Source organism: Dendrobates tinctorius, unplaced genomic scaffold, assembly GCF_039654945.1.
Source record: "Dendrobates tinctorius isolate UK_male_01 unplaced genomic scaffold, ASM3965494v1 ptg000362l, whole genome shotgun sequence".
Taxonomy (NCBI): domain Eukaryota; kingdom Metazoa; phylum Chordata; class Amphibia; order Anura; family Dendrobatidae; genus Dendrobates; species Dendrobates tinctorius.
The window spans coordinates 3,411,894-3,556,072 of record NW_027362028.1 but is presented as its reverse complement, the minus strand read 5'-3'; the positions used below and the strand labels follow the sequence as shown (position 1 = coordinate 3,556,072).

Genomic DNA, 144,179 nt, shown 5'->3' with positions numbered 1-144,179 from the left:
GGCAAGGCGCTGCAATAACGCTGGCGCAATGCAGACGCTAAGCTGCTGAGCAAGATGGAGCATTTGCGCGCTGGCTCTAGCGCTGCTACTGGCTGAACCCAAACACTCACACAATCGTATTATCAGAGGTAAGGGGTTTCTTAATAAGTCAGTCACCAGTCCAAGCATCCATCACCATACATACAGCAGCAAGTATGAAATACTAGCGCATGGCGGAACAGCTATGCGCGCTTTTTATACCAAACGGGATCTTCCGGAAGTCTCCAAGGCTCCAGGAGGAGCCAATAGGATTAGACACAGGACCTGAGCATGTGACTCCCGAACTCCAATGGGAGCTCGTTTCATGAGCATGCTCAGTGGAGGGAACAGAGGACTTAGCCTCTGGAGAGAGTTGCCGCAAGGCGCTCTTTGCAATCTCCTCTACCGCAGATGAAACGCAGGAGCCTGCAGCATGTAAGGGTCTAGATTTCATCATAGGGAAGGAAGAAATCAGACTCCTAACATTACCCCCCCTCCTAGGGCCCCCTCCTCCCTGAACCTTCCGAACCATGAACCTGGGCTCAAACTCACCCAAAGGCGAGCTTGATGTCCAGGTAGGTGTTACAGTAAACCGGGACACCTGGAAGGCATCAGTGGAAGAAAAGTCACCAGGTTTCAACAGAGACACTTGGGAGCTGGCAGGAGCTGGCGATGCAACTGAACGCGGCCGCGAATCAGCGACCGTCACCACTCTATGCTTAGGAAGGTTAACCTGGGCACATGAAGTGCAAGCCTGGATAAATTTTTTAATATCCCGAGCTCTATGAGGCCACCAATACGCTCCGGCCAAGAGCTTCGAGATTTGCATGTAACCTCGATGTTGAGGCGCATGGGAAGCATGCGCCCATGCGAGAACTTGAGCCCTAAGATGAGGAGGGACAAAAAAGTCTCAGTGACCGGTTCAGATTCTGACCATTGCGGGGAGCTGGCTTCCGGAGAAACCGCACATACATGGGGACAACCGCAAATGGATTCCTGATCAGAGTCTGTGCTGAGACATCTCCATGGGCTCAGGTGGTAAAACCTCTGGCTCAGACAGCTCAGGAGGTACAAAAAATTTAGGAGCTGAGGCAGCTCTTCGCTTGGAGTGAGCCCTCTCCATACCGCGCTCCAAAAAACAGAGGTCGATACGTGAGGAGACGGAAATTAGCTCTTCCAAACTGGTGGGTGTTGTGAGTTCATTCTCTGGTTCACCAGTTGTGAGTTCTCCTTCCAGACTCCCTCTGGTGGTAACAGGAGGTAGTGAGGCTGATTTGATTGGTGGAGATCTGCCACCTGAAAATGAGGATGACGATTGGACCTCAGGAGTCTCAGATTGGATTTAAGACAGCCGACGCCCTATTCAGTTGCTGGTGATTCCTTCTGGCTTGTCAGCTAGAATCATAGAATCATAGAATCGTAGAGTTGGAAGGGACCTCCTGGGCCATCTGGTCCAACCCCCTGCTCAAAGCAGGATTCGCTAAATCATCCCAGTCAGATGTCTGTCCAGCCTCTGTTTGAAGACTTCCATTGAAGGAGAACTCACCACTTCTCGTGGCAGCCTGTTCCACTCATTGATCACTCTAACTGTCAAAAAGTTTTTTCTAATATCTAATCTGTGTCTCTTCCCATTCAGTTTCATCCCATTGCTTCTAGTCTTTCCTTGTGCAAATGAGAATAAAGTTGATCCTTCTACAATGTGACAGCCCTTTAGATATTTGTAGACAGCTATTAAGTCTCCTCTCAGTCTTCTCTTTTGCAAACTAAACATTCCCAAATCCTGCAACCTTTCCTCATAAGACAGGGTTTGCAGACCGGTCACCATTCTGGTCGCTCTTTTCTGAACTTGCTCCAGTTTGTTGATGTCTTTTTTAAAATGTGGTGCCCAAAACTGGACACAATATTCCAGATGAGGTCTGACCAAAGAGGAGTAGAGGGAAATAATGACTTCACGTGATCTAGACTGTATGCTTCTGTTAATACATCCAAGAATTGCATTTGCCTTTTTTGCTGCTGCATCACACTGTTGACTCATATTCAGTCTGTGATCTATTAGTATACCCAAGTCTTTTTCACATGTGCTGTCACTTAGCCCTATTCCTCCCATTCTATATATGCTTTTTTCATTTTTATTGCCCAGATGTAGTACTTTGCATTTCTCCCTGTTAAAAACCATTCTGTTAGTTGCTGCCCACTTCTCCAGTTTATTTAAATCTTTTTGAATCCTCTCTCTCTCTTCTCTAGTATTAGCTATCCCTCCTAGCTTTGTGTCATCAGCAAATTTAATCAGTTTACCCTCAATTCCTTCATCTAAATCGTTGATAAAGATGTTGAACAATACAGGGCCCAGGACAGAGCCCTGTGGTACCCCACTTGAGACATTCTTCCAACTGGATGTGCAGCCATTTACGACCACTCTTTGGGTCCGATCACTAAGCCAGTTATGAATCCACCTAACAGTTGCCTTGTCCATTCCATACTTAGCCATTTTTTCAATAAGGATTGTATGAGAGACTTTGTCAAATGCTTTGCTGAAGCCAAGATATACTATATCTACAGCATTTCCTTGATCCACCCAATCAGTGATACCGTCATAGAAGGAAATTAAGTTAGTCTGACATGACTTATTAGTTACAAACCCATGCTGACTCTGTTTAATCACTTCATTCTTATCCAGGTATTGACATACATGTTGTTTAATAATTTGTTCAAAGATCTTTCCTGATATAGAAGTCAGACTCACCGGCCTATAGTTGCCTGGGTCCACCTTCTTCCCCTTTTTGAAGATAGGAACAACATTTGCTCTTCTCCAGTCTTCTGGCACTTCTCCTGTTCTCCAAGAAGAGATAGAGCGATAGATAGATAGAGATAGATATAGATAATAGATAGAGATAAATAGATAGATAGATATAGAGATAGATATAGAGATAGAAAGATAGATAGATATACAGAGAGATAGATATAGAGATAGATAGATATAGAGAGATATAGAGAGAAATAGATATAGCGATAATAGATATATATAGATAATAGATATATATAGAGATAGATAGATACAGAGAAAATATATAGAGATAAATAGATAAAGATAGATATATAGATATAGAGATAGAGCGATAGATATACAGAGAGATAGATATAGAGATAGATAGAGATATATAGATAGATAGCTATAGAGAGAGATATAGAGATAGATAGATATTGTGGTGTGACAGGTGATCGCGTGGTTAATGGGAGATATGTCACATGGAGGGATGCTCCCTGCGATGCAACCCGGAGTATTTTGCCTATAGTGTACATGAGCACTAAAGATGTCATTTAGTGCACTGGGTGCGGAATGTTCTCCATTTTGCCTGAAGATGTGTGTATGTTCAGGACCTGTGGTGAAGTCCTGACCATGTGACCAGCTCATGTGGTCCATACCTCACCTATGGGTGTGGTTACAGGGCTATGTAATTAAGGTGTTTGGCACATGTGAGGAGGTCTGGCAGAGTGTGGACAGACTTCCATGTGTCCAGGTGGGACACTACAGAGAGTGGTCTGTGTTCCAAGGAAGGAGAAGCCTTCCTGTGTCTGCGGCTGCAGATAGAGCGCTGCTCTGGACATTGCCCTGACCTGTGTGCACAGGACCTGAGGGAACACAGCCCAGCTAAGGACTGTCTATGTGCTGTCTCTGGTTTATGGAGTAATAAACCCTGTGAAATTTTAAAGGAACGTGCCTCATGTTTGACTCCCGCCGCACCTAAGCGAGTCGAATCCTTACAATTGGTGACAGACTGCGGGCAGCGATTCCCAGGAGCACAGACGGTATGGAAAATCGTGAGTAATACTGACGGAGGTCAGAGGAAATGACTGTATGGAGATTTGTGGGATGCCTATGAGGAGAAGAGGTACCCGAGAACCTGTGTGGCTGACACCAGCAGGTAACGGGCAGGAATCCATGTTGCACTGACCAGAGTCAGTGAGAGACTGTGCTTGTGTTTTGTTTTTTTTTCTCCTCGTTTCTCTGAAAAAAAAAAAAAAAAAAAAACCCCGAAAGTGCTTGCTGTGGTGAGGGCGTCACGAAGGTCTCGCAGCGCGGGGACCTGATGTTTTTTCTTTTTGGAATCTCCTATTTGAGCATTGGTAGCAGACGCTGTCTGTCTACACCATCCTGCTGCAGCTTTATTACATATATCTAAGCGGATACAGTAGTTGTGGCTTTACACAACTATAAAGGGTGAGTACCCTGTATTATGTCCTTATACCCATTATACCTGCACTGGTAAGGCCCTATGGGCGCGCTTTTGTGGTTTTTTTCTTCCTTTTGAGGGCAACAAGTGGCTTCCGGTGGATCGGCGGGTCCACGAAGACGACGCAGCAGGAGCTGCAGAGACACCAGCAGCTGCTTGTGAGCGACGACAGGAGCTGAGGCAGTGCCAGAAAGAAGTGGTGTCGTGCTTAAAGGGCCAGTACCAGCCTGAAGGAAAAAAAAAAAAAAACTGTACTGTGTGAACTGTGGCCTAAGAGGTTCTGCAGGACAGACATGGGGAGATCCCGAAAAGGGGTGGAGTCCCAAAAGGGGGCGGTGGCCCAAATCGGGGAGGTAGCCCGTAAAGGGGTGGAGTCCCCAAAGGGGGCGGTGGCCCAAATTGGGGTGGTAACCCAAAATGGGGTGGAGTCCCGGGAGGGGGTGGAAACCCAAAGCGGGGTGGTGGTCCAGAAAGGGGCCAAGTTTGAAGAAGTGACAGCACTGGGTGACTCAGTAGGTACGTCTGGAGTACCGCAGTGTATGTGCAGGTCTTTTTCAGAATGTGGAATATCCTTTCCAGGTAGTAATGACGGGCCACAGATGTGTACAGTGATGCTGCACCGGGAAGGAGCCTTTGGTCGGCTGGAATCAGAGAATCAGGTGACTCTGACAGGAACTCCTCTCACTTTCTCTCTGTCCGAGAAAAACGTCAGGGTTCGCTGTAAACACGGGGTCACGGTGAACTACGCAGTAGACAGAGTAGTGTTTGAGGGGACCAAGGGTGGTGAGTGCCAAGGTGGAGGGATACCACGGGACTTAGTCTATGCCTGGGAGAGGGGCCGGGACTTTGTTCTGTTTGATGATGTTTTGTCGGACGATGGAGATGCTTCGACTGTGGGGCCAGCGGACACTGAGATAGTGATGGCTCCTGACATGGACAGGTCAGAGGTAGAACTGACCAGAAGAAAAAGTACAACTGCCCAACTTAAGGACCTGACGTCTCGTGATATGACGGATGGTGGGCTGGGAGATGAGACGATTGTGAGTAGCTCGGTCAGTGAACCGACACTACAGTGCCCCTTCTGGCTGGATGGAGAACGGGTGATGGGATTGTTAGACCCTGGGAGTCTGGTATCTGTGCTAAAAACCACTCCTGGACGTTCTGTGTTGCCTGGGACGGTGACGAGAGTGAATGGCTTTGGTGGGGACGATAAAGAACTTTTGACAGCATACCTCTACATTGACACGACTGAGAGTTCCACGTACCATGTAGTGACAGTAGACCCAGACTTACAGTATACTATGGTAATAGGGCGGGACTTAGAAGCCCTGTGGGACTGGTGGACAAAAGGAGAAGTGTCTGTTGATATAATGTGTATGGGAGGTAATGGTGTGAAAAGTCCGCCTCCTAAAGTTGACAGGCCTAAGTTAAGCATGACCAGAGAGAACAGTGCGTCGGCCCCACTTAAGGACATGTCACCTGACGGGTACCAGGGAGAGACTGATAGTGGTGTGGTAATTAAAAAGAGTGGACCTGACACCCGAACAGAGAGCAACATGAACATTTCCCATGCGGTGGGGTTTGACACAGGTACCAGGCGTGACTGTAATATGTTATTGCCAGTAGCAACCACTAGGGCTGAAGACAGTGTTTGTCAGACAGAAGCACGAATCCAGTGTAATGACAGTTTGCCCCAGGTAGAAGCGCACCTACGAGACTTGGAGCAAGGGCGCGAAGAGATGTGTCAGCAGCTGGCGAGGGTGTGTCTGAAGGTGGCGAGTCTGGAAGTCGCCAACTCCGCGCAGGTGGAGCGGTTGCACCACCTAGAGTCCGAGCTCTTGGCAGGCAAAGCACTGAGACAAGTGACTGAGCACAGAGTGGATGAGCTGGAGAAGGAAGTCTCTGAGCTCAGAGGTCACCTGTCAGCGTGTAAAACCATGAACAAGACCCTGTTGGAAGATATGGAGGTGCTCAGAGAGGCCCAAGAGAAGTATCAACAGGAGATTCTCAGGAGAGAGGATGAGCGTCGCTACCTGGCAGAGGAGCGAGATAAAGTTCTGCAAGAACTCAGTGGAGTAGGAAAAGGTCTTCTACGGGAGAAGTGGATTGGCGAGGACGTACAGCAGCCGTGCCCGCCTGATAGCAAGGCAGAACTGCCAAAGCCCATCTTGGAAAAGGGTCCTGAAGACTGTAAATCTCAGGAAGATGGTGAGCCAAGGGCTGCACAAGACAGTCATCCAATCGTGACAGATATCTTGAGGGAAGTGTCCGTAGGGAACCCAGAGCCATCTGTTCAGGATGAGAGCAAGTCCACGACCTTCAAGGTTGTAATTGAAGTACCAGAAGACATGCAGGAAGCCTGTGCTGAGGAAGGTGTGCATGAGGCCTTTAGGAAGGCTATAGAAGCATGTAGTGTGATCTGGGCACCAGAGACGAAGCAGCTGGTCATACTGTCATCTAAGGAAGTCACAAGGAAGCGGGTTACTATCCTGAGGGATATGCATCTACAATGCCTCCGCACAAGGCAGATGATCCTGTTGGGGAAAAAAAGAAGCCGCTCGATGTCTAGAGTGTGCGAGGAAAGTTCAAAGTCAGCAGGGCATTGCAGAAGACATCATTCAAGTGCCCGGAGGTCTGGTGAGGAAAGTCATCGGAAGGTTTGGGAAAGTGATGCAGGACATGGTGAACAGGTCTGGCGTGATGAGAGTGAGGATTCCGGCTGATGACGAAGCCCAGGACAAGGATGAAGATGGGATGGTTCCATTCCTCATTGTTGGGTCCATGGAGAGCCTTGGGAATATCCGGATGCTCCTGGAGTATCGCGTGTCATACCTGAAAGAAGTAGAGCAGCTAAGACTTGAGAGGAAGCAGATCAGTAGAGAGCTGGAGGAAATGGAAAGAAGATGGCCGCCTCCTTCAACTCGCGGTATAGAAAGACAAAGAGGTTCACTTAAGACTGGAAGTCCTAAAGATGGAGATAAGAGAGTACATAGAGATAAATGGAAGGGCTGCTCTCGGGACCTTATAGACCTTAGGAGAAATGGCCAGCAGAGAGAGGACAGTAGGTGGCCTGATGGAAGAGGAAGTAGTGATGCCTCAGTTAGCTCAGAGCTGAGTGACCTAGGCAGGAGACCCTGTAGAAGACGTGGTGACAAAGAGTCAGTCCAGACAAGAGGTATGGGGGCAAGGGAGTCGCAACACCATACTGACCGCCAGGGATGCGGGTGGTCTGACGTGGGCCCATCTTTATCAAAGAACAAGACAGAGTCGGATAAGGGGCGCCTACTGAAGAGTTCACTAGCAGGGCCTGACTTTGATAGACGATTTGACTGGCAGAGACGACCGAGAAGGATCTCTGGTCGAGTAATAGAAAGTGCCAAGCCCCACGGCTTTAGGCAGAGGAGGGGGATATGTGGTGTGACAGGTGATCGCGTGGTTAATGGGAGTTATGTCACATGGAGGGATGCTCCCTGCGATGCAACCCGGAGTATTTTGCCTATAGTGTACATGAGCACTAAAGATGTCATTTAGTGCACTGGGTGCGGAATGTACTCCATTTTGCCTGAAGATATGTGTATGTTCAGGACCTGTGGTGAAGTCCTGACCATGTGACCAGCTCATGTGGTCCATACCTCACCTATGGGTGTGGTTACAGGGCTATGTAATTAAGGTGTTTGGCACATGTGAGGAAGTCTGGCAGAGTGTGGACAGACTTCCATGTGTCCAGGTGGGACACTACAGAGAGTGGTCTGTGTTCCAAGGAAGGAGAAGCCTTCCTGTGTCTGCGGCTGCAGATAGAGCGCTGCTCTGGACATTGCCCTGACCTGTGTGCACAGGACCTGAGGGAACACAGCCCAGCTAAGGACTGTTTATGTGCTGTCTCTGGTTTATGGAGTAATAAACCCTGTGAAATTTTAAAGGAACGTGCCTCATGTTTGACTCCCACCGCACCTAAGCGAGTCGAATCCTTACAATATAGATATAAAGATAGATATAGAGATAGATATAGATATAGAGATAGATAGATACAGAGAAAAGATATAGAGATAGATAACGGATAGATAAATAGATAGATAGGTCTAGAGATAGATAGATATAGATATTAGATAGAGATATATATAGATAAAGATAGATATAGATGGTAGCTAGATAGATAATAAATATAGAGATAATAGATATAGAGATAGATAGATATAGAGATATATATAGAAAGATATAGAGATAGATAGATGTAGAGATATAAAGATAGATATAAAGATAGAGCGATAGATAGAGATAGATATAGAAATAGATAGATATAGATAATAGATAGAGATAGAAAGATAGATAGATATAACAGAGCTAGAGAGAGAGATATATAGAGATATAGATAGATAGATAGAGCGAGAGAGATAAACAAAACAAAACACAATACTCACCTCTCCTCCTCGCTCCCACGCTGATCCCGGCTTCAGTGTCAGGAGCTGCCCCCTCTGCCAGACACACAGCGGGTGCGCGATGTAGTGACATCATCGCGCACTGGCTGTGAGCCAGGAGCAGAGAGGACTGAGGGCGGCGCCGGCCCTGATTTACAGCTGTAGTCTGCAGAGCGGCTTACTGGGCTGGGGGCGGGGCCTCTGGGGGTGGAGACTGTGAAATGAGATTCACTGCTTCGCAGTGAATATTCATTTCTCTTTAGCAGCGGGGACAGGGGCTCCTGCCTCCTGACACCCGCTGCTGCTCCGCTGGCAGGGGCCCCCATAGCAGCTGCATGGTGTGCGACACACCACTGGCTGGGGGCCCCTGGAGCAGCGGGGGCCCTAGGCAACTGCTGGCCCTGTATGCCAGCAGGTGCCAGGGCCCACCAGATGCCAGGGCCCACCGGAGAATCCTCCGGTTCCCCGGTGGGCCAGTCCGACACTGTATCTATGGATACAGTATAAATCCATGGCCCCTTCCTAGGCTATGAATATCAGCCCGCAGCTGTCTGCATACCCTTTACTGGCTATTAAAGTAGGGGGACCCCCAAAAAATTACTTGGGGTCCCCCTATATTTTTTAGCCAGAAAGGCTGCGCAGACAGCTGCGGGCTGATATTCATAGCCTAGGAAGTGGCCATGGATATTGGCCCCCGCAATTCCAGCACAGCCCCTCTCCCCACTGCCGTGTAGCGGTGGCATATGGGGTAATAAGGGGTTAATGTTACATTAAGCCCTGTTAATAATGGAGAGGCGTCAATAAGACACCTATCCTTTATTAACCCCTTCACCCCCAAGGGTGGTTTGCACGTTCATGACCGGGCCAATTTTTACAATTCTGACCACTGTACCTTTATGAGGTAATAACTCTGGAACGCTTCCATTGATCCCGGTGATTCTGACATTGTTTTATCGTGACATATTGTACTTCATGTTAGTGGTAAAATTTCATTCATATAACTTGCGTTTATTTGTGAAAAAAACGGAAATTTGGCGAAAATTTTGAAAATTTTGCAAGTTTCCAACTTTGAATTTTTATGCCCTTAAATCACAGAGATACGGCACACAAAAAACTTAATAACTAACATTTCCCACATGTTTACTTTACATCAGCACAATTTTGGAACCAACATTTTTTTTGTTAGGAAGTTTAAGGGTTAAAAGTTGACCAGCGATTTCTCATTTTTACAACACCATTTTATTTTTAGGGACGACATCACATTTGAAGTCACTTTTAGGGGTCTATATGATAGAAAATACCCAAAAGTGACACCAATCTAAAAACTGCACCCCTCAAGGTGCTCAAAACCACATTCAAGAAGTTTATTAACCCTTGAGGTGCTTCACAGGAATTTTTTGAATATTTAAAAAAAAAATGAACATTTAACTTTTTTTCACAAAAAAAATAATTCAGGTTCAATTTTTTTTATTTTACCAAGGGTAACAGGAGAAATTGGACTGCAAAAGTTATTGTGCAATTTGTCCTGAGTACGCTGATACCTGATTTGTTGGGGGGAACCACTGTTTCGGCGCTTGGCAGAGCTCAGAAGGAAGGAGCGTCGTTTGACTTTTTCAATGCAAAATTGGCTGGAATTCAGATCGGACGCCATGTCACGTTTGGAGAGCCCCTGATGTACCTAAACAGTGGAAACCCCCGACAAGTGACCCCATTTTGGAAACTAGACCCCCCAAGGAACTTATCTAGATATGTGGTGAGAACTTTGAACCCACAAGGGCTTCACAGAGGTTTACAACGTACAGCGGTACAATTAAAAAATCATATTTTTTCCACAAAAATGATCTTTTCACCCTCAATTCTTATTTTTCCAAGGGTAACAGCACCCTAAAAGTTATTGTGCAATTTATCCTGAGTACGCTGATACCCTACATGTGGGGGTAAACCACTATTTGGGTGCATGATTGAAAACAAGTTCAAAACTTTCATAACTATAAAACGTGGGCAGGAACCAGTTAGACAACAATCATAGTTCCCCCACCAAAGATAAGGACTAATTGAATAATAGTGGAGTACTCCCAGTAACATGCAATTAAAGAAAAAAGTGGAGTAACCATAAACCACAATAGAATGTAGAAAAAATGAAAAATGAATCTTTATTAACACATCTTAAAACAATATCAGACATTTATAAATATATAATAGAGGTAGATATAGAAGGAATAATCCCAGTGTAGCGCAAGGTAAACATCCCTACATATAAAGTGACAGCAAGCAGAAGAACCATATGCTACAAATATAATGGGGCTTAATCTAAGCACCAAAGCACATTATGCAACTTATCCAGAGACAATGTCTCTATATACCTAAAACAACCGGGTGTTATATATGACATAATGCCAAGATAATGTAAGCAATTACTGGCTCAGGGAAATATATCAATCAATTCAGGGATCATACCCAATATCCAGAATGCTCATGCCACTTTCCCATAAGGGAATATTAATGCAGGGAGGATGCCGCGCTCAACCCCGACGCGCGTTTCGCCTCGGCTTTCTCAAGGGGAGGTGCCTATCTATCCTCAAGCACCCATATATAAATGCAGCGTTCCAGGTGTTACTAATCAAAGGCGGCGCATGCCCAGTGTAGCCGCATGGTAACCGCGCGATGACCCGCCGCCATCAGTGAGCAGCACGCGTGCGTGGTGAAAAGACACCACTAGACGTCATCAACACGCACGCGGCCCACAATATGATGGCCGGAGCATCGCGACCAGTGTCGGGCACACCGCGCATGCGCACATGATCAGCGCCATATTCTCAGAGACACACTGCAGGCGGCCATAATGGTGGGGTCTGAACGAATCGTCAGGCTGCTCACAAGCAAGATAAAAGAGGGAGAGAGGGGGGGGCGTCATATTAAAATAACAATCCATAATTACTAGAACAAAAGGGTCCAGAAGAGTCCCCAATATATAATTGTAATAATATACAACCAATCAAAAAAATAATATATAGAGTACCATAGTATAACGCCATATAGAAAGGGACAATAATCTGGGTATGCAAAAAGATGGTATTGTGCATGGATCACAGGGAAATTCCGCCATCATAAAATACCGTCTAAGGGAAGAAAAACGTTCTAAGTATATCTAAAATAGAAACAGAATGTACCCCAGATCATAAATATAAATGGCATTATGATACATGTAATTAAGTATTGAGATTAAAATACAATAGATATCATAATGTATAATACTACAAAGCATCATGCAATCGCCATTAAATAGTAATACAAGAGTATAGATTTCTTCTTTGATGTTTGGACACACTGAGATCAACAATATATGAAAAACACCCCCACCCCCCCACACACAAAACCCCCCCTAATAATGGCAGTTCTTCAGTAAAGCATGGGAAGTTGAAGAAGTCAAAAGACATTTAGCTTTGTTTGTCCTCTGGGTATCTGAGTCATCCATGTTTCACAAAATTACAGGCAATATGGTTTCCCAAAGAAGACGACTGCTGATCCAAATAGTTATGAAAAATGTTGTGGAATCAACTCTTCCGCATTCAGACATGGGCGCCAGAAACAATACAACTGTAAAATAAACTAGAAAAAACAGACACAAAAAATTAAAACCAAATTAAAAACACAACATGGACACAGACAAATAAATAATCAGGCCACGACAGAAAAAAGGATGGACTGAATCATAACCAAGATCGCTATGATCCCAGTAGAGCTTAGAGAATTACAGTGGTATTTTGAAACCCAAATTGAGGTCTATTAGGCCAATCCCTAGTTAAGAAAGGGGACGAAGGTATTGGTTTCATTCAAGCCGGCAGGGGCTAAGGTATCTAATGTCACGATCCACCTGCACTCATGTTGTCCAAGGATCTTCTTAACATTGCCCCCACGAATGCCACAATCAATCCTATCAATCCCACGGACTAATAAACCCTTAGGATTGGCACTATGGAACAATTTAAAACGCTTCAGAAGCGTTTTTAGACCGGAAATATCCTGATTGTCTCTAGATGCCATTATGTCCCTAACATGTTCGCGTACCCGAACTTTAAACTTTCGGGACGTAAGTCCAATATAGATTTTATTACAAGGACAAGTGGCATAGTACACCACATTTGATGTGTTGCATGTAATATAACTCTTTATAGAGAAAGTCTTTTTCCCATCAGACGTAGTAAAAGATGTGGTTTTACAAATATTCGGACACGCAACACATCTCCCACAAGGGAATCATCCTTGTATACGGGTTGAGCCACGAACTGCTGGTATTGTGGGTACATAGTGACTTTTTACTAGATGATCTTTTAAGTTCCAGCTCCGTCTAGGAATGATTCTTGGCCGTGATGGCAAATGTGCTGCCAAAGTAGTATCAGTGTGTAAAATGGGCCAGCATTTATCAAAGATTTTCCGCATCCGATCCCACTGGCAGTTTGATGTGGACACAAAGCAAATAGTGTCCTTAGTTTCATCTTGCCGAGTGCTGATGGATTTGGCCAATAGATCATTACGTGAGGCCTGCTTAGCCCTCCTATACCCCTGTTTAATGCATCTATTACTATATCCTCTAGCCTTGAACCGATGCCCCAGATCCTTAGCCTGTTGTTCAAACATTTTCTCTGTAGAGCAGATACGCCTTGTTCTTAAAAATTGCCCCATAGGGATGGCACGAATAAATTGGTGGAATGTGTGCAGAGGACGGCGTGTAGTAAGGAATTCACCGCTGTTCCTTTACGGAACAAATCCGTTTGAATCAGGCCTACCGAATCGGCCCTAATTAAGACATCCAGGAATTCAATACTAGATCTATGCCATTTATAAGTAAATTTGAGATTAAAAGTATTCAAATTAAGAAAATGCATGAAATCTTGGAGGTCAGATGACGACCCTTGCCAAATGGCAAAGACGTCATCGGTATAGCGATGCCAGCACTGCACATGGTTTACGGCAAGCGTCCCACCCCCATAGAAAACCTGCCTCTCCCAGAAACCAAGAAACAGGTTAGTATAGGACGGGGCGCAGGCCGCACCCATGGCAGTGCCGCGCCTCTGCAAGAAGAACCGATCCTTAAAAACAAAGTAATTATGAAACAGGACGAATTCTAGAAGTTCCATAAGAAATTCACACCAGTGGCCATTCTGGCTCGTCATCTCCAAGTAGAAGCGCACTGCAGCCAGTCCATCCACATGGTTAATGGACGTATACAGTGATTCAATATCGATAGCCACAAGGATCATGTCATCCTCCAGGGTAATACCATTGATCTTATTCAACAAATCGGTGGTATCCCTGACATAGGAGGGCAGCGTCTCGACAATAGGTTTCAGATAATAATAAATTTACATGTCATGTCGCATAGCCCCCCTATGCCAGCCACAATGGGACGACCTGGGGGGTTGACCGGATCCTTGTGGACCTTGGGTAACAAATAAAAAGTTGGCACCCTTGGATTCCTGGTCATGAGTCCATCAAAAAAATTTTTGGGGATCAAACCCGACTCAAATGCATTAGACAATATTCTCTCCAAAGACTGAGCAAATGATGTGGTGGGATTATTCATTAGTTGTTGATAGGTTTCCTTATTTTTTAGCTGCCGAAAAGCTTCCTTTTCATACTTATCGATGGGCCAGATCGCAACATTTCCGCCCTTATCTGCAGCCTTAATGACCACATCATTAATCTGTTGTAACTCCTTTAATGCTTTTCTTTGTTTAAATGACAAATTGTCCTTATAGATATTCGTAGGGATCTTTTTAAATTCCTCAGTCACCATTTTGCAACATATCTCAACTTGTGGGCATATCGATAGGGCAGGAAATGTCGTAGATCTGGGCATCACTGTTTTTGGGAACGTACCTGTAGGTTCCATCTGTTGTTCTCTCAACAAGTCCTCAAGGCCAATAATGCTTGGTGCTCAATGTCATCATCCACACCTGTATGCAAGCGACGTGCATTGTGCAACTTGGTTAAAATTAATTTTCGACAAAAAAGGTGTACATCTTTCACGGCCATCCCTATGGGGCAATTTTTAAGAACAAGGCGTATCTGCTCTGCAGAGAAAATGTTTGAACAACAGGCTAAGGATCTGGGGCATCGGTTCAAGGCTAGAGGGTATAGTAATAGATGCATTAAACAGGGGTATAGGAGGGCTAAGCAGGCCTCACGTAATGATCTATTGGCCAAATCCATCAGCACTCGGCAAGATGAAACTAAGGACACTATTTGCTTTGTGTCCACATCAAACTGCCAGTGGGATCGGATGCAGAAAATCTTTGATAAATGCTGGCCCATTTTACACACTGATACTACTTTGGCAGCACATTTGCCATCACGGCCAAGAATCATTCCTAGACGGAGCTGGAACTTAAAAGATCATCTAGTAAAAAGTCACTATGTACCCACAATACCAGCAGTTCGTGGCTCAACCCGTATACAAGGATGATTCCCTTGTGGGAGATGTGTTGCGTGTCCGAATATTTGTAAAACCACATCTTTTACTACGTCTGATGGGAAAAAGACTTTCTCTATAAAGAGTTATATTACATGCAACACATCAAATGTGGTGTACTATGCCACTTGTCCTTGTAATAAAATCTATATTGGACTTACGTCCCGAAAGTTTAAAGTTCGGGTACGCGAACATGTTAGGGACATAATGGCATCTAGAGACATTCAGGATATTTCCGGTCTAAAAACGCTTCTGAAGCATTTTAAATTGTTCCATAGTGCCAATCCTAAGGGTTTATTAGTCCGTGGGATTGATAGGACTGATTGTGGCATTCGTGGGGGCAATGTTAAGAAGATCCTTGCACAACATGAGTGCAGGTGGATCGTGACATTAGATACCTTAGCCCCTGCCGGCTTGAATGAAACCAATACCTTCGTCCCCTTTCTTAACTAGGGATTGGCCTAATAGACCTCAATTTGGGTTTCAAAATACCACTGTAATTCTCTAAGCTCTACTGGGATCATAGCGATCTTGGTTATGATTCAGTCCATCCTTTTTTCTGTCGTGGCCTGATTATTTATTTGTCTGTGTCCATGTTGTGTTTTTAATTTGGTTTTAATTTTTTGTGTCTGTTTTTTCTAGTTTATTTTACAGTTGTATTGTTTCTGGCGCCCATGTCTGAATGCGGAAGAGTTGGTTCCACAACATTTTTCATAACTATTTGGATCAGCAGTCGTCTTCTTTGGGAAACCATATTGCCTGTAATTTTGTGAAACATGGATGACTCAGATACCCAGAGGACAAACAAAGCTAAATGTCTTTTGACTTCTTCAACTTCCCATGCTTTACTGAAGAACTGCCATTATTAGGGGGGGTTTTGTGTGTGGGGGGGTGGGGGTGTTTTTCATATATTGTTGATCTCAGTGTGTCCAGACATCAAAGAAGAAATCTATACTCTTGTATTACTATTTAATGGCGATTGCATGATGCTTTGTAGTATTATACATTATGATATCTATTGTATTTTAATCTCAATACTTAATTACATGTATCATAATGCCATTTATATTTATGATCTGGGGTACATTCTGTTTCTATTTTAGATATACTTAGAACGTTTTTCTTCCCTTAGACGGTATTTTATGATGGCGGAATTTCCCTGTGATCCATGCACAATACCATCTTTTTGCATACCCAGATTATTGTCCCTTTCTATATGGCGTTATACTATGGTACTCTATATATTATTTTTTTGATTGGTTGTATATTATTACAATTATATATTGGGGACTCTTCTGGACCCTTTTGTTCTAGTAATTATGGATTGTTATTTTAATATGACGCCCCCCCCCTCCCTCTTTTATCTTGCTTTGAGCAGCCTGACGATTCGTTCAGACCCCACCATTATGGCCGCCTGCAGTGTGTCTCTGAGAATATGGCGCTGATCCTGTGCGCATGCGCGGTGTGCCCGACACTGGTCGCGATGCTCCGGCCATCATATTGTGGGCCGCGCGCGTGTTGATGACGTCTAGTGGTGTCTTTTCACCACGCACGCGTGCTGCTCACTGTTGGCGGCGGGTCATCGCGCGGTTACCATGCGGCTACACTGGGCATGCGCCGCCTTTGATTAGTAACACCTTGAACGCTGCATTTATATATGGGTGCTTGAGGATAGATAGGCACCTCCCCTTGAGATAGCCGAGGCGAAACGCGCGTCGGGGTTGAGCGCGGCATCCTCCCTGCATTAATATTCCCTTATGGGAAAGTGGCATGAGCATTCTGGATATTGGGTATGATCCCAGAATTGATTGATATATTTCCCTGAGCCAGTAATTGCTTACATTATCTTGGCATTATGTTATATATAGCACCCGGTTGTTTTAGGTATATAGAGACATTGTCTCTGGATAAGTTGCATAATGCGCTTTGGTGCTTAGATTAAGCCCCATTATATTTGTAGCATATGGTTCTTCTGCTTGCTGTCACTTTATATGTAGGGATGTTTACCTTGCGCTACACTGGGATTATTCCTTCTATATCTACCTCTATTATATATTTATAAATGTCTGATATTGTTTTAAGATGTGTTAATAAAGATTCATTTTTCATTTTTTCTACATTCTATTGTGGTTTATGGTTACTCCACTTTTTTCTTTAATTGCATATTTGGGTGCATGGCACAGCTCAGAAGGGAAGCAGCGCCATTTGACTTTTTTGGCTGGAATTGAGATCGGACACCATGTCGCGTTTGGAAAGCCCCTGATGTACCAAAACAGTGGAAACCCCCCACAAATGACACCATTTTGGAAACTAGACCCCCCAAGAAACTTATCTAGATGTTTAGTGAGAGCTTTGAACCCCCAAGGGCTTCACAGAAGTTTATAACGTACAGCCGTACAATTATAAAATCATATTTTTTCCACAAAAATGATCTTTTCACCCTCAATTCTTACTTTCCCAAGGGTAACAGGACCCTAAAAGTTATTGTGCAATTTGTCCTGAGTACGCTGATACCCCATATGTGGGGGTAAACCACTATTTGAGCGCATGGCAGAGCTCGGAAGGGAAGCAGTGCCATTTGACTTTTTTGGCTGGAATTGAGATCGGACACCATGTCGCGTTTGGAAAGCCCCTGATGTACCAAAACAGTGGAAACCCCCCACAAATGACACCATTTTGGAAACTAGACCCCCTAAGGAACTTATCTAGATGTGTGGTGAGCACTTTGAACTCCCCCAGTGCTTCACAGAAGTTTATAACGCCCAGGCGTGAAAATTAAAAAATCGTATTTTTTCCACATACAAGGATCATTTAGTCCCCAATTTTTTTATTTTCCCAAGGTACCAGGAGAAAATGGACCCCAAAAGTTGTTGTCCAATTTGTCCCGAGTACCCTGATACCCCATATGTGGGAGAAAACTACTGTATGGGCCCTTGTCGGGGCTCAGAAGGGAAGTAGTGACGTTTTGGAATGCAGACTTTGATGGAATGGTCTGCGGGTGTCATGTTGCCTTTGGAGAGCCCCTAATGTACCTAAACAGTGGAAACCCCCCACAAGTGTCCCCATTTTGGAAACTAGACCCCCTAAGGAACTTACCTAGATGTGTGGTGAGCACTTTGAACCCCCAAGGGCTTCACAGAAGTTTATAATGCCCGGGCGTGAAAATAAAAAAATTGTATTTTTTCCACAAACATGATCATTTAGTCCCCAATTTTTTTATTTTCCCAAGGGTACCAGGAGAAAATGTACCCCAAAAATTGTTGTCCAATTTGTCCTGAGTACGCTGATACCCCATATGTGGGAGAAAACTACTGTATGGGCACACGTCGGGGCTCGGAAGGGAAGTAGTGACGTTTTGGAATGCAGACCCTGATGGAATGGTCTGCGGGTGTCATGTTGCCTTTGGAGAGCCCCTAATGTACCTAAACTATTGAAACTCCCCACAACTGACCCCATTTTGGAAACTAGACCCCCAAGAAACTTATCTAGATATGTGGTGAGAGCTTTGAACCCACAAGGGCTTCACAGAAGTTTATAACGTACAGCGGTACAATTAAAAAATCATATTTTTTCCACAAAAATGATCTTTTCACCCCGAATTTTTATTTTTCAAAGTGTAACAGGACCCTAAAAGTTATTGTGCAATTTGTCCTGAGTACGCTGATACCCCATATGTGGGTGTAAACGACTATTTGGGCGCATGGCAGAGCTCAGAAGGGAAGCAGCGCCATTTGACTTTTTTAGCTGGAATTGAGATCGGACACCATGTCGCGTTTGGAAAGCCCCTGATGTACCTAAACAGTGGAATCCCCCCACAAGTGACCCCATTTTGGAAACTAGACCCCCTAAGGAACTTATCTAAATGTGTGGTGAGCACTTTGAACTCCCCCAGTGCTTCACAGAAGTTTATAACGCCCAGGCGTGAAAATAAAAAAATCGTATTTTTTCCACAAACATGAGCATTTAGTCCCCAATTTTTTTATTTTCCCAGGGGTACCAGAAGAAAAGGTACCCCAAAAGTTGTTGTCCAATTTGTCCTCAGTACCCTGATACCCCATATGTGGGAGAAAACTACTGTATGGGCACACGTCGCGGCTCGGAAGGGAAGTAGTGACATTTTGGAATGCAGACTTTGATGGAATGGTCTGCGGGTGTCATGTTGCCTTTGGAGAGCCCCTAATGTACCTAAACAGTGGAAACCCCCCACAAGTGACCCCATTTTGGAAACTAGACCCCCTAAGGAACTTATCTAGATGTGTGGTGAGCACTTTGAACCCCCAAGGGCTTCACAGAAGTTTATAACGCCCTGGCGTGAAAATAAAAAAATGATATTTTTTTCCACAAAAATGATATTTTTGCCCCCAATTTTTTATTTTCCTAAGGGTAACAGGAGAAATTGGACCCCAAAAGTTGTTTTGCAATTTGTCCTGAGTAGGCTGATACCCCATATGTGGGGGTAAAGCACTGTTTGTGCGCATGGCAGAGCTTGGAACGGAAGGAGCACCATTTGACTTTTTCAACGCAGAATTGGCTGGAATTGAGATCAGACGCCATGTTGCGTTTGGAGAGCACCTGATGTGCCCAAACAGTGGAAACCCCCAATTCTAACTCCAACCCTAACCCCAACACACCCCTAACCCTAATCTCAGCCCTAGCCCTAACCCTAGCCCTAGCCCTAACCCTAATAGGAAAATGGAAATAAATACATTTTCTTTTAATTTTATTATTTTTCCCTAACTAAGGGGGTGATAACGGGGGGGTTTGATTTACTATTTATGGCGGTTTTTATATTTGGCAGCTGTCGCACGCTAAAAGACGCTTTTTATTGTAAAAATAGTTTTTGCATCACCACATATTGAGAGCTATAATTTTTTTCGTATTTTGACCCACCGAGTCATGTGAGGTCTTATTTTTTGCGGGACAAGTTGTCGCTTTTATTGGTATCATGTTCGGGCACGTGACATTTTTTGATCGCTTTTTATTCCGATTTTTGGGACGCCGAATGAGCAAAAACCAGCGTTTCATGAATTTCTTTTTGGGGGGTGCGTTTACACCGTTCCGCGTGCGGTAAAATTGATAAAGCGGTTTTATTCTTCGGTTCAGTACGGTTACAGCGATACCTCATTTATGTCATTTTTTTATGTTTTGGCACTTTTATGCAATAAAAACAATTTTATATAAAAAATAATTATTTTTGCATCGCTTTATTCTGCGAGCTATAACTTTTTTATTTTTTCTCTGATAATGCTGTGTGGCGGCTCGTTTTTTGCGGGACAAGATGACGTTTTCAGCAGTACCATGGTTATTTATATGCGTCTTTTTGATCGCGCGTTATTGCACTTTTTGTTCGGCGGTATGATAATAAATCATTATTTTTTGCTTCGTTTTTTATTTTTATTTTTTAAGGGGTTCGCTAAAGGGGTTAACTAATGGGACAGTTTTATAGGGCAGGTCGTTACGGACGCGGCAATACCAAATATGTGTACTTTTATTTTTTCATTTTTTTTTTATTTCCAAAAAATGAATTTATTATGGAATATTTTTTTTTTTTTTTTAGCGATTTTTAAAAAAATTATTTTTACACTTTTTTTTTTAACTTTATTAGGTTGTCCCAGGTGGGACATCTCTGTCCTGTGACAGATCGCTGATCTGTCACATCACACATCACTGTGGCGGATCAGCGATCTGTCACAGGCAGTGTGCAGGTTTCCTCCTTGCCTGCGCTTTGCAGGCACTGAGGAAGCCAGCTCCCTGCAGGCCCCCGAAGGTCCCCGTTGCCATCTTGGATCCGGGGACCTGCAGGGATGGAGCCCCCTCCCTGCCGATGCTTCCATTTAACCCCCGGTACACCGCGATCGTGTTTGATTGCGGTGTGCAAGGGGTTAACATGTCGGGGCGGTCCGTGACCGCCCCTGACACATAGTGCCGGGTGTCAGCTGTGATAATCAGCTGACAACCGGCCGCGATTAGCGGCGCTCACCACGTGGGCGCCGCTGATCGCGCTAGACTTTCTATCCCGTCCATGGGCATAGGGGCCCAGGTCCCATGGACGGGATAGTACGTCTGATGTCAGAAAGGGGTTCATCTTAAATTAATAAAGAGTTAAAATAAAACACACATAAGAATACAGTATTTTAATGAAATAAAACAGGACACATTTTTTGAAAAGCCATCGATCACCTGCAAAAAAATAAAAAAAAACAACAACAATATACTCCCTGTCCGACGTAATTCCATTAATAACGATTGTTACTACTGTCCCATCATTGGCTAATGTGTCAATCAATCACTGTCAGTGTAGCAGGCATAGCCCGATGGGACTAGTAGTCTCATTGGGCGTTGCCTGCATACACACACACACACACCCGCAGAGCCCTGCATAGCCCCGCAGACCCCCCCACACACGCGCACACACCATACACGCACACAGTGAAGGAGCATGCGGAGTTAAAAAAAAACCGGAATCATTCGCCGGATTCCGTCATTTGTCGGACAGCGACGGATCCTGCTCTCATAGGCTTCCATTCTAGCAAAAATCGGATAGCGACGGACACAAAAAACGTTCCCATGTCCGTTGTCTCCGTCGGACAGACAAAGAATTTCCGACGGATGAAACGTGCCGCCATCCGTCACAATCCGTCGCTAATACAAGTCAATGAGAAAAAAACGGATCCAGCGACATCAGTCACCGAATCTGTTTTTTTTCAAAATTCGACGGATTGTGACCGATGGCAAAAAACTGATGTGTGAAAGGGGCCTAAGACTGTAAGCAATTCTATCAGAGTTCCAAAAATACAATGTTCCCCTGACCAGAGGAAGCAGTGATAACATCTCTCACCGGACCGGACTCCAGCTATTTATTCAAAAAAAGTCACACGATTAGTTGCATCTCTGCTCCAGTCCTCCCCGCAGTGACTTCACATACACCAGTTTTTGCAAAACATGCAACTTTTTGCTCTATAAAGTCTAAAAAAAAAAAGTAAGAAAAAGAAACGAATAATAATTTTTCGCTTTGTGCAAAAATCATGAATCAACATATAACATATTGGTTAATTAGGTGCAAAAACGTCAGTGAAAACTGCAAGGCAAAAAAATGGAAAACATCACAAACTCAGTATGTTGGGCTCATTTCTTAGAACTGTCTCTCTCACCTATATCAACCAATCATATCACAGCCTTTATTTTACTCTCAGCTCCACACACCTGGGAAGGCGACAACCTAGTGAGCTGAGGAGCGGAAATGCCCCAACCTCCTGCGCTCATGCCCCCACATCCTCCGCTCATACCCCTGTATCCTCCGCTCACACCCCAGTGTCCTGTGCTCATTCCCCAGTGTCCTTTGCTCACAACTCCGCGTCCTCCGCTCATCCCCCATGTCCTCCGCTCATCCCCCAGTGTCCTGTGCTCATTCCCCCGTGTCCTGCGCTCACAACTCCGCGTCCTCCGCTCATCCCCCATGTCCTCCGCTCATCCCCCAGTGTCCTGCGCTCATTCCCCTGTATCCTGTGCTCACAACTCCGCGTCCTCCGCTCATCCCCCATGTCCTCCGCTCATCCTGCATGTCCTCCGCTCATCCCCCAGTGTCCTGCGCTCATTCCCCCGTGTCCTGCGCTCACAACTCCGCGTCCTCCGCTCATCCCCCATGTCCTCCGCTCATCCCCATGTCCTCCGCTCATCCCCCAGTGTCCTGTGCTCATTCCCCGTGTCCTGCGCTCACAACTCCGCGTCCTCCGCTCATCCCCCATGTCCTCCGCTCATCCCCATGTCCTCCGCTCATCCCCCAGTGTCCTGTGCTCATTCCCCGTGTCCTGCGCTCACAACTCCGCGTCCTCCGCTCATCCCCCATGTCCTTCGCTCATCCCCCAGTGTCCTGCGCTCATTCCCCCGTGTCCTCCGCTCATCCCCCATATCCTCCGCTCATCCCGCATGTCCTCCGCTCATCCCGCATGTCCTCCGCTCATCCCGCATGTCCTCCGCTCATCCCGCATGTCCTCCGCTCATCCCCCAGTGTCCTGTGCTCATTCCCCCGTGTCCTGCGCTCACAACTCCGCGTCCTCCGCTCATCCCCCATGTCCTCCGCTCATCCCCCAGTGTCCTGTGCTCATTCCCCCGTGTCCTGCGCTCATCCCCCATGTCCTTCGCTCATCCCCCAGTGTCCTGTGCTCATTCCCCAGTGTCCTGCGCTCACAACTCCGCGTCCTCCGCTCATCCCCCATGTCCTTCGCTCATCCCCCAGTGTCCTGCGCGCATTCCCCCGTGTCCTGCGCTCATCCCCCATATCCTCTGCTCATCCCCCAGTGTCCTGCGCTCATTCCCCCGTGTCCTGCACTCATCCCCCATATCCTCCGCTCATCCCCCAGTGTCCTGTGCTCATTCCCCCGTGTCCTGTGCTCATTCCCCCGTGTCCTGCGCTCATCCCCCATATCCTCCGCTCATCCCCCAGTGTCCTGTGCTCATTCCCCCGTGTCCTTCGCTCACAACTCCACATCCTCCGCTCATCCCCCATGTCCTCCGCTCATCCCCCAGTGTCCTGTGCTCATTCCCCCATGTCCTTCGCTCACAACTCCGCGTCCTCCGCTCATCCCCCATGTCCTCCGCTCATCCCCCAGTGTCCTGCGCTCATTCCCCTGTATCCTGTGCTCATGCTCCCGCATCCTGTGCTCTTTCCCCAGCATCCTCCGCTCATGCCCCCACGTCCTCCGCTCATTCCCCCGCGTCCTCTGCTCATTCTCCCATGTCCTGTGCTCATTCCCCTGTATCCTGCGCTCATGCTCCCATGTCCTGCGCTCATGCTCCCTTGTCCTACACTCATTCCCCCGCATCCTCTGCTCATTCTCCCGCGTCCTGTGCTCATGCTCCCATGTCCTGCGCTCATGCCCCTGCATCCTCTGCTCATTCCCCTTTATCCTGTGCTCATTCCCCAGCATTCTCCGCTCATTCCCCCACGTCCTCCGCTCATTCCCCCGTGTCCTGTACTCATTCCCCTGTATCCTGCACTCATGCTCCCACATCCTGCGTTTATTACCCCGTGTCCTGCGCTCATTCCCCTGTATAGTGCGGTCATACCACCGCTTCCTGTGCTCATTCCCCCCGTGTCCTGTGCTCATTCCCCCGTGTCCTCCGCTCATTCCCCCGTGGCCTGCCCTCATGCCGTTTTTTGGCCATAGACTGAACTAATCTAACTTCTTAGGAGGAAAAAAATATGTTGGGTGGAGGGAAGGCTGAGACCTCCAGAGGCCAACCCACCCAATGCTACAGGAGAACCTTAGCTCTATTTATATGCCGGGAGTAACAGACACTTTTGCCTTATGGACAGCGGACAAAATTCTGCCAATCACTAGAGGATGAGAAGGGAGCAGCCACCGAACTGCCCCGCCCCCGCGGAGCGCCCTGCTCCAGTAGAAAGTCCCAACGTCCAAGGGAACTTCACTGACGAGTTGTCGCTTCTGGAGCAGGGACAGCTGCGCGTGTGGGGCAGTTTGGTGGTCGCTCTCTCACCTGGTGAGGAATAACACCAACCCTGATAGCACATTTCCAGGAAAGTCGCTACTTTCTGACCCCATTCTGAGAACTATCCCTTCACCCCTTTTAGTTTTTACCTCCAGAGCAGCACTCCCTTCCACACACTGCAGGAAATTGGGACCATTCCTGAGAGCCGAGCCAAGAAATAAAACATCTAAACTTTCACAAGGATCAAATACATGACTGTCGTCCGAGGGGTTTTCCAGCAAGCGCAGGTCTCTGTGGAGAGTTTGGGGTCACTAAGTCGGTAATGTGACTTTTATGGGGTGCGAGTGACGATCATTTAGAGGAAGCTAGCTGCACAAAGTAAACACAAGAAAGCCAGAAAAGTTTATAAACTACAGAATTTGTGTTCAAAGACGCAGTACACAGGAAGAGACGAGAAGCAGAGGAAATAGCACGGAACCAAGATGTAAATGTGCACAAAGTCTTGAAAAAGTCTTCATACCCCGGGAACTTTTCCACATTTTTTCATATTTTACTCACAAACTTAAATAAATTTTATTGGGATTTTATGTGATACAAAGTAACGAGTATTTGTGATGTGTAAAGGAAATGATACAAGGTTTTCTAACTTTTTTAAAAATATAAACCTGAACATTGTGAGGTGCATTTGTATTCAGCCCCTGAGTCAGTACTCTCTAGGACCCCCTTACTCTGCAACTACTGCTGTAGTCTTTTGGGGTATTTCTCTACCAACTTTACATCTCGATCTTGTTATTGGAGGAAGACGTCTGTGATCGGCAATTTTCACGTATTGCCACAGATTCTCTGGTATTTGGGTCTGGAATGTGACACACACATGAATATGCTCTGATCTAAACCCTCCATTGTAGCTCTGTCAGGATGTTTAGGGTCGTTGTCCTTCTGGAAGGTGAGCCTACTCTCGAGTCTCAAGTCTTTTACAGCCTCTAACAGGTTTTCCTCCAGAATTGCTTTGTATTTAGTTCCATCCATCTTGCCATCACCTCTGACCAGCTTCCGTGCCCCGGCTGAAGAAAAGCCTCCCCACAGCATGATGTTGCCACCACCATGTGTGACGGTGGGGATGGTGTTTTCAGGGTGATGTAGAGTATTAAGTTTTTTGTTACATAGCATTTTGCATTTAGCTCAAAAAGTTCTCCTTTGGTCTCATCTGACTAGAGCTTCTTTTTCCACATGATCGCTGTGTCCCCTAAATGGATGTTTGCAAACTGCAGATGGGACTTCTAATGGATTTCAAAATGTCTTCTTTTTGCCACTCTCCCATAAAGACCAAGTTTGTGGAGTATATGACTAATAGTTGTTCTGTGGACAGATTCTCCTACCTGAGCTGTGGATCTCTGCAGCTCCTCCAGAGTGAGCCTCTTGGCTGCTTCTCTAATAAGTGCTGTCCTTGTTTGGGATGTCAGTTTAGGTGGCGGCCATGTCTTGGTAGGTTTAGAGTTGTGCCATACTCCTTCCATTTTTGGATGATGGATTTAACAGTGTTCCGTGAGATGTTCAGAGCTTGGGCTATGTTTTATAACCGTACCCTGCTTCCTCTTATCCACAATTTTATCCCTGACCTGTCTGGTGGGTTCCTTAATTTTCAATATGCTGTTTGATCCCTAATGTTCTCAAACAAAAGTGTATTCTAGAGTGTGTGCTTCATATTGTGCCTGCCAGTGGCCAGTTCACTTCTGGGGAAGTTTTGGGGATACTCTGCCTTCATCCTCTGGGGGATCCCATACAGATGGTGCCAAGGGGCATCACCCAACTCTTATGGCGCATAGTAAAAGTAGTGGTAGTAGTTTTCTATAGTATAAAGTTATATAATCAGGCACACACTGCATAGAAATACAGCATGGGTACATCGCACGTATGAGATCTAAATTTGTTTTTTTATACATTTTCCATATTTGTTACAATTGAAACAACATATGCTGAACTCACAATCCCCCATCATCACTATTGAATCTGTGAGAATTGGTTATGTTTGAATGTGATGAGAATTGTACTGATCATAAGATTGATATTTCTTAAGAGGGATTTTCCAGAAATCACCGCCCCCCCTCCTTTTGATTCCAGTGCCTGGAAATGCAGCCACTGGGAAAGCAGATGGTGTAAAACAACATAAAATTTGGAAAAGAGCAATGTCAGGAAGTCATCCTGAGCTGTCAGCAATATATAAGCGCTGCATCAACCTCAGGGTCACACAGGATGACCCCAGATCCCACTGGTATGGATTGTCATCAGACGCGGTTGCTCCATTCTGCACTTACAATGCCTTCAAAAAGTATTCATTCCCCATGAAGTTTTTCACATTACACCCAAAAACTCAAATATATTTTATTTGGAAGTATTTGTCACGTGTAAAGGAAATGATATTTTAAAAATATGTATCTGAAAATTGTGCTGTGCATTTGTAGTCATACTCCTAAATAAAATTCTGAGTGACTAATCGCCTCCAGAAGTCACATTATTAGTACATTGAGTCCACCTGGGTGTAATTTCTTCTCAGTATAAGTACAGCTGTTCTGTGAGGGTCTCAGAGGTTTGAGAAAATTAAAGATCAAACAGCATAATGAAAACCAAGGAGCCCACCAGACAGGTCAGGGATAAAGTTGTGGAGAAGAGTAAAGCAGGGTTAGGTTATAAAAAAAGCCCATGATTTGAACATCTCATGGGGCACTGTTCAATCCATCATCCAAAAATGGAAGGCGTATGCCACTACTGCAAACCTACCAAGACGTGGCCGTCCACCTAACCTGACATCCCAAGCAAGGAGAGCACTAATTAGAGAAGCAGCCAATAGGATCTTGATCACTGCAGAGGAGCTGTAGAGATCCACAGCTCAGGAAGGAGAATTTGTCCACAGGACAACTATTGGTCCTGTACTCCACAAATCTGTCATTTAAGGAGGAGTGGCAAAAAGAATGACATTTTTTAAAGCAAACCATAAGAAGCCCCAATTACAGTTTGCAAAAAGCCATGTAAGCGACACAGCGAGCATGTGGAAGAAGGGGCTGTATTCAGATGAGACTAAATTCAATTTTTTTGGACTAAATGCAAAAGGCTGTGTTGCGGAAAACTAGCAGTACACATCACCCTGAAAACACCCTCCCCACTGTCACACATGGTGGTGGCAGACACATCATGCTGTGGAGAAGCTTTTCTTCAGTGCATGGGGTATGAATACTTTTTCAAGGCACTGTACGTACATAGGCTGAACCATCATATACATTGGCCCTGATTCATCGTTGTCTTTACTTTTTTTTTTCTAGAGTAAAAAAGGTTTTAACAGTGACTTTTTATTTGCGCTTTATGATTTCAAGGTTTTTTTTAGGTGTGAATTGTTCTAAAAGTAAAAACATAAAGAACATTTTTTCATTTTTAATCGTGCAAATTCGCCCTAAAAGTGTTAGCGTGGGTGTTGCATTGTGTTCCTTTGTTTAGATACTTATTGCATCCAGTCCCTGATTATGTTTTGAGGTGGCGCCGACGCTGTGGTGTAGCCATATTAGATGCAGAAATAGAAGAAGTTACTTCAGCAGAAACAAGTCGGGGCAGACGAATTTTAGATCTTTCCATTCGGATGAGAAGCTTAGCGTATCGCCTCTGTGACGGTTCTTACAAAAAGAGCATAAAAAGAGGCGAAAGCTCTAAAGATCACAAGTGAAATTGTCAGGTGGCAGTGGAGGAACAACAGTTTTCTTAATTCGTCCTTAGAAGGAAACAAAAGGAAGCCATTAGGAACTAAAGGGGATATTGAGAGGATGGAGTCAGAGCAAAGAGAATGTCCCAAGGGCAAACAGCGGCCCCAGGTCAGGACCCGCATTGTGTTCTGCTTCCTCTGGACTTTTCTTGCACCACATTGATGCAGAGAAGCTTCTGAATAAGCGATAAGGACGGTCCACCAGAACCGGACCTTCTGAAGTGACTCATAGCCATTGTGGCACCACCCTCCCCTGCCACATACATAACTGCTCGTACAAAGTCACGGAATGATATTTCCCTCTGATGAGACCAGGAAGCTGAGATATGGGTGGTTGTTTAATGGTGTTTACATGCATTGTCAAGGCTGGCAATGGCTGCCGATGCCAAGAAGCAGCTTTCTGAGTAAGAAATCTGCCCCCCCGCTCCACAAAGCTGTCTGCAAAGAAGCCCGGACTAAAACAAGATGCAAAAATCAATTGAAGCAAGATAGGAATAGAACCATGTGACGACACAGCATTTCTTCTTAATTATGCCAGATGTAATTGTCTGAAGTATTGACTCTTCTTGTAGGATGAATTGATATTTGCAAATGGGCGAATGGTTATTTACTTCCGATATAAGCTCCTACAGTTTATTGTAGGATAATTATCTGTCACACCTTGTGCAGGGCCCAACTAGAGGGACGGCCCTTCTGGACTTAATTTTAAGCAACAGGCCAGATAGAATAACAGAAGTCCGAGTCGATGGCACCGAGGGAACAGTGACCACAATATAATACAATTCCACTTGTCCTTCAGTAAGGTGCCCTGGAAGGGGGTTACAAAAAACGCTGAATTTCAGGAAAGCAGAGTGTGATCAGCTTAGAGAGGACCTTCGCCGAATTGATTGGGACAATGTCCTCAAAAATAGGAGCACAGAAAATAAATGGGAAATATTTAAATCAGTTTTACACACCCACTGCGAGCTAGCCATACCGTACAGAAATAAAAGGGCTAGGAACAGGAGAACAGCAATGTGGCTAAAAAAGGATGTAAAAAGGGCAATAAATAACAAGAACAAGGCATTTAGGAAGCTAAAACAAGAAGGCAATGAAGAAGCATTAAAAAGTTATAGAGAAAAAAATAAAATGTGTAAAAAACAAATACATTTAGCAAAAGTGGAAACTGAGAGACTCATTGCTAAGGAAAGTAAAACAAACCCCAAACTATTCTTTAATTATATAAACAGTAAAATGATTAAAATTGATGGTGTCGGCCCTTTAAAGAACAATGAGGGTGAAATCATAGAGAGCGATGTGGGAAAAGCAAATGTTTTAAATACTTTTTTCTCAACAGTGTTCACACAGGAAAAGGATTTGCCAGGGGAAATGCAGAGTGATAATGTAAACTCCCCATTAAGTATTACCTGCCTAACCCAGGAGGAAGTGCAGAACCGCCTTAGTAAGATTAAAATGGACAAATCACCAGGCCCTGATGGCATTCACCCTCGGGTATTAAGGGAGTTAAGTAATGTGATAGACAGGCCTCTATTCCTTATATTGAAAGACTCTATAGAAACAGGGTCTGTTCCTTTTGATTGGTGGCATGCAAATGTGGTGCCAATATTCAAAAAGGGGTGTAAAAGGGAACCTGGAAACTATAGGCCGGTAAGCTTAACATCTGTTGTGGGTAAAATTTTTGAAGGGTTTCTAAGGGATACCATTATGGGATATCTCAATGTTAATAAATGTTTAACTCCATATCAACATGGATTTATGAAGGATCGCTCCTGTCAGACTAACCTGATCAGCTTCTATGAGGATGTAAGCTCTTAAATGGACCAAGGAGAATCATTGGATGTCATTTATCTCGACTTCTCTAAAGCATTTGACACTGTCCCACATAAAAGATTGGTAAGTAAGATGAGAAAGCTTGGGCTAGGGGAAAATGTGTGTAGATGGGTAGGTAGCTGGCTTAGTGATAGAAAACAGAGAGTGGTTATTAATGGGGCATCCTCAGATTGGGCCAGGGTTACTAGTGGGGGACTACAGGGGTTAGTATTGGGCCCCCTACTATTTAATATATTTATTAATGATCTAGTGGATGGCTTACACAGTAAAATATCAGTATTTGCAGAGGATACAAAACTATGTAAGGTAGTTAACACAAAGGAGGACAGTTTACAACTACAGACAGATTTAAGTAAATTGGGGAATTGGGCTGAAAAATGGCAAATGAGGTTTAACACAGATAAGTGTAAGGTTCTGCACATGGGAAGGAGAAACAGATGCTACAATTACTAAATGGGAAACTGCTGGGGAAATCAGACATGGAAAAAGACTTAGGCATCTTAGTCAATCAGAAGCTAAATTGGAGTGCCCAGTGTCAGGCAGCTGCCACCAAAGCAAATAGGGTCATGGGATGCATTAGAAGAGGTCTGGGGACACAAGATGAAAACATAATTCTCCCTCTGTACAAATCACTCGTCAGACCACACTTGGAGGATTGTGTGCAATTTTGGACGCCGGTGCTCAAGAAAGACATTACTGAACTTGAAAGGGTTCAAAGGCGGGCTACTAAAATGATAAATGGAGTTGGTTCACTACAATACCCAGAAAGGTTATCAAAATTAGGTCTATTTACTCTAGAAAAGAGAAGACTTAGGGGAGACCTAATATATATGTACAAGTATATCAGAGGGCAATACAGAGATCTCTCCAATGAACTGTTTGTACCAAGGACTGTGACAAGAACAAGGGGGCATTCTCTTCGTTTAGAGGAAAGACAATTTCTGCACCAGCATAGAAGAGGGTTCTTCACGGTAAGAGCAGTGAGGCTCTGGAATTCTCTTCCTGAGGAAGTGGTGATGGCCAAATCGCTGAATGAATTTAAGAAAGGAATGGATGCTTATCTTGTGAGTAACAGTATAGAAGGTTACGAATAACAATATTATAGGTAGATGGTTGACCCAGCTTAGGGGAAGGAATTTTTTTCCCTTTGGAGAAAATTGGCTTCTACTCTGTGGGTTTTTTGCCTTCCCCAGGATCAACAATGCAGAACAGCTGCACTAAAAATAGGCTGAACTAGATGGACATAAGGTCTTCCTTCAGCCTTCAAAACTATGATACTATGTTTACAAAAAAGGGATGCAGGATTACTGAACAATGATGTTTGCTGATATGTTTATTACACCAGGCCATGCAGCTTGTTGACTTGCAAACATTAAAAGATAAACTCTAAATAAACAAATATTGTGAGTTAATCTCATTCACATCTTTCTCTTGACCTCTGGATGCTGGCTTGAAAGACAATTGTGAACTGTATAAGGATAATTTTTTCTCTGTTCCAAGAGACTCCTCAGGATGCCAGCTTAGAAAGAATACAGATTTCCTCCACTGAGCATCACTGAACCATGGATACGTTTGTGGTAGTCAGGATTTGGGCCTACTGGTCACCACCTGGCTCCATGGAGATGTTTTGGAGAAGCCAGGTGGTGACCCTCGGTCACCTGGCCTTGAACCTCAATGGACTGTTATATTCCTAAGCTCGTTGTTACCCCCTCTTTGTGCGTGCCAACGGTGAGGTAGCTGACTCTGGAAGCTCTGAAGTAACAGCTGCTCCTATGCCGGCGAGTTAGCGGAAGGGTGAGACTCTGTAATTTGCGTCATCTTGGGTATTTTGCTGGGACTGTTCTATGTGTTATTGTCTCTTTTGTGGTTCAATAAAGTATTGCCACACTGTTTTACCCTCACCCTGTGTTGTCTGAGTAGTGTTATGCCCAATGTAAAAGGAGAGCGGGCGTTCAGTGGGATGATCCCTGGTCCATGCAGTTTCGGCTAGCAGACTAGGGCACCCGCTGAACCCCCGTGTCTCCACAAACCAAAATGATCTTCTTTGCATATTTCATTTTTATTTAACACTTTTAAAGCAAATATTTTGGATAAAAAAAACCAGCAACGTATGGAATATAACATTTTCTTGTAAATCTTTCGAACAATTTGTCGTGGAAGATCACAAAAGGACAATCTATAAAATAATCTCTTAAAAAAATAGCAAAAAAACGAGCTTGTGTCCATATTCACCCGAGTTACAAATGACTCACACGATGCATTTCTCACAAATCCGACTATAGGGGAACAGACATGAAACGCACAGACGGGGGGGGGGCCACAGGGGCTAGTCGTTGGTATCAGACTTTTTCGGGGAGGACATAAGGCCTTCTGTTGTGCTCTGTCCTGCCCTCTGACTTGGGATGGCCGGGAGAACACGCGTTGTCCTCAGGGGTTCTCGTCTCAGGACGGGTAGGAAAGAATACAAGGAGTGACTCTGGGTTTTTGTAATGATTAACGGAGATAAACTATTTCCGGTTCTTAATGAATTTGAAGGCAAAGACATTGACTTCTTCACGCCCTGACAGACTGGACCAGTTGGCAGCTGAACTGGAAAAAAAATAGAAATGAGAAAAGTCAATAAAGTTTCTTGAAGGCAAATTGTCACCCCTTCAAAATTTTTGCTAATACCATTCTAATATGTTCTATATGTTCTTTTTCATCCATATGCGGCTCTGTAGAGCAATGACTGGCGCATGTTCAAGGCGTTTGCTCAGTTGCGGAAGGAAGAATAGTTTTGGTGTTGCGCATGTGCCTGTAATGACTACCGAATTCCCAGTTTCTGTAGTCATTCAACTCACGCCCGAGTTACTGTAACAATAGACGGGAACAACTTTATTTTGGGCCAGAACAGAATTGATTCCTCCGCGCAATACAGGGCGTCAGTCCGGATGAACAGTAACTTGCAGGGCAATGGATTGTGCAGTCATTCACCCACCGACGCATCAACAAAACTGGCAGGAGGGAACTTCTTCATATCGGGACTGGCGCATGCGCAAAGCAAAATAGGGTACAAACACACTGAACATGCACCTGGTGCTACATAACAGAATTTCTTACAGATAAATGCGGGGGGAGGGGGCATTTAACTGTAGGAAATTAACCCTTTAACACCATATTGCTTTTGTAACCTAAATAAGTTCCCCATCTGGGGGCAATAATTGCCGTCTCGCTTCTCAATTTCCTTACTGGTTGCAACGTCAAACTTTGAAAAAAGTGGGAAAAAAAAAAGATGTTTTGCTTTTGCTTCCATTCTCCGGCTACTGGTAAGTTACGGCATGTGACAGGATTTCCTGAGCTCGGCAGTCGTGAAATATTCTTGTGTTCTCCCCTCCGCTATATTTTCTTTGACCTTGAGATTCTCCTTCATTGTGTTTGCTTTACCCTTGGAAGAGAAAGTCCCGAAATAGTACAAATATTTGTTCCAGATTTTCCGGCTGATGACGCGCTGATCTTGTGTTTCTCCAATTAAGGGAGATTATTATTATTATTATTATTATTTTTATCTCTGACGGCTCAGAGTTACCGAAATCTGATATCTGGTCATTACTCCTATTTTTCATTTTTACCCTCTAGATTTTTGCTCTTTTTCCAAGAGCTGTAACTTTTTTTATTTGTCTGTCAATGGAGCTGGGTGAGGGATTAATTTTTGCGTTCTGAGCTGCAGTTTTTATTGATACAAGTTTCGGGCATTCGATATATTATTGCATTATGTTGTGGGAGATGCAACAACAAAAAAAACTTTCAATTTTACCTAAATGCATACATTCTTGGGCTAAAAATATACATTTTTTGCAATTAGATTTCATTAAAACTTTTGTTTTAATGAGTAAACTGAGAAACAGTCAGATAGTTTGTAGCTCTTTTATCTGTCTTTTTCCTGAGCTCTTCCCAGCTGATTTATGGCCAGATCCGTTCAGCTCAACTTTTATATGGTCTGTGGTCATAAACCAGAACAGAGGAGTTCAGAAAATGACCACACAACAGTTACAAGCTCGCTGGCAGATTCTCAGTTAACTCATTCTGCGGGGAGTAATATGCAGGGAAACTGAAAGCCAAATAGTGAAACATTTCGAAAGATACCCGATTGCAAAAATGATCTTACAGGCATTTGAGTAAGAAAAACCATGTCTCCAATGGTGTCTATATCCTTTGACATTGCAAGATATATTAGGAAATTAAATAGGGGAAAATGTTGTTCTTCATTAGATATTAAAATTGCATTCAAACAAGATCAAATATTAATGCTGAGAGCTGAATAAGGCTGCGCACAACGATGGTTGAAGAGTTTTTGGGGTAAAAACTTTTCCAAATCCTTCTCAAAAATACAAACGTTTACTCTCAGTTTCTGTTCTGAAAACTCAAAAAGACGCGGTGTGCACATAGCCACCGAGCAGAAGTTCTCCAAATCCTCCTCCAAATCTCAAAACTTGGGGTTTCGTACCAAGTTTCCACAACAAAAAATTTAGCAAAAAGGAATCAAAGCCCGAAATCATCATTTGCAATTTATTGAAGTCACTTTTTTTTTTTTTTTGGGGGGGGGGTCTTGTGGTATTCTCTGACGTTATTTGTGCCAAATTTTTCAAAATCATGTTTCAAGAGTTCAATGCAATATCAAAATTTTACTTGATTTTTGTCTTTAACCCGTTTTTTTTGTTGTTTTTTTTTTTTAGAATTTTGGTAAAAGTCGCAGTTTATGTATCGGTCTAAAATGTCTGGATGAGAAAAGTTGTCGAGGAAAGACTTAAAAAAAAGAAAAATGACTTAAAAAGTGGCACAAAATGTACAGATAATAAAGTACATGAGTCCCTAAAGGAGAATGAGCCATTAAAAAAGAAGCAAATTACCCCAGAAAAGCGAAGAAACAGCATTGATGAACGTGGTCATCAGAGTGCACAATACCCTGAGGCTGCATGCACATGGACTTTTTTTGAGGGAGTAAAAATGACAAGTTTTATTGGAAACCACTTCAGCAAACACGCTTCTTTTGGAGGAGTTTTTGGAAAAGCTTTTTTAGTTTCCTAAAATAGTTTTGAAGAGTTTTTCCAGCATTTTTGGAGATTTCTTTTTTTTTTGCAGTCTTTTGGTTGGACAGTTCCTATATGGATTGGGTTCCAGCAGCACTAGTGTCATGTACTTTCGTTTTTCCCATCAGGCTTTTTTTTTTTAAACCTACACTACCATTCAAAAGTTTAGGGTCACTTAGAAATGTCCTTATTTGTGAAAGAAAAGCAGTTTTTTCCAATGAAGCTAACATTAAATGATTCAGAAATACACTCTATATATTGTTAATGTGGTAAATGACTATTCTAGCTGCAAACGTCTGGTTTGTAATGCAATATCTTCATAAGTGTATAGAGGCCCATTTCGAACAACCATCACTCCAGTGTTCTTATGGTACTTTGTGTTTGCTAACTGTGCAAGAAGGCTAATGGATGGTTAGAATACCCTTGAAAACCCTTGTGCAAGTATGTTAGCACAGCTGAAAACAGTTTGGCTGATTAGAGAAGCTATAAACCTGACCTTCCTTTGAGCTAGTTGAGAATCTGAAGCATTACATTTGTTGGTTCCACTAAACTCAAAATGGCCAGAAAAAATGAACTTTCATGTGAAACTCGACAGTCTATTCTTCTTCTTAGAAATAAAGGCTATTCCATGCGAGAAGTTGCCAAGAAACTGAATATTTCTTACAACGGTGTGTACTATTCCCTTCAGAGGAGAGCACAAACAGGCTCTAACCAGAGTAGAAAGAGAAGTGGGAGGCCCCGCTGCACAACTGAGCAACAAGGCAAGTACATTAGAGTCTCTAGTTTGAGAAATCGACGCCTCACAGGTCCTAATCCGGCAGCTTCATTAAATAGTACACGCAAAACGCCAGTGTCAACGTCTACAGTGAAGAGATGACTTCTGGATGCTGGCCTTCAGGGCAAAGTGGCAAAGAAAAAGCCATACCTGAGACTGGCTAATAAAAGGAAAAGATTAATATGGGCAAAAGAACACAGACATTGGACAGAGGAAGATTGGAAAAAAAGTGTTATGGACAGACAAATCCAAGTATGAGGTGTTTGGATCACACAGAAGAACATTTGTGTGATGCAGAACAACTGAAAAGATGTTGGAAGAGTGCCTGACGCCATCTGTCAAGCATGGTGGAGGTAATGTGATGGTCTGGGGTTCCTTTGATGCTAGTAAAGTGGGAGATTTGTACAAGGTAAAAGGGATTTTGAATAAGGAAGGCTATCACTCCATTTTGCAACGCCATGCCATACCCTGTGGACGCTTGATTGGAGCCAATTTCATCCTACAACAGGACAATGACCCAAAGCACACCTCCAAATTATGCAGGCACTATTTAGGGAAGAAGCAGGCAGCTGGTATTCTATCTGTAATGGAGTGGCCAGCGCAGTCACCAGATCTCAACCCCATTGAGCTGTTGTGGGAGCAGCTTGACCGTATGGTACGCAGAAAGTGCCTATCAAGCCAAACCAACTTGTGGGAGGGGCTTCTGGAAGCATGGGGTGAAATATCTCCAGATTACCTCAGCAAATTAACTGCTAGAATGCCAAAGGTCTGCAATGCTGGAATTGCTGCAAAGGGAGCATTCTGTGACGAAAGCAAAGTTTGAAGGAGAAAATTATTATTTCAAGTAAAAATCTTTTTTTTGAACCTTGTCAATGGCTGGACGGGATTTTATATTCATTTGGCAACTCATTTGATTAATAAAAGTATGAGTTTTCATGGAAAACACAAAATTGTCTGGGTGACCCCAAAATTTTGAACGGTAGTATAAAAGCGAAAACAAAATGCTCAAAAACCAAAAGGAATGAATAGGGAAGAGCCTTTCAAGCGATTTTTGAGGAATTTTTCCAGCATTTTTTTCGGAGTGGACCCTGTGCACGTAGCCGTCCTTTCCCCTTCTGTTCCAATATCAGATATTTATGGCATCTCTTCTTACTTTTCTTAACACAGTGATCCGGTAGAGGGGCCAAGTTATTCCGGGACAGACGGGATTCTTTCAGTCTCGGCTTTTCCTGGGAGAGATGTGTTGTATCAAAACCTGAAAACGAGAACAAGCGTTTACCGAGGTATCAAATATTAACCAGGAAAGCAAATAGGAGAGAAGCGAGAACAAATGGCAGGTCCAACATGCGCTGGGAGCGAATACACAGGCATGAAACTGCAATATGAAAAGGGGAATATATAGAGGTATACAGACAGTGCTGCTTGAAAGTTTGTGAACCCTTCAGAATTTCCAACATTTTTTTTCATAAATTTAATTAAAAACTGCATCAGTCCTAAGAGACGTAAATCAAACGAATGAAGCAAAAATATTAGACTTCACTTCATTTTTTAAATCAGGAAAAAGACGTGAGATTGTGTCACTGAGTGACAAAAGGATGTGACCCTTTGCTCTTTTCTTTGTCCAAACATAACTCTTCTCAATTAACCCAAAAACATAAACATTAGCTAATGAGAGAGAGGCCTTTAGTTGTTTAGTGGTTACCTTGGGTTCCTTTATATCATCACCATCTTTGACCTGACTTGCTCTTGCAGTGATCTATGTTGGTCGGCTGCTCTTGGAAAGGGTAATAATCATCTTAAATATCCATCATTTGTACACAATCTGACTATGGATTTGTGAAATCCAAACTCTTTAGAGATGGGTTTTGCAACCTTTTACTGCCTGCCGAGCTTCAACAACCTTTCTTCTGAGGTCCTTAGAAATCTCTTTTGTTCGTGCCATGATATGCTACACTTCCACAAACATGTTGTGAAGATCAGACTTTGATAGATCCTTGTAATTTAAATAAAAAAGGTCGCTCACTCACATCCAATTGTCATCCCATTGATTGAAAACACCAGACTCTAATTTTAAAGGCTCACATACTTTTGTCACTCACAGACATGAGATATGGGACCCATTCCTCATTTAAAAAAACTACAAAGTTTACTATTTTTTTACTACTTTTAGCACTTTTGTGCAAATCTGATGCAGTTTTAGGTTAAATGTATGCAGAAATATGGAAAACTCTGAAGGGTTCACAAACGTTAAAGCATCACTGTACATATTTTCGATTAACTGATGACCAGGAGGCTCCTGCACGTCTCTCCAGCACCCCTGCATGCGGCACTTATCATGTCTCAAGGTAACAGGCCCGGATTGGTAATATACCCAACCGGGCATTTTCCCGCTGGGCCGCTGTCATGTGGGCCGCGGGATCATCTGGCTGCTTGCCAGCTGATGCGGCCACTGGCACTCCATTCTCGCCCTAGCATGAGACCTCCCCCCCGCAGCCACTCACAGCGTCGCTTGCCTGCTCTCTTCTCTGTACACAGGACCTTTGATGAGGTCACAGGAGGGGAGGAGTCAGGGGTCACATGATCAGGAGCCTTTGTCCAGACCCCTGACTCCGCCCCTCCTGTGACCTCATCACAGGTCCTGTGTGCACAGCCCTGCCTCTTGGTGTCTGCAGGACTCGGCTGTGCTGGTTGTCATGGTGCTGGATGAGTGAAGTATGTGTGGGGTCAGGAGGGGTTTACAGGATAGATGTAGCAGAGCCCTGTGTGTACGAGGTGTATGGAGAGGAGCCGTGTGTGTACGAGGTGTACGGAGCGGAGCCGTGTGTGTACGAGGTGTACAGAACGGAGCCGTGTGTGTATGAGGTGTACGGAACGGAGCCGTGTGTGTATGAGGTGTACGGAACAGAACCGGATGTGTACGAGGTGTACGGAGCAGAGCCGCATGTGTACGAGGTGTACGGATAGGAGCCGCGTGTGTACGAGGTGTGCGGAGCCGTGTGTGTACGGAGCAGAGCCGCGTGTACGAGGTGTACGGAGCAGAGCCGCGTGTACGGGGTGTACGGAGAGGAGCCGTATGTGTACGAGGTGTACGGAGCGGAGCCGTGTGTGTACGAGGTGTACGGAGCAGAGCCGCGTGTACGGGGTGTACGGAGAGGAGCCGTGTGTACGAGGTGTACGGAGCGGAGCCGCGCGTGTTCGAGGTGTACGGAGCAGAGCCGCGCGTGTACGAGTTGTACGGACCGGAGCCGTGTGTGTACGGAGTGGAGCCATATGTGTACGGGATGAACGGAGTGGAGCCAAGTGTGTACGAAGCATACAAAGTGGGCTTTTCCCACGGACACAGGAGTACACGGCAGAGCCCCGAGGAGCATTTTAAAACTCGCACATGACGTTCCACCTGAAGTGATGTGCTGGAAGCTGACCGGAAATGAGATAATTTTATGAGGAGATTGTGATGGAACTAGGAATGCTTCAGATCCATCACCATGTCCTCCGACAGCGCAGACAGCAGGATCGCCTTGGAATCGGGGATGCCGGCTATGTGAGCGGATCATGATATGTCCTGCATCAGGAGGCTCAGGTGGGCACTACAATGGGAGCCAGGCTGCTATAGTATCTTCATAGAATATTTCTTTGTCTCTGTTTCTTTCTTTCTCATTCTCTGTTCTGTCTTTCCCTTATTTTCTTTCTCTCTCTCTCTGTTCTTTCTTTCCCCTCTTTCTTTTTCTTTCCTCTCTTTCTTTTCTTCTTTCTTTCTTTCTCTCTCTCTCTGTTTTTCATGATTCCATAATTTTTCCCTATGCTTGGTTTAAAAATGTAGCCATTACTGACTACCACATTTTTTGTTCTTGATTTCTTTTAGTGTTTCTTAAAGCCAGAAAGTTTCCATTTGAATTGACTTTAATTTTGTGCCATGTCTGTGATCGGCTTTTTTCTCTACAAAATTAAACAACTGAATGAACATCCTCCAAGACCGGTGATTCCATAATTTTTGCCAGGGGTTGTATGAGTACTGTATTGGCCATGTATTGTGGGACGTTCTGAGACATTGTGCCTGTTCTAAAATACATTGTAAAATCCAAGTACGGACAGGAGAGAGTCACGCAGACACACACACACATTTGTGTATCTACGTAGAACTCTCTTTATTACATCATTGGTCAGGGTTTATATAGGTTTTTACTGGACACACATTGTGACAATATAATTGGCTCAGCTTATCTCTACATATGTGCCTGCATTACCATACATACATCTAATTGGCTAAAGTTAATGTCATCTACACCCAGCTTTAGGGTCTAGGTGCGGCTCTCACTTCTTTCTTTCACTTTCTTATGTGCTATCTCTAAGACCTGTTAGACAAAGAAATTCCTGAGACTCCTCATCTCAAAAACATACACAGACCCCATTTTTTTTTAAAGCAAAGAGATGGACATAGAATAACCAGAATGTAGTCAGGTTAGTTAAATAAAGTTTCAGTCTGTGCATGAAAATTACGGAAGCCATAACCATCTTCACCTGGTCATAAATTGATGTTGCAGATGGTTGAGGAGAGGTGTCACGGCCGCCGCTGATACTCACCTGCAGGGTCCTGTGCGCACCTCCCGGCGCGCACCCGCTCCCCGGCGCGACCCCGCTGCTGACCTCCGGCCTCCCCGACGTCGCTCCCACGCTCCTCTGGCCGGAGCTCTGACGGCGCCATGTGACGCGGTGCCTCCGCCCCCAACATGGCGGCGCCCATCGCCTATTTCTGGCAGGCGTCTCCCCAGGTAAGACGCCTGTGTATCGTTCCCGGGCTGCTGTCCTTTTGGCCAGCGCTCTGTACGCTCTCAGGCCCTGCTACGCTGCATCTCCTAGCCCCGTTTAGTTAGGTTTCTTCTGCTGTTCTCTCTCTGGGTTCGCCCCTCTGGCTGTCCTGTTTTCCCTGCCATCTTCCCGGTGTGCTGCGCCCCTGTGAACTCCTTGTCCGTGCCCTCTCTTACCCTCTCTCTCTCTTGCAGCCTCCAGCCACTACCTGCTTCGAACCCTCCAAGTCTCTGCGTCCTTCTGGCTCCTTCCACTGTTCTCCCGTACCGCTGCTCCGCTGACTCTCCACCCTAGTTCCCCTGGTGCTCACCCAGTCGTCCCTTTGGCTCCAGCTGTCACGGTTCCATCCCTTGTGGGCCTGCCCCTAACACTCCCTGTATAGGGGGTGGCTCCACCTGGTCCAGCTCGTCCGCAGGGGCTCTGGAGCCATGACCCAGAGGGTCCACTCCGTGTTGCTCTCCTTATTTTTGCCATCCGAAACACACTCCGTAACAGATACACAGGCCATGGACCCCTCTGGAGTCACGGCTACTCAGAAGGAGTTACTTTTTTTACGCGAGAATCAAACGCGCATAATGTCCTTCATGAAATCGATGGACGCGCGTCTCTCCGCTCTCCAAAACTCCGATTCTGGTAATGCGGCCCAGCTGGCTGGCTTACAGCAAGAGTTAGGGCAGCAGCGGGCCGCTTACTTGCGCTCCAGGCAGCCGCGGCTGCTCCTCCAGTTACTGGTCCTCATCCCTTTCCACAGTTGGCCAAACCACCCCGCTATAACGGTGACGCAAAACTATGCCGAGGTTTCCTGAATCAGTGTCGCCTCCACTTCGAGTTGCAGCCTCAAGCATACCCCACGGATCGCTCTAGAGTGGCCTTCATAATCTCCCACCTCGAGGGGGACGCTTTGGCATGGGTAAACCCCCTCTGGGAGCGTGATGACCCCCTGGTTGCCCATTTGTCAAATTTTTTGGACACTTTTCGTCGCGTATTCGACGAGCCAGGTCGTCTCGCCTCCACCACCGAATCTCTGTTCAGTTTATGTCAGGGGTCCCTAACCGTGGGGCAGTATGCCATCCAATTCCGGACTCTGTCGTCCGATTTGGGTTGGAACAATGAGGCTTTGGTAGGAGCTTTTTGGAGGGGGCTTTCGGGTCGGATAAAGGACGAGTTGGCAGGCCGCGACACTCCCACGGCTCTTGAGGATCTAATCTCGTTGGCAACCCGAATCGATCTGCGGTTTCAGGAACGAGCTCGTGAAAGAAGACTCGCGCGCCCCCTGCCATCTCCTCGCAGACCACCCAGTCCTCGGTCTAGGGCTTTTCCCTCCGCGTCTGGACCCGAGCCTATGCAAGTAGATCGCTTGAAACTCTCCGAGCAACGACGCAAGGAGAGAAGTTCTCACGGCTTATGTTTCTTTTGCGGTAGCGGGTCTCATTTGCTCCGTGCCTGCCCGGATCGTCCGGAAAACTTCTCCGCCTAGGTCAGGTAAGAGAGGCCTCCCTAGGTGAGCATGATTCCTCTCAACCCCTTTCTCTATTTGTCCTATTGCATGTGGGTGGCAGGCGGGTCTCCTTGGCAGCCTACGTGGACTCTGGCGCCGCTGGGAATTTTATTAGACTCGATGTAGTTTCCAAATTTTCGGTCCCTGTGAAGGCCCTCGAGAATCCCCAAGTCCTTGCATCCGTAGACGGTAATCCCTTGCAAGAGACCGTCAAGTTAGTTACGCACGAGGTCGAGCTTGAGATTGGCGCCTTGCACAAGGAGAAAATCTCGTTTTTTGTTTTATCCGGTATCTCTCATCCTATTCTCCTTGGTCTTCCCTGGTTGCGACTCCATGAACCCACTTTGGATTGGCGTAACGGCAATGTTTTGTGCTGGGGGGACTCTTGTCGGTCTCGGTGTCTGCAGCCGGTGCATCCCGTAGGTGTTCCCCGTCTCCTCCCTGGTCCCTCTAGTTTGCCGCCCGCATATCGGGTCTACGCGGATGTCTTCGACAAGAAAGAGGCTGAAGTTCTTCCACCTCACCGACCGTATGACTGCCCTATCGAGCTCATTCCTGGTGCCACTCCTCCCCGCGGCAGAATTTTTCCTCTCTCTTTAGCCGAGACGCAGGCTATGTCGGAGTACATCCAAGAGAACCTAGCCAAAGGCTTCATTCGAAAATCGTCCTCGCCTGCTGGTGCAGGCTTCTTTTTTGTGAAGAAGAAAGACGGGACTCTTCATCCGTGTATTGATTATCGAGGCCTTAACCGCATCACGGTAAAAAACAAGTACCCGCTTCCATTGATTCCTGAACTCTTCGATCGCCTGAGAGGAGCACGAGTCTTCACCAAGCTGGATCTGCGAGGAGCCTACAATCTAGTTCGTATACGGTCCGGGGATGAATGGAAGACCGCATTCAACACACGGGACGGGCATTACGAGTACTTAGTGATGCCATTTGGACTCTGCAACGCTCCTGCAGTTTTCCAAGAACTCGTCAACGACATCTTTCGAGATCTCCTCTATGTCTGTGTAGTGGTCTATCTGGACGACATCTTGATCTTCTCTCCCAACTTGTCTACCCACCGCCGAGATGTCCGTCAGGTTCTACATCGTCTCAGGGAGAATTACCTGTTCGCTAAGTTGGAGAAGTGCCTCTTTGAGCAGTCCTCGCTACCGTTCCTTGGCTACATCGTTTCGAGCACTGGCTTGGAGATGGATCCTGAAAAGGTCTCTGCCGTTCTCAAGTGGCAAGGCAATCCAGCGATTTTTGGGCTTCGCCAATTTTTACAGGCAATTCATTCCGCATTTTTCCTCCCTAGTCAAGCCTATCTCTGCTCTCACTCACAAAGGGGTTAATCTCCACTCCTGGCCGCGGGAGGCTGAAGCCGCTTTTAAAGATTTAAAGCAGGAATTCGCTAAAGCCCCAGTACTCCACCGTCCAGATGCCAGTAGGCCATTTTTTCTGGAGGTTGATGCCTCGCCTGTGGGTGCAGGAGCCGTTCTTCTACAAAAAACCTCCTCTGGACGCGTGGTCACATGTGGGTTCTTCTCCAAGGTTTTCTCCGCCCCAGAACGTAATTACGCTATCGGAGACAGAGAACTACTGGCCATTAAACTCGCCCTTGAAGAGTGGCGCCATCTTCTTGAAGGAGCTGTCCATCCATTTACCATATTCACGGATCATAAGAATTTGGCTTATGTTCAGACCGCCCAAAGGCTCAACCCGCGTCAAGCTAGATGGTCCTTGTTCTTCGGGCGCTTTGATTTTCAGCTCCACTTCCGGCCAGGGAATAAGAACGTCAAGGCTGACGCCCTGTCTCGGTCCTTTTCGCCTGTGGACAGTGAAGATGACCCAGCACACATCATCAATCCAGCTAAGATTATCGCTGTGGCTCCCCTAAGCGTACTTTCTCCACCACCCGGTAAGACCTTTGTTCCGGGTAGGGACAAGGCTAGGGTCTTACACTGGGGGCACTCATCTAAATTTTCTGGACACGCTGGAAAAAGGAAGACTCTCTATCTCGTCTCTCGACATTATTGGTGGCCATCGCTTCGCCAAGACGTCCTGGACTTCATCGCTTCCTGTCCTTCGTGTGCCAGGAACAAGGTTCCTCGATCCCGACCTTATGGGCTCCTACACCCATTACCCGTACCCACGACTCCTTGGACCCACATAGCTATGGACTTCATCACTGATCTGCCAGAGTCCTCGAGGTGTTCGGTTATCTTTGTGGTCGTGGATCGGTTTTCAAAAATGGCTCACTTTGTTCCCTTGTCTGGTCTGCCTTCTGCCCCTGAGTTGGCGAAGATTTTCTTGCTCCACGTCTTCCGTCTCCATGGCTTTCCTCAGCACGTTGTCTCGGACAGAGGAGTCCAATTCACCTCTCGATTCTGGCGAGCTCTCTGCGGATTGATGAAGATAACTCTGGATTTTTCATCGGCCTATCATCCCCAGTCTAACGGACAAGTGGAACGGGTCAATCAAGTCCTGACTTCGTACCTTCGGCATTTTTCTAACGCGCACCAAGATGACTGGGTTTCTCTTCTTCCATGGGCTGAATTCGCGTACAATAATCACCCCAGTGAAGCCTCTACCAAGTCCCCCTTTTTTGTGGTTTTTGGTCAACATCCCGGCATTCCCCTTCCCGTTTCCCCCACCTCGGGTGTACCGGCGGTGGATGCTGTGTCGATAGATTTCTCCCAGATTTGGAGGGACACCAGGGAGGCCCTTGAGAGAGCCAGTCGCAAAATGAAGGACTACGCCGATAAGAGACGTTTAGATGCTCCTCCGTACTCCCCTGGGGAGAAGGTCTGGCTTTCCTCACGGCATATCAGACTAAAGGTTCCTTCTTATAAGTTGGGTCCACGTTTCATCGGTCCTTTTGAGATTCTAAGGCGCGTCAATGACGTGGCCTACAAATTAAAATTGCCTGCCTCGCTAAGAATTCCCAATGTTTTTCATGTATCCCTCCTCAAGCCTGCGGTATTTAATCACTACCACTCAACCGCTTCGCAAAATTTCCAACCCAGCAGTTCTGATAATACCTTTGAGGTTAAAGATATACTCGCCACTAAGACTGTTAGAGGTCGAACTTTGTTTTTGGTCGATTGGAAGGGTTTCGGCCCTGAGGAGAGGTCCTGGGAACCTCGAGAAAACATTAATGCTCCTCGGATCATGAAACGATTTCTCGACAACCTTAGGAGAGGAGGGAGTAGAGGGAGGGGTACTGTCACGGCCGCCGCTGATACTCACCTGCAGGGTCCTGTGCGCACCTCCCGGCGCGCACCCGCTCCCCGGCGCGTCCCCGCTGCTGACCTCCGCCTCCCCGACGTCGCTCCCACGCTCCTCTGGCCGGAGCTCTGACGGCGCCATGTGACGCTGTGGCTCCGTCCCCAACATGGCGGCGCCCATCGCCTATTTCTGGCAGGCGTCTCCCCAGGTAAGACGCCTGTGTATCGTTCCCGGGCTGCTGTCCTTTTGGCCAGCGCTCTGTACGCTCTCAGGCCCTGCTACACTGCATCTCCTAGCCCCGTTTAGTTAGGTTTCTTCTGCTGTTCTCTCTCTGGGTTCGCCCCTCTGGCTGTCCTGTTTTCCCTGCCATCTTCCCGGTGTGCTGCGCCCCTGTGAACTCCTTGTCCGTGCCCTCTCTTACCCTCTCTCTCTCTTGCAGCCTCCAGCCACTACCTGCTTCGAACCCTCCAAGTCTCTGCGTCCTTCTGGCTCCTACCACTGTTCTCCCGTACCGCTGCTCCGCTGACTCTCCACCCTAGTTCCCTTGGTGCTCACCCAGTCGTCCCTTTGGCTCCGGCTGTCACGGTTCCATCCCTTGTGGGCCTGCCCCTAACACTCCCTGTATAGGGGGTGGCTCCACCTGGTCCAGCTCGTCCGCAGAGGCTCTGGAGCCGTGACCCAGAGGGTCCACTCCGTGTTGCTCTCCTTATTTTTTCCATCCGAAACACACTCCGTAACAAGATAACGAGCTCACTGATGGATCTGCTGGTGACTCATTCTGCAGTATGCTATGTATAGTGGTTCATAGAGGATGCCGACTGAAACCTTCCATAGTATTTGGTGAAACCCTTCCTCAAAAATGTTTTTACCCAACATTTCACATACATTTAGGTAATAGGGTCCATATCCTTTAAAGTGGTTTTCAGGAACTATTTTTTTTTTGTATATAGTTTGACTTGTGTGCTAAGCATCATGGGTTGGTTAGGAAAAAAACAGAAAAAGGAGCATGTAAACAACCAAAATGGCGGTACTGAAGCCAAAATGCCAAGGATGGGAAGGTGAAAACAAACAGAAAAAAACATTGTGAGGGTCTTTTATTCATTAAAATCCAGCACAGATTAGATTATAATAAAAATTGAGTTCACAGTCAGAAAACCCCATTAATAAGGGTTAGGAAACAGTCGGGACTTTCTTTCTATCACGGATGGCTTGTCATGTATAGAGTCAACCACAGGTACCCCATAACACTGCGAGCCAACCACAGGTGCCCCATAACAGTGCGAGCAAACCACAGGTGCCCCATAACAGTGCGAGCCAACCACAGGTGCCCCATAACAGTGTGAGCCAACCACAGGTACCCCATAACACTGCGAGCCAACCACAGGTGCCCCATAACAGTGCGAGCAAACCACAGGTGCCCCATAACAGTGCGAGCCAACCACAGGTGCCCCATAACAGTGTGAGCCAACCACAGGTGCCCTATAACAGTGCGAGCCAACCACAGGTGCCCCATAACAGTGCGAGCCAACCACAGGTGCCCCATAACAATGCGAGCCAACCACAGGTGCCCCATAACAGTACGAGCCAACCACAGGTGCCCCATAACAGTGCGAGCCAACCACAGGTGCCCCATAACAGTACGAGCCAACCACAGGTGCCCCATAACAGTGCGAGCCAACGACAGGTGCCCCATAACAGTGCAAGCCAACCACAGGTTCCACATAACAGTGCGAGCCAACCACAAGTGCCCCAAAACAGTGCGAGCCAACCACAGATGCCCCATAACAGTGCAAGCCAGCCACAGGTGCCCCATAACAGTACAAGCCAACCACAGGTGCCCTATAACAGAGCAAGCCAACTACAGGTACCCCAAAACAGTACGAGCCAACCACAGGTGCCCCAAAACAGTGCAAGCCAACCACAGATGTCCCATAACAGTGCGAGCCAACCACAGGTGTCCCATAACAGTGCGAGCCAACCACAGATGCCCCATAACAGTGTGAGCCAACCACATGTGTCCGATAACAGTGCAAGCCAACCACAAGTGCCCCATAACAGTGCAAGCCAACCACAGGTGCCCCATAACAATGCAATCCAACCGCAGATGCCCCATAATCCTATAACAGGATTATAAATTTACACTTTTTTATGCCAGCAAACAAGAAAATGTTGGCATATTGATTGGACGCTGTATGTTCACATTTTTAAGTAAGAATTTAGTGGAGAAAAACAGCCCAATATGTCGTCATGTAGCAAGACACAGTTCCTACAGATGTATAGTATGGAGGCGCGTGGACTCTGTACTTCTGTGTGGAGGCCTAAGGGTAATGAGTAGTCTTCTATGCATGCCAGTCTTCACTTCTGAGCCCAGCATCCTCGACACATCATCCTAGATGACTGAGGCTTACAACACACATGACATTATGGGAGGCCTACTGCCTAGGCTTCACGTGACATAAGGATGCCCGGCATAGAAGTGAAGGCTGCCTTGGCCGGACACCACTGAGGACCGAATTGAATGCTGGACTAATTTCCATCCATCACTCGCTTTACCTGAATGTGCATTTTCCATATGATGAAGGCGAGGAGGGCGCAGATCATCAATATGATTTGACTTTTTTGGTAGCGCCCGATGCTTGCCCTTGTCAGGTTGCGGTGAAGTCCATGCTTTATGGGCCAGGATTTGGTTTGCAGCTATATTCCAAGGATTGTCTTGCAAGAAGTGACCACTAATTCTGTGGTCGAACAAGTCATGCTCGCTCTTGCTCTTCTGAGATCTGTGTACAAAATGGAATGGGTTACCCTGCGGGGCATCTGAGGACGCCTGTAGAGTGGATAAAAAAGCGTTTCCCAGAGTGATGGGTGGGAGGCTCTGCGTTCTTATGGGTGGAAGACCTTTGCAGTTCTGCTTGATTTCCGGTAACAAATACTTCTGAGACTCCATCGTCCTTTTTTTGCAGTTGACGGAGGTCATGCGTTCGTCTTGGGGATCTTTGCAGTTCGTGTCCAGAATACAGTCAAACGTGGTGATGATGTCATCGACCTCCGAGGTCTCCTCGCCATTATACCTGAGTTTGTCTTTCTGGTGAGCTTTCTGGTCCACCCTCTTCTTCTTACATGAGAATATCTGATTCAGCACAGTGAGACGTCCTTCTTTCCTCATGGCTTTTGTGCCCGGCGAACTGAATGGCTGGAAGGGATCAGGTCTACTGCAAGGATGAAAAAGATGAATGTCATGTTAAAGGGGCATCATATGAAGATATTCATGCCCTATTAGCATATATGAGGAGGGCTGCAGCTAGTGAGCCCTCTATTGGCATATATGAGGTGGGCCACAGCTTGTGAGTCCCCTCTTAGCATATATGAGGTGGGCCTCAGCTTGAGTGCCCCCTATTAGCATATCTGAGGTGAGCCCAGCTTGTGATCCCTCTATTAGCATATATGAGGTGGGCCACAGCTTGTGACCTCCATATTAGCTTAAATTAGATGTGCCACTGCTTGTGAGCCCTCTATGAGCATATATGAGGTGGGCCACAGCTTGTGAGCTCTCTATTAGCATATATGAGGTGGGCCACAGCTTGTGAGTCCTCTCTTAGCATATATGAGGTGGGGCTCAGCTTGTGAGCCCCCTATTAGCATATGTGAGGTGGGCCCAGATTGTGATCCCTCTATTAGCATATATGATGTGGGACACAGCTTGTGATTCCTCTATTAGCATATTTGGGGTGGGCCACAGCTTGTGAGCCCCCTATTAGCATATGTGAGGTGGGCCCAGATTGTGATCCCTCTATTAGCATATATGATGTGGGACACAGCTTGTGATTCCTCTATTAGCATATTTGGGGTGGGCCACAGCTTGTGAGCCCCCTATTAGCATATGTGAGGTGGGCCCAGATTGTGATCCCTCTATTAGCATATATGATGTGGGACACAGCTTGTGATTCCTCTATTAGCATATTTGGGGTGGGCCACAGCTTGTGAGCCCCCTATTAGCATATGTGAGGTGGGCCCAGATTGTGATCCCTCTATTAGCATATATGATGTGGGACACAGCTTGTGAACCCTCTATTAGCATATTTGGGGTGGGCCACAGCTTGTGATCCCTCTATTAGCATATATGAGGTGGGCCACAGCTTGTGAACCCTCTATTAGCATATATGATGTGGGACACAGCTTGTGAACCCTCTATTAGCATATTTGGGGTGGGCCACAGCTTGTGATCCCTCTATTAGCATATATGAGGTGGGCCACAGCTTGTGATCCCTCTATTAGCATATATGATGTGGGACACAGCTTGTGAACCCTCTATTAGCATATTTGGGGTGGGCCACAGCTTGTGATCCCTCTATTAGCATATATGAGGTGGGCCACAGCTTGTGAGCCCCCTATTAGCATATGTGAGGTGGGCCCAGATTGTGATCCCTCTATTAGCATATATGATGTGGGACACAGCTTGTGATTCCTCTATTAGCATATTTGGGGTGGGCCACAGCTTGTGATCCCTCTATTAGCATATATGAGGTGGGCCACAGCTTGTGAACCCTCTATTAGCATATATGATGTGGGACACAGCTTGTGATCCCTCTATTAGCATACAGTGGGGCAAAAAAGTATTTAGTCAGTCAGCAATAGTGCAAGTTCCACCACTTAAAAAGATGAGAGGCGTCTGTAATTTACATCATAGGTAGACCTCAACTATGGGAGACAAACTGAGAAAAAAAAATCCAGAAAATCACATTGTCTGTTTTTTTTTCCTTTTATTTGCATATTATGGTGGAAAATAAGTATTTGGTCAGAAACAAAATTTCATCTCAATACTTTGTGATATATCCTTTGTTGGCAATGACAGAGGTCAAATGTTTTCTGTAAGTCTTCACAAGGTTGCCACACACTGTTGTTGGTATGTTGGCCCATTCCTCCATGCAGATTTCCTCTAGAGCAGTGATGTTTTTGGCTTTTAAGTTGGCAACACGGACTTTCAACTCCCTCCAAAGGTTTTCTATAGGGTTGAGATCTGGAGACTGGCTAGGCCACTCCAGGACCTTGAAATGCTTCTTACGAAGCCACTCCTTCGTTGCCCTGGCGGTGTGCTTTGGATCATTGTCATGTTGAAAGACCCAGCCACGTTTCATCTTCAATGCCCTTGCTGATGGAAGGAGGTTTGCACTCAAAATCTCACGATACATGGCCCCATTCATTCTTTCATGTACCCGGATCAGTCGTCCTGGCCCCTTTGCAGAGAAACAGCCCCAAAGCATGATGTTTCCACCACCATGCTTTACAGTAGGTATGGTGTTTGATGGATGCAACTCAGTATTCTTTTTCCTCCAAACACGACAAGTTGTGTTTCTACCAAACAGTTCCAGTTTGGTTTCATCAGACCATAGGACATTCTCCCAAAACTCCTCTGGATCATCCAAATGCTCTCTAGCAAACTTCAGACGGGCCCGGACATGTACAGGCTTAAGCAGTGGGACACGTCTGGCACTGCAGGATCTGAGTCCATGGTGGCGTAGTGTGTTACTTATGGTAGGCCTTGTTACATTGGTCCCAGCTCTCTGCAGTTCATTCACTAGGTCCCCCCGCGTGGTTCTGGGATTTTTGCTCACCGTTCTTGTGATCATTCTGACCCCACGGGGTGGGATTTTGCGTGGAGCACCAGATCGAGGGAGATTATCAGTGGTCTTGTATGTCTTCCATTTTCTAATTATTGCTCCCACAGTTGATTTCTTCACTCCAAGCTGGTTGGCTATTGCAGATTCAGTCTTCCCAGCCTGGTGCAGGGCTACAATTTTGTTTCTGGTGTCCTTTGACAGCTCTTTGGTCTTCACCATAGTGGAGTTTGGAGTCAGACTGTTTGAGGGTGTGCACAGGTGTCTTTTTATACTGATAACAAGTTTAAACAGCTGCCATTACTACAGGTAATGAGTGGAGGAAAGAGGAGACTCTTAAAGAAGAAGTTACAGGTCTGTGAGAGCCAGAAATCTTGATTGCTTGTTTCTGACCAAATACTTATTTACCACCATAATATGCAAATAAAATGAAAAAAAAAACAGACAATGTGAATTTCTGGATTTTTTTTTCTCAGTTTGTCTCCCATAGTTGAGGTCTTCCTATGATGTAAATTACAGACGCCTCTCATCTTTTTAAGTGGTGGAACTTGCACTATTGCTGACTGACTAAATACTTTTTTGCCCCACTGTATATGAGGTGGGACACAGCTTGTGATCCCTCTATTAGCATATATGAGGTGGGCCACAGCTTGTGATCCCTCTATTAGCATATATGAGGTGGGCCACAGCTTGTGAACCCTCTATTAGCATATATGATGTGGGACACAGCTTGTGATTCCTCTATTAGCATATTTGGGGTGGGCCACAGCTTGTGAGCTCTCAATTAGCATATATGATGTGGGACACAGCTTGTGATTCCTCTATTAGCATATATGAGGTGGGACACAGCTTGTGATCCCTCTATTAGCATATATGAGGTGGGCCACAGCTTGTGATCCCTCTATTAGCATATATGATGTGGGACACAGCTTGTGATTCCTCTATTAGCATATTTGGGGTGGGCCACAGCTTGTGAGCTCTCAATTAGCATATATGAGGTGGGCCACAGCTTGTGACCTCCATATTAGCTTAAATTAGATGGGCCTCTGCTTGTGAGCTCTCTATTAGCATATACGAGGTGGGCCACAGCTTGTGAGCTCTCTATGGGTCCAGGCCAAGCTTCACGCACAGTGGCGTTATTTTAAGGTCATGGTCGCCAATGCAAAATATCCAACAGGGTCCCCAACTATCACTCGGTTTTTAATATTGTCTTCTCATATGAGCCAAATGGACCTTTTGGGACATCTAGTCTTCAGGGCCTGGGTGCAAATGCAACTCCTGCACCCATTGTAGTTCAGCTCCTGGACCCCCATAATTGTGTATAAACCATGATTGGCTTCAGTGGTCATGAGCTGGCAGATAAATAAAGGAGACCGGTGGAGGACCCAGACAGCAAGATGGAGGAGCAGAGGGCAGTGATTGGGTCGGTGCTATTTGTATATTTATAGCCCACTCTGGTCATAAGTGAAAAAAGAAGGAGGTGAAAAACCCCTTTAACCACTTCCTCCTTTTCATTTTTGCACATTCGTTTTTACCTCTTTTATTCTCCAAGAGCCAAAACGTATTTATTTTGCCATTTGCATACCTTTATGGGGGCTTGTTTATGGCAGGAGGAGTTGTCTTTTTGAATGACGCTATTTATTTTATCATATAATGTAGTGAAAAAGCAAATTTCTAAAATGGGTTGAAAAAAAAGTCTCAATTCACAATTCCGACATTGGGTTTAGTTATCATAATGACCTGGTAACGCGATTCTGCAGGATATATATATATATATTTTAATAATTTAAAAAAAAATTCTGAACTGTAAAAAGAAAATTGACTTGAGTCTCCCTTTTCTCCCGCCCCATGTTTTTATTTTTCTGTGAGGGGTTTGATTCTATCATTTTTATTGGTGCGATTTTGGAATATTTGTGACATTTTCAACACTTTTTATTGCATTTTGGTGGGGGAGGTGTTGTGACCGAAAAATGACAATTCCGGCAGTTTCATTTTTTTTCTTCTTTACACCGTTTGAGTTACTCAGTTTTATATTTTAGCAAAAAGGACTTTTGTTGTTTTAGGGGAAAAATGGAATGATTTAAACAATATTTTTAATCACTTTGCATATATTTTTTTACTTTCCCCTTTGAACCTGGCATCATTTACACCTAATATTTTAGTATGTAGTTAAATTAACGCTCTCCTACAAAAGGTACACCGGACGGGCGTCATGGGAGTACCAAGATGGCTGTAAAGAGGCCCTTCTATAGGACATGGCGGCCCCCAATTTTGTCGCTACCCACCTACTCCCCGGATTGAACTGTTTAAATGCCGCTAACTCCGGTCGCTGCTGTTACAGGCAGGTGCTGGCTGTATAATGCGGCCGGCACACGCTGGCCAAACAATTTTTCCAGCTAAACAGAAGCAGGAACGGTTTGGGCTCCATGGAGCCTTACCCTTGTTTTTAAGTTTCTTATTAATGACATATGATATGACCCCAGTACTGTCTTGCCACCTCCCTGCCATGACCCATCCTCCCTCCTCATATGTATTAGTGTTTATCATTCATTTTACTATGATTCCCATACTGTTTGTGCTTCGGGCCTAAGAGTAACCAGGTGCGTTGCTAGGAAACGCGTTCTAGCCAATCGGTGAATAAGAAGGCAATGAGACGTTGGTTGTGGTTGGTGAAAAATAGGAAGAAATCATCTTCAGCCTGTTTTGATTGGATGAGAAGGGATCCATGTTTCCAGGCATCAGAGAGGAAGAAGAGTCTAGGCATTGTATTTTCTTTATCGATGGTAGCGACTATACAGCAGCAGAAGTCTCCAGCCACTCACTGGCTGAGCGTATGACTACTTCTCCCCAGTGGCCACAGTTTGCTCGCTCTGATATGAAGGGAAGAGAGATTATCCTCATGTGGCCCTTGTATAGTGTTACTATCCTGCTTTATCTTGGCCTCCAGCAGCACAATAAATCTTTTGTTAACGCCTCCGCCTCAAGGTTATGAAATGGCTCTACTCATGCTGTCCCAGTCTACACAGCAAAGCTGATAAGAAAACAGGACGTATTCGCCTATTTTGTGCCAATATTTATGGCCACTTTCTTTCTCGAGTACCCTTCTTTTCACCAAAATGATGAAGATTAATGAAAGTGTGTGAATACCATCGGATATGGAAATGTCCTACTGATGGTGGTTAATGGTCAGCATTCGGCGGGCGTTACCTGTTCTCCTGAGAAAGCAGCTTGATGCATGTGGTGTGCCCACAGTACATGGCGTAGGTCAGGGGCGTATTCTCATTGATGTCCCTGGGGTTCATATCCACTCCTAAATTCAGCAGTGTCTGCACACAATCCGTTTTTCCGGCAGCTGCCGCCCAGTGCAGCGGGGTCCTGCAGCAGAATATGAGAAATGCACCGGAGAAGGATATTGTGGCGCCAAAAGCCCATCTGCTATATAAGAAGATTTTGCACTGGGGAGTGCAAAATGCAGGGTGGGGTGCACTCTGCTTTGGTGCAGCCCCCTACTGTGTCTATACATTGGTGTATAGCTTGTATATTAAAATGTGCAGTCAGCCAGCCCCCTCCACATACAGCGCTGGTCATGTCCGACTATAAAAGCTGATGGCACAGAAGATACAACAGGATCTCCCCATTACTACACAGCGGGCGCTCATTATTACCGGTCATCCACGTCCAGGGCCTGCAGGTTGCATTCTGGGACTCTGGCCAGCTCACAGATGATGTCACCGTATCCGGCGGCGGCGGCGATGTGCATGCAGGTCTTGCCGTTCTCATCGTCGTAGTTGATGGTGGACTGGCCCTGCTGGTGGTCCAGGACTATGGCGCACAGCACTCTGTTTCCGCTCTGAAATCACAGAGGTCCGAGAGTGTGAGGATGTCGGCACCAGATCTGATCAGATACAGAGGGTACACAATATAAAGGGCGCTATCTATGGGAGGGTAGCACTTGGGATGACAAGGACAACTCAGTAATGGGCAGCTGCCCTGTGAAATGCAGTGACTGGTGTGCCCAAAGAATAAACTGGTGCACTATATACAGACACAATGGCTGGGGATGACCTGCTACCATAAAGGGGCGCAATTTTGTCTTTTTCTGTGGTGCCCCATCTACACCATGTAGTGGTCACTTAGGCAGGTGCGTGTTCTGACACACATGAGTTTGCAGGTGCAATGGTTTGGTGCGCAGCGTTGCACCTTCAGCAGGTCGATAGACCCCCACTTTGTACCTGGACCGCCCAGTGAAGGGCCGTTTTGAAGTCTTTGTCCACCAGAGTAGGATCGGCTCCTTTCTGCAGCAAGTTCTGCACGTGTTGTGGCCGGTTGTGAAATGCCGCCCAGTGCAGAGATGTCATCCCCTGTCATGCACACCAGAGAGAAACCGAGAATATTCCGATTACTTCAAGGAGAACGGTCTACTATCACAGTCAGTTCTGCATCTATTACATCATATGTGGTTAACTTGATGACACGTGGCGCTCCCACCGAAAAACTGCGGCCAGTGTGTGACAAGATGTCAGTCCCGGACAACCCCTTTAATAGCTTTGGTTGTCTAGAATTGTGTCCAGGCACTTTGCCGTACATTTGGTAATGGAGATCCCAGGTACTAGTGGTGTAACATGGGGTATAGGTGGTAGCTCCGAGCTGCAAATTCTGCTGCCATTTATTCTTGGAGTCGCCAACAAAGTATCTATAGCTGATATATTTTGTGCCACAGATTTCTGTGCAGAGCGCAGCAGTGAAGTTGAGATTGTCATCAGCTGCTACACTCTGCATAGGCAGCAATCAGCATAGGTTAAGAAGTAAAGGGTTAAGACTAAGGTTAGAGTTCCGACTAGGGTTAAGATTAGGAATAGGGTTAGGTAGAAGAAGGTTCGAACTAGGGCTAAGATTCAGATTGGGGTGAGGGCTTGGACTGTTGTGAGGCTTGGGACTAGCGTGAGAATTAGGAATAGGTTTATTGATAGGACTAAGGTTATGGCTAGGACTAGGGTTATGACTAGGACTAGAGTTAGGGATAGGACTAAGATTAAGGCTAGGACTAAAGTTAAGGATAGGACTAAGGTTAAGGATAGGACTAGAATTAGGGATAGGACTGATGTTAAGGCTAGGACTAGAGTTAGGGATAGGACTAAGGTTAAGGCTAGGGTTAGGGATAGGACTAAAGTTAACGTGAGGACTAGAGTTAGGAATAGGGTCATGTTAGGGCTAAGGTAAACAAATGGCTACAGAAAAAAACCCACAAAAAAAAGTAAGAAAATGATGTATGTTATGATTGAGTCACCGTAGGAGGCAAAAACAGAAATGCTAGCTAAGTCCAGAAAACCAGAGAAGTTGGCAACTATCAGATTGCAGACCCCTGAACCTATCAACACAACTAGCAGCAGCCGTGGGGGGTTCCTACGATGACCTAGACCCCTCGATCACAGCCGGAGAGATACATAGGCCTAAAGAAGGAAAGGGGAAATCTAACTGCCCCAGAGCAGACACCAAAGCAATAGGCAGCCCCCCACATACAATGACGGCGAATCAAGACGAAAACACTCACACAGACAGAAAGACAGACTGAGCAAAGACGGGGCCCAAAAACTACCTAGATAGGAACGGATAGGAAGGCTGCTGTCTGCAATCTGCCAAAACCCTATCAGAGACAAAAGCCAACAAGCTGATATAAAAATGGCCCTGAAGCAACTAAGCTTCAAAAACTAAATCAGCACTCAGGTATTTTCTGAAGACAGAGCTAACGGAACACTGCACACTCCAGCAGGGAGTGGCAGAATCCAAAAGCAAGAAAAACAAAAACAAATCATAAATGCAAAAAGGCAAAACAGAAAACTTAGCTTCAGGAGAGCAGGAATCAGACTGGTGTCCAAGAGTCCACAGAGAAATCACCCGCAGGGCAGAAAGGGCGTAGGCTGCCTTATATCCAGTCAGTGACTCCACTCAGCCAATCGTCTTCATTAGTCCCAGGTGCCTGATAATCAGGCTCACTACCATCCTTCACTAGAATAGGGAGTTCACCAGGCCTCAGTGACGGAGGGGAAAATGAACTCACAACAGTACCCCCCCCTTGAGGAGGGGTCACCGAACCCTCAACAACGCCACCAGGGCGATCAGGGTGAGCCCGATGAAAGTCACACACCAATCTTTTGGCATGAATATCAGAGGCAGAGACCCAGGAATTATCCTCCTGACCATAACCCTTCCACTTAACCAAATACTGGAGTCTCCGTCTAGCCAGACGGGAATCCAGAATTTTCTCTACCTCATATTCCAAGTTACCTTCAACCAATACAGGGTCCGGAGGTGCCACCTCAGGCACAACTGACTCAACAAACCTCTTCATCAAGGATTTATGGAACACATTATGGATCTTAAATGTGACAGGAAGAGCCAAACGAAAAGAGACCGGATTAATAATCTCCAAAATCTTGTAAGGTCCAATAAATCTAGGCTTAAACTTAGGAGAAGCCACCTTCATAGCAATATTTTTTGATGATAACCACACCATATCACCAATCTTAAACTGGGGACCAATGGTCCTATGTAGATTGGAAAACCGCTGGGCCTTTTCCTGGGAGAGAGATAACTTATCCACCACTTGGTCCCAGATCTGGTGCATTCTCTCCACCACAGTGTCAACACCTGGGCAGGCAGAGGGCTCCACCTGCCCTGAAGAAAATCGAGGATGAAACCCAAAGTTACAAAAAAAAAGGTGACATCAAAGTGGCAGAACTAGCTCTATTATTTAAAGCAAATTCGGCCAAGGGCAAAAATGAAACCCAATCATCCTGATCAGCGGAAATAAAACATCTCAAATACGACTCCAAGGTCTGGTTTGTTCTCTCTCTCTGCCCATTGGTCTGAGGGTGAAAAGCAGAGGAGAAGGACAACTGAATTCCCAACTTGGAACAGAACGTCCTCCAAAATTTAGACACAAATTGAACTCCTCTGTCAGATACAATGTTCTCAGGAATCCCGTGCAAGCGAACCACCTGTTGCAAAAACAGGGGCACCAACTCAGAGGAAGATGGCAACTTAGGGAGTGGTACAAGATGAACCATCTTAGAGAACCTATCACAAATCACCCAAATAACAGTCATTCTTTGAGAGACCGGCATATCAGAGATGAAATCCATTGAAATATGGGTCCATGGCCTCCTGGGGACTGGCAAAGGCATCAACAACCCACTAGAGCGAGAACAAGATTTAGACCGGGAGCAAGTCCCACAGGACTGCACAAAATTCCTGACATCATGAGACAAGGTGGGCCACCAAAAAGAGCGACTCACCAGATCTCTAGTACCAAAAATACCTGGATGACCAGCCAATGCAGAGCAATGAACTTCAGACATCACTCTCTTCTTCCACTGGTCAGGAACATACAACTTTCCACTGGGGCAACGCTCAGGTTTGTCCTCCTGGAACTCTTGCAGAGCAAGTCTCAAATCGGGCGAGATGGCAGAAAGAACTACCCCTTCGCCTAAGATGGTAGCAGGCTTGGTCACCACAGGAGAATCAGCAAAGAAACTCCTAGAGAGGGCGTCTGCCTTGACATTCTTAGTTCCAGGAAGGAAAGAGACCACAAAATCAAAACGTGTAAAAAACAAGGCCCACCTAGCCTGTCTAGGGTTCAAGCGTTTAGCCGACTCTAGGTAAATCAAATTTTTGTGGTCAGTGAGGACCACAACTTGATGTTTGGCTCCCTCCAACCAATGTCTCCACTCCTCAAGTGCCCATTTCATGGCCAACAGTTCCCGATTCCCCACATCATAGTTACGTTCAGATGAAGAGAACTTTCGGGAAAAGAAAGCACAGGGATTCATTTTAGATGTTACCGGATCCTTTTGGGACAACACCGCTCCTGCACCTATCTCAGAAGCATCCACCTCTACCTGAAACGGGAGTGAGACATCAGGCTGCCGCAGAACCGGGGCGGAGGTAAATCTACGCTTCAGCTCCTGAAAGGAAGCAACCGCCTCCGGAGACCAATTCAACACATCCGCACTCTTCCTGGTCAGGTCAGTCAATGGTTTGGCAATACTACAAAATTTTGCTATAAATTTCCAATAAAAATTAGCAAAACCCAAAAACTTCTGGAGGGCCTTCAAAGAAGTGGGCTGAACCCAATCATAAATGGCCTGTACCTTGGCCGGGTCCATTTCAATAGTTGACGGAGACAAAATAAATCCCAAAAAAGAAATCCTCTGTACTCCAAAAAGGCATTTTGATCCTTTGACATACAGAGAATTCTCTCTCAAGATCCGGAACACAGTCCGAATATGTTCCACATGAGCATCCCAATTCTTGGAGACGATCAAAATATCGTCCAGATAGATAATCAAAAATTTATCGACAAAGTCTCGAAAAATATCGTTCATGAAGCACTGGAAGACAGAAGGGGCATTAGTGAGCCCAAAAGGCATCACCAGGTACTCAAAATGTCCCTCCGGAGTATTAAACGCCGTCTTCCATTCATCCCCCTGCTTAATGCGGATAAGATTATACGCCCCCCTGAGGTCAAGCTTGGTAAACCAGCAAGCACCTCTGACTCTAGAGAATAGATCCGAAATCAGGGGTAACGGATACTGATATTTAATAGTAATTTTATTGAGGGCACGATAATCAATACAAGGCCTCAAAGAACCATCCTTCTTGGCCACAAAAAAAAAAACGGCACCTAAGGGTGAAGAGGATGGTCTAATATGACCCTTCTCCAACGCCTCCTTAATATAGGACCGCATAGCCTCGTGCTCGGGTACAGATAAATTGAAGAGCCGACCCTTAGGAAATTTACACCCCGGGCTTAGTTCAATTGCACAGTCATAACTCCTATGAGGAGGCAAGGACGCAGACTCATTCTCACTAAATACATCATAGAAGTCCGCCAAATAGTCAGGAACCTCATGCGACTGAGGAAAGGTGGAAAAAACCGGAGCCTCACTAAAGGTACACCGGCAACCCCAACTCACCACAGACACAGACTTCCAATCCAAAACTGGATTATGAATCTGCAACCAGGGAAACCCCAGAACAACAGCATCATGCAGACCATGCAACACCAAAAATCTGCAATTTTCTTGGTGGTCTGGGGCGACCCGCATGACCAACTGGGTCCAGAACTGAGGTTTATTTTTAGCCAGAGGGGTAGCATCAATCCCCCTCAAAGGGATAGGCGTCTGCAGAGGTGTCAACGGAAATCCACAACGTTTAGCAAAATCCAAGTCCATTAGGTTTAGCGCTGCTCCCGAATCCACAAAAGCCTTGGCGGAAAATGTGGACAGGGAACAGATCAGAGTAATCGCCAAAAGAAACTTAGGCTGAACCCCACCAACAGAAAACGTGTGTGCAAAGCGTTTTTCACGTTTAGGACAAACAGAAATAATATGTGAGGCATCTCCACAGAAAAAACACAGCTTATTACGCCTTCTGAATTCCTGACGTTGCGCCTTAGACAAAACTCTATCACATTGCATAGGTTCAGACGTCTGTTCAACCGGTGGCAACACCTCTCGTGTAATCCTGCGTTCACGTAAACGCTGATCAACCTGAATGGCTAAAGACATAGAATCGTCCAGACCAGAGGGAACAGGAAATCCCACCATAGTATCTTTTACGGCTTCTGACAAACCCTTCCGAAAGAGAGCAGCCAAGGCATTATCATTCCAGGTAGTAAGGACCGCCCACTTTCGGAACTTTTGACAGTACAATTCTGCAGATTCTCGACCCTGGTTCAATGCTAACAGGGTCTTTTCAGCCTGATCAATAGCATTAGGTTCGTCGTACAGCAACCCCAAGGCTTGAAAAAATGCGTTCACATTAGTCAGAATAGGGTCATCTGGTTTCAAAGAAAACGCCCAATCCTGGGGATCGCCGCGCAGCAAAGAGATGACAATTTTAACCTGCTGCGCGGGGCTCCCCGACGAGTTAGGCTTCAAAGCAAAAAATAATTTACAATTATTTTTGAAACTCAAAAATTTAGATCGATCCCCAAAAAATACATCAGGTGTGGGGATCTTTGGTTCAACAGCATGTGAACGAGCAAGATAGGCGGAAATTCCTCGCACTTCAGCAGCGAGCTGCTCCACACGATCAGACACTTGCTTTATCTCCATTGAGAGAAAAAAAAAAATTCCCCCTACGGCCTCAGAGATATAGAGGAAAGAATATACACACTTTTTTTTTTTTTTTTTAAACACAATTCTTTCCTGCTATTGAGTACCCAAGGATCTGCGGTTAGGCGGGTGCTTCTGTTATGATTGAGTCACCGTAGGAGGCAAAAACAGAAATGCTAGCTAAGTCCAGAAAACCAGAGAAGTTGGCAACTATCAGATTGCAGACCCCTGAACCTATCAACACAACTTGCAGCAGCCGTGGGGGGTTCCTACGATGACCTAGACCCCTCGATCACAGCCGGAGGACTACATAGGCCTAAAGAAGGAAAGGGGAAATCTAACTGCCCCAGAGCAGACCCCAAAGCAATAGGCAGTCCCCCACATACAATGACGGCGAAGCAAGACGAAAACACTCACACAGACAGAAAGACAGACTGAGCAAAGACGGGGCCCAAAAACTACCTAGATAGGAACGGATAGGAAGGCTGCTGTCTGCAATCTGCCAAAACCCTATCAGAGACAAAAGCCAACAAGCTGATATAAAAATGGCCCTGAAGCAACTAAGCTTCAAAAACTAAATCAGCACTCAGGTATTTTCTGAAGACAGAGCTAACGGAACACTGCACACTCCAGCAGGGAGTGGCAGAATCCAAAAGCAAGAAAAACAAAAACAAATCTTAAATGCAAAAAGGCAAAACAGAAAACTTAGCTTCAGGAGAGCAGGAATCAGACTGGTGTCCAAGAGTCCACAGAGAAATCACCCGCAGGGCAGAAAGGGCGTAGGCTGCCTTATATCCAGTCAGTGACTCCACTCAGCCAATCGTCTTCATTAGTCCCAGGTGCCTGATAATCAGGCTCACTACCATCCTTCACTAGAATAGGGAGTTCACCAGGCCTCAGTGACGGAGGGGAAAATGAACTCACAACAGATGTATAACTTTTTTTTTATTCTATTTTTAACAGTCTACAGGTTAGGGTGTGCAAAATACTTGCTTTGCCGCGGATGAAGGCAACCCACGCTATGCTACCAGGTCCAGCCACAATCAGGTGTGCAGTATGGACAGGCTGGTGCATTTTCCATACACTGATACATTGTAACAAACCATCAGAAACAATCAGATGTTAAAACTATAACTGTACTTGCTAACAGTTTTTCAGAAGTCGCTGCCCCTATAAAATCCGAAGACGCCTGTAATGTCACAGGATGACTGGATACTCTGCCTCCAGCAGGGCGAATTTCTATGACACCCGTGACCCTGGATACACCGCCTCCAGCAGGGCGAATTTAAACAATGAAACGTGCAGCCGGATACACCGCCTCCAGCAGGCGAATTTCAATAGTTACACGTGTATCTGGATACACCGCCTCCAGCAGGGCGAATTTACAGAGATAAGGGAAACACCAGGCAAACCGATACAATGGAGGGCCCTGCAATAGGGAATGGGGACGTGGAGACCTCCTGCACTCCCCTGAGTCAGTGTCTCTACACTCCTGATGGTCCCTAGGCAGGTTCCGCACCTAGCGACGAGCAGGATACCTAAAAACCCTAGCTCACCCTGCACCTATCCCTTTCTAATGAATTGGATGGTGCAGAAACTAATCCCACCACTGCACTCAAACACACATAAGAAAAGTTACAAACAGGGAATAACCACTTAGCTTAGCTCTGTTGCTATTGCTCCCAGCAACAGAGTACGGCACCTGAGTGCAGCTTTCCTCCAGAATAGCTGCTCTTTCACCAAAGCTTTGTCTGAGCTGCAAGGAACTCATCACTGCTGCTCCTTCACCACCAGGACTCTGACTGAGCTGCAAGGAACTCTTCTCTAGCTCCTTCCTCCACCAAGGATGGTTGGAAATGACCAATATCACCAACAGTGAATAAGACCACCTGACTCTCCTTTATGGACAAGAGCCAGAGCAATCACACCTGCTAGTGATTCCCGTGTAATAATACTAGCCACCACCGGGGGCAAAACTAGAACTGAAGACACCACTGTGTAATGGCCCTAATGGCCACCAGGGGCAAAACTAACTTTAAGCAAACAGCTTAAAGAAAAAAGGTTACATGTGCTTTTATCTGTCACAATCCAGCATGGATCGTGACAACGCCATTATCTCTACCCATCTGCCATGTAAAGCCATCAGCGCCCTGGGATCGGACTGCACAGGTGATAGGTGGAACAGAGACCCCCCTCTGACAAACCATTTAGGTGCAGCAGATATGTTTGACTGTGGCATCTAAGGGGTGAAGCATCTCGGTGACTTGTGCTGGGAGGTCTATGTCAGCTCTGACAACCACTACTGATGGCTCGCTCTTCCCACTCTGTACATTGGTGGCATGATGCCGATATATACACGGCACAGTGCAGGATAAAGCCTTCAATCACTTGAGGTCGATCATTTTGTGACAATGATCATGGTAAAAATTCAGGGTGTTGATTTTGAAAAGTCCTAAATCTCCATAGATTTTGTCACGTCAGACGATCAGTGTACAAGCCTCTAGTAAAGGCCCCGGGAGCCAGCACGCACCTCGTTGTCCTGGTGGTTGATCTCACTCAATGTCGACTGCTGCAGAAGAACAGACAGAAGTCTACAGGAAAAAGAGACAAAACAGTCAGTGACCCCCCCAGAATAGGCCGCCATCATCACATCTGCTGGACTGTGACCCCCCAGAACAGGCTGCCACCATCACATCTGCTGGACTGTGACCTCCCAGAACAGGCCACCATCATCACATCTGCTGGACTGTGGCCCCCCAGAACAGGCCACCATCATCACATCTGCTGGACTGTGACCTCCCAGAACAGGCCGCCATCATCACATCTCCTGGACTGTGACCCCCCAGAACAGGCCGCCATCATCACATCTGCTGGACTGTGATCCTCCAGAACAGGCCACCATCATCATATCTGCTGGAGTGGGGGGAGGACACTCACTATCATCTGCTAGAGGGCGACCGAAAATGTAAGGCTGGACTTGGAGACATGATCCATAGTGGGTACACCAAAATATGAGAGGTCTGGGCCATGAATTTAGGAATGGTCTGGGGTCTTTATATAGGGAGTCTGGTCTGGGGTCTGTATATTGAAGGTCTGGGGTCTGTATATAAGGAGTCCGGTCTGGGGCCTGTATATAGGGAGTCTGGGCATGGGGGTTCTGTATATAGGGGTCTGTATATAGGGAGTCTAGTCTGGGGTCTGTATATAGGGAGTCTGGGGTCTGTATATAGGGGTCTGGTCTGGGGTCTCATAGGGAGGTCTGGGGTCTGTAGATAGGAGGTCTGTATACAGGGGCCTGGTCTGGGTCTGTATACAGGGGGTCTGTTCTGGGGTCTGTACATAAGGAGTCTGATCTGGGGTCTGTGTATAGGAAGTCCGGTCTGCGGTCTGTATATAGAGGGTTTGATCTGGGGCATGTATATAGGGAGGTCCGGTCTGCAGTCTGTATATAAGGAGTTGAGTCTGGGGTCTGTATATAGAGGGTCTGGTCTGGGGTCTGTATGTAAGGAGTCGTGTCTGGGGTCTGTTAATAGGGGGTCTGGTCTGGGGTATGTATATAGGGTGGTCCGGTCTGAGGTCTGTATATAAGGAGTTGGGTCTGGGGTCTGTATTTAGGAGGTTTGTTCTGGGGTCTGTATATAGGGGGTCTGGTCTGGGGTCTGTATATAAGGAGTCCTGGTCTGGGGTCTGTATATAGGGAGGTCCGCTCTGAGGTTTGTATATAAAGAGTTGGGTCTGGGGTCTGTATATAGGGTGTCTGGTCTGGGGTCTGTATATAGGGAGGTCCGGTCTGAGGTCTGCATATAAGGATTCGGGTCTGTGGTCTGTATATAGGGGGTCTGGTCTGGGATCTGTATATAGGGGGTCTGGTCTGGGGTCTGTATATAAGGAGTCGGGTCTGGGTTCTGTACATAGGGGTTCTGGTTTGGGGTGTGTATATAGGGAGGTCCGGTCTGAGGTCAGTATACACTGTGTGCAGAATTATTAGGCAAATGAGTATTTTGATCACATCATCCTTTTTATACATGTTGTCCTACTCCAAGCTGTATAGGCTTGAAAGCCAACTGCCAATTATGTAAATCAGGTGATTTGCATCTCTGTAATGAGGAGGGGTGTGGTCTAATGACATCAACACCCTGTATAAGGTGTGCTTAATTATTAGGCAACTTCCTTTCCTTTGGTAAAACGGGTCAGAAGAGAAATTTGACGGACTCTGAAAAGTCAAAAATTGTGAGAAGTCTTGCAGAGGGATGCAGCAGTCTAGAAATTGCCAAACTTTTGAAGCGTGATCACTGAACAATCAAGCGTTTCATGGCAAATATCCAACAGGGTCGCAAGAAGCGTGTTGATAAAAAAGGCGCAAAATAACTGCCCATGAATTGAGGAAAATCAAGCGTGAAGCTGCCAAGATGACATTTGCCACCAGTTTTGCCATATTTCAGAGCTGCAACGTTACTGGAGTATCAAAAAGCACAAGGTGTGCCACACTCAGGGACATGGCCAAGGTAAGGAAGGCTGAAAAACGACCACCTTTCAACAAGAAACATAAGATACAACGTCAAGACTGGGCCAAGAAATACCTTAAGACTGATTTTTCTAAGGTTTTATGGGCTGACGAAATGAGAGTGACTCTTGATGGGCCAGATGGATGGGCCCAAGGCTGGATCAGTAAAGTCAGAGAGCTCCACTCCGACTCAGACGCCAGCAAGGTGGAGGTGGGGTACTGGTATGGGCTGGTATCTTCAAAGATGAACTTGTGGGACCTTTTCAGCTTGAGGATGGAGTGAAGCTCAACTCCCAGACCTACTGCCAGGTTCTGGAAGACACCTTCTTCAAGCAGTGGTACAGGAAGAAGTCGGTATCGTTCAAGAAAAACATGATTTTCATGCAGGACAATGCTCCATCACATGCATCCAAATACTCCACAGCGTGGCTGCCAGTAAAGGTCTAAAAGAAGAAAAATTAATGACATGGCCCCCTTGTTCCCCTGATCTGAACCCCATAGAGAACCTGTGGTCCCTCATAAAATGTGAGATTTACAGGGAGGGAAAACAGTACACCTCTGGGAACAGTGTCTGGGAGGCTGTGGTGGCTGCGGCACATTGCAATGTGGATCGTAAACGGATCAAGCAACTGACAGAATCTATGGATGGAAGGAAGGTGAGCGTCATCGTAAAGAAAGGTGAAATCTATATTGATCACTGATTGTTTTTTTGTTTGTTTTTGAATGTCAGAAATGTTTATTTCTATATTTTGTGTTGCTCTATTGGTTTACCTGGTGAAAATAAACATGTGAGATGGGTATATATTTGGTTTTTATTAAGTTGCCTAATAATTCTGCACAGTAATAGTTACCTGCACAAACAGATATCCTCCTAAGATAGCCAAATCTAAAAAAACCCTCTCCAACTTCCAAAAATATTAAGATTTGATATTTGAGTCTTTTGGGTTTATTGATAACATAGTTGTTGTTCAATAACAAAAAGAATCCTCTCAAATACAACTTGCCTAATAATTCTGCACACAGTGTATAAGGAGTCGGGTCTGGGGTCTGTATATAGGGGTCTGGTCTGAGGTCTGTATAAAAGGAGTTGGGTCTGGGGTCTGTATATAGGGGTTGTGGTCTGGGGTCTGTATATAGGGGTTCTGGTCTGGGGTCTGTATATAGGGAGGTCTGGTCTGAGGTCTGTATATAAGGAGTTGGGTCTGGGGTCTGTATATAGGGGGTCTGCTCTGTGGTCTATATAGGGGGTCTAGTCTGGGGGGTCTGGTCTGGGGTCTGTATATAAGGAGTCGGGTCTGGGGTCTGTATATAGGGGTTCTGGTCTGGGGGTCTGTATATAGGGAGGTCCGGTCTGAGGTGTGTATATAAGGAGTTCGGTCTGGGGTCTGTATATAGGGAGGTCCGGTCTGGGGTTTGTATATAAGGAGTTGGGTCTGGGGACTGTATATAGGGGGTCTGGTCTGGGGTATGTATATAGGGAGGTCCGGTCTGAGGTCTGTATATAAGAAGTTGGGTCTGTATATAGGGGGTCTGGTCTGGGGTCTGTATATGAGTCGGGTCTGGGGTCTGTATATAAGGAGTTGGGTCTGGGGTCTGTATATAGGGGTTGTGGTCTGGGGTCTGTATATAGGGAGGTCCGGTCTGAGGTCTGTATATAGGGGTTCTGGTCTGGGGTCTGTGTATAGGGACGTCCGGTCTGATGTCTGTATATAAGGAGTTGGGTCTGGGGTCTGTATATAGGGGTCCTGGTCTGGGGTCTGTATATAATGAGTCGGGTCTGGGGTCTGTATATAGGGGGTCTGGTCAGGGGTCTGTATATAAGGAGTCGGGTCTGGGGTCTGTATATAGGTGTTGTGGTCTGGGGTCTGTATATAGGGAGGTCCGGTCTGAGGTCTGTATATAGGGGTTCTGGTCTGGGGTCTGTGTATAGGGAGGTCCGGTCTGAGGTCTGTATATAAGGAGTTGGGTCTGGGGTCTGTATATAGGGGTCCTGGTCTGGGGTCTGTATATAATGAGTCGGGTCTGGGGTCTGTATATAGGGGGTCTGGTCAGGGGTCTGTATATAAGGAGTCGGGTCTGGGGTCTGTATATAAGGAGTTGGGTCTGGGGTCTGTATATAGGTGTTGTGGTCTGGGGTCTGTATATAGGGAGGTCTGGTCTGAGGTCTGTATATAGGGGTTCTGGTCTGGGGTCTGTGTATAGGGAGGTCCGGTCTGAGGTCTGTATATAAGGAGTTGGGTCTGGGGTCTGTATATAGGGGTCCTGGTCTGGGGTCTGTATATAATGAGTCGGGTCTGGGGTCTGTATATAGGGGGTCTTGTCAGGGGTCTGTATATAAGGAGTCGGGTCTGGGGTCTGTATATAAGGAGTTGGGTCTGGGGTCTGTATATAGGTGTTGTGGTCTGGGGTCTGTATATAGGGAGGGCCGGTCTGAGGTCTGTATATAAGGAATTGGGTCTGGGGTCTGTATATAGGGGGTCTGGTCAGGGGTCTGTATATAAGGAGTCGAGTCTGGGGTCTGTATATAAGGAGTTGGGTCTGGGGTCTGTATATAGGTGTTGTGGTCTGGGGTCTGTATATAGGGAGAGCCGGTCTGAGGTCTGTATATAAGGAGTTGGGTCTGGGGTCTGTATATAAGGGTTCTGGTCTGGGGTCTGTATATAGGGGGTCTGGTCAGGGGTCTGTATATAAGGAGTCGGGTCTGGGGTCTGTATATAAGGGGTCTGGTCTGGGGTGCATTGTTCATGGGGGTCTCCTCGTCCCCTTCTTTTACATGCTGGGATATGTTGGTCGAGGTGACGCTGCATACGGTGTGCAGACCCCCAAATCCTTAGCTGTTGGTGCCCCAGGGCCGCTGCCCCATTCCCTTCCATGTGACAATGGGCAGTCGGATGTGTTGTAGCTCTGAGCGGAGACATAACGGGGTCTTCGTGTAGCCGGTTACATCTCTGCGGTTATCACCAGCGACTCACCTGACGTCCGCCTCCGCAGTGGCAGCGTGAAGAGGAAGTCTGCCATTTTTATCGGGGATGTTCTGCTTGGCTCCGTTCCTGAGCAAACTCATGCAGCCCTCGAGCCACCCCTGCAAGAGGAAGCCGCGAACTCAGCAAGACAGGCGTCAATCTCGCGCTCCGCACACCCGGACCCAGGCTTAAAGGGGATGTCCAGGGTGGAAAACCCAATAAATGTAAAATGTCAATCAGGATTTAAAAAACAAAAAACATTTCTGACCCCCTGAGTGGTCCTTGTTCTTTGCTTTGGACGACCCATTTTTCCTCATATTCTCCTGGAACTCACCTAGATCAATTCCCCTACAGTGCCCCCGCAGGAGAAGTGAAGCATTACACTGTTCTCAGGGAGCTCTCTGCAATTCACAGCTGTGTCAGGTCCTCCGGAGACAGAACAGCAGACCCTCCATCTCCAGAAGACCCCAATATTCTGGTGCTATATAGCAGCTGCACTGAGTAAGAGACAAGGGTCTTCTGCTCTATTGTGGAGGTCCGGGCCCCCCATGTTCCCGGCATATACTAAACCGTCACTCATTATTCCCATGTTTTCCTACCAGATACGTTGCTAAGGACAGGCTCGTTCTTCCACAGGCATCTTGTGTATTGATATTGGCTCCCATTTTCAGCAGCAGTTTCACCGTATCAACCTGGCGTCCGGACACAGCGTGCATCAAAGGTGTGCAACCTAGGGGGCAGCACAGAGTGTTTAAGGAACCAGTGGACTACAACATTCATCTAGAATCTAGATAGTGATTATACAATACATTATACAGAATGCTTCTATTCACTGACAGCAATCGCAAATCATGTGTTGAGGAGTTATAACAAATCGTATCAGAAAGTTGCAAATGTTTCAAAATACCATGAATTAATTGGATATCATGTATCTTTGTATACAGGGAGCTCCCCCTAGTGGTGGCTGCAGACTGGATCTTATCATGTATCTCTGTATACAGGGAGCTCCCCCTAGTGGTGGCTGCAGACAGAATCTTATCATGTATCTCTGTATACAGGGAGCTCCCCCTAGTGGTGGCTGCAGACTGGATCTTATCATGTATCTCTGTATACAGGGAGCTCCCCCTAGTGGTGGCTGCAGACAGAATCTTATCATGTATCTATGTATACAGGGAGCTCCCCCTAGTAGTGACTGCAGACAGGCTCTTATCATGTATCTCTGTATACAGGGAGCCCCCCCTAGTGGTGGCTGCAGACAGGATCTTATCATGTATCTCTGTATACAGGGAGCTCCCCCTAGTGGTGGCTGCAGACAGGATCTTATCATGTATCTCTGTATACAGGGAGCTCCCCCTAGTGGTGACTACAGGCAGAATCTTATCATGTATCTCTGATTACAGGGAGTTTCCCCTAGTGGTGGCTACAGACAGGATCTTATGATGTATCTGTATACAGGGAGCTCCCCTAGTGGTGGCTGCAGACAGAATCTTATCATGTATCTCTGTATACAGGGAGCTCCCCCTAGTGGTGACTGCAGACAGGATCTTATCATGTATCTCTGTATACAGGGAGCTCCCCCTAGTGGTGGCTGCAGACAGAATCTTATCATGTATCTATGTATACAGGGAGCTCCCCCTAGTGGTGACTGCAGAAAGGATCTTATCATGCATGTCTGTATACAGGGAGCTCCCCCTAGTGGTGACTGCAGACAGGATTTTATCATGTATCTCTGTATACAGGGAGCTCCCCTTAGTGGTGGCTGCAGACAGAATCTTATCATGTATCTCTGTATACAGGGAGCTCCCCCTAGTGGTGACTACAGGCAGAATCTTATCATGTATCTCTGTATACAGGGAGCTCCCCCTAGTGGTGGCTGCACTCAGGATCTTATCTATCTCTGTATACAGGGAGCTCCCCCTAGTGGTGACTGCAGACAGGATCTTATCATGTATCTCTGTATACAGGGAGCTCCCCTAGTGGTGGCTGCAGACAGGATCTTATCATGTATCTCTGTATACAGGGAGCTCCCCTTAGTGGTGACTGCAGGCAGGATCTTATCATGTATCTCAGTATACAGGGAGCTCCCCCAGTGGTTCCTACAGACAGAATCTTATCATGTACTGTATCTCTGTATACAGGGAGCTCCCCCTAGAGTTTCCTCTAGTGGTGGCTACAGACAGGATCGTATGATGTATCTGTATACAGGGAGCTCCCTTAGTGGTGGCTGTAGACAGAATCTTATCATGTATCTCTGTATACAGGGAGCTCCCCCTAGTGGTGACTGCAGAAAGGATCTTATCATGTATGTCTGTATACAGGGAGCTCCCCCTAGTGGTGACTGCAGACAGGATCTTATCATGTATCTCTGTATACAGGGAGCTCCCCCTAGTGGTGGCTGCAGACAGAATCTTATCATGTATCTATGTATACAGGGAGCTCCCCCTAGTGGTGACTACAGAAAGGATCTTATCATGCATGTCTGTATACAGGGAGCTCCCCCTAGTGGTGACTGCAGACAGGATCTTATCATGTATCTCTGTATACAGGGAGCTCCCCTTAGTGGTGCCTGCAGACAGGATCTTATCATGTATCTCTGTATACAGGGAGCTCCCCCTAGTGGTGGCTGCAGACAGGATCTTATCGTGTATCTCTGTATACAGGGAGCTCCCCCTAGTGGTGGCTTCAGACAGGATCTTATGTATCTCTGTATACAGGCTGCTCCCTCTAGTGGTGACACAAGGAGTACCTGCCTTTATCAGCAACAATTACAGCTAGTTCTGATCGTTGCTTTTTATACAGTTGATTGTTTCTGTCATTACATTATAATAGTATGTCAGTAGCGTGGCACTAGTGTGATGTCTATTATGTCACTCATCGGCCACAGTATGTGTTTACTCCCAAATGTTGTTAAGATAAAAATATTAAAACAAATTTTTCCTTTTTTGTCACCTCACCTTCTTTCAAAAATGCAATAGAAAGTGATCAAAATGTTGTATGTAGCTTAACATGGTGCGAATAAAAATTACAGATAGGGATTTTCTGCAATCCTAAGTCCTTGCACAAATTAAAAAAATATCAGTCTCAGAAAATGACGAGACAAATCAATTTTTTTTTCTTTACAAAGGTGAACATTTTTTTTTACCCACTAAAAAACAAAAAAACCCTATACAAGTTTGGTATCACTGTAACCGTACAATTTTTTTCTTTCATCATCTCACCCATTTTTTTTATGATTTTCTGTACAATATATGGTAAAATGAATGGTCATTTTTGATACAGAAGGCGCGATGTATCCGGAGAGATCGATGGGCATCAGTTTCCTTCCTCCCCATCTCCCCATCATGATTCCCAGCTCGCGTACCTTCATTGTCGCAGTATTCGAGGATCGAAGGGTCTTCGCGAATGATTGCCGTCAGTGTGTTGACATCGCCATTAGCGGAGGCTTGATAAACCACAGACAGGTCAATCTCTTCTGAGGAGTCACCTGCAAAACAAAGGATAGAAGCATGTTTTTAGGATAGAGGGACAATGGATGGAGGATAGATGGATGGATGGAGGATAGAGGGACAATGGATAGAGGATAGAAGGATGGATGGAGGATAGAAGGATAATGGAGGAGAGGAGGAGAGAGGGGCAATGGATGGAGGATAGAGGGTTGATGGATGGACGATAGATGGATGGATGGAGGATAGAGGGACGATGGATGGAGGATAGAAGGATGGATTGATGGATGAAGGATAGAAGATTAGATGGAGTATAGCGGGACAATGGATGGAGGATAGAAGGATGGATGGAGGAGAGAGGGGCAATGGATGGAGGCTAGATGGATGGATGGAGGATAGAGGGATGATGGATTGATGGATGGATGGAGGAGAGAGGGGCAATGGATGGAGGATAGAGCGATGGATGGAGGATAGAAGGATGGATGAAGTATAGAGGGACGATGGATGGAGGATAGGATGGATGGAGGAGAGAGGGGCGATGGGTGGATGATAGGAGGATGGATGGAGGAATAGAAGGATGGATGGAAGAGAGGGGTGTTGGGTGGAGTATAAAAGGATGGATGGAGGATAGAAGGATGGATGGAAGATAGAGGAAAGATGGATGGAAAATGGAAGGACAATGGATGTAGAATAAAAGGATGAAGGATAGATGGACAATGGATGGAAGATAGAAGGGTGATGGATGGAGGAATGAGGGAAAATGGATGCAGAATAGAGGCACGACTTACGGGGATAGAGGGATGATATATGAAGGACATAGGGACAATAGAAGCACAATAAAGACAATGGAAGCAGGATAGAGGGATGATGGATGTAGGGTACAGGACGATGGATAGGACATAGAAAGTTGAAGGGTTGAGGATAAAGAGAAGATGGGAGAGAAGGATGATATTGTTTTGTAAGAATAACTGTATCTACTGTAAATGGGTAAGGATTGTGGATAGTCCAGGTCCTCAGGGTCCACATACAGCCCCCTCTCTAACGCTCATTCCTCCTGATGCGATCTACATACAAGTCTTGTTACAGGGAACACCAAATCAACGACTTCTAAGAATTTCTCACCATCTCCCAAAGATGTGTCAGAAACAGTCTGATAATTAGATAAAACTGTCAAAACCAAGAGAAGCTGACAAACCTGCGAAGTGAGCACAGAATGCATAGAGGATAACTAAATTATGTCCTTGGGGGTATATACAGCATGGCTTCCGATATATATATATATAATCTATGTGCCCCAGAAAGGATCTGCCTATAGTCTCCGTATAGCTCTGCCATCATGTATTTCACAATGTATGATTATTTGTGTAAATCAGATTGAGATGCAGTTGGCTTTCAGTGCTAGTGAAATTCAGGACAATGTACTGCTATGAATTCACATTAAACTAATTATTCGGTAGTGACAGGTCCTCTTCTATTATCCATTAATGGATCATGATCGGCATTGATGAAGAGAGAGAGACAAAGCGGAACGGTCATCAACATATGCTCCTATATAGTGCAACATCACAGCCATAACTATTACTTTCTTCACCCAGAGCAAAGATTTAGTTTGCTGACTTGTAGCTAATTATCCTGCCCATTGGAGATGATATTTGTGACCCGAGAGAGAAGCTTATAATCCAATGATTGGTTTTCTGTGGATCATTCTCAGTGTGAAGCCAATTAAAATAGTAAAGTCAAGTCATGGAGGCCTGGTCGTAGGTGCTAGGCCAGTATTTCAGTGCCACACTTGTGGGGTTTTCTCATGCCGCAGTGTGGCAAATATATCAAGAATGGTGTCAAAGAGAAAATGATCCAGAGAAAAGGGGTTAATGAAGAAGGAAAAACATTCTCACCAAAAGGGTAAGAGGTGGCTATGAAGAATAGTTCTAATGAAAGGATCTGAAGAGGATGTGAAGGATCATTCTGATGAAAGGATCTGAAGAGGATGTGAAGGATCATTCTGATGAAAGGATCTGAAGAGGATGTGAAGGATCATTCTGATGAAAGGATCAGAAAAGGATGTGAAGGATCATTCTGATGAATGGATCTGAAGAGGATGTGAAGGATCATTCTGATCAAAGGATCTGAAGAGGATGTGAAGGATCATTCTGATGAAAGGATCAGAAAAGGATGTGAAGGATCATTCTGATGAAAGGATCAGAAAAGGATGTAAAGGATCATTCTGATGAAAGGATCTGAAAAGGATGTAAAGGATCATTCTGGTGAAAGGATCTGAAGAGGATGTGAAGGATCATTCTGATGAAAGGATCAGAAAAGGATGTGAAGGATCATTCTGATGAATGGATCTGAAGAGGATGTGAAGGATCATTCTGATGAAAGGATCTGAAGAGGATGTGAAGGATCATTCTGATGAAAGGATCAGAAAAGGATGTGAAGGATCATTCTGATGAATGGATCTGAAGAGGATGTGAAGGATCATTCTGATGAAAGGATCTGAAGAGGATGTGAAGGATCATTCTGATGAAAGGATCTGAAGAGGATGTGAAGGATCATTCTGATGAAAGGATCTGAAGAGGATGTGAAGGATCATTCTGATGAAAGGATCAGAAAAGGATGTGAAGGATTATTCTGATGAATGGATCTGAAGAGGATGTGAAGGATCATTCTGATGAAAGGATCTGAAGAGGATGTAAAGGATCATTCTGATGAAAGGATCTGAAGAGGATGTGAAGGATCATTCTGATGAAAGGATCAGAAAAGGATGTGAAGGATCATTCTGATGAAAGGATCTGAAGAGGATGTAAAGGATCATTCTGATGAAATGATCTGAAGAGGATGTGTAGGATCATTCTGATGAAAGGATCAGAAAAGGATGTGAAGGATCATTCTGATGAAAGGATCTGAAGAGGATGTGAAGGATCATTCAGATGAAAGGATGTGAAGAATTGTGCTGATAAAATGGACCTGATGAAAATGCGAAGAATCACTTATGGAGGGAAAGAGGAAGACATGAAGAATCATTCTGAGGAAGGAATTAGAGGAGGAAGTGAAGAATAATTCTAATGAAGGGCTCAGAGGAGGGTCTAAAGAATCGTTCTGATGAAAGAGGTCAGAGGAAGATATGAAGAACAATTCTATGAACCACTGTGATAAAAGGATCATAGGATGTAAAGAATTGTTCTGACAAAAGGATCAGAGTGAGATGTGAACAATCATTTTGATGAAAGACTCAGAGACTTTTCTTTACAGAGGTCTCCCGATTCTGATCCATTCCTGGGTTTTGACTTTAAAAACTGCATTGAAATAGTTGAATGTGGATCCCGGCCTAGCGCATAAATCAATCTCCCAGGGAGAAGATGTCAAGAATCAGGGGGAAGGAGGCACAAGGCTTCCCAGTAATGCCCAATTCATTATCTTTCCAGGAAAGTCTCATCTGTTGTCACCGGTGACTCCACGGCAGCTGACGTCTTCCCAGGCAATTAGGGTTGTGCTCCGTCCCCTGAGTATTCGGACCCTCACCCTCTATTCTTTCTGTATGTTCCTCCATTTTGCAGCCTGACTGATCTATAGATCACTAATCGATACAATGTTACACAACAGCAATAGAATGTTTATCAACACTGACTAATAAGCCAAGAAAGAAAATGCCCGAATCTCCCTTTAGGCTCTGTTCACATGCAGCGCTTTTTTCCAGCAGGGAAAAAATGCATAAAAAAATGCAGAGGATGTGACGTATCTATCTGATGAAAGGGGTGACATAAAAATGTGAAGAATTGTTCCGATGATGGGAATCGGAGGAAGATGTGAAGAATTGCTGTGATGAAAGGGATCAGTGGAGGTTGTGAAGAATCATAGGCGAGCATTTTGGTGCCAATCTTGTGAGGTTTCCTTATTCAGTGGTGTGGAGAGTTACCAAAAATGATGTAATAGAGAAAATGATCCAAATGGAGGGGATCCTGGAGATAGAAACAATTCATCACCCAAAAGATTGCAGGAGGCTATGAAGAATAGTTCTAATGAAGGGATCAGAAGAGGCAGCGAAGTATCGTTCAGATAGAAGGATCAGAAGTCTAAAAGATTGTGTTGATTAAAATGGAGCAGAGGAAAATGTGAAGAATCATTCTGATGAAATGATCAGAGGAAGACATGAGGAATAATCCTAATGAAAGAATCAGAGGAAGATGTGAAGACTAATTCTGGAAAAAAAGCTGCAAAAGTGCTGAAATTGAGGCTGCAGTGCTCAAATTCAGTCAGGAACAAAAAAAAGCAAGAGATTTCTGAAAAAGAAGAGATTTGCTGGCGCTGTAAAAAAAGTGCATTAAACAAACATTATAAAAAGCAGCAAAAACGCTGCATGCGAACATAACCTTACTGCAAAACGTAATATGGTCCACCCAAAACGATATATTGGATTCCCAGGTACAAGAAGGTCTAGATTAAGGGACGAGCCCTGCTAACAAATATATTAACGCCCAAAGCCATGAGCCACGAAGGAAACGGCTGCATGTAAAGGGTTAATCTCTCTCCTTCCAGAGACAGGCTGCGGAGTAATAGAGACAGGCTGCGGGGTAATAGAGACAGGCTGCGGGGTAATAGAGACAGGCTGCGGTGTAACAGAGACAGGCTGCGGTGTAATAGAGACAGGCTGCGGTGTAATAGAGACAGGCTGCGGTGTAATAGAGACAGGCTGCGGAGTAATAGAGACAGGCTGCGGAGTAATAGAGACATGCGGTGTAATAGAGGCAGGCTGCGGTGTAATAGAGACAGGCTGCGGTGTAATAGAGACAGGCTGCGGGGTAATAGAGACAGGCTGCGGAGTAATAGAGACAGGCTGCGGTGTAATAGAGACAGGCTGCGGGGTAATAGAGGCAGGCTGCGGGGTAATAGAGACAGGCTGCGGGGTAATAGAGACAGGCTGCGGGGTAATAGAGACAGTCTGCGGAGTAATAGAGACAGGGTGCGGGGTAATAGAGACAGGCTGCGGGGTAATAGAGACAGGCTGCGGTGTAATAGAGGCAGGCTGCGGAGTAATAGAGACAGGCTGCGGGGTAATAGAGACAGGCTGCGGGGTAATAGAGACAGGCTGCGGAGTAATAGAGACAGGCTGCGGAGTAATAGAGACAGGCTGCGGAGTAATAGAGACAGGCTGCGGTGTAATAGAGACAGGCTGCGGGGTAATAGAGACAGGCTGCGGGGTAATAGAGACAGGGTGCGGAGTAATAGAGACAGGCTGCGGAGTAATAGAGACAGGCTGCGGAGTAATAGAGACAGGCTGCGGTGTAATAGAAACAGGCTGCGGAGTAATAGAGACAGGCTGCGGAGTAATAGAGACAGGCTGCGGTGTAATAGACAGGCTGCGGGGTAATAGAGACAGGCTGCGGGGTAATAGAGACAGGCTGCGGGGTAATAGAGACAGGCTGCGGGGTAATAGAGACAGATGCGGTGTAATAGAGACAGGCTGCGGTGTAATAGAGACAGGCTGCGGTGTAATAGAGACAGATGCTGTGTAATAGAGACAGGCTGCGGTGTAATAGAGACAGGCTGCGGGGTAATAGAGACATGCTGCGGTGTAATAGACAGGCTGCGGGGTAATAGAGACAGGCTGCAGTGTAATAGAGACAGGCTGCGGAGTAATAGAGGCAGGCTGCGGGGTAATAGAGACAGGCTGCGGAGTAATAGAGACAGGCTGCGGTGTAATAGAGACAGGCTGCGGTGTAATAGAGACAGGCTGCGGAGTAATAGAGGCAGGCTGCGGGGTAATAGAGACAGGCTGCGGGGTAATAGAGACAGGCTGCGGTGTAATAGAGACAGGCTGCAGTGTAATAGAGACAGGCTGCAGTGTAATAGAGACAGATGCGGTGTAATAGAGACAGGCTGCGGTGTAATAGAGACAGGCTGCGGTGTAATAGAGACAGGCTGCGGTGTAATAGAGACAGGCTGCGGTGTAATAGAGGCAGGCTGCGGTGTAATAGAGACAGGCTGCGGGGTAATAGAGACAGGCTGCGGGGTAATAGAGACAGGCTGCGGTGTAATAGACAGGCTGCGGGGTAATAGAGACAGGGTGCGGGGTAATAGAGACAGGGTGCGGGGTAATAGAGACAGGCTGCGGAGTAATAGAGACAGGCTGCGGGGTAATAGAGATAGGCTGCGGTGTAATAGAGACAGGCTGCGGTGTAATAGAGACAGGCTGCGGGGTAATAGAGATAGGCTGCGGGGTAATAGAGACAGGCTGCGGGGTACTAGAGACAGATGCGGTGTAATAGAGACAGGCTGCGGTGTAATAGAGACAGATGCTGTGTAATAGAGACAGATGCGGTGTAATAGAGACAGGCTGCGGTGTAATAGAGACAGGCTGCGGGGTAATAGAGACATGCTGCGGTGTAATAGACAGGCTGCGGGGTAATAGAGACAGGCTGCGGGGTAATAGAGACAGGCTGCAGTGTAATGGAGACAGGCTGCGGAGTAATAGAGGCAGGCTGCGGGGTAATAGAGACAGGCTGCGGGGTAATAGAGACAGGCTGCGGAGTAATAGAGACAGGCTGCGGTGTAATAGAGACAGGCTGCGGGGTAATAGAGACAGGCTGCGGTGTAATAGAGACAGGCTTCGGTGTAATAGAGACAGGCTTCGGTGTAATAGAGACAGGCTGCGGTGTAATAGAGACAGGCTGCGGTGTAATAGAGACAGGCTGCGGTGTAATAGACAGGCTGCGGTGTAATAGAGACAGGCTGCGGTGTAATAGAGACAGGCTGCGGTGTAATAGAGACAGGCTGCGGTGTAATAGAGACAGGCTGCGGTGTAATAGAGACAGGCTGCGGGGTAATAGAGACAGGCTGCGGGGTAATAGAGACATGCTGCGGTGTAATAGACAGGCTGCGGGGTAATAGAGACAGGCTGCGGAGTAATAGAGACAGGCTGCGGTGTAATAGAGACAGGCTGCGGGGTAATAGAGATAGGCTGCGGTGTAATAGAGACAGGCTGCGGTGTAATAGAGACAGGCTGCGGGGTAATAGAGACAGATGCTGGGTAATAGAGACAGATGCTGGGTAATAGAGACAGATGCTGTGTAATAGAGACAGGCTGCGGTGTAATAGAGACAGATGCGGTGTAATCGAGACAGGCTGCGGGGTAATAGAGACAGGCTGCGGGGTAATAGAGACAGGCTGCGGGGTAATAGAGACAGGCTGCGGGGTAATAGAGACAGGCTGCGGGGTAATAGAGACAGATGCTGTGTAATAGAGACAGGCTGCAGTGTAATAGAGACAGATGCGGTGTAATAGAGACAGGCTGCGGTGTAATAGAGACAGGCTGCGGTGTAATAGAGACAGGCTGCGGTGTAATAGAGACAGGCTGCGGGGTAATAGAGACAGGCTGCGGGGTAATAGAGACAGGCTGCGGGGTAATAGAGACAGGCTGCGGTGTAATAGAGACAGGCTGCGGTGTAATAGACAGGCTGCGGGGTAATAGAGACAGGCTGCGGGGTAATAGAGACAGGCTGCGGGGTAATAGAGACAGGCTGCGGAGTAATAGAGACAGGCTGCGGTGTAATAGAGACAGGCTGCGGGGTAATAGAGATAGGCTGCGGTGTAATAGAGACAGGCTGCGGTGTAATAGAGACAGACTGCGGTGTAATAGAGACAGACTGCGGGGTAATAGAGACAGATGCTGGGTAATAGAGACAGATGCTGGGTAATAGAGACAGATGCTGTGTAATAGAGACAGATGCTGTGTAATAGAGACAGGCTGCGGTGTAATAGAGACAGATGCGGTGTAATAGAGACAGGCTGCGGGGTAATAGAGACAGGCTGCGGGGTAATAGAGACAGGCTGCGGGGTGCTAGAGACAGATGCAGTGTAATAGAGACAGGCTGCGGTGTAATAGAGACAGGCTGCAGTGTAATAGAGACATGCTGTGTAATAGAGACAGGCTGCGGTGTAATAGAGACAGGCTGCGGGGTAATAGAGACAGATGCTGGGTAATAGAGACAGATGCTGGGTAATAGAGACAGATGCTGGGTAATAGAGACAGGCTGCGGTGTAATAGAGACAGATGCGGTGTAATAGAGACAGGCTGCGGGGTAATAGAGACAGGCTGCGGGGTAATAGAGACAGGCTGCGGGGTGCTAGAGACAGATGCAGTGTAATAGAGACAGGCTGCGGTGTAATAGAGACAGGCTGCAGTGTAATAGAGACATGCTGTGTAATAGAGACAGGCTGCGGTGTAATAGAGGCAGGCTGCGGTGTAATAGAGACAGGCTGCGGTGTAATAGAGACAGGCTGCGGGGTAATAGAGACAGACGCCGTGTAATAGAGACAGGCTGCGGGGTAATAGAGACAGGCTGCGGTGTAATAGAGACAGGCTGCGGTGTAATAGAGACAGGCTGCGGTGTAATAGAGACAGGCTGCGGAGTAATAGAGACAGGCTGCGGAGTAATAGAGACAGGCTGCGGGGTAATAGAGACAGGCTGCAGGGTAATAGAGACAGATGCTGTGTAATAGAAACAGGCTGCAGTGTAATAGAGACAGGCTGCGGGGTAATAGAGACAGGCTGCGATGTAATAGAGACAGGCTGCGGTGTAATAAAGACATGCTGTGTAATAGAGACAGGCTGCGGGGTAATAGAGACAGGCTGCGGGGTAATAGAGACAGGCTGCGGGGTAATAGAGACAGGCTGCGGTGTAATAGAGACAGGCTGTGGGGTAATAGAGACAGATGCTGGGTAATAGAGACAGATGCTGGGTAATAGAGACAGATGCTGTGTAATAGAGACAGGCTGCGGTGTAATAGAGACAGATGCGGTGTAATAGAGACAGGCTGCGGGGTAATAGAGACAGGCTGCGGGGTAATAGAGACAGGCTGCGGGGTGCTAGAGACAGATGCAGTGTAATAGAGACAGGCTGCCGTGTAATAAAGACATGCTGTGTAATAGAGACAGGCTGCGGGGTAATAGAGACAGGCTGCGGGGTAATAGAGACAGGCTGCGGTGTAATAGAGACAGACTGCGGTGTAATAGAGACAGGCTGCGGGGTAATAGAGACAGATGCTGGGTAATAGAGACAGATGCTGGGTAATAGAGACAGATGCTGTGTAATAGAGACAGGCTGCGGTGTAATAGAGACAGATGCGGTGTAATAGAGACAGGCTGCGGGGTAATAGAGACAGGCTGCGGGGTAATAGAGACAGGCTGCGGGGTGCTAGAGACAGATGCAGTGTAATAGAGACAGGCTGCGGTGTAATAGAGACAGGCTGCAGTGTAATAGAGACATGCTGTGTAATAGAGACAGGCTGCGGTGTAATAGAGACAGGCTGCGGGGTAATAGAGACAGATGCTGGGTAATAGAGACAGATGCTGGGTAATAGAGACAGATGCTGTGTAATAGAGACAGGCTGCGGTGTAATAGAGACAGATGCGGTGTAATAGAGACAGGCTGCGGGGTAATAGAGACAGGCTGCGGGGTAATAGAGACAGGCTGCGGGGTGCTAGAGACAGATGCAGTGTAATAGAGACAGGCTGCGGTGTAATAGAGACAGGCTGCAGTGTAATAGAGACATGCTGTGTAATAGAGACAGGCTGCGGTGTAATAGAGGCAGGCTGCGGTGTAATAGAGACAGGCTGCGGTGTAATAGAGACAGGCTGCGGGGTAATAGAGACAGACGCCGTGTAATAGAGACAGGCTGCGGGGTAATAGAGACAGGCTGCGGTGTAATAGAGACAGGCTGCGGTGTAATAGAGACAGGCTGCGGTGTAATAGAGACAGGCTGCGGAGTAATAGAGACAGGCTGCGGAGTAATAGAGACAGGCTGCGGAGTAATAGAGACAGGCTGCGGAGTAATAGAGACAGGCTGCAGGGTAATAGAGACAGATGCTGTGTAATAGAAACAGGCTGCAGTGTAATAGAGACAGGCTGCGGGGTAATAGAGACAGGCTGCGATGTAATAGAGACAGGCTGCGGTGTAATAAAGACATGCTGTGTAATAGAGACAGGCTGCGGGGTAATAGAGACAGGCTGCGGGGTAATAGAGACAGGCTGCGGGGTAATAGAGACAGGCTGCGGGGTAATAGAGACAGGCTGCAGTGTAATAGAGACATGCTGTGTAATAGAGACAGGTTGCGGTGTAATAGAGACAGGCTGCGGGGTAATAGAGACAGGCTGCGGGGTAATAGAGACAGGCTGCGGGGTAATAGAGACAGATGTGGTGTAATAGAGACAGGCTGCGGTGTAATAGAGACAGATGCTGTGTAATAGAGACAGGCTGCGGTGTAATAGAGACAGGCTGCGGGGTAATAGAGACAGGCTGCGGGGTAATAGAGACAGGCTGCGGTGTAATAGAGACAGATGCTGTGCAATAGAGACAGGCTGCGGGGTACTAGAGACAGGCTGCGGGGTAATAGAGACAGATGCTGTGTAATAGAGACAGATGCTGTGTAATAGAGACAGGCTGCGGTGTAATAGAGACAGGCTGCGGTGTAATAGAGACAGGCTGCGGGGTAATAGAGACAGATGCTGTGTAATAGAGACAGATGCTGTGTAATAGAGACAGATGCTGTGTAATAGAGACAGGCTGCGGGGTACTAGAGACAGGCTGCGGGGTACTAGAGACAGGCTGCGGGGTACTAGAGACAGGCTGCGGTGTAATAGAGACAGGCTGCGGTGTAATAGAGACAGGCTGCGGGGTAATAGAGACAGGCTGCGGGGTAATAGAGACAGGCTGCGGGGTAATAGAGACAGGCTGCGGGGTAATAGAGACAGGCTGCAGTGTAATAGAGACAGGCTGCGGTGTAATAGAGACAGGCTGCGGGGTAATAGAGACAGGCTGCGGGGTAATAGAGACAGGTCGTGGTGTAATACAGGCTGCGGTGTAATAGAGACAGGCTGCGGTGTAATAGAGACAGATGCGGTGTAATAGAGACAGGCTGCGGTGTAATAGAGACAGATGCGGTGTAATAGAGACAGGCTGCGGGGTAATAGAGACAGGCTGCGGGGTAATAGAGACAGGTCGTGGTGTAATACAGGCTGCGGTGTAATAGAGACAGGCTGCGGTGTAATAGAGACAGATGCGGTGTAATAGAGACAGGTCGCGGTGTAATACAGGCTGCGGTGTAATAGAGACAGCTAACATAAAGAATTAAAAAAAAATCACATACCGTACAGATACGGCAAAAAGCAAGAGGCAGCACAGGTGCAAGCTACTGATAAAAACAGCCACCCCACACCTATCAGATTATGGAGTGGTTGGTTGCCTAGTAGACAACAATGCACACTAATAAGGCTTGTATAGGACGCCGTTCACACAGATATGTGCGATGCAAAGTGTGTGGTTCACAGCCCATTAATGACAGATGCCCTATTAAACCACGCCAACAGAAAGAGGCCTAGCTGCATCCTGCAAAGCGATATGATAAAAAAGTGTAAAAAATTAATGCGTATGATAAATACATTAAATGAGGTATTGGTTAATATTTTGGCCATGGATCCTCATATTTGCGAGTCCTAACACTAATATGAAAAACTGCTAACATAAAAAATTCTCATACCATACAGATGCAGCTTCTCCAAGACCCTGTCTGATGAACAAATGCACTACTAACAGGATGCAGCAGGCCTCCACTAATTAGTATAATTAGCAAAATTTGGTATAAACCGGCAGTAGTACCCAATGATGCCGAGGAATGCCCTCACCTGTTTGGTACTCAACGGCTCGAGCCAGTTTTAGATGGCCTCGGTCTTGTTTACTTGGGGTTTGATCACCCCGCGGCCGATCACATATCCTAAGTACCGGGCTTCCATGAGTTCTATCGCACATTTCTTTGGGATTGCTGTTAACCCCACGATTCTGAGCGACTCCAGCACTGCTTGTACCTGGGACAGGTGGGTATCCCAGTTGGTACTAAAGATGACTATGTTATCCAAATAGACTGACACATAGCTCTGATAAGGCTCTAACACAATGTCCATCGGCCTCTGGAATGTGGCTGGGGCCCCATGTAACCCAAAAGGCAATACAAGAAACTGATAGAGACACTCTGGTGTAATAAAAGCAGTCTTTTCTTTTGCCGATGCCGTTAACGGGACCTGCCAATAAACTTTGGTGAGATTGAGCGTGGTGAAGTACTGGACTTCCCCCAGTCTTTCAATTAGCTCGTCCACCCGGGGAAATTGGATAGAGGTCAAACTTTTTAACCTGAGCCCCGTGTCCTTGGTCGGTGCCAGTGATTTCCCCTGTGGTACGACTGGAGTCGCCTCTGTGACCAAACATTTGTGGTCTTTGCAGGCTTTTAGCTGGTTGACAAGGTAAATTTGCGCGGGTTTCCGTTTTCCAGGTTGGTACACTCTATAATTCACTTCCCCCACCTTCCCCCGTGTCTCATAGAGCCCTTGCCACTTGTCCAGGAGCTTATTCTCTGGGGTGGGCACTAGTATCAACACTTGGTCCCCTTTTTCAAAGGTCCTGACTGTGACCATTTTATTGTACGTGCAGCTCTGCGCAGCCTGGGCATCCATCAGATGCTCCTTTTCTATTGGCCGTACTGCTGCAATCCGGTCCTGCATGCTTGCCATGTGCTCAATTACGCTTCGATGCGGAGTGGGATCCTGTTCCCATGTCTCCTTAGCTACATTGAGCAGACCCCTCAGATGCCTGCCATATCACGGTTCAAATGGGGAAAAACCTGTGGACGCCTGTGGTGCCTCACAGATGGCGAACATCAGATAGGGCAATAACATGTCCCAATCACTCCCGTCCTTAGCGACCACCTTTCTGAGCATGGCTTTGAGGGTCTTATTGAACATTTCTACTAATCCGTCGGTTTGTGGGTGATATACCGACGTACGTAGCTGTTTGATCTGAAGCAGCTTACATAGCTCCCAGGTCACCTTGGACATAAAAGGAGTTCCTTTATCCGTAAGGATCTCCATTGGTAGCCCAAGGCGACAAAACATGGAAAATAACTTACGGGCTATTAGTTTTGCTGAGGCGTTGCGGTGAGGTATCGCCTCTGGGTATCAGTTGGCGTAGTCCACCATGGCCAAAATATATTGATGGCCACGAGTGGACTTCACAATAGGCCCTACCAGGTCCATTGCTATCCGCTCAAAGGGTAATAATCTTTATTTTTATATAGCGCTAACATATTCCGCAGCGCTTTACAGTTTGCACACATTTTCATCACTGTCCCCGGTGGGGCTCACAATCTAAATTCCCTATCAGTATGTCTTTGGAGTGTGGGAGGAAACCGGAGTGCCCGGAGGAAACCCACGCAAACACGGGGAGAACATACAAACTCTTTGCAGATGTTGTCCTTGGTGGGATTCGAACCCAGGACTAACCACTGAGCCACCGTGCTGCCCTATGCTCTATGATCGGCAGAGGTACCAATGGACTCCGGTAGTTTGCGGTGGATGAGGTTAGTTGGTACTTCGGACATGTGTCACAGCAAACTCTGGACCTCCGTGTAGACCCCAGGCCAAAAAAATGATGCAATATGCGCTCCTGCGTCTTTTTGACCCCCAAGTGCCCTCCCAGTATGTGGGTGTGAGTCATGTCGAGCACCGCTCAATGGTTGGATTGGGGCACCACCAACTGTTCCACCACCTCATCCCGGATTTTATCCAGCCTGTATAGCAACTCCTGATGTATAACCACCCGGTTGCTGAGCCACTCCTGTCACGTAAAGAGGTGCGGAGCAGTGTCCCGTATAAAGTCCTGAGAGGCTGTATAACGCTCAATCAGTCCTACCACCTGGTCCAGAGTTCCCGTGTCTTCTTGTTCCACCCAATACTGTATGGCTGCTGGCAGAGCCCTCACCAGCTGGTCGACCACCACTCTCTCTACTATCTGAAGTGGGGTTAAAGTCTCAGGTTGGAGCCATTTTTTTTTACCAGCAGCAGTAAGTCATATGCTTGAGACCTGGCAGGACGAGACTCCGCAAAGGACCCCTGATACACCCACTGAGCCCGCACATAGGTATTAACCCCCAGTCTGGCAAGGGTCTCACCTCTCAGCTTCTTGTAGTCCAGAGCATCGTCCCGACTGAGGTTTAGGTATGCCTTCTGGGCATTTCCCGTCAGAAAGGGGGCCACCACTTCAGCCTGGGTCAATGCCAAGCTCTCCCACTCTGCTGTGCGTTCGAAGACTGTGAGGAAGGCCTCCATGTCATCCTTAGGACTCATCTTCCTCAGCGCGGACAAAACTTTGTACCGGGCCTCTGACCGAAACTTGGTCGCTGGTGGGGCAGCCTCTTGCATAGCCATGATCTGTTGCATTAACAGGTTGTTTGTCTGCTGCCGTTTCTGAAACTGCTGCTCCTGACACTGCAGCTGCTGCTGGTGCTGCTTATGTTGCCGTTACTGAGCATAGACCAACTGCTTTAAAAGTTCCTCCATTTTGTCAGCAGGTTTGAGCTGCAGCATTGCCGGCTTTATTATCGACATGCAGCACGCTTTGGGGTATGCCTCAGTTCACACTGCCCGCATGCTCCACCCATGTAGTGCAGCGGTGTCCACACTGTGCAGGGATGAGGCAGTGACCCAGGAAAAGTTCAAAGTAAAGTCTCTTTAATAAACAGTGTACTCACAAACAAAGGAAGTAAATCAGTTCCTCCGGATCGCAGCCGGGAAACGAATACAGTCCGTGACTTGTTGCCGTGGGCGACGACACCGCCGTGTACGCTGAGGGTGTCAAGCCTTTTGTTCCGCTTGGATCTGTGTTTCCTCACACTGTTGAGCTCTGCAGACCTACTGCTCTGCCTGCATGCAAGACCAAAACTGACACACCCAACCCTTTACTGCAGGGTCTTTAGCTTGAATCTGTGATCATGGGCCACATGAAAAACTCAGAGCTGGGGAGGAAATGGGCGAACCTCTCTACCTTCCTGCAGTCCATTTAAAAAATGAAAGCCCATGACCGTTTTTTCCTAAATTTGCCTTGGACAAACTAGCTTTCCTAAAGCTACGCTTCCTTTTACTCTGCATTGTAATCACAGCTATGCCTGTGACAGCAGTGCGCTCCCGCAGCCTCCATATGCGTCTTTCACAACCTGGGGGACACATAGTGACCCACTCATATAACACCGGTCACTGCCTCACAATCGGACTGATAGAATACAGGATGGAAACAATGGAGCCGTATCCTCACATCTTGTACGTGTCCTTGTGCTTGTTGGCCGAGTGTTACATTGACACAACAGGTCACTATAGATTTTGTGGCTTTGGCCGTGATCGATGTGAGGTCGGGAGATTTCATTGTAACACACAACGTATCTGAAGACATCGATAATTGACTCGATGACCTCATTACCAATGACCATGTGAATGGAGATAATGACAAAGAAGAGGATTGGATTTTCTTCTCAATGATTGGAATTACTCCATTGAAGTTTCCTCCTGAGATCAGAGAATTCAGCAACAATACATCAGTCCTTGAGTCGTCCTCGACTGTCGGGTCTTGTTGTCTGCTGGACCTCGATCTATTGATGGGTCGTAATTAATTCTAACAGGTCCCTTTAAATGAGCTCTTGTGACAACAGCAATACCAATGCAGTCTGCCCAAATATTACCACCAAAAAGAAATTTGAATATTTTTTCAGGGTTACTGTAGGTTTCCTGACAACGTGATTCCACAAGAAAGTAACTGACAACCATCCTAATGTTACTGCATAGAAAACACTAGACAGAAAGCAATTATTACCACTACTGTAAGGACAAAAATCCACAAGGGACATTGTATCCAGTGTAGACAATGCTCTGTGAGCTGAGCACATCAGCAGCAGCTGCACAGATCTCTACTGGATTGCTACAATGTATGAGTCTGGAGTTACACAGCATTGTCTCCACGGGATACATTGTATCAGTCTGGAGTCACAGAGCATTGTCTGCACTGGATACATTGTATTAGTCTGGAGTCACAGAGCATTGTCTGCACTGGATACAGTGTATTAGTCTGGAGTCACAGAGCATTGTCTGCACTGGATACAGTGTATTAGTCTGGAGTCACAGAGCATTGTCTTCACTTGATACATTGTATCAGTCTGGAGTCACAGAGCATTGTCTGCTCTGGATACAATGTATTAGTCTGGAGTCACAGAGCATTGTCTGCTCTGGATACATTGTATCAGTCTGGAGTCACAGAGCATTGTCTGCACTGGATACATTGTATCAGTCTGGAGTCACAGAGCATTGTCTGCACTGGATACATTGTATCAGTCTGGAGTCACAGAGCATTGTCTGCACTGGATACATTGTATCAGTCTGGAGTCACAGAGCATTGTCTGCACTGGATACAATGTATCAGTCTGGAGTCACAGAGCATTGTCTGCACTGGATACATTGTATCAGTCTGGAGTCACAGAGCATTGTCTGCACTGGATACATTGTATCAGTCTGGAGTCACAGAGCATTGTCTGCACTGGATACAATGTATCAGTCTGGAGACACAGAGCATTGTCTGCACTGGATACATTGTATTAGTCTGGAGTCACAGAGCATTGTCTGCACTGGATACATTGTATCAGTCTGGAGTCACAGAGCATTGTCTGCACTGGATACATTGTATCAGTCTGGAGTCACAGAGCATTGTCTGCACTGGATACATTGTATCAGTCTGGAGTCACAGAGCATTGTCTGCACTGGATACATTGTATCAGTCTGGAGTCACAGAGCATTGTCTGCACTGGATACATTGTATTAGTCTGGAGTCACAGTGCATTGTCTGCACTGGATACATTGTATCAGTCTGGAGTCACAGAGCATTGTCTGCACTGGATACAATGTATCAGTCTGGAGTCACAGAGCATTGTCTGCACTGGATACATTGTATCAGTCAGGAGTCACAGAGCATTGTCTTCACTGGATACATTGTATCAGTCTGGAGTCACAGAGCATTGTCTGCACTGGATACAATGTATCAGTCTGGAGTCACAGAAAATTTTATACGCTGGATACAGTGTATCAGTCTGGAGTCACAGAAAATTGTCCGCACTGGATACATTGTATCAGTCTGGAGTCACAGAGCATTGTCCGCACTGGATACAATGTATCAGTCTGGAGTCACAGAAAATTGTCCGCACTGGATACATTGTATCAGTCTGGAGTCACAGAGCATTGTCTGTACTGGATACAGTGAATCAGTCTGGAGTCACAAAGCTTTGTCTTCACTGGATACAATGTATCAGTCTGGAGTCACAGATAATTGTCCGCACTGGATACATTGTATCAGTCTGGAGTCACAGAGCATTGTCTGCACTGGATACATTGTATTAGTCTGGAGTCACAGAGCATTGTCTGCACTGGATACATTGTATCAGTCTGGAGTCACAGAGCATTGTCTGCACTGGATACATTGTATCAGTCTGGAGTCACAGAGCATTGTCTTCACTGGATACATTGTATCAGTCTGGAGTCACAGAGCATTGTCTGCACTGGATACATTGTATCAGTCTGGAGTCACAGAGCATTGTCTGCACTGGATACAGTGTATCAGTCTGGAGTCACAGAGCATTGTCTGCACTGGATACATTGTATCAGTCTGGAGTCACAGAGCATTGTCTGCACTGGATACATTGTATCAGTCTGGAGTCACAGAGCATTGTCTGCACTGGATACATTGTATCAGTCTGGAGTCACAGAGCATTGTCTGCACTGGATACATTGCATCAGTCTGGAGTCACAGAGCATTGTCTGCACTGGATACATTGCATCAGTCTGGAGTCACAGAGCATTGTCTGCACTGGATACAGTGTATCAGTCTGGAGTCACAGAGCATTGTCTGCACTGGATACAGTGTATCAGTCTGGAGTCACAGAGCATTGTCTGTACTGGATACAGTGAATCAGTCTGGAGTCACAAAGCTTTGTCTTCACTGGATACAATGTATCAGTCTGGAGTCACAGATAATTGTCCGCACTGGATACATTGTATCAGTCTGGAGTCACAGAGCATTGTCTGCACTGGATACATTGTATTAGTCTGGAGTCACAGAGCATTGTCTGCACTGGATACATTGTATCAGTCTGGAGTCACAGAGCATTGTCTTCACTGGATACATTGTATCAGTCTGGAGTCACAGAGCATTGTCTGCACTGGATACATTGCATCAGTCTGGAGTCACAGAGCATTGTCTGCACTGGATACATTGCATCAGTCCGGAGTCACAGAGCATTGTCTGCACTGGATACAGTGTATCAGTCTGGAGTCACAGAGCATTGTCTGCACTGGATACAGTGTATCAGTCTGGAGTCACAGAGCATTGTCTGCACTGGATACAGTGAATCAGTCTGGAGTCACAGAGCATTGTCTGCACTGGATATATCAGTCTGGAGTCACAGAGCATTGTCTGCACTGGATACAACGTATCAGTCTGGAGTCACAGAGCATTGTCTGCACTGGATACAGTGTATCAGTCTGGAGTCACAGAGCATTGTGTGCACTAGATACAGTGTATCAGTCTGGAGTCACAGCATTGTCTGCACTGGATACAGTGTATCAGTCTGGAGTCACACAGCATTGTCTGCACTGGATACATTGTATCAGTCTGGAGTCACAGAGCATTGTCTGCACTGGATACATTGTATCAGTCTGGAGTCACAGAGCATTGTCTGCCCTGGATACAATTGTCAACTGTTTCCCCTTTTTATATCAATAATTCCCAAAGACAGACGAGGGTCCTGCTCTTTGGACCCCTTGGAATCATCTGCTATAACAAGGAAGGTGTAATGCAAATTGTCATTGAGAACAGACAACATCCACTGATTTTAGTTATGGGGCCGTTTTTTTTCTTGTTTTTTTTTTAAATGCATGTATTTTGATTTTATTGAAATTTTTGCACTATTTTGCTTTTTTGTTTCCCTGCCCAGATAACGTTCAAGAAAAGTAAAAGAAAAGAAAGAAAAAAGTTAGGAAAGCCACCAATGAACTTTCAGAACGAGCTCACTGATTTTGCAGCGAAAACGCGAAAAATAAGCATCCCATGCATTTATTGCGCAATGCTGTGCTAATGCTGTGGTTTTTATTGCGGCGGAATCGCTTCGCGGTAAAAAACGCAGCATGCTCATTAATTTAGCGGAATCGCGGCGATCCCGCACCCATAGGAATGCATTGTTCTGCTTACTTCCCGCATGTGGCTGTGCACACCATGCGAAAAGTAAGCAGAACATTTGCGGATGGTACCCACTGTCCGGAGAAGAGGAGACTGTCCTCCGGGCTTTGGGTGCCATATCCCTGTAAAAAATAGAATTTAAAATAAAAAATATTGTTATTCTCACCTTCCGACGTCCCGCGCAGCCTTCCCGCCTCTCTCCACGCTCCCGGTCCCAGTAATCCTTTGCGAGCAATGACGTCCGTTCTCGCGGGATCGCGAAGTCTCATGGTCATTCACGTGACGTCATCGTGGTAATTCTCGCAAAGGATTACTGGGAACGGGAGCGTGGAGAGAGGCGGGAAGGCTGCGCGGGTCGTTGGAAGGTGAGAATAACAATATATATTTTTTTTTATTATTTTTTACATCCTATCTTTTACTATTGAAGCCGCATAGGCGGCCTCAATAGTAAAAAGTTGGTCACACTCGTCAAACACTATGTTTGACGAGTGTGACCAACCTGTCAATCAGTTCTCCAAGCGATGCTTTAGATCGCTTGGAAAACGCTAGCAATTCTGCAAGCTAATTATGCTTGCAAAATGCTAGTTTTTCCGTGGGAAAATCGTGGGAATTTAAAATGCGATTTTCCAGCGGAATGGAATTCGGAATTCTCGCGGTAATATCCGCAAGCGTTCCTCTACGTGTGAACGTAGCCTAATTCTGCCGTTTTTTCCTTTTTGTGCTGCGTCGCTCCATCACAGAGATATTCACGTTTGTTCATTTTGGAGTGCAGCTTGTGAAATCTCTGCTTGTTCTCCAACTGGGTGTTCCTCCAACGTTCACACTGTGCTGTGCTTTCACCCCTTTCTCCCAGGCTCTGCCAATCCCAGCTTAGCAGTGTCTGAGACTACTAGATCAGCTACTGTGTAGTAAGCAGAAATTGAAGCGCACACCCCCAGAGAAGACTCTGAAGAAATTCCAAATTAGTCGGCAAGCAGGAATTTCACATACTGCGCTCCAGAATAAACTGATGTGAATATCTATGCAATTGAGCAGTTCAGCACAAAACAGAAAAGAGCAGCAGAACCAGGAGAGCTCAGGTGTTTTTACAAGACAAGGTTTAATGCAATTTTTTAGCAAGTGACAATTCCTCTTTAACCCCAGAGACTCAGACAGATCTGCTTTACGTATGAATATTCAAAAATGTCACCCAAAATAAACAATCCTCCATATAAAACAACACAATACAGTGCAGATGGAGCCGACATTGCTGCATTGCAGTGTACAGAGCCGGAGTGCAGATGTGAGATCTGTGAAAGAGATACTGAATCTGCAGCCAGAATAATAAGTTACATCAAGTACATATCTCTAATACTCTGCACTGTCTGTAATGCTCAAAGTCCGGCACGGATTCTTTTCTTAACTTCTCTTTACAAGGGCACAGTTTATTCTGATACAGAACTCAAAATCCCCTGTATACATGGAGTTACATTGTGCTGACAAATGCAGGGAGCTCCCCCTAGTGGTGGCTGCAGATTGAATGTTGTGAGCAGGGCCCTCATTCCCCTTGGTATTTGTTATAATCTATGTTATTATTGTTATGCTGTAATGTCTATTGTCTGTACAAATCCCCTCTGAAATGTAAAGTGCTGCGGAATATGTCGGCGCCATAGAAATAAAATGTATTATTATTATCATGTATCTTTATACAGGGAGCTCCCCCTAGTGGTGACTACAGATAGAATCTTATCATTTACCTCTGTATAGAGGGAGCTCCCCCTTGTGGTGGCTGCAGATAGAATGTTGTCATGTATCTCTGTATACAGGGAGCTCCCCCTAGTGGTGACTGCAGATAGAATGTTATCATGCATCTCTGTATACAGGGAGCTCCCCCTAGTGGTGACTGCAGACAGGATCTTAGCATGTATCTCTGTATACAGGGAGCTCCCCCTAGTGGTGACTGCAGACAGGATCTTAGCATGTATCTCTGTATACAGGGAGCTCCCCCTAGTGGTGACTGCAGATAGAATGTTATCATGCATCTCTGTATACAGGGAGCTCCCCCTAGTGGTGACTGCAGACAGGATCTTAGCATGTATCTCTGTATACAGGGAGCTCCCCCTAGTGGTGACTGCAGACAGGATCTTAGCATGTATCTCTGTATACAGGGAGCTCCCCCTAGTGGTGGCTGCAGACAGAATCTTATCATGTATCTCTGTATACAGGGAGCTTCCCCTAGTGGTGGCTGCAGACAGGATCTTATCATGTATCTCTGTATACAGGGAGCTCCCCCTAGTGGTGGCTGCAGACAGAATCTTATCATGTATCTCTGTATACAGGGAGCTTCCCCTAGTGGTGGCTGCAGACAGGATCTTATCATGTATCTCTGTATACAGGGAGCTCCCCCTAGTGGTGGCTGCAGACAGGATCTTATCATGTATCTCTGTATACAGGGAGCTCCCCCTAGTGGTGGCTGCAGACAGAATCTTATCATGTATCTCTGTATACAGGGAGCTTCCCCTAGTGGTGGCTGCAGACAGGATCTTATCATGTATCTCTGTATACAGGGAGCTCCCCCTAGTGGTGACTGCAGACAGGATCTTATCATGTATCTCTGTATACAGGGTGCTCCCCCTAGTGGTGACTGCAGACAGGATCTTATCGTGTATCTCTGTATACAGGGAGCTCCCCCTAGTGGTGGCTGCAGACACGATCTTGTCATGTATCTCTGTATACAGGGAGCTCCCCCTAGTGGTGGCTGCAAACAGGATCTTATCATGTATCTCTGTATACAGGGAGCTCCCGCTAGTGGTGGCTGCAGACAGGATCTTATCATATATCTCTGTATACAGGGAGCTCCCCCTAGTGGTGGCTGCAGACAGGATCTTATCATGTATCTCTGTATATAGGGAGCTCCCCCTAGTGGTGACTGCAGACAGGATCTTATCATGTATCTTTGTGTACAGGGAGCTCCCCCTAGTGGTGGCTGCAAACAGGATCTTATCATGTATCTCTGTATACAGGGAGCTCCCGCTAGTGGTGGCTGCAGACAGGATCTTATCATATATCTCTGTATACAGGGAGCTCCCCCTAGTGGTGGCTGCAGACAGGATCTTATCATGTATCTCTGTATATAGGGAGCTCCCCCTAGTGGTGACTGCAGACAGGATCTTATCATGTATCTTTGTGTACAGGGAGCTCCCCCTAGTGGTGGCTGCAGACATGAACTTATCATGTATCTCTGTATACAGGGAGCTCCCCCTAGTGGTGGCTACAGACAGGATCTTATCATGTATCTCTGTATACAGGGAGCTACCCCTAGTGGTGACTGCACATAGGATCTTATCATGTATCTCTATACAGGGAGCTCCCCCTAATGGTGGCTGCAGACAGGATCTTATCATGTATCTCTGTATACAGGGAGCTCCCCCTAGTGGTGGCTGCTAGAGATGAGCGAGCATATCCATGGGTATTCGGTACTCGGCGAGTAATGCGGTACTCGATACATAGCGAGTATTTCACTACTCGCCTCGCACTATTCGTTTCTACCGCCCAGCAGTTGCCAATCACAGTAATGCCACACCCTTGTTGGTTGTTGGCGGCATTACTATGATTGGCTGGGCGCCCAGCGTCATAGGCTATGAGCCATCATAGCCTGGCTCTATCTAAGCCCTGCCACCGCCATTTTCTGCACATTGCATGCAGAACACAGCTAGTGTAGGGAGAGTGTGAGCAGCTGCTAGGGAGAGTTGTGTTTGTTGTTAGTGCAAATCATCCAGAAATCCTTTGTGAAACCCAAAAGCTCTTTTCAGAGCTGAATTATAAGGTCAGGGAGGGTCCTCAGGGACTGAGTAGTGAACGTCTTCCCAGCTTTTTTGGGGGTCACATTTACCCCTGCAGGGCAGTGTTTTTTGCTGTTGTGGTGCTGTGTTCACAGCGAATAGTATGCACTCATGGTACTGCATAACTGATATGCAGCCTGCACCGCTGTCTTGTGTGGTGTCTGGGGTGCGTAATCTCACCTTAAACCTCAGGGCAGTTTTTTTCAGCTGCTGCGGTGCTGTTTGTAAAACACAAAGCAGTACTAGGCTGTAGTGCTACCTTCCACAAAGCACTAACTGCTCCTTGTTTCCCAATATCTGCATCCAGGGGCGTACCTAGAAATCATGGGGCCCCATAGCAAAAGTCTGAATGGGGCCCCCCAAAAAAAAATAATGGGCACCATATATTACTTCATACAGTATAATGGGCACCATATATTACTTCATACAGTATAATGGTCCCCATATATTACTTCATACAGTATAATGGGCCCCATATAATTCTTCTCACCATACCCCGCTGCTCTGATCTCCTCAGTGTATTCTGATCCTCCGCACTGCTTGGCACAGGGACATCATTACCTTTACGTATATAATTGTCCACTTGGACTGATAGTAATAGTGATTTGTTTGTACTCTGTTGTCTGGGGCTGGCCCACTTTATGGGGGTGCGCAGGGCATATGATGATACTCCAGTAAAAAGTATGAGAGGCTCAATATGACCAGTGCCACCTAGTTTCCTACCCCTCTTATTCTACTGGTACTGTGGGCACACTGACTGGTACTGAGGAAAAGAAAGAACAGAGAGAAAAAAATACAGAGAAAGAAAGAAAGAACAAAGCGAGAAAGAAAGAGGGGAAAGAAAGACGAGAGAGAGAGAAAGAAAGAAAGAAAGAAAGATGAAACAGAGAGAGAAAGAAAGAACCAAGAGAGAGAAAAAAAGAAAGATTAGAGAGATAAAGGAACAGAGAGAAAGATTCTATAAAGATACTATAGCAGCCCGGCTCCCACTGTAGTGCCCACCTGAGCCTCCCGATGCAGGACATATCATGATCCGCTTACATGGCCGGCAACCCCGAGTCCAAGGCAATCCCACTGTCCGTGCTGTCGGAGGAGGACACGGTGATGGAACTGAAACATTCCCTGAAGTGCCTCCATGGTTACATCACAATCTCCTCCCGAAATTACCTAATTTCTGTTCAGCTTCTAGCACATCACTTCCGGTAGAACGTCACATGCGAATTTTAAAGTACTCCGCGGGGGTCCGCCGTGTACTCCTGTGTCCGCAGGAAAAGTAAGCTCCCAGGCGGGGCAGTGGGACAGAATATCTCTCAAAATCGGGAATGTCCCGCTGGGAGGTTTGAATGCTCCCCACCATACACCTTGTACACGTATGGCTCTGCACACATCATAAACACACGATTCTGCTTTTTATGCCTCACACACACTGCTACGCTCTGTACACCTTGCACACACATGGCTCCACTCAGTACACACATGGCTCCACTCCGTAAACCTCGTACACATGCGGCTCTGCTCCATACACCTTGTACACACGTGGCCACGCTCTGTAAACCTTGTACACAAATGTCTCCACTCCGTAAACCTTGTACACATGCGGCTTTGCTCCATACACCTTGTACACTCGCAGTTCTGCTCCGTACACCTCGCACACACGCGGCTCCGTACACCTCACACATGTGCGAATCTGCTCCGTACACCTCGTACACGTGCGGCTCTGCTCCGTACACGTGCGGCTCCGCTCCGTGCACCTCGTACACGTGCGGCGCTGCTCCGTGCACCTCATACACGCGCTGTTCTGCTCCTTACACAGGGCCGGGCTGAGACCAAAAAGCAGCCCTGACACAAAAAAAAATTCACCAGCCCACATACAATGAATGTCCTGACCCAAATTGTAGAACACTGGCAGGTTGTGCCAACTTTTGCTTTAGCTCACACACACACACACACACACACACACACACACGTATCACACAGCTCACACAAGTAGCTCACACATATTACACACACACAGCTTACATGTATCACACACACATCACACACAGCTCACACGTATAGTACACACACAGCTCACACGTATCACACACCACATCTTACACGTATCACACACCACATCTTACACGTATCGCACACACACACAGCTCATACGTATCACACAGCACACACGTATCACACATACACAGCTCGCACGTATCACACACACCGCTCACACGTATCACAGCTCACGTATCACACACACACAGCTTACACGTTTCACACACACACAGCTCACACGTATCACACACAGCTCACACATATCACACACACAGCTCACACGTAGCACACACACACAGCTCACATGTATCACACACACAGCTCAAACGTATCGCACACACACACAGCTCACACATATCGCACACACACAGACAGTTTACACGTATCACACACAACTCACACGTATCACACACACACAGCTCACACATATCACACACACAGCTCACACGTATCACACACACAGCTCACACGTATCACACACACAGCTCACACGTATCACACACACAGCTCACACGTATCAACACATAGCTCACACGTATCACACACAACTCACGTGTATCACACACACACAGCTCACACGTATCACACACACACAGCTCACATGTATCAACACACAGCTCACACGTATCAACACACAGCTCACACGTATCACACACAGCTCACACGTATCACACACAGCTCACACGTATCACACACAGCTCACATGTATCACACACACCGCTCACACGTATCACACACACCGCTCACACGTATCACCCACACAGCTCACACATATCGCACACACACACACAGCGCACACGTATCACACACAGCTCACACGTATCACACACACAGCTCACACATATCGCACACACACAGACAGCTCACACGTATCACACACAACTCACACGTATCACACACACAGCTCACAAGTATCACACACACACAGCTCACACGTATAACACACACAGCTCACACGTATCACACACACACAGCTCACACGTATCACACACAACTCACGTGTATCACGCACAGCTCACACGTATCACACACACACAGCTCACATGTATCACACACACACACACAGCTCACACGTATCAACACACAGCTCACACGTATCAACACACAGCTCACACGTATCAACACACAGCTCACACGTATCAACACACAGCTCACACGTATCAACACACACAGCTCACACGTATCAACACACACAGCTCACACGTATCAACACACACAGCTCACACGTATCAACACACACAGCTCACACGTATCAACACACAGCTCACACGTATCAACACACAGCTCACACGTATCACACACACAGCTCACACGTATCACACACACCACTCACACGTATCACACACACCGCTCACACAGCTCACAGCGCACACGTATCACACACAGCTCACACGTATCACACACAGCTCACACATATCGCACACATACAGACAGCTCACACGTATCACACACAACTCACACGTATCACACACACAGCTCACACGTATCACACACACACAGCTCACACATATCACACACACAGCTAACACGTATCACACACACAGCTCACACGTATCAACACACACAACTCACACGTATCAACACACAGCTCACACGTATCACACACACCGCTCACACGTATCACACACACCGCTCACACGTATCACCCACACCTCTCACACGTATCACACACACAGCTCACACATATCGCACACACACACACAGCGCACACGTATCACACAGAGCTCACACGTATCACACACACAGCTCACACATATCGCACACACACACAGCTCACATGTATCACACACAGCTCACACGTATCACACACCTCACACGTATCACACACAGCTCTCACATATCGCACACACCGCTCACACGTATCACACACTGCTCACACGTATCACACACTGCTCACACGTATCAACACACAGCTCACACGTATCAACACACAGCTCACACGTATCAACACACAGCTCACACGTATCAACACACAGCTCACACGTATCAACACACAGCTCACACGTATCAACACACAGCTCACACGTATCAACACACACAGCTCACACGTATCACACACATCACTCACACGTATCACACACACCGCTCACACAGCTCACAGCGCACACGTATCACACACAGCTCACACGTATCACACACAGCTCACACGTATCGCACACATACAGACAATTCACACGTATCACACACAACTCACACGTATCACACACACACACAGCTCACACGTATCAACACATAGCTCACACGTATCACACACACAGCTCACGTGTATCACACACAACTCACGTGTATCACGCACAGCTCACACGTATCACACACACACAGCTCACACGTATCACACACACCGCTCACACGTATCACCCACACCTCTCACACGTATCACACACACAGCTCACACATATCGCACACACACACACAGCGCACACGTATCACACAGAGCTCACACGTATCACACACACAGCTCACACATATCGCACACACACACAGCTCACATGTATCACACACAGCTCACACGTATCACACACCTCACACGTATCACACACAGCTCTCACATATCGCACACACTGCTCACACGTATCACACACTGCTCACACGTATCACACACTGCTCACACGTATCAACACACCGCTCACACGTATCAACACACAGCTCACACGTATCAACACACAGCTCACACGTATCAACACACAGCTCACACGTATCAACACACAGCTCACACGTATCAACACACAGCTCACACGTATCAACACACAGTTCACACGTATCAACACACAGCTCACACGTATCAACACACACAGCTCACACGTATCACACACACAGCTCACACGTATCACACACACCACTCACACGTATCACACACACCGCTCACACAGCTCACAGCGCACACGTATCACACAGCTCACACGTATCACACACAGCTCACACATATCGCACACATACAGACAGCTCACACGTATCACACACAACTCACACGTATCACACACACACACAGCTCACACGTATCAACACATAGCTCACACGTATCACACACACAGCTCACGTGTATCACACACAACTCACGTGTATCACGCACAGCTCACACGTATCACACACACACAGCTCACACGTATCACACACACCGCTCACACGTATCACCCACACCTCTCACACGTATCACACACAGCTCACACATATCGCACACACACACACAGCGCACACGTATCACACAGAGCTCACACGTATCACACACACAGCTCACACATATCGCACACACACACAGCTCACATGTATCACACACAGCTCACACGTATCACACACCTCACACGTATCACACACAGCTCTCACATATCGCACACACCGCTCACACGTATCACACACTGCTCACACGTATCACACACTGCTCACACGTATCAACACACAGCTCACACGTATCAACACACAGCTCACACGTATCAACACACAGCTCACACGTATCAACACACACAGCTCACACGTATCAACACACACAGCTCACACGTATCAACACACACAGCTCACACGTATCACACACACAGCTCACACGTATCACACACACAGCTCACACGTATCACACACACAGCTCACACGTATCACACACACAGCTCACACGTATCACACACACCGCTCACACAGCTCACAGCGCACACGTATCACACACAGCTCACACGTATCACACACAGCTCACACATATCGCACACATACAGACAGCTCACACGTATCACACACAACTCACACGTATCACACACACACAGCTCACACGTATCACACACACACAGCTCACACATATCACACACTCAGCTAACACGTATCACACACACACAGCTCACACGTATCACACACACAGCTCACACGTATCAACACACACAACTCACATGTATCAACACACAGCTCACACGTATCACACACACAGCTCACACGTATCACACACACCGCTCACACGCATCACCCACACCTCTCACACGTATCACACACACAGCTCACACATATCGCACACACACACACAGCGCACACGTATCACACAGAGCTCACACGTATCACACACACAGCTCACACATATCGCACACACACACAGCTCACATGTATCACACACAGCTCACACGTATCACACACCTCACACGTATCACACACAGCTCTCACATATCGCACACACTGCTCACACGTATCACACACTGCTCACACGTATCACACACTGCTCACACGTATCACACACAGCTTACACGTATCACACACACACACAGCTCACACGTATCACACACACACAGCTCACACACACCGCTCATACGTATCACACACACAGCTCACACATATCACACACACCGCTCATACGTATCACACACAGCTCACACGTATCACACACACACAGCTCACACACCGCTCATACGTATCACACACACAGCTCACACATATCGCACACACACACAGCTCACACGTATCACACACACAGCTCACACGTATCACACACACAGCTCACACGTATCACACACACCGCTCACACAGCTCACAGCGCACACGTATCACACACAGCTCACACGTATCACACACAGCTCACACATATCGCACACATACAGACAGCTCACACGTATCACACACAACTCACACGTATCACACACACACAGCTCACACGTATCACACACACACAGCTCACACATATCACACACTCAGCTAACACGTATCACACACACACAGCTCACACGTATCACACACACAGCTCACACGTATCAACACACACAACTCACATGTATCAACACACAGCTCACACGTATCACACACACAGCTCACACGTATCACACACACCGCTCACACGCATCACCCACACCTCTCACACGTATCACACACACAGCTCACACATATCGCACACACACACACAGCGCACACGTATCACACAGAGCTCACACGTATCACACACACAGCTCACACATATCGCACACACACACAGCTCACATGTATCACACACAGCTCACACGTATCACACACCTCACACGTATCACACACAGCTCTCACATATCGCACACACTGCTCACACGTATCACACACTGCTCACACGTATCACACACTGCTCACACGTATCACACACAGCTTACACGTATCACACACACACACAGCTCACACGTATCACACACACACAGCTCACACACACCGCTCATACGTATCACACACACAGCTCACACATATCACACACACCGCTCATACGTATCACACACAGCTCACACGTATCACACACACACAGCTCACACACCGCTCATACGTATCACACACACAGCTCACACATATCGCACACACACACAGCTCACACGTATCACACACACACAGCTCACACGTATCAACACATAGCTCACACGTATCACACACACAGCTCACGTGTATCACACACAACTCACGTGTATCACGCACAGCTCACACGTATCACACACACACAGCTCACATGTATCACACACACACAGCTCACACGTATCACACACACACAGCTCACACGTATCAACACACAGCTCACACGTATCAAGACACAGCTCACACGTATCAAGACACAGCTCACACGTATCAAGACACAGCTCACACGTATCAAGACACAGCTCACACGTATCAAGACACAGCTCACACGTATCAAGACACAGCTCACACGTATCAAGACACAGCTCACACGTATCAACACACAGCTCACACGTATCCACACACAGCTCACACGTATCCACACACAGCTCACACGTATCACACACACAGCTCACACGTATCACACACAGCTCACACGTATCACACACACCGCTCACACGTATCACACACACCGCTCACACGTATCACACACACCGCTCACACGTATCACACACACCACTCACACGTATCACACACACCGCTCACACAGCTCACAGCGCACACGTATCACACACAGCTCACACGTATCACACACACAGCTCACATGTATCACACACACACAGCTCACACGTATCAACACACAGCTCACACGTATCAACACACAGCTCACACGTATCAACACACAGCTCACACGTATCAACACACAGCTCACACGTATCAACACACACAGCTCACACGTATCACACACACAGCTCACACGTATCACACACACCACTCACACGTATCACACACACCGCTCACACAGCTCACAGCGCACACGTATCATACACAGCTCACACGTATCACACACAGCTCACACATATCGCACACATACAGACAGCTCACACGTATCACACACACAACTCACATGTATCAACACACAGCTCACACGTATCACACACACAGCTCACACGTATCACACACACCGCTCACACGTATCACCCACACCTCTCACACGTATCACACACACAGCTCACACATATCGCACACACACACACAGCGCACACGTATCACACAGAGCTCACACGTATCACACACACAGCTCACACATATCGCACACACACAGCTCACATGTATCACACACAGCTCACACGTATCACACACCTCACACGTATCACACACAGCTCTCACATATCGCACACACCGCTCACACGTATCACACACAGCTCACACGTATCACACACTGCTCACACGTATCACACACAGCTTACACGTATCACACACACACACAGCTCACACGTATCACACACACACAGCTCACACACACCGCTCATACGTATCACACACACAGCTCACACATATCACACACACCGCTCATACGTATCACACACAGCTCACACGTATCACACACACACAGCTCACACACCGCTCATACGTATCACACACACAGCTCACACATATCGCACACACACAGCTCACACGTATCACACACACACAGCTCACACGTATCAACACATAGCTCACACGTATCACACACACAGCTCACGTGTATCACACACAACTCACGTGTATCACGCACAGCTCACACGTATCAACACACAGCTCACACGTATCAACACACAGCTCACACGTATCAACACACAGCTCACACGTATCACACACACAGCTCACACGTATCAACACACAGCTCACACGTATCAACACACAGCTCACACGTATCAACACACAGCTCACACGTATCAACACACAGCTCACACGTATCAACACACACAGCTCACACGTATCACACACACAGCTCACACGTATCACACACACAGCTCACACGTATCACACACACCGCTCACACGTATCACACACACCGCTCACACAGCTCACAGCGCACACGTATCACACACAGCTCTCACGTATCACACACACAGCTCACACATATCGCACACACACACACAGCTCACATGTATCACACACCTCACACGTATCACACACACCGCTCACACGTATCACACACACAGCTCTCACATATCGCACACACCGCTCACACTTATCACACACAGCTCACACGTATCACACACAGCTTACACGTATCACACACACACAGCTCACACGTATCACACACACACAGCTCACACATATCACACACACAGCTCACACGTATCACACACACACAGCTCACACGTATCACACACACAGCTCACACGTATCAACACACAGCTCACACGTATCACACACACCGCTCACACATATCACCCACACCTCTCACACGTATCACACACAGCTCACACATATCGCACACACACACACAGCGCACACGTATCACACAGAGCTCACACGTATCACACACACAGCTCACACATATCGCACACAGCTCACACATATCGCACACACACACAGCTCACATGTATCACACACAGCTCACACGTATCACACACCTCACACGTATCACACACCGCTCTCACATATCGCACACACAGCTCACACGTATCACACACAGCTCACACGTATCACACACAGCTCACACGTATCACACACAGCTTACACGTATCACACACACACAGCTCACACGTATCACACACACACAGCTCACACACACAGCTCACACACACCGCTCATACGTATCTCACACACAGCTCACACGTATCACACACAGCTTACACGTATCACACACACACACACAGCTCACACGTATCACACACACACAGCTCACACACACCGCTCATACGTATTACACACACAGCTCACACATATCACACACACCGCTCATACGTATCAAACACAGCTCACACGTATCACACACACACAGCTCACACACCGCTCATACGTATCACACACACAGCTCACACATATCGCACACACACAGCGCACACGTATCACACACAGCTCACACGTATCACACACACAGCTCACACATATCGCACACACACACACAGCTCACATGTATCACACACACCTCACACGTATCACACACACCTCACACGTATCACACACACCGCTCACACGTATCACACACACAGCTCTCACATATCGCACACACCGCTCACACGTATCACACACAGCTCACACGTATCACACACAGCTTACACGTATCACACACACACACAGCTCACACGTATCACACACACACAGCTCACACACACCGCTCATACGTATCACACACACAGCTCACACATATCACACACACAGCTCATACGTATCACACACAGCTCACACGTATCACACACAGCTCACATGTATCACACACAGCTCACATGTATCACACACACACAGCTCACACATACACACACACAGCTCACACGTATCACACACACACAGCTCATTCGTATCACACACAGCTCACACGTATCACACACACACACAGCTCACACATAGCTCACACGTATCGCACACACACAGCTCACACGTATCGCACACACACAGACAGCTCACACGTATCACACACAACTCACATGTATCACACACACAGCTCACACGTATCACACACACACAGCTCACACGTATCACACACACACAGCTCACACGTATCACACACACACAGCTCACACACACCGCTCATACGTATCACACACACAGCTCACATATCACACACACAGCTCACACGTATCACACACAGCTCACACGTATCACACACAGCTCGCACGTATCACACACACAGCTCACACATCACACACACACACACACACACACAGCTCACTCGTATCACACACACAGCTCACATGTATCACACACAGCTCATACGTATCACACACACGTAGCACACACAGACAGCTCATGTATCACACACACAGCTCACACGTATCGCACACACACAGCTCACACGTATCGCACACACACAGACAGCTCACATGTATCACACACAGCTCACACGTATCACACACACACAGCTCACACGTATCACACACACAACTCACACGTATCACACACACCGCTCACACGTATCACACAGCTCTCACATATCGCACACAACGCTCACACGTATCACACACAGCTCACACGTATCACACACAGCTCACACGTATCACACAGCTCACATATCACACACACACAGCTCACACATATCACACAAACCGCTCATACGTATCACACACACAGCTCACACGTATCACACACAGCTCACACGTATCACACTCACACACATAGCTCACACATCGCACACACACACAGCTCACGCGTATCACACACACCGCTCACACGTATCACACACAGCTCGCACGTATCACACACACACAGCTCGCACGTATCACACACACAGCTCACACATATCGCACACACAGCTCACACGTATCACACACACACAGCCCACACATATCGCACACACACACAGCTCACAAGTATCACACACAGCTCACACGTATCATACACACACAGCTCACACGTATCACACACACACACAGCTCACACATATTGCACACACACACACAGCTCACAAGTATCACACACACACAGCTCACACGTATTACACACACACAGCTCACACGTATCACACACACAACTCACACGTATCACACACAGCTCACACGTACCACACACACACAGCTCACACGTATCACACACACAGCTCACACGTATCACACACACAGCTCACACGTATCACACACACACACAGCTCACACGTATCACACACACAACTCACACGTATCACACACAGCTCACACGTATCACACACACACACAGCTCATACGTATCACACACCCAGCTCACACGTATCACACACACAACTCACCCGTATCACACACACCGCTCACACGTATCACACACAGCTCTCACATATCGCACACAACGCTCACACGTATCACACACAGCTCACACAGCTCACACGTATCACACACAGCTCATACGTATCACACACAGCTCACACGTATCACACACACACAGCTCACACATATCACACACACCGCTCATACGTATCACACACACAGCTCACATGTATCACACAGAGCTCACACGTATCACACACACACAGCTCACACGTATCACACACACAGCTCACACATATCGCACACACAGCTCACACGTATCACACACACACAGCCCACACATATCGCACACACACAGATCACACGTATCACACACACACAGCTCACACATATCACACACACCGCTCATACGTATCACACACACAGCTCACATGTATCACACAGAGCTCACACGTATCACACACAGCTCACACGTATCACACACAGCTCACACGTATCACACAGCTCACACGTATCACACACACACAGCTCACACGTATCACACACACAGCTCACACATATCGCACACACAGCTCACACGTATCACACACACAGCTCACACGTATCACACACACAGCTCACACATATCGCACACACAGCTCACACGTATCACACACACAGCTCACACATATATCGCACACACACAGCTCACAAGTATCACACACAGCTCACACGTATCACACACACAACTCACATGTATCACACACAGCTCATACGTATCACACACACACACACAGCTCACATGTATCACACACACACACACAGCTCACACGTATCACACACACAACTCACACGTATCACACACAGCTCACACGTACCACACACACAGCTCACACGAATCACACACACACACAGCTCACACGTATCACACACAGCTCACACGTATCACACACACACACACAGCTCACATGTATCACACACACACACAGCTCACACGTATCACACACACAACTCACACGTATCACACACAGCTCACACGTACCACACACCCAGCTTACACGTATCACACACCCAGCTTACACACGCATGTGTCACAGCTCACACACAAGTAGCTCACTCACGATGACAGACAGCAGTCCTGCATAAACCAAGGAATGATGCGCACAGGACCTGTGATGAGGTCACAGGAGGGCAGGAGTCATGGGTCACATGATCAGGGGGCCCTGACACCTTCCCTCCTGTGACCGCATCAATTACAGCCATTTGCACGACCGCAGCATCAGCGTGCTGAGGCTAAATTGTAGGTGCTGCCACGGGTAGAGGAGCGCATAATGCCGCCCCCTGCTGCCTGCCGCTTGAGCAGCTGGTGCAAATCACCTCATGTACTTAATTGCAAACTACCGGGTAGCACCGATCGGAGTCGGGGACCCGGACCCCTATATGGGCCGGGCCCCAAAGCAACCGCTTCGGCTGCTACCTCGGTAGTTACGCCAGTGTCTGCATCTGAACATCTGCAACTATGGCAGAAAAATCCAAAATTCCTAAAAAGGCTGTTGTGAAGGGACAGGGACGTGGACGTGGGGTCGTTGGTGCCCAGCAAGGCACAGAGTCTGGGAGATCGAAGAAGGTTGATGCATCTAGTTTCCTGGTGAAATTTTCCCGGTCTGGAACATAAACGGGTCTGGAAGTCAGAAGAACAAGAGCAGATACTATCTTGGATGGCTGATAAGGCCTCAACGAAATGTTCTAGCAGCACCCAATCGTCCATGACAAAGCAGTCTACTGTCCATACAGATAACGCTGGGTCATCCTATTCTCAACCTGTTCCTAATTCATCACCCAGTCAGGAATCACAGGAAACATTTGACCCCAACCTTGGTCACTCCGAGGATCTGTTTGATCCATTTCCTTGCATTGCCTCTGGCCTCTCACCGCACGACATTGAAGAGGAATGTGAGGGGGTATCGTCTTTTGATGATGGCCAAATATTTGAAACCCCACGGCCAGAAGAAAGCCACTTTCATCCACGTGATATACCGGGTGAAGAGGTGGAGGCTGATGGTGATGACACACAGTTGCCATCTGGCCAGTCGCCAATATCGACACGGAAGGAGGATGACATGGAAGATAAGGTGGTCGATGATAAGACCATCGATCCGACCTGGACCGTTGGGACGCATAGTCAGCACAGCAGCACAGAGGATGAAGGTGGATAGTTGGGTCGCCCTCCCAGGGCTGTGGGGTACTCAGTACTGGGCCGGTGTCAGTGGGATGTGTCTCAGCAGCGGTGACCCGGTCCGTGGCCCTGGGTGCCCAAATCAATGGGGGAATGTAAATGGTGGAATAGCTCGTGACACCACCTGTGGTGTTCGGCAAGTAAGATGTTAGGCCGACGCTGCATGCAGATCCTCTGGGGCTGGTGGTGTGTTGCAGCCTAGATGGTGTAGCTCAGCTGGGATCTCTTGCAGTGTCAATTGAGGTAGACTCTTTCTTCGAAAAGTGTCCTTATGTAAAACCAAGAGAGGGCACCTAAAGAGGCGCAAACTATTTACAATAAAGTTTGTGATGCACTCCAAGTTCGTGATCACGGAAGTTCAAATTAGAAAACGCTGCCAATCAAAAACCAGGCAAAAAGTGCACCAGGGAAAACATGATGAACAAAAGAAGGCACAACGGTGCAAATAAACCCTCCTGGGTAACGAGAGTTATTAATGCTGATCCCCTCCTGGGGTTCTGGAAGCTGAAATAGAACTGCTACCAGATGTGGTACTTTGGGTGTCTCCATTCTGTTGCTGGTTACCTGCTATTGGGCACTGAAGCTGTGGTAAAGGGAACCCATGATGCATCTCAATGCCCATCAACTGCTCCTCCTCAATAGGTGATTCCACTGCTCTGGTATGAGGCCTAGCACCGAGGTATTCCATAGCTTGTCGGCGCTGATAGGCAACTACATAGGGACTTGGCAGCGAAGGGATCCCAAGGTCACTTTCCCAAAGCGACCTAGACTCCTCTATTCCCCGAAGATGTCGAATCGTGCGCGCCTGTTCCAGCCGTACCCTTCTCAGTAGGGACCTCCTCCACTGCCCCATCTCTGACTGACTAGCACCCCCTGCGGACCCTTCCAACTGCCCCATTTCGAGTTGCCGCAAACCCGCCTCGGACAACGTGAATTCGGAGGGCAACCCATTAGGAGGGCCGGGGTATATACCTGGTGCCTCCTGGCGGTGTGGCCTCCGCTCCGGTGCAGGCATAGCGGCAGTGGACGCTGCTTGGTGGAACACCGGGGATGGCGGTGGAGCTACCGGCGGCTCCGGGTCCGCGGGGGTCTCTGTAGGGACCTGCGCAGCCGCGTCAGGTCCGAACGAGGGCTTCTCTTCCGCTGCTTCAGCTCCCTGTGCTGTGTACAACTCCTCCGGTAGTAGCGGCAGGGAGGGAGCAAAGTACACTGCCAATGGCATGGCAGCGGTTCTAGGCTCCACAGGGTCTTCCTGGAAGACGTCCGGTGCAGCAGCGGCAGGTACCGGTGTCGCGGGTACCACAGGTTTAGGCCTCTCCTGGGCGTGCTGCAGATTCAAGGTCCATAGCGTTTCCTGCCTCAGTTGCAGGCGGCGCGTCAGCTGGGCAATTTTGTCCTCCAGTTGCTGGCGGCTCATCTCAGAGACGAGGTCGGAGCCTTCAGCCATGGTGCCATGGAGATCCTATTCAACCTCTGCGCACTCCATAGGCCTCCTTCCCTCTCTCTCCAAGATGGAGTTCTGGCGTTCTTCTTCCCGCCTCGGTCCCTTCCCGCCACTGGCTTCTTCTGCCCCTCTTTCCGGGGGCGGCGTCTTCTTTCAGCGCCTCCATACCAAGCCAGTATGCGAACCCCTCGGGGGGTGGGCCATGTTGCTGTCACATAGTAATTCAGGCAGAGGAGACCCAAGACTCTTTGCGGTCTTTTCCTAGGACCTCCCATCTCTTCACGCCCTTCTTCTCCGCGCCAGCGGCCATTTTTAATATTCATGTCACAGTCTATTAAATTGGGTCTTCTGAACAATTTCAAAAGTTCAAAGTCCAACAAATCTCAGGCACACAGAACTCGATGGCATCGGGTCTCGTCATCCTGTTCGTGATGCCAAGTTGGGTCTCCCTGCCAGGGCTGTGGGGTACTGTTAAATATTAATAATCCGTTAATTTCTTATTACACCCAGTTCTGTACATTGCTTTAGCTTACACGACATAGGCTATTTTTAAGCTTGGCTCATGGTAGAAAGACAGCTCCATATATGTAGAGACCATGTGCTTTAGGAGACGTATATAATTCATGGCTAACTGTAGAGGGCGCCTCTTCTTCCCTCACCATCATGAGAGACAGACGCAAGATGACATAACTCAACAGCTGGTATGTTACTTTAGTACGAAGAAGTCGAACAGAGAGACAGACGCCATTTGCCATGTGGGTTCCCGGAGAGAAGAAGAATACATGCTGCTTTGCTATGAACAATGGACAATTTCTCTTTCACCTATTTTTATTCACCTGTTTTTCTGTAATAACCTTTCTTTGATGGAAGAAACCAAATAAACCACTATATTTTTATCTGGTAACTAGTCCTGAGTATTTTACAGGATATGCATTATTTTACATTGGAGAGCCAGCCAGATCTGAATTTTTGTACTTTTTTGCGGATTTCCTTCAACTTGCACACACGGGGGATTGGACTTTGCTAACGTCAAATCATATGTGCAAGTTATCGGGAATTCCACTACTTACAAGAATCACATGGAACCTAGAAGTAAGAAGTACCAGATAGATTGAGAAGTACTACAAGTGCCAAAAGTACCAGACCTAAGCCAGACGTGTGAAGACAGGAACCCAGCGTTGTCCATCAAAGGAGCTGAGACATTTCAAGGTAAGATAAAATGGATGTCATTAATTGTCTTGCTAAGCAGAGTAAATTGAAATTTAAGTCTGTAGACAATTCTAATTCAGAAGTTTTATGGTTAAGTTTATATGCCGAGTGTGAACTCGAGAATCAGAGGTTAGATTCTAAGTTTTTCAATAGAGAAAGAGAGAGATTAAAAAATATTCTACAGATGGTAGATATATTTCATAGATCTGTGTCAGAGAAATCTAAAAATGATTGTGTAGAGGATAGTGATATTCCCGAGATTCACTGTAATGTGGAGAAACAGTTACAAGTAGTAGCAGCTATTGAAGGTGACCTTGCAGAAGATGGAGAAGTAGGAGGAGACTTCAGAACTGACGTAGAGGACGTACAAGGGAAAGACGTACCACTAAAAATAGAAGACTCACAGGCCCAAACCCGAAGTAGCGTGAGGAAGAATTTGATAAAAATATGCCAAATAATTCCTGCTTATGACAACAAAATAGATGTTTATAGAAACTCTGAGATCTTTGAAAGTTGTTCTGATAACTTTGATTTATCTAACGAGGAGAAGAATCAGTTGTTCAAAATGTGGATCCCTGTAAATTTTGCAAGGAGATTGTCTTTAAAGTTATCTGGTGAAACACATGAGAATTTAACTGATAAGGACAGATTAAAAATTCTCATTTTTTGTTCATCAAATGAAAATCATCCAGATATTGATATTCTTCAAAAATTAAGGATTGGTCGGAAGGAATGTATTTTTACGTTCATGTCCATATATGAACGTTTGTACAAAATGCTGAGTGAGAATGTCAAAACACCGTCCCTCATAAGGAGTTTTGTAAGCAAATTTTGGTTTCTAAATCCTGCATCTCGTGTTATTGCGTCACAAAAAGATTCTTTGTTTGAATGTGCGCAATTTCTTGATTTTGCCAGGAAACACGAGAATCGTGAAAGGAAAATAAATTGTGCTAATTTTGGAAAGACAGGCAGAGTAAAATCTTATCAGAAGCCTGTATTAGCAAAACCTTCTAAAATGAGATTTCCCCAAAATCAAATCTACGAAGAAAGAAAAAGAAAATCACATGTTTGTTATAAACCATATGGAATGATGCAAAAGAACACCGAAAAGACACAAATTGAATTAAGAAAAATGATGAGTTCTGATTTTCTTTCTGTAACAAAGATGGCCGAATTTAACAGACAGAAACAGGTGGTGAGTGACATCATGGCCTGTAAACTGAATACTCTGCTCCAAGAATCTATCAGCTTTAAAATGGCAAGAACCTTTCAGGATATTTTTTGCAGAGAAATAAGTATGGGTGTAGGAATTGGCTAGAAAAAGTAATTATATATACTGTATATATTTTGTGTAACAGTGTTATACAATTAGTGAGTTATATGTAATTATTATATAGAGTATAATCCTGTAGTTTTATGGTTTGTGGATATATACATAGTCATACAGTATATATATAGAGTGTTTGTAGAAGTAGAAATAGTAGAACTGTATTTTTTAATGAAAATTAAAATCTACATCAGTAATAATATTTAGAATATGAATATGATATTAATCTTATTTTTTATGTTTCCTTAGAATTTTCATTTCAAAGCAGGACTTAATCGAGAAAAATTCTCTTCCAAGGATTTATGCCTTTATTTACACAGGATGTTGCAATAATTGCATGATTTTATATATCTAACCCTTAAAAGGAAATAACTAATTGCTTTTTAAAATGTTCTGGGTGTGTGTTTTTTTTTTTACTGCATGGTTTGAATGACTACCACAGCAGGGGAATTTGAACCTTGTTCTAATAATACAAGTATACCAGTATACTATGTCCCTGTTCCTTAGGAAAAGAATTTTAAAGGGGGAATATTCAAAGAAATATTAAGAGACTAAATTGAAATAGTTTACAATGCATTGATAATTAGGATAATTTGGGTTAAAATACGTGTATTAAAGTTAATATGTGACACAGTCTGAGTGACAGTGACTGAGTGTATGAGCAGCTGCTGAGCGAGTAATGTGATACGTTTGTGAGACCTCAGGATCCTGAATGCATGAGAGAAAGAAAAAAAAAAAAACCCCCAAAGCTTTTATCTTTAGGAAATTAGAATATTAAGATACATAATGAAATATTATCTATACAAACATATATTTCTATATTTCTATAGTAGTTATTATTTCTTGATTTAGTTAATTGTGGATAAGTGCAATCGCACAACAAAATAGAAAATAGTTTAGGAAGAAAATCTATTCTTTCCTTATCAGCTTTAGCTCTTTTAAACAGGCACCAGCACAGAGCCTGGTATTCACCAGCTGCATCTGGGAATAGTGGACCTTCCTTCTCTGTCCAAGTGTGTTACATTTAAATTAATTTTTCCAAAGGATAATTTTATGATATTCAAATTAATTTTGATGGTTACACATCTTCAGACAAATAATGGTATAAGCAAGTATAAATTCACATAATTTATACATTAATTATTTTTAATTTTGGTTTTGATAAATGAATTATTTCATGAAACAATATTTTTTGGTATTAAGGGAGAAATATGTTTTTTATCCTGACTACATAATCACATTTGATTAATACTTCTTCTTCACACATTTTAATAGGAAAAAATATTAATAAGGTACAATGGTATAAGTATTGGGTATAATAACAAGTATTATAAAGAGTCATTTCTTTACACTAAGAGGAATTACATGCAAAGTTGCATAATTTGAAGACATAACTACACTGCATCAACATAAAGGCCTTATTCTTATTCTTATTTTTCATTCTTATTTTTCATTATTTTTAATTCTTTCACCAATATTTAGTAAAGTAATATCTACTGAGAATATTGCTTCATTAAATATAGCAATTATATGGTTCTATTACTAAGGAAAATGTTTCACTTCTGAGTTATATGCAATACAGGAAAGATGTATATCTTTGTACCGTGTTAGCCAGTGGATAGAAAAATATTCAGGATTGAGAGTCCTCAGTAGTTGATACCTTTTAATGGCTAACTGAAAAGATGGTAATACATTGCAAGCTTTCGAGACTACTCAGGTCTCTTCATCAGGCTAGACTAATACAAAATCTGAAGTCACATATTTATGCACAATACAGCCTAGAAAAAATGCAATAGATAAGACAAGTGACGTGAAGCAGAACTATCAATATGGGAGAGGGAGAAACATAAATATAAACATTGGACCAGTTCATAGATAAGGAGTCTGGATGTTTTATGGTCCTCTGATTGGGGTCTAGTTCTGTGTTGCCCCGCAAGGTTTTAAAAGGAAATTCCTTAATTGATGTAAAAAGACATAAATCCATGCGACACATTCATTCCAGCACTGAGAGTGTCAAAGTTCGTCATAAATTTGTACTCCCAAACTCGTCTCTCTCTCTGGGATGTGAAGTTACCTTTCAATACCAGTAATTTCATATCCATGCTGCTGTGATCAGGGATACAGAAATGTTTTGCCACAGGTAGATCCATTCTTTTTTCTCTTATTGTGTGACGATGAGCATTCATCCTTGTTCTAAGCTTTTGCCCTGTCTCCCCCACATACAGACCCCCAGTTGGACATTTAGTACAAATAATTAAGTACACCACATTAGATGTAATGCAGGTGAAAGTACCTGGGATCTTGTAGTCCTGATGTGAATTGGGGATCTTTATCTTGTCCGTGGTCATTATAAATGGACAGGTTTTACATTTTTTCTGGTTGCAAGGAAAGGTTCCTCCAGCTGTTGGAGAGGACAGGGAGCTTCTGACAATGATGCTTCTTAAATTTGGGGGCTGCCTAAAACACAGAAGTGGGGGGTCTGGAAAAATGGATTTTAATCGGGCATCTTTTTGTAGTAAAGGTTGTAATTTCCGTGCAGCTCCCCTTAGCACCTCCAGATTTGGGTTGTAGGTGACTACTAGAGGCACTCGGTTATTTTCTTCTTTAGCTTTGTAATGTAGCAGGTGATTCCTTGACAATCTGGTGGCTCTTGTAATTTGGTTTTCAATTGTTCTTGGATGGTAACCCTGATTCAAAAAGGTCTTTTTGAGGCGACCAAGGTGTTTGTCTCTATCCATGGGGTTGGAACATATACGATTGTATCTGATGGCTTGGCTATAGATAATAGAGTTCTTTATGTGTTTTGGATGGAAACTGTCCATCCAAAACACATAAAGAACTCTATTATCTATAGCCAAGCCATCAGATACAATCGTATATGTTCCAACCCCATGGATAGAGACAAACACCTTGGTCGCCTCAAAAAGACCTTTTTGAATCAGGGTTACCATCCAAGAACAATTGAAAACCAAATTACAAGAGCCACCAGATTGTCAAGGAATCACCTGCTACATTACAAAGCTAAAGAAGAAAATAACCGAGTGCCTCTAGTAGTCACCTACAACCCAAATCTGGAGGTGCTAAGGGGAGCTGCACGGAAATTACAACCTTTACTACAAAAAGATGCCCGATTAAAATCCATTTTTCCAGACCCCCCACTTCTGTGTTTTAGGCAGCCCCCAAATTTAAGAAGCATCATTGTCAGAAGCTCCCTGTCCTCTCCAACAGCTGGAGGAACCTTTCCTTGCAACCAGAAAAAATGTAAAACCTGTCCATTTATAATGACCACGGACAAGATAAAGATCCCCAATTCACATCAGGACTACAAGATCCCAGGTACTTTCACCTGCATTACATCTAATGTGGTGTACTTAATTATTTGTACTAAATGTCCAACTGGGGGTCTGTATGTGGGGGAGACAGGGCAAAAGCTTAGAACAAGGATGAATGCTCATCGTCACACAATAAGAGAAAAAAGAATGGATCTACCTGTGGCAAAACATTTCTGTATCCCTGATCACAGCAGCATGGATATGAAATTACTGGTATTGAAAGGTAACTTCACATCCCAGAGAGAGAGACGAGTTTGGGAGTACAAATTTATGACGAACTTTGACACTCTCAGTGCTGGAATGAATGTGTCGCATGGATTTATGTCTTTTTACATCAATTAAGGAATTTCCTTTTAAAACCTTGCGGGGCAACACAGAACTAGACCCCAATCAGAGGACCATAAAACATCCAGACTCCTTATCTATGAACTGGTCCAATGTTTATATTTATGTTTCTCCCTCTCCCATATTGATAGTTCTGCTTCACGTCACTTGTCTTATCTATTGCATTTTTTCTAGGCTGTATTGTGCATAAATATGTGACTTCAGATTTTGTATTAGTCTAGCCTGATGAAGAGACCTGAGTAGTCTCGAAAGCTTGCAATGTATTACCATCTTTTCAGTTAGCCATTAAAAGGTATCAACTACTGAGGACTCTCAATCCTGAGTTATATGCAACAATTCTTTTATTCATTCATTCGCTCACTCATATATTCTTATTTTGGTTCATGGCTATACATTCCTACATATTATTAGTATAATAAATATATTCCTTATTAATAAAGATGAAAACACTGGTTACATAAAACACAGTGACACCTATGGGTTGAAAAAGGTAATTACACCTATGACATAAAAATGTTCTATCACATGAAAAAAATGGATAATAATGTATTATCACTTATTATTGGTTTATTATTTCAAATATTGAAATCCATATACAGTACAAATTCTGATAATAATTATATGGATATTACTGATTGCTATGGTACGCTGTGATATTATGGGATAGGGAAATTACCAGATTTGGTATAGAATAGGGAATGAAGACTTCAAGCAAGATACTGAAATTATGTTAATAAAGACTTTTCACATTTCTAAACTTCATTGATTTTTATCAGTTGCAAGAAGAAGAATGCCGCGATCCAGAAGTCCCAGAAGGTAACAAAGCTATGATTACTGAGTAATAGACTGTGTTAATTACAAGTGCAGTATCCACCACCGACAGTCACAAGTGCAGTATCCACCACTGACAGTCACAAGTGCAGTATCCACCACCGACAGTCACAATTAAAGTGTCTAACCTGACAACCAGAGGAAGATGATCCTATGATGCTGAGATGAACGGTGTTATCACGTTCTTATCAAGTTCCAGAGGTTTTCAATCACCTGAAAAGCTTCGATGAAAGCTGGTGAACAATGAAGGTAATTATCAGGAAGCTACAACCCTGACATATGTCCTGTGCATTAGGACAAGGACTGGTTATGGTGCTATGTTTAGCAAGGAAGAGTCATTTTAACCCTTTCTTTGCTGACCAAAGACGTCACACCTGTTCAAAGACCAGTACCGATGGAGGATTCCAGAATATCCAAGGCGAGCCAATGTAAGCCCAGGTTTTTAAAGATGACACTGCACAGATATTAAAGCTGCATTTCATCTATAGACTTTGTTTCTTATCAACATTTAAATTTATGGACTTTGATTTGATACACCACACAATTCCTACAACATCTATATGCTATAAGAAAACTGTATTTTTAAAAGAACCAAGAAGAAGACAGAAGACATCAAAATGAAGACCAGATGACATCAGATGATGATGACTGGACCTGAGATGCTTCAATTTAGACTTAGGGAAGTATAATTATACATATTTTATATGAATATTGTTCACGACTTACCATAACATGAATTCACATCAATTATGTCATTGAGTACTTATAACGGTAATCTAATATTATTATTATTATTATTATTGATATTAAATTATTTTGTCAAAGAAGAAGAAAAGAAGAAAGAAGATCTTGTTATATTTGAGGGTTCCAATTAATGTCTGTCTCCCTCAAAAGGGGGAATTGTTAAATATTAATAATCCGTTAATTTCTTATTACACCCAGTTCTGTACATTGCTTTAGCTTACACGACATAGGCTATTTTTAAGCTTGGCTCATGGTAGAAAGACAGCTCCATATATGTAGAGACCATGTGCTTTAGGAGACGTATATAATTCATGGCTAACTGTAGAGGGCGCCTCTTCTTCCCTCACCATCATGAGAGACAGACGCAAGATGACATAACTCAACAGCTGGTATGTTACTTTAGTACGAAGAAGTCGAACAGAGAGACAGACGCCATTTGCCATGTGAGTTCCCGGAGAGAAGAAGAATACATGCTGCTTTGCTATGAACAATGGACAATTTCTCTTTCACCTATTTTTATTCACCTGTTTTTCTGTAATAACCTTTCTTTGATGGAAGAAACCAAATAAACCACTATATTTTTATCTGGTAACTAGTCCTGAGTATTTTACAGGATATGCATTATTTTACAGGTACTCGGTACCGGGCCGGTGTCAGCGGGATGTGTCACAGCAGCGGTGACCCGTTCCGTGGCCCTGGGTGCCCAAATCAATGGGGGAATGTAAATGGTGGAATAGTTCGTGACGCCACCTGTGGTGTTCGGCAAGTAGGATGTTAGGCCGACGCTGCATGCAGATCCTCTGGGGCTGGAGGTGTGTTGCAGCCTAGATGGTGTAGCTCCCCACAGGTGAAGCTGTAGCCCCAGGGCAGCGTGGAAGCAATGGAAGAGGAGAGGTGCAGGCGGTGTGGAGAATGGTACCCAGCTATAACGGTGCTGAATGTATTAGCGCACAAATGAATGGAGGACACCGGGGCTTGTAGTTCCAAAGCTTTACTCACAGTCCGTTGTACACACACACACAGGTGCCTGCCTCCGGGCCATATTCTCCGGGTCAGAGACTCAATCAACCTCCGGGCAAGTTAGGATTCTCCCCTCCAACACTCCGCCAACATGTACCTTTCTGAACGACTCCTCTATAGCGCCTTAAAATGTGAAGATCTCCTAGTACTGAGTTACACTGGAGTTCCTCCTGTCAGATGTTCCCAAGAACTCTACTTGTACGGCAGACAGCTGTAGCCTGCTTCGGGGACTCCCTTCTCCTGAGTCCTGGCTCTCTATCCAATTGCTGTTGTGCCCCAAATCTTAGATGGGAGTAGTGCATTTACAGTCAACTACACCACCGGTGTCTGCTGCAGAACCATTAGTGTCCATACAACCTCGTGGACCGGGCCCCGGCCTTGCGCTGAGAACCTATAGGCAGGGTTCCTCCTCTAACCCACGTCCTCTCTGTTCTCTCTACTCCTTCGTTCCGTACTTGTCTTTCTTTCTTACGGAAGCTTAGATTTCAGTTCTACGTCTTTCTCCTTTTCCTTTCCCGTGCCAGCTGGCTCAGATCACTGAGGCAGCTGCAGCACTCCTTCTTCCAGGGATCCTCACTCCTGTCTGAGTGACTTCCTACCCGACTGACCTTCTGTCAGACTGACCTGTCCTCCTACACTTTCCCACTCTTTTATGTATCTTCATAGAATCATAGAATCGTAGAGTTGGAAGGGACCTCCTGGGCCATCTGGTCCAACCCCCTGCTCGAAGCAGGATTCGCTAAATCATCCCAGTTAGATGTCTGTCCAGCCTCTGTTTGAAGACTTCCATTGAAGGAGAACTCACCACTTCTCGTGGCAGCCTGTTCCACTCATTGATCACTCTAACTGTCAAAAAGTTTTTTCTAATATCTAATCTGTGTCTCCTCCCATTCAGCTTCATCCCATTGCTTCTAGTCTTTCCTTGTGCAAATGAGAATAAAGTTGATCCTTCTACAATGTGACAGCCCTTTAGATATTTGTAGACAGCTATTAAGTCTCCTCTCAGTCTTCTCTTTTGCAAACTAAACATTCCCAAATCCTGCAACCTTTCCTCATAAGACAGGGTTTGCAGACCGGTCACCATTCTGGTCGCTCTTTTCTGAACTTGCTCCAGTTTGTTGATGTCTTTTTTAAAATGTGGTGCCCAAAATTGGACACAATATTCCAGATGAGGTCTGACCAAAGAGGAGTAGAGGGAAATAATTACTTCACGTGATCTAGACTGTATGCTTCTGTTAATACATCCTAGAATTGCATTTGCCTTTTTTGCTGCTGCATCACACTGTTGACTCATATTCAGTCTGTGATCTATTAGTATACCCAAGTCTTTTTCACATGTGCTGTCACTTAGCCCTATTCCTCCCATTCTATATATGCTTTTTTCATTTTTATTGCCCAGATGTAGTACTTTGCATTTCTCCCTGTTAAAAACCATTCTGTTAGTTGCTGCCCACTTCTCCAGTTTATTTAAATCTTTTTGAATCCTCTCTCTCTCTTCTCTAGTATTAGCTATCCCTCCTAGCTTTGTGTCATCAGCAAATTTAATCAGTTTACCCTCAATTCCTTCATCTAAATCGTTGATAAAGATGTTGAACAATACAGGGCCCAGGACAGAGCCCTGTGGTACCCCACTTGAGACATTCTTCCAACTGGATGTGCAGCCATTTACGACCACTCTTTGGGTCCGATCACTAAGCCAGTTATGAATCCACCTAACAGTTGCCTTGTCCATTCCATACTTAGTCATTTTTTCAATAAGGATTGTATGAGAGACTTTGTCAAATGCTTTGCTGAAGTCAAGATATACTATATCTACAGCATTTCCTTGATCCACCCAATCAGTAATACCATCATAGAAGGAAATTAAATTAGTCTGACATGACTTATTAGTTACAAACCCATGCTGACTCTGTTTAATCACTTCATTCTTATCCAGGTATTGACATACATGTTGTTTAATAATTTGTTCAAAGATCTTTCCTGGTATAGAAGTCAGACTCACCGGCCTATAGTTGCCTGGGTCCACCTTCTTCCCCTTTTTGAAGATAGGAACAACATTTGCTCTTCTCCAGTCTTCTGGCACTTCTCCTGTTCTCCAAGAATTTTCAAAGATTATGGAGAGGGGTTCAAAAATTTCTTCTGCTATCTCCTTCAGTACTCTGGGGTGTAATTCATCTGGACCTGGAGACTTGAATACATTTAGGTTAGCTAAGTGTTTCCTCACTATCTTTCTGTTTATAGATATCCTGGATTCTTCTATTCCCTTAATAGGACAGTGAATAACAGTTGATGTTACATTTCCTTTCTGAGAGAAAACAGATGCAAAATAGGAATTTAAAAGTTCAGCCTTCTCAACATCCTGTCTTACCATTTCATCATTTTCATCCTGTAAAAATCCTATAGCATCTTTGACTTTTCTTTTACTTTTGACATATCCCCAAAATCCTTTATTATTGCTTTTGACATCTCTTGCAAGCCTCAATTCATTTTCAGCTTTAGTTAATCTGATTTGTGCCTTGCAGGTTCTGCAGACAGCATTATATTCTTCTTTAGATATGCCTCCTTCTTTCCATTTTATAAACATTTTTTGCTTCCTTTTTAGCATGTGCTTAAGTTCTGTGTTCATCCATCCTGGTTTCCTTAAATGCTTCCTATTCTTCCCTCTTTTCGGAATTGTTAACAACTGTGCTTTGAGAATTTCATTTTTCAAGATTTCCCATCCTTCCTGGACATTTTTGTCTTTAAGGATATCCAGCCATTGGATCCCTCCAATTCTCTTTCTGAATCCCTTAAAATCTGCCTTTCTGAAATCTAACCTTGACGTCTGAGTCTTCACAGGTCTTCCGCCTCTAGTTATCCAAAATTCTAAAATAGCATGGTCGCTACCTCCTAGGGTCCCAGCCACTTTTACCTCCTCAACCATTTCCTCCCTGTTTATAAGGATTAGATCCAAGGTAGCAGTTCCCCTTGTTTTCTCCTTTACCTTTTGGAAGATAAAGTTGTCAGCAAGAGAGGATAAGAATTTCCTTGACCTGTTAGTTTTGCCTGAGAGAGATTCCCAACAAATGTCTGGATAGTTGAAATCTCCCATGACAACTATGTCATATTTTTTGGAGAACTTGGCCATTTGATGCATAAAGAGTTCATCCATATCTTCAGCTTGCACAGGCGGCCTGTAGTAAATGCCTACAATGGTGTCCTTTCCATTGTTCTGTCCTTGTATTCTTACCCAAACAGTTTCCACAGAACTCCCAGTCTCTGAAGCTTCAATCTCTGTGCAGATATACGCATTTCTAACATACAATGCGACACCCCCTCCTCGTTTATCAAGTCTGTTTCTTGCAAATAAGTTGTATCCTTCTAGTCTTGTATTCCAATCATGTGTATTGTCCCACCAAGTTTCAGTGATTCCAATGACATCATATTTCTTTTCCTGTGTTAGTAGTTCCAATTCTCCTTGTTTGTTGCCCATGCTTTGTGCATTAGTATAGAAACATTTTAGTTTGTGATTGGTTTCTCTTTCTCCAATATTTTTTTTAATTAGATTCTTTCGTCTTTGTTCTTCCTTTCCACTTCTAATAGCAGAGTTCTCAGTAGCATTTGTCAGGTGTATGGCTTTTTCTGGTCTTTTGCTTCCCTTCCCATGTTGTTCTAGTTTAAAGCTCTCCTTACAAGTGTAGCAAGGCGACTTCCAAATACATGCTTTCCAGTCTTCGTAAGGTGCACCCCATCTCTAGCAAGTAGCCCATCGTATAAGTAGTTCACTCCGTGATCCAGAAATCCAAATCGTTGCTGACGGCACCATCGACGTAGCCAGTTGTTCACCTGCAGAATCTTATTCCACCTCCTTGTTCCATGGCCATCCACTGGGAGGATGGAGGAGAAGACCACCTGCGCTCCCAGTTCTTTCACTTTCTTGCCTAAGTCTTCAAAGCCTCTGCAGATGGTTTCCAGGTCGTTTCTTGCGGTGTCCAAGAAAGGTACATGTTTCTTGCGGTGTCTTGCGGTGTTAACTCCACCCACCTCCCAGCACGTCCAGTTTTCCAAGCAGGGAACCACCAAAGGTGCTCTGCTACCCTCTGAGCAAGGAGCTGCAATGTGGTTATGCAGAACTACCCTGTTGTGGGGGGTGCGAGCGTTGGAGTGTGGAAAGGAGTTCCCACCTTACCCGGATGGTGGGGCACTACACCTTAGGAGAAGGTGCAGTACCTCTGTGGCGACTGAGCCTCAGGGGCGCCACATATGTAGCACCAACAAAGGCACCAAGGGCTACTGGTTTGAGCAGAGTGCTAAGTGTGTCAACTGTTGCCAAGAGCAATCCCTCTGTGCCCCAAGTCAAGGCAAGGGTGCGTTCAGCCGCTGTCTGGAAATTTTTTTCCGATAGTCCTTCTGAACCAAATGTTGTCATTTGTAGCATCTGCCATAGGAAGCTAAGCAGAAGCCAGAGCAAAGGCCATGGAGATGTTGCTGTTTAGGCTTATGGGGACATAGTCTTTTTGTGATCTTTTGGCTGTGGCTGCCCCACGATGCTCGGTTCCCAGCTGGCACTATTTTTCCCGTTGTGCCATCCCCGCGTTACACCAGCACGTCTTAAACAATCTAAAGCATGCTCTCACCAACGCCGTAACCGGGAAGGTCCATCTTACAATAGACACATGGACAAGTACTTGTGGCCAAGGACGATACATCTCTGTTATGGCACACTGGCTCAACCTAGTGGAGGGTGGGACAAAGTCTCAAACTGGACCATCAACACATATCCTACCCACGCCACGATTAGGTGGCCCAACCTCAATCACGGTTTCCGCCTCATCATATACATCCAGTCTCCCCTCTTCCTCCTCCTCCGCCTCGTCATCCTATGCTGAATTACCCTCCACATCACTCCCAAGTTGGGAGCTGTGCAGCAGCACATCGGCAAAGTGGCAAAACGCTCTGCATGAAGCTGATCTTCTTAGGTGACACACCACACACTGCAGCAGAGCTGTGGCAAGGAATAAAACAACACACTGATCAGTGGCTCTCCCCACTGCAACTCCAACCCGGTCTGGTTGTCTGTGACAATGGGAGTAACTTGGTGGCGGCTTTAAAACTCGGGAAGCTGGTACACGTGCATGGCTCACGTGCTGAACCTAGTGGTGCAGAAATTTATAAAAACATACCCTGACTTGCCGTACCTACTTGAGAAGGTGCACCGTATTTGCGCCCATTTCCGCCATTCCTCAACCGCTGTTGCCAGTCTTGCAGCGCTTCAAAAGCAATTTAATTTGCCAAACCACAGACTCATTTGCGACCTGCCAACACGGTGGAACTCAACATATCATATGTTGGCAAAGGTAAGTGAGCAGCAGAGGGCACTTGCTGAATACCAGCTTAAACATGCTCGTCACACTGAGACTAAGCCAAGACACATAACAACTGTCGAGTGGGTGTGGATCGCTGATATTTGTGAGGTGCTTGATAACTTTGAGTACTGCACCAAGCTTGTGAGCGGTGATCAGGCTATTATCAGCGTAACCATCCCTATGCTATGTCTGCTGAAAAAAATCGCTGCAGAATCAAAAAATGGAATCTTTGCGTGCCCAGCAGTTGGGTATGGAGCAAGATTTCACAAAGGGTGATCCTACCCAGCCCAGCCAATATCATCAGGTAACATTGGGGGATGAAGATGATGATGAAAATGAGGAGGGGAAGGACTTCTTTTTCAGTGATACCGAGGGGACACCTCATGCTACAGAGGGGAATCCCAACCCCAGCTTCATGTCTGTCCAGCATGGGTGGGCTGAAGAGGAGGAGGTGGAGGAGGAGAGTCGGTGTGAGGAGAGGATGGGTATTGTTCCTCCTTCAGGGGTCACAGAACATTTGCCTCTTTGCAGCTTGGCACACATGGTACACTTCATATCTGACTGTCTGTGCCAAGACCCTCACATAATCCACATTTTCAGTAGCAACCTATACTGGTTAGCCACCTTTCTAGACCCATGGTACAAGGACAAATTTCCTTCGCTACTGTTGCAGTCACCAAGGGGTTTCAAATTGGAATCCTTCAAGAAGGCCATTGTCGACCATTTGATGGCAACAGCACCCTCAGACACCACTGCTAGCAGAGATACCAGCTCTGTGCAACAGCATGCATTAATGTAGAGAGATACGCCAAGCAGGTCCAAAAGAGGTGGTGGTAAAATGTCCACAAACTGGGCCATCTTCAATAAATCGGCTCATCACCAAGGACTAGCTGGAACAGTAGCAATGTCAAGGAAGGAGAAGTTGAACAAGATGGTCAACGACTATCTAAGTGACCATACTTGCGTCCTTCCTGACGCTTCTGCTCAGTTTAATGACTGGGTATCCAAGCTGCATAGTTGGCCCGACCTCTCCTTATATGCCTTGGAGGTGCTGGCCTGCCCTGCTGCTAGTGTGATGTCAGAGTGTTTTCAGAGTCGCTGGGGCAATCATCACAGATACGCGCACACGGTTGACTACAGAGAATGCAGACAGGCTGACTCTGATAAAATTAAACAAGGACTGGATTTCGCAACAGTACTTAAGCCCTCCAGATGACAGTATCCCAACCTAAAGTCACCCAAAACTTTATTTTTTTTTAAATTGTTGATCACGTCAATCCCTGCCCATACAAGCCCCTTTTCTTCTTCTTACACGTTTTCAAAACCTGCTTCTGACACATGTACCTCATGGTCAATAAGCTAAAAACAATGTTACGTTAATTAATATTTCCCATCAGAGGCACTTGTGATGAGAGTGAGACCCTTCTTCCTTCATCATCAATGGTATCATGCCCCTTTGGCTAATTTTTGGAGACACTATGGCTATGCCTGGACACTGGTCACTGCCACCTCTATGCTAGTAGTCCTAGCTTCATCATAATTGTTTGGCCCTTCAGACCTGTCTTGCTTCCTTCATCAACTATGATACAGCCCCTTGGGCTAATTTTTGGAGACACTATGGCTATGCCTGGACACTGGGCACTGCAACTACTGTGCTAGTAGTCCTAGCTTCATCGTAATTGTTTGGTCCTCCAGACCTGCCCTGCTTCCTTCATCAACCATGAGACAGCCCCTAAGACTAATGTTTAGAAGACACTATGTCTATGCCTGCACATTGGGCACTGGAACTACCATGCTAGTAGTCTACTTTCATAATTGTCTGGCTCTTGAGGCCTCCTTCCTGCGTCAACCATGATACAGCCCCTAGGGCTAATGTTTTGAAGATACTATATCTATGCCTACACATTGGGCAGTGGCTGTGGAACAACAAGGACAGTAGTCCAAGCTTTATAATTGTGAATCCCTTGTGATGATGATGATGGGTGGCTTCTTTCTGTGTTAACCATCACACAGCCCCTGGGGCAGATCGCTCTCCTTACACCACTTACACACTTAGCTGTTAGAAGATTGCCTCCATCATCACTCGCTCTTACGGCACTTCTGATGTATCACTGGCACTGCGTAAGTGGCGTACGAGTCCCACTCTGCCAGCAAAAAACCACAGGACTTCAAATAGTGTTTGTACATTCTAGTGAAGCAGTGGTGTAAAACCACTCGTGCAGCCCCTAACCAGGTGCCCCCATGTTATATACATTTATTTACAGCATACTTTTTTTAACATTTACACATTTTTTACCTTTTCCTCAGCCCCCAGACCGCTTTGTAGGGTTCAGCAGACAATTACTCGCATTTTCCATTGACTATCATAGGACTCGCTATTCGTACCGAATACCTGAGTATTAAGGTATACTCGGTACAAGTATAGCGAGTCCAAATACTTCAGTACTCGCTCATCCTTAGAGGCTGCAGACAGAATCTTATCATGTATCTCTGTATACAGGGTGCTCCCCCTAGTGGTGGCTGCGGACAGGATCTAATCATGTATCTCTGTATACAGGGAGCTCCCCCTAGTGGTGACTGCAGACAGGATCTTATCATGTATCTCTGTGTACAGGGAGCTCCCTCTAGTGGTGGCTGCAGACAGGATCTTATCATGTATCTCTGTATACAGGGAGCTCCCTCTAGTGGTGACTACAGGCAGAATCTTATCATGTATCTCTGTATACAGGGAGCTCCCTCTAGTGGTGACTACAGGCAGAATCTTATATTGTATCTCTGTATACAGGGAGCTCCCCCTAGTGGTGACTGCAGACAGGATCTTATCATGTATCTCTGTATACAGGGAGCTCCCCCTAGTGGTGACAGCAGACAGGATCTTATCATGTATCTCTATACAGGGAGCTCCCCCTAGTGGTGGCTGCAGACAGGATCTTATCATGTATCTCTGTATACAGGGAGCTCCCCCTAGTGGTGGCTGCAGACAGGATCTTATCATGTATCTCTGTATACAGGGAGCGTCCCCTAGTGGTGGCTGCAGACAGGATCTTATCATGTATCTCTGTATACAGGGAGCTCCCCCTAGTGGCGACAGCAGACAGGATCTTATCATGTATCTCTGTATACAGGGAGCTCCCCCTAGTGGTGACTACAGGCAGAATCTTATGTATCTCTGTATACAGGGAGCGTCCCCTAGTGGTGGCTGCAGACAGGATCTTATCATGTATCTCTGTATACAGGGAGCTCCCCCTAGTGGTGACTGCAAACAGGATCTTATCATGTATCTCTGTATACAGGGAGCTCCCCCTAGTGGTGGCTGCAGACAGGATCTTATCATGTATCTCTGGTTACAGGGAGCTCCCCCTAGTGTATTATAGGTCTGTCACCCAACTTTCCTGAAGTTTTGGATGGCAAATCTGCCTTGCAAAGCATCAACAATCCGCCATATACCTGCAATAATAGATAGTTTTAATATTCAAAGCTGTAGGAAATCCGGCTGATTAACCCTGTGGGAGCAGATGATATAACAAAATGTTTATTTATTTTCCCTGAAAGGTAATTGTGTCCTTTAATACTCTGGTATATAATCCTCCTACAATAATTCTACACAGATTTAGCACTCACAAGTCAGTGACATCCCATCGGAGCAGTGATATAAGCCAAATTAGTTGTCACCTAACTTTCCCAGACTTCTGAAGGACCCACAACCTCATAGAACGTCTGTAATAGGGGCCACGGTGGTTGTCACCCAACTGTCTGAGACAAGGCGGTGGTGACCTGGCATCGTCAGTGCGGATACACCATGGCATGGTAGAGCGTCAGCTCCTGTGGTCGGGGTGCAGATACGACGTACACTGCGCCAGGCTGTAGCAGCAGAGTGTAGCGTTGCAGGCAGGTGATCGCTCGGTGCCGCAGCGCTCCGCTCCAGGTCGCTGCAGCTGCTATCGGCTGTCTCCTCGCACTGAAAAAGGCTCCATCTGGATTTCCATAGCAACTCGCACATGTCGGATCGTTTCCAGCAGTGTTTATTCTGCCAGGACCCGCTCTAAGCCTCCATTATGCTGAGGCCGCGGTGATACATTGTATCCGCAGCCGTGAGAATGGACACAATGTAACAATGCAGTCACGACTGACACTCGTCCATTCCCGGGGCTCGGCTGGGCGATGTGTCACACGGGGACTGTTATGAGGAGCTGGGTACTCCCAGCAGGGTGGCTCGGTGGGTAAGAGCTATTACCTTGCAGCCCTGAGTTCAAATCCAAACAAGGACGACATCTGCCGGGAGTTTCTATGCGCTAATTGGCCACAATCAGATTGTTATTGGAACTCGTTACCCGCACCATGCCGGGAATGAATGAGTTAACAGCGGAAACGGACGATGGGCTCACCTTTATGTTGGTCAAACACAGAGGAATTGCTGAAATCCATGATCCCGTTCGAAGGAAGATGCAGTCGACGTCTGCGGGGATGTGGGGGTCTCACAGCAGGGAATGCTTGTGCTCACAGCAGCGTCGCCCCACCATCCCTCTATGGACGCTCACGATTCCCGAGCAGTCCAGGGCAGGCGCGTATGCGGCACGTACACGGCATCGTGCAAAGCGAATCCAGCTCTCCGGAATCAGAGATCTACCAGGATGAATGAGAGCCGGAGCCTGGGAGGTGCGGAGTGAGCATGTGCACGCATCAGTCACACGGAGGAGGCACCGGGAAGGGTGAGGATGAGGATGGCCCAACCTGACGCACGGCCGCATCGAAAATACCCGGAATAACAAAGATGTAATAGTTATATAAAAAATAACAATAAACCTCCTAATAACAGAAAACCTAAACCTATCATAAAAATATATAATAATGATTATAATATTAACACAAGTAAAATCATCATAATAAATTGATATGATATTAATATTAATGAGTAATGACAGCAAAAACTAAATAATAATAGTAATAATGACAAAAAAAAATTGGTCATGATAATTACAGAAATTGCAATGAAAATATAGTGGAGGAGTGAACATTTTATTTAGATCAAAAGGAGCTGTATGAATACTTATGCCATGAGCTCCCCCTAGTGGTGGCTGCAGACAGGATCTTATCATGTATCTCTGTATACAGGGAGCTCCCCCTAGTGGCAAATGCAGACAGGACCTTATCATGTATCTCTGTATACAGGGAGCTCCCCCTAGTGGTGGCTGCAGACAGGATCTTATCACCTATCTCTATAGACAGGGAGCTCCCCCTAGTGGTGGCTGCAGACAGGATCTTATCATGTATCTCTGTATACAGGGAGCTCCCCCTAGTGGTGGCTGCAGACAGGATCTTATCATGTATCTCTGTATACAGGGAGCTCTCCCCCTAGTGGTGGTTGCAGACAGGATCTTATCATGTATCTCTGTATACAGGGCGCTCCCCCTAGTGGTGGCTGCAGACAGGATCTTATCATGTATCTCTGTATACAGGGAGCTCCCCCTAGTGGTGGCTGCAGACAGGATCTTATCATGTATCTCTGTATACAGGGAGCTCCCCCTAGTGGTGGCTGCAGACAGGATCTTATCACCTATCTCTATATACAGGGAGCTCCCCCTAGTGGTGGCTGCAGACAGGATCTTATCATGTATCTCTGTATACAGGGAGCTCCCCCTAGTGGTGGCTGCAGACAGGATCTTATCATGTATCTCTGTATACAGGGAGCTCTCCCCCTAGTGGTGGTTGCAGACAGGATCTTATCATGTATCTCTGTATACAGGGCGCTCCCCCTAGTGGTGGCTGCAGACAGAATCTTGTCATGTATCTCTGTATACAGGGAGCTCCCCCTAGTGGTGGTTGCAGACAGGATCTTATCATGTATCTCTGTATACAGGGAGCTCCCCCTAGTGGTGGCTGCAGACAGGATCTTATCATGTATTTCTGTATACAGGGAGCTCCCCCTAGTGGTGGCTGCAGACAGGATCTTATCATGTATCTCTGTATACAGGGAGCTCCCCCTAGTGGTGGCTGCAGACAGGATCTTATCATGTATCTCTGTATACAGGGAGCTCTCCCCCTAGTGGTGGTTGCAGACAGGATCTTATCATGTATCTCTGTATACAGGGCGCTCCCCCTAGTGGTGGCTGCAGACAGAATCTTGTCATGTATCTCTGTATACAGGGAGCTCCCCCTAGTGGTGGTTGCAGACAGGATCTTATCATGTATCTCTGTATACAGGGAGCTCCCCCTAGTGGTGGCTGCAGACAGGATCTTATCATGTATTTCTGTATACAGGGAGCTCCCCCTAGTGGTGGCTGCAGACAGGATCTTATCATGTATCTCTGTATACAGGGAGCTCCCCCTAGTGGTGGCTGCAGACAGGATCTTATCATGTATCTCTGTATACAGGGAGCTCCCCCTAGTGGTGGCTGCAGACAGAATCTTGTCATGTATCTCTGTATACAGGGAGCTCCCCCTAGTGGTGGCTGCAGACAGGATCTTATCATGTATCTCTGTATACAGGGAGCTCCCCCTAGTGGTGGCTGCAGATGGAATCCTATGTATCTCCATGCTTTAGGAGCTAAACATCCTGGACTCTAGGCTGATTCATAGTAACAATCCAGCAGAGAGATCTCACAGAGCATGGTCTACACTGGATTCAATTGTATCCACTTGTCTGCAGGACAAACTGTGTTCAGGGTTACTGAAGTAAGAGTGTTCTCATTCACTGACAGCACATCTGATGATAATCATGAGGAAGCGAAACATTTATTAGAAAGTTGTCAAACTTTTTATTTATCTACTAATTAGACCTCATTTACATAAAACAGGAAAACACTTTCAGAAAAAAAAGCAAACATTTACAATTTTTTGAAAATGAATTAAGAAATCTAGAGATTATTTCTAATTTCTTTTCTGGGTCTGTGGGTCGCTGTGTTTTAGTCCTGGAGGTCCCATCAGTATTTTTTAGGTAGCCCCCAATCCTGCGCACTTCACAGCCAGTTTATATGTCAGCAGATGCCGGCGCTGTGACTGCTGTTGTCCAGAAGGAGCAAGATATGTAGAGATTATGTATATTCTGTATGGCAGGAAAGATGGTGACGGGTTATGTAACGGGGGCTGTAGACATATGCATGACTGGTCTGTGATTACTGAAAGCGCTGATGAGATCAGTACTCGTTCTATAGGAAGAGAGCTGCCGAATAACGAGGGCACACAAGCACCGCACGCCTCTGTCTGTGCACTGATATTCACTCTGATGGTACCGATAATAGGTTTCCTCTGTTAGCACTGATAACCGTCCCTCTGATGGTACTGTTAGTGGATCCCTCTGATGGTACTGTTAGTGGATCCCTCTGATGGTACTGTTAGTGGATCCCTCTGATGGTATTGTTAGTGGATCCCTCTCATGGTACTGTTAGCGGATCGCTCAAAGTAATGTTAGTGGATCCCTCTGATGGTACTGTTAGTGGATTGCTCACAGTAATGTTAGTGGATCCCTCTGATGGTACTGTTAGTGGATCCCTCTGATGGTACTGTTAGTGGATCCCTCTGATGGTACTGTTAGTGGATCCCTCTGATGGTATTGTTAGTGGATCCCTCTCATGGTACTGTTAGCGGATCGCTCAAAGTAATGTTAGTGGATCCCTCTGATGGTACTGTTAGCGGATTGCTCACAGTAATGTTAGTGGATCCCTCTGATGGTACTGTTAGTGGATCCCTCTGATGGTACTGTTAGTGGATCCCTCTGATGGTGCTGTTAACAAGGATGCTTTAATGGTACTATTCATTTAGCCAATCTAAGGGCAAAATTTGTGAAGTCACTCTGATAACATTGCTGAAGGGGTCGTCCAGTACTGAACATTGCCTAATGTGTCTAGTAAAAAAGGCTCTAAAAAATTCCTGATGTGAATAGCAAAGTGGATTTTCCATAGAAGATTTCACGGATAACAGTCGTGGGGGTCACACAGATCCCACCGATGTCACCAATTATGTCAGGGAGACGCAACTCCGCTGCCTCCAATCGTCAGGTCTATCACACAAATGACTTATGAGTGATGGACGAGGCCACGGCTACTTCCACTACTTGGCCGGTTATTGGGGAACTAACAGTGAGCGTATGATACCTACACCTTTGAATCCAACACATGGAATATATATATATATAACCTGGTACGGTCACTGCCAGCTCCACAAAAGCAAAAGAACCACAAGCTGCCACCACCCATCATTTGTTGTCACTATCCATTTTTGGATCTGTCAGATTCTGGATTCTCTTTTATAAACTTTTTCTATTTCAGGCCATCGGGGGTTAATGTCAGTTTTGTCCCCAGTGGCCGCAGGTGTTACTACAACTGTAGTTGGTCTGCTGATGGGTTTTTCCCCCCGGTGGCTGCTGGTGTTACTGCATGGTGATTAATTATCTATGCAGGTGGGTGCCACTCCCTCTTCCCTTTATAAGGCCACCTGGTGCTGCAGATCACTGTTGGTAATACTGGTCATTTGCTAACCAACCTTGGTAAAGACTGGACCTACCTAGTGCAGAGGGGGTTCAGCTTATCTGAAGCAGTGGTGTTGCTGCTGGATGCTGATCGGGTGCCTTACTCTGCTGCTTGGAGAGTTGGCAGCAGATAAAGCTAAGCTTTGGTTTTTAGTTGCTCTAACCCCGTGGTGTCTGTTTTATCTTTCCTTTTGTGTTATTGGTGCAGTTCACTTTATTCCCTGTCTCACCTCCTGGGGAGGGGGTTGGGAGTTTAGCTCAGGGCTAAACAGGAGATAGGGACAGGTCAGTGACTTGGGCCTCACTACCATCTAGTGTACCCCCAAGTTAAGGAAAGTCAGGGCACCCCCTTAGCCGGAGGGGCAGTGCAGGGGTCCAGGTTCCTTGTTCTCTGTTTTCCCACTACTGCCCCGTGACATTTATACAGGCCAATAGGACACCCGTTACAGATAGCGCATGGCTTCAGGGGTGCGGTTTACAGAGCAAGAGGAACAGAGCTATTAAATTTGATATATTTAGTCCAGAAAGGTAGGCAGTATTTATAAAAATATACAAGATGATACAAAATGGTAACAAAACAATATGACGTACACAATTACATAATATATAAGGAATAACAAAAGAGAATTACAAAACCTGACATCATGGAAATTGCTCAGAGCTTGGCAGAGGGAGGTGATCCTTACAAAAATGGACTGAACCCACAGAGAGCTGCACCTTCCAAGACCGACAAGAGACCAAACCTAAATTCTGCTTTTTATGAGATCAAGGTTACACCACATACCTCCCCTTGGTGAGCTCACGTGGGGGCTGCTCGTGGGATCCTCTAGGTCCTTCCAAATTTTATTTTAGATCCCTATCTTAATTGCAGGGCCGCTTTAAGACAAAGTGGGGCCCTGCCTTTAAGTTAGGGATCTATAAGTTAGGAATCTGTCCCCATACAGTATCATGGTATCAGCAGCAAATCTGCAGTTTTCACCGGTGTTGAGAACAAGGATTTCTGTTCCGCCATAAACATTCCAATCACTCGATGAATAGGCATCATTTTTCTCATTCTTTGGGCGATTGCCGACATGTTTATACCTATGAACTCACATCTGTGCTGCCAAGATTTATTAATGTGGATGCTATATAGGAGGATCGACCGGGATAGGGTGGCTCCTTGCATGCCCGGTCTGGAACTATCGGGGCTGTCACCAGTGTTGCCGGGGGAAGGGTTTTCTAAAGGACTTTCTGACCAACGCAGACCTGTGCACCTGACTGTAGAGGGCGGGGTGGACATAAAAGGAGCGGAGCGCATGAAAACGGGGCTGCTTTTGGTGGGAAGACCGTGCGCACGCAAGGAGAAGGTTGACTCTGTCTCTGCTGCTCCACATCAGCCAACAGGCCTACTCTGTAGCCTGTCCGCCCCAGCATGCACAACCCATGCACAGACAGAGCTGAGCATCTCGCAGACTCCTGTACCCGAGAACCCTGCTTGGTCAGCACCGCTGACAATAACTGACAATCTACGCCATACTGACCATGCTTCACACACTCATTGGGAAGGCCTGCTGCGGCCTCTACCCCGGGACTTTGTGTCAAACTTGCCGTGCCATCTCCAACCTCTTGTACAACACCGTGTTAGTGCACTGGGAGATCACATCTGGAAAAGCCACGATACGCCGCTTCGGTACAGAGACAGTGCTACAACTTCATCCGGGTCCACTTCAGAGACGTCTTGCGTCACCTGTGCCGCCATCGTGAGATCTTTCAACCTCGCCCATCCAGGAGCTACAGACTGATAAGTTGAATAGTTTTTGTACTATCTGTTAACGTTGCATCTCCACCAGTTTCCTTCTTGCATTTGTATAATATAATTTTTCTGCAAACTCCCTGCGTGGAGTATTCACTGATTAGATTTCTCTGCATAAAGTACCTGTTAACCCTTGCTCTGCCTCCTGCTTGACACTGCATCCCGCGTTCCTGCTAGAATCTTACAGCTACATACACCCCGTATGTGATACAAGTACTGTATGATACACACACACACATGTATATACACCCTGTATGTGACACATGACCTGTAAGTTACACACTCGCATGTATATACACCCTGTATGTGACACATGACCTGTATGTTACACACTCGCATGTATATACACCCTGTATGTGACACATGACCTGTATGTTACACACTCGCATGTATATACACCCTGTATGTGACACATGACCTGTATGTTACAGGGTATATATACATGCGAGTGTGTATGTGACACATGACCTGTAAGTTACACACTCGCATGTATATACTCCCTGTATGTGACACATGACCTGTATGTTACACACTCACATGTATATACACCCTGCATGCTACACTCACATATGTATACACATGTAAGGTGTCGGAACGGGGAAGCCGTTGATGGACTGCTGCTTCTGCTCGCTCTGGCACCCTAGAGAAATATTGTGTCCCAGTCCCGGTGTGCTGCTTCAGGTGTGGTGTATCACACTTACTTGTGGGCCATAGGCATCCACTGGCTCCAGGCTTCCATCTTCCAGAACCGCCGCACACCATCCAGAGGACACTGAATGCTTTATAACAGTCAGATGTTTACTGAGCAGTTTACAGTCATTACAGTAAACCATGTGGGATAGGGCACAACAGGCTACAGTCTATCCCTCAGGTATCGGACATAACTTCAGCTCTAACACTAAGTCTGGGTAGAGCTTCCCCTTTCCTACTGACTCCACTACCTCTAGGGATTCCTCACCAACAAAGGCAGTGCGCCCCGATCCCAATATCTTCCACTTCAGAGCTTCTGTGTCCATCTTTCCCTGCAGTCCCACAGGCTTGACATGCCCAAAGACCCTGACACTCTGAGGTTCCAGGAGCAGGAGACGGGTCCACACGGAAGTTATATGGCAATCCACTACTCCGAGTAATAGGCTCTTGTCATGTCTAGAAGTCCACTGCACTTTTCCACTGCAATCACACTGCACACACACACATGTAGATAAGTGACGAGCAAATGGGTAACAATGTGGTGAACTTTTGACTTTCAGACTCCTTTTCTTACCATCCATTGACATTACTATCATTTTATAGACAGTCATCTTGGCTATCTCATACATAAATGTGACTTGCAACTATTCAGATTCTCGTCATGTCGCTGCATTGTTACTGTTTTACTCTTTGTGGTGGGATAATCTTTTTCTTTCCTACTACAAATTACAACCAGTTCTCACATTCCCTAATAGCTCAGTGTGTTTTTAGGTTGATTCCCAAGTGAAAGGTAAATGTTTGGAATCGAGGAGCAGCCATGAAGAAGATTTCCCAAGAAAAGAGAAACGGCATCATCCATCTCATCAATAACAGTCTCTCCGCCAAGAAATTTACCAAACTGCATCATGTGAGCGCCATGACAGCTGGAAGAATACGAGCTGAAGTCCGTCCATCCATTCAGAAGCCGAGAGGTGACGTCCAGGCAAAATATCGGTGTCAAACACGGCAGTGGAGGCAGCTCGGAGGCTTCATAATAGTGAGATCACAGACGTCCATGGGAGCACCGTGTGACACACCTTACACAAGTCTGGAATGGTGGCCCGAAAAATGGTGAAGAAACCTCAACTTCAATATCGTCATAAGAAGAGTTGACTCGAGTTTGCAAACAAATACGAAAAGTGGACAGTAGAAGATTGGAAATCCGTGATTTGGAGAGATGAGACGAAGGTCAATAGGCAAAGCTCTGATGGGTGCAAATGGGTCTGGAAGAAATAGGGGGAAAAGGGGCTAACAGACCGAGAAATTGAAGGAACTGTCCACTTTGGAGGCGGAAGCCTGATGACATGAGGTTGTTTCACTGCCAAAGGCATTGGATAGTTGACCCGGATTAATGGTGGTCTCAGTGCTGAGCTATATGTGAGTGTCCTACAAGATGAGTTACTCCATACACTCGAGTACTATGAAAAGGATGATATAGTGTTCCAACAGGACAATGACCAGGAGCATACGGCGAGATTGGAGAATAAATGGGTCACTGACAATGAAGTAGAGGTGCGGGATTGTCCCCACAGTCCTCAGACCTCAACCCAAGCAAACACTTGTGGGAGGAGGTGAAGAAACAGCTGTATGCAGATCAAGTGAGGTGACCAGTCTGTAACAACATGGGGAACGTGTAGAAGAGCCCGTGGATTGCATATCGGTCGACACATGCTTGAATCTGATCGAGAGAGCAGCCCAGAAGGATTCAGACAGTGATGGAAGCCAAAAGGAGGATTTACAAAGTATAATAAAAAATAACATGTAGACAATACAGTGACATGATGAGAATCTGTATAACTAATCATATGCTAAATGGCTGCAAGTCACATTTATGTATGAGACATCCAAGATGACTGTCTGTAAAATGATGATGATGTCACATTGGAAGCAGAAGTGGATGGTGAGAAATGGAGTCTGAAAGTCAAAAGTTCACAACATTGTTACCCTTTTGCTTATTAGTGTATATATGTATACAGAGCACATACATACACACACATATATATCACCAAGAGTCCATACCTTCTAGGCTAAACCACACACAGACACACACGTCCATTCCGATCACCGGGCTGTCTCTGTCCCCCAGTACGGCTCCTCCACAGACGCTCTTTCTTTGTAATCACTTATACTTTGACCAAGAGACGAGGATTCTGACACAGGATTCATATATTAATTAGGAATGACCTAAAAATGTTTAATAAAATAGGTTTAACAAACTGGAGAGTCAGTAAGAAGAACATTTTCATAGGATCATCTACTTAAATGAAGTTACATTTGAATTATTAAGCACCATCCTGATGTTCCAAAATCCCTATGACAACACTTCCTATCTTGTCATGTTATGGAGTCACTAGTAGAAATGTTGAACTTAATGCCTTGTAAGTTCTGCCTGATAACTACATATTTAGGAATTAAGAATGCCCCCTGACCCTAATTACATTTTATAGAAATGGTTTTTTTTTAAGTCTGTTAGTAAATCCATCATGAACATCTGAAGAATGAAGCCTGCAGGGGGCGCTTCTGCTGCTATTATATGTCCAGTACAAAGATTTTAACCCCTTAACCCCAGGCAATTTTTAGTTTTTGTTTTATCCTCCCCTTCATTTAAGACCACGTGACCGCTCTGCACAGGAAGAAGCTGCCGGCCCCGGGACATGACAACGGTGATGCAGGTATGGAGATCCGATCCAGCGACGGAGCCAGGAGGGTGAGAAGGATGGAGGTGCCGAGTCATGCACGATGGGACTGTGGTGGCAGAGCCATACACAATGGGATGGGGGTGCCGAGCCATGCACGATGGGACGATGGTGGCCGAGCCATACACAATGGGATGGGGGTGCCGAGCCATGCACGATGGGACGGGGGGGTGGCCGAGCCAAGCATGACGGGACGGTGGGGGCCGAGCCATGCACGATGTGACGGTGGTGGCCGAGCCATACACAATGGGATGGGGGTGCCGAGCCATGCATGCTGGGACGGGGGGGTGGCCGAGCCAAGCATGACGGGACGGTGGGGGCCGAGCCATGCACGATGTGACGGTGGTGGCCGAGCCATACACAATGGGATGGGGGTGCCGAGCCATGCACGCTGGGATGGGGGGGTGGCCGAGCCAAGCATGACGGGACGGTGGGGGCCGAGCCATGCACGATGGGATGGGGGGGGACGAGCCAAGCATGATGGGACGGTGGGGGCCGAGCCATGCACGATGGGATGGGGGGACGAGCCATGCACGATGGGATGGGGGTGCCGAGCCATGCACAATGGGACGGGGGGGGTGGCCGAGCCAAGCATGACTGGACGGTGGGGGCCAAGCCATGCATGATGGGATGGGGGGACGAGCCATGCATGATGGGACGGGGGGGCTGAGCCATGCATGATGGGATGGGGGTGCCATACATACAACAGGGGGAGCCACACTTACCAGGACAGAATGGTGGTAGCCACATACCAGGACAGGATGGGGGGAACTCCACATAGCAGGACAGGGATGAGGGGACAATGCATACCAGGTTTATACTCAGGTCAAAAAGCTTACCCAGTTTCACATGGCAAAATAGGTGCCTCGGCTCATACTCGGGTCGACTTGTACTCGAGTATATACGGTAGTTAATTTTTTTCACTTATTAAATAAAAAAAAAATTCAGAAATTTGTAAAAGACGAAAATGTTAGTTTTGTTCCCATTTTCCGAGACCTGTAGTGTTTTCAGTTTTTGGGATCTGGGGCTGGTGAGGGCTTATTTTCTGTGACCTAAGCTGACGATTTTACTAATGCCATTTTGGGGCAGATGTTTTGATCTCTTATAGCATTTTATTGCAATGTTGCGGTTGCCAAAAAAAAAGTAATTCTGACATTTTTACTTTTTTCTTTTTACGTCTTTTACCGATCTGAATAATTAACTTTTTATTTTAAAAGAAAATAATCCAGTCTGATGCCGGCGCTCCTGAAAAAAGTGAATGTGAGAGATCGGTTTACTTGAAAAAATTTTTCTTTAAAGCATGTTTATTCAGAAGTGTAGTAGTAAAAAAGGCTTTTTTAACCCGAAACGCGTTGTTGTTTTTACTGCTACACTTCAGAATAAAAATCTTTTAAAAAATTTTTTTTCAAGTAAACCGATCTCTCACATTTCACTTTTTTCAGGAGCGCCGGCATTAGACTGGATTTTTTTATCTTTTATCTTGTACTTGCAGACGACTGAGGATCGCCCGCTGACCAGGAGCCGTGCAGCAAACCGATTAATTAGGACCTTGGTTTGGGACATTCCCCCAGGGCCAATACGCTGTTCCTTCAACCTCAATTTGGTGAGTGCATCAGCTTTGTATTTTTATTTGGGACATTTTTAATATTGCACTTAGATCCTGCGCAGTGCTGTCCCCTTTATATTCCCTATCCTCAGGGTACTATATGAAAATTACTTTATATTTTGATGGATCGGACTTTTATGAACGCAGCGATACCAAATATGTGTATTTTTTATTTTTTTAAATTATTTTAAAGCCATTATCCATGCAGCTCCTGCTGTAGAGACTGTAGGCCCATAAGGGTGTGGGGACCATGAGCAATTGCCCAGTGTACCCCCTAACGCCGGCCCTGCTTACATGAAAACTTTGCCCCTGGAGGTCCCAGGCGGTAGATAATGTCATCGTGTTTTCTATTGTGCGATGAATCATGACATAGCACCATCCAGTTGACCAATATTAAGTTGGATGGGTTCTGTCAGCCCTGCGGTGATGTGAGTGATTGCGTTCTATTTGTCCCTTCGCTAAAACAACAAAAATATATCTCCCATAAATATTGGATAGAAGCAAACCGCAATCTTCATATCTGTCCAATTTATCTTTGAAGAGGATTTGAGTTACCTCTGGAAGTGTTAGAGTTTTCAGTTCTCTGCCTCTTGAATCACGTGAAGTCATTATTGCCCTCTACTCCTCTTTGGTCAGACCTCATCTGGAATACTGTGTCCAGTTTTGGGCACCACATTTTAAAAAAGACGAAAACAAACTGGAGCAAGTTCAGAGAAGAGCGACCAGAATGACCGATCTGCAAACCCTGTCTTATGAGGAAAGGTTGCAGGATTTGGGAATGTTTAGCTTGCAGAAGAGAAGACTGAGAGGAGACTTATTAGCTGTCTACCAATATCTCAAGGGCTGTCACATTGTAGAAGGATCATCTTTATTCTCATTTGCACAAGGAAAGACTAAAAGCAATGGGATGAAACTGAATGGGAGGAGACACAGATTAGATATTAGAAAAAACTTTTTGACAGAGTGATCAATGAGTGGAACAGGCTGCCACGAGAAGTGGTGAGTTCTCCTTCAATGGAAGTCTTCAAACAGAGGCTGGACAGACATCTGACTGGGATGATTTTGCGAATCCTGCTTTGAGGAGGGAGTTGGACCAGATGGCCCAGGAGGTCCCTTCCAAATCTACCATTCTATGATTCTTTGAATCTATGGATCTCAGGCTTTGCATTTTTTCCCCTGAGCATTTCTCTGCTGTAATTACCTGGTCACTGCCGGTGCGCCCTACTTCAGTGTTGGCTACTTCTCTTCTCCAGCTATAATTAGTTTCTCTGTTCCCCAGCTATAATTAATCCCATATGTTCAATACAAGGTTCTTTAATGGAGGTTGAAGTGTCAGCTCTTTCTCCTTTCTGTAAGTTTCATAAGAATGTATGTTTTTTGGCGCTGTCTCAATATTGGTTTTGATGCATTTTTTCAGTGTACTTCTTGATGGTATTTTTCATCAATATGGTGTGCTTTCTAGCACAATTTTGAAAAAGCTCGCTTCTTGATGTGTTTTTTGTTGTTGTACTGTGGCGTTTGGTGCATTTCCTATCGATAGAACTAGATAAAAAACAAGCAAAAAATGGGCATTTAGCAGAAATTTACACATGGAAATCGCATGACGCTTTTTTAAAAAGTGCTTTAACCCCTTCCTGACATCCGACGTACTATCCCGTCCACGGTACCCGGGCCCGTATGACCGTGGACGGGATAGTACGTCTACCGCGATCAGCGGCGCCCATGTGGTGAGCGCCGCTGATCGCGGCCGGGTGTCAGCTGATTATCACAGCTGACACCCGGCACAATGTGTCAGGGGCGGTCACGGACCACCCCCGACACGTTAACCCTTTGCACACCGCGATCAAACATGATCGTGGTGTACCGGGAGTTAAAGGGAAGTATCGGCAGGGAGGGGGCTCCCTCCGTGCTTCCCTGAGCCCCCCACGGCAGCGCAATGTGCAGCGCTGCTGCTGGGGGCTCCTTTCCTCCAGGCCCCCGAATCCAAGATGGCGACGGGGGCCTGCAGGAAGCAGGCATGAGGAAGCCTTCGGCACTGCCTGTGACAGATCGCTGATCTGTCACAGTGATCTGTGATGTGACAGATCAGCGATCTGTCACAGGACAGTGATGTCCCACCTGGGACTATGTAATAAAGTAAAAAAAAAATTAAAAAAAAGTGTAAAAATAATTTAAAAAAATCGCCAAATAAATTAGTAAAAAAAAAAAAAAAATATTCCCCAATAAATTCATTTTTTGAAAATAATAAAAAAAACAATAAAAGTACACATATTAGGTATCGCCGCATCCGTAGCGACCCGCCCTATAAAACTGTTCCATTAGTTAACCCCTTTAGCGAACCCCTTAAAAAATAAAAATAAAAAACGAAGCAAAAAATAATGATTTATTATCATACCGCCAAACAAAAAGTGTAATAACACGCGATCAAAAAGACGCATATAAATATCCATGGTACCGCTGAAAACGTCATCTTGTCCCGCAAAAAACGAGCTGCTACACAGCATCATCAGCAAAAAAATAAAAAAGTTATAGCTCGCAGAATAAAGCGATGCAAAAATAATTATTTTTTATATAAAATAGTTTTCATTGGATAAAACCGACAAAACATAAAAAAAGACCTAAATGAGGTATCGCTGTAACCGTACTGACCCGAAGAATAAAACCGCTTTATCAATTTTACCGCACGCGGAACGGTGTAAACGCACCCCCCCAAAAGAAATTCATGAAACGCTGGTTTTTGTTCATTCTGCGTCACAAAAATCGGAATAAAAAGCGATCAAAAAATGTCACGTACCCGAAAATGGTACCGATAAAAACGTCAACTCGTCCCGCAAAAAATAAGACTTCGCATGACTCAGTGGGTCAAAATACGGAAAAATTATAGCTCTCAATATGTGGTGATGCAAAAACTATTTTTACAATAAAAAGCGTCTTTTAGCGTGCGACAGCCGCCAAACATAAAAACCCGCCATAAATAGTAAATCAAATCCCCCGTTATCACCCCCTTAGCCCTTGGGGGTTCAAAGTGCTCACCACACATCTAGATAAGTTCCTTAGGGGTTCTTGTTTCCAAAATGGGGTCATTTGTGGGTGTTTCCACTGTTTAGGTACATTAGGGGCTCTCCAAAGGCAACATGACACCCGCAGACCATTCCATCAATGTCTGCATTCCAAAACGTCACTACTTCCCTTCCGAGCACTGACGTGTGTCCATACAGTAGTTTTCTCCCACATATTGGGTGTCAGCGTACTCAGGACAAATTGGACAACAACTTTTGGGGTTCAATTTCTCCTGTTACCCTTGGGAAAATAAAAAAATTGAGGACTAATTGATCATGTTTGTGGAAAAAATACGATTTTTTTATTTTCATGCCCTGGCATTATAAACTTCTGTGAAGCCCTTGGGGGTTCAAAGTGCTCACCACACATCTAGATAAGTTCCTTAGGGGGTCTAGTTTTCAAAATGGGGTCATTTGTGTGGGGTTTCCACTGTTTAGGTACATTAGGGACTCTCCAAAGGCAACACGACACCCGCAGACCATTCCATCAATGTCTGCATTCCAAAACGTCACTACTTCCCTTCCAAGCCCCGACGTGTGCCCATACAGTAGTTTTCTCCCACATATGGGGTATCAGCATACTCAGGACAAATTGGACAACAACTTTTGGCATCCAATTTCTCCTGTTACCCTTGGGAAAATAAAAAAAAAATGGTGACTAAAAGATCATGTTTGTGGAAAAAATACAAATTTTTTATTTTCACGCCCGGGAGTTATAAACTTCTGTGAAGCACTGGGGGGTTCAAAGTGCTCACCGCACATCTAGATAAGTTCCTTGGGGGTCTAGTTTACAAAATGGTGTCATTTGTGGGGGGTTTCCACTGTTTAGGTACATCAGGGGTTTTCCAATCGCGACATGGTGTCCGATCTCAATTCCAGCCAAAAACGTCAAATGGCGCTGCTTCCCTTCCGAGCTCAGCCATGCGCCCAAATAGTG

At 46.0% G+C, this 144,179-nt stretch overlaps 1 protein-coding gene across 3 annotated transcripts; it reads right to left on the bottom strand.

Moving 5' to 3' along the window:
- Positions 1-31,480: 31,480 nt before the first annotated feature.
- On the bottom strand, positions 31,481-129,553 carry ANKRD55 (ankyrin repeat domain 55). Of its 3 annotated transcripts, none has more exons than XM_073562684.1 (11): positions 129,279-129,553; positions 72,085-72,207; positions 69,323-69,453; positions 68,733-68,842; positions 63,787-63,847; positions 55,371-55,499; positions 54,804-54,988; positions 54,346-54,513; positions 48,080-48,735; positions 37,160-37,261; positions 31,481-32,754 (listed from the first exon to the last, which is right to left on the bottom strand). In XM_073562684.1, exons 1-11 carry the CDS (start codon positions 129,316-129,318, stop codon positions 32,492-32,494), a joined length of 1,968 nt encoding a protein of 655 aa, XP_073418785.1. In that variant the 5' UTR covers positions 129,319-129,553; the 3' UTR covers positions 31,481-32,491. The 3 variants fall into 3 exon arrangements, with proteins under 3 accessions (XP_073418785.1, XP_073418784.1, XP_073418786.1); XM_073562683.1 differs by lacking the exon at positions 129,279-129,553 and adding an exon at positions 83,848-84,157; XM_073562685.1 differs by lacking the exon at positions 129,279-129,553 and adding an exon at positions 83,703-83,789.
- Positions 129,554-144,179: the final 14,626 nt, after the last annotated feature.

Coding starts and splice junctions, on each gene's coding strand:
- ANKRD55 (XM_073562683.1), bottom strand. CDS start 83,971: ATGTGCGATAGAACTCATGGAAGCCCGGTACTTAGGATATGTGATCGG. Junction 63,848..68,732: donor ACTGCGGAGGCGGACGTCAG/GTGAGTCGCTGG, acceptor TTTTTCCTGTAG/ACTTCTGTCTGTTCTTCTGC. Junction 48,736..54,345: donor CTGCTTTCTCAGGAGAACAG/GTAACGCCCGCC, acceptor TCATCCTTGCAG/TAGACCTGATCCCTTCCAGC.